The sequence below is a fragment of the Dicentrarchus labrax genome, unplaced genomic scaffold (genome assembly GCF_905237075.1).
Source record: "Dicentrarchus labrax unplaced genomic scaffold, dlabrax2021, whole genome shotgun sequence".
Lineage (NCBI taxonomy): Eukaryota > Metazoa > Chordata > Actinopteri > Moronidae > Dicentrarchus > Dicentrarchus labrax.
In genome coordinates, this window is record NW_026136719.1 from 1130447 (window position 1) to 1272992 (window position 142546).

Here is a 142546-nt window from a genome sequence, read left to right on the forward strand (position 1 = left end):
AATGAAGGAAGGGGAAATAAATGTATACAATTGTCCAGATACATGTCGTTTTACATTCAAAATCAAATAAAACAGCATTAATTGATAGAAAATAAAAATCACGAGGACGAGTTAGCTAATAGACCTAAAAATGTCAGGACCAACTCGGCAGCTAGCAATAAACTAACGCAGAATTGTTAAAAAAAAATAAATAATATAATTAAAAGGACATGCTGCAAGTAATTTGTAAAAAAGCAAAACAAAAACATGAAGAACTTTCCTTTGGCATTCCACAAGTTTTAATTTTCGTAAACCTGGACTCTTGGCTGTGAATCCTGACAGTTGTGGATGGAATGTCTTAAATACATCCAAACTTTCACCAATTAAGTGACAACATATTTGGAGATATGGCTGCAAATCTTAAATTGCCGTTACAATATTTTATAACCATTTGCTTTGTCTTACATCTGCTCATTTATAGGCAGACTGATAAAATCTTTTTAAAAAATACCTCCAACAAAGCAAAATGGCATGACCCAGAGGAATACACAGAGGAATAAAAGCTCTTCCACCATGGCTGTGTGACAGATTGGAAACAAAATTTTATCATATGGTGGATTTCTGTGTTTGCTGCTGGTGCTGACATTAAACATCAGAGAGAAACACCACCACCCTGTGGTTAGTCAGAGGAAGTGCAAGGGTATCCAGATGATGCTAATGATGGTCGCCATGACAACATGCGTTTTACACTGCCAGTGGCTGGTGTAATGATGTGACAGTGATTGTACAGCACTGTTCTCCTGATCTGGAGTCGTTTTTCATCACCTGTAAACCTTTCTACTCCTCCCGTGAGTTCACCTCCTTCATACTGGTTGGTGGTTACATTCCACTGCAGGCCAACGTGCAGGAGGAACTATTTCTTTCTCTTGAAACATTGTCTCAGCTGTTTTTTTAGCTTTTAAACCAATCACCTTCTGCCTCAACCTCCTGCCAACTAAACTTTGTAAAGATCTCTTTCCATCTCTGAGATCGACAATGCTGAATATTGTTAATGTGTCACTGACGACTGGCATTGTCCCCACTAGTTTTAAGACTGTGCGGTTAAACTTCGACTTTAGAAATCACAGCTTGATCCTGGATCTCTGAATAATGATCGACCAGTCTCTGACCTTCCATTCTTTTCTAAATCACTAGACCTTTTCAAGAGTCTGCTTTCTACAGCAACGTTTGCAGGCCCATGAAAAAAAAAAAACTTTATCTGAGTAATTTATATTTTCCTTTTTTCTGAGACTTTTTTTTTTTTCAATCTTGCTTTCAGGTCCTGTTACTCCACTGAAACTGCACTCACTAAAATGTTGAATGAGTTTATGTTTACTTCTATTACTGGATCTCAGTGCAGCTTTTGACACCATAGATCATTGTATACTCCTAGACCACTGGACAATCTCTTTGCTGTGTCCAGTCTGACTCTTGAATTTAAAGTCTTACTAACACGGTGTGTTTTCTGTAACAGTTCTACATTAAATTGATCTGGTGGAGTACAAAGAAACAGTTGTAGTAGTGACAGCAGCAGTACAGTTTGAAGCAGTGTGTTGTTGCAGACACTAGAGGGCAGCAGAGTGAAGGTTTTATTCTTCACAGCAGCACAGAACAGATAGAAGTACTGTCATATAAACTGTAGTATGAGCTGATAACTACAGGTTGAAAGTGAGGGATTCACTGGAAAATAATACATGAACAACATGAAGATGATATATAAGTTAATTTAAAATAATTATAAATATATAATAGGATTGTGGTTAGCCTAAGGCTAAATGTTAGCCTTGATGAATATTGTATCACTGTACTAATCCCTAGCAAATTGCTAGTTTTATTTAATGTGTTTCATTGTATTGTGTTCATAAAGGAGTGCCAATGTTAATTGCTAAACCAATCTCTAGTTTGGTTAGGGGACAGCTCATAGCAGGATAAGATATTAAAGGTGCATTGCACTTATTGTGTTCATATTAAAATCATTCAGCTTTAAATTGGTTATACATTTTAATAAGTTGTAACCCAACTACACTGTGTTTGAGCTGCTTTTGTTTATTAAAATGTACATGATAAATACATTAGTAGTGATCCAATTAAATTTCATATTTAAAGTCTAAAATATTAAAATGATGTCTGGAAACAGTTAAAAACAATGTCACATATAGAAAGTGATGGTAAATAATTAATTTGTAGATGTTAAATTACCAATTCAGAATCAGAATCAGACATCCTTTAATAATCCCAGGGGGAAATTACTTTTGTTACATTACTCCATACTATAATAGTACATATATTAAATTACTATATGTATATATATATAAAGTCTCATAAAGTCCCCTTTCCAATATGCAAAAATGGCAAGTGTAAAGTGGTCGCAGGCATAAGTGCGTTCAGCTGTTCTCTGGAGTAAACAACGGCAGCGTGTCCCGGTGGAAGCGTTATTAAAACACAAAAACTCTCTCAAACAACCTCGTTAGAGAGGGCAGGACTTCATAGAGTTACAGTGAAAAAATAAGAATGAACAAAAAGAGAATAAAAGTTAAGAAGTTAAAAAAAGCAGACTCAAAGGCTGGAGTAACAGGCAGCATGCAGCTTTACGCGCATGAGCCAATTGTTGAGGTTTATAGAAATTCATGATTAAGATTTGTTGGTGCTTAAAGTACCAGTTGCTATTACATGTGCTAATTCATTCCATTGTCAACAAAGTATGTTCTAGTCACTGGTTATTGATGCACTAAGAAAATAAGTTAATGAGGTCTCATGTTAGAAATAAGAACAGAACAGAGTAACTTAATACTCGCACTACTTGTGCAGGTTGGTTTATTGAGCTACCAGAAAGAATCTAGAGGATCCAATGATGGCGAGCCCAGAGTGACTGTGGAGGGTCGGGGACGCAGTGAGGACCGCCGCACGACCAGACACAGACAACTTTACCCATTCAGGAACAGATAAGACTGCGTACACACTATTAACTCTACCCGGGTAGTAGCAGACTCAGTGCACACACGTACAAGGATCAGGAACTGAACCCTGAACTCTGAACTCAATATCAGACTCCTTAAAGGACTATTTCTTTTATTTTACTATACAACTGAGAGAGCTCTATTTTACTTTAGATTTTTAATTTAAGTCCATCTAAATTGCTGTTGATATTGTTGGGTGAGGCAATAAATACTGTCAACTGTTCGATCCCCATACTAACTCGTCCTGAGCTATTAAAGGCACCACACCTCGGACCTAGCTAGATGTTAGTTGCCCTACTACTACTTCCTTTGGGTTAGCATTAGGGGCACTACAAACAGAATCCACAATAAAGATGTGATACTGTGTGTGGAAAAGGTTTTATGTGTCCTAGAAATGAAATGATGAAATGAAATGACAGAAATGTAAGGGGACGTTTAAGGCTTCAAATCACAGTTGAGGAGTTTTGTGGATTTGTAGTTTTGTATTTTCATCCCAGCTGTTAAACAACAGATAACAGTCTGTGTTACTAAATTCACCACCAACCTGAATGTGTTTGTGCCAACAGGAATGCTTTTTTCTATTTCTGCATCATCGTCACCCAGATTTTTCATCTGCTGTCAGATTCAAATCAAGACGAAGAAACTTCTCACTGAATCAGTTCAGAGAAACAGAGAAGTCTGGGAAAAAAGAATCATCCAGAAAAAAGCTCCAAATAATGAGAATAAAACAAAGAGAAATAGTGACAATAAGAAATGAAAAGCACACAGCAGCTTCAGCCGAGCTGTCAATCAGCAGCGGCAGCCTTATCTGTCGGCCGCAGGGGCTGATGGGAGGTCTGAGGACCTGTTAGAAACCACGTGGCCCTCGTCTGATCTCACAGCTCGTCCTTGTTTGGCCTCAGCTGCATCAGAGCGCCACTTCTCCCCAGGTTCACCAGAGGAAACACCACTGCACAAAATGCTTTTCCTCCCAGCTGCTGCTCTGTGCTGTCTGTGTTCAGGTGAGTGTTTCCAGCCAATCAGGAGCCAACAAAGTCAACCTTTAACAAACACTGTCACACTAACCTTCATCTATCTGTCTGTTTCTCTACAGCGCTGGTTGCCATGGCAGCAGAGCTGAGTCAGGATGATTTAACATTGACCAGGAGAGTTGGTCAAAACGTCTCCTTCAGCTGTGGAGGAACTGACCAGTGTGACGGTGATTATGTAGGCTGGCGCCAGAAGAAAGACACAGAAACATTCAGAGTGATTCTTTGCTATTCATAGAAATACTAGTGAAGTTAAATCAGGTTAACAATCATCCTCAGAAAGATGATTTCTCAGCTGAGAATAAAGGGAACGTCTATGAGTTGCAGATCCAGACAGTTAAACTCAGTCATTCAGCCACCTACTACTGCTCCTGTTTGAAGTAAGCTCCCCACAGTGAGAAATGATCCCTGCAGCCTGAACAAAAACCAACAGATGTCAAACAGTGTGTGTGACAGGAAGAGAGCAGTAAACCACAGCCCAGGTTCACATATTTCACCTCCATCTCAGCCAGAGTCACAAACATACTGAACTGAGGGACTGATTTTCTTTCCTGCTGTCAGGATTGATTTCATATTCTATTGATTGATATTTTGATCAGATATTTCAGCAGGTTTATTGTTGTTCCACACAGTGAGGAGAAAGGATACAAACAGAAGCACAATGATGAAATCAAATCAAGAGAAAACAATAAAAGTACAAACTAAACAGAAACAGATATTTTGTATAATAGAAGAACAAATTCCAAAGAAGATGTTTGAGATAAAGATTCAGATCCTCCTCTTTGTTCTGCTGCTGGATACCTACAGCGTCACATTTTGAAGCGGAGGGCCACTGACCGAGCTGCAGGATTTGACCACTTGGGAGTGAGACCGGGTTGCGCCTGCAGGAATCTCTCTACACCCCCTGGGACTCTGTGTTCAAAAAGAAATGATCAAATGAAATATTTGCTCAACAGAAAGCTAAAGCTTCATCCTGCACTATTTCCACAGAATCAATGCTCCACCGCTACACAGCAAGCTCGCCAAAATTACAGCCAATATTTCAGAGGAAAACACGAGTGCTTCTTACTCAAAGCGGCGTCAAAGTGTAGCTTAATATCTGAATAAACACAAAGAATGAACAGATTCACTGGATGGGTGTCACAATGTCTGCCTCAGTTGTGTTTATTGGTGTCCATTCTGCCTCTCTGTCTCCTTTCGCCACATTCCCACCTCTCCACCCTTCATTGCCATTTTTACCTGTCCACCAGATGGCCTCAGACAGTTCCACCTGTCCCAGTCAGCTGACTCCACATCCAGCCATCCCTCCTGCCCTGCAGTAACCCCTTTCACCTGACCTTCCCGCCCACCTGCTCACCTGTTCCCATTTCCACCATACTTTGCCAATTGTCTGCTTTGTCCACAGCTATCAGCCTTGTTCTGGCTTCTGACCTGCTGTTGATCCACAGTTTGATGATTCTCTGCCTGCCCCCTTTTGGATCACTTTACCTGTTCTGACTGTCTACCTGGTTTCAACCCTTGTCTGTCTTTTGCCTCGTAAAGTCAATTTTATCTTACCCTGTCTGCCTGTGAGTCCTGTTTTAGGTTCAAACTTCTGTTTCTGAGCTGTTACAGACGGCTGCTTTAGTTCTGATATTTTATGATGATGTGAGCCGCTGTTAGCACTGCTTACCTTATGAGCTAGTGCAAAGTCAGCTTTAAAAAACATGGCATCCTCAGCCCGGTCTCCTAGAAATGAGGTTTCTATACAACTCATCTGCAACAGCAAATACGTTCTGAGGGAAACATAATGCCGACTGAATGACGTTTTCTATGAACATAATGAGGAAATGTTGTTCATTAACGTACCTGGGAAGTCACAAACATGTTGATAGTGAACGTATCAGTAAAATGTTCACTGACAACCAATTTCATTTGTTTTCCATCAAAATAGACAATCTTACAATACACTGTCCACTCATAGTGACTGCAGCATTATTAACACTGAACCTAAATCATGATCTTTAACCTCAACCAAAGTGCTTTTGTTTTCTAAACCTAACCAGAGACCAGAGTCTGGACCTGAACCCAGGACTCTGCTGTCACAGTCCTACACTTTGTGCACCTGCCGTGCACCCCAACCTCCACCTTGTGCCTCCATCACGTTACATAAATGTAGAAAGAAACATTGCCTCTGAACATAATCCAGGCAGCCATTCTGTTTGTCACCACAACGTAATGATGAAAACTGTTTAGTAATATACAAACAGAATTTACAGCAGACAGGGTTGGGCATCATACACGGAGCAAACTTCAGAACTACGGTGTCCTACAAGGGACAAACAGTGAGAGCTGATTCATTATCTGGTCCAATAGTCTCTTTTGCTCAGGAAGGTTCCTACCTGAGTGAAAGGACCTGGAAGTATTAAAGTGGCAGCCATGATCAGAGCTGTGTGAATTCTCTAAATGCTTCCTTTGTTGTCTCCTTTAGCAGAAGATACACTGGACCCTCCTTTAGATACCAAAGGACATAATGCTGTCCCACAATTCCTTGCGGCAGCAACATTTAAAAAGCCAGATGATCAAAATGACCAACAAAGGGCGCAGATCAACTTCTAAGTTCCCTTTCTGTTTTTATCTAATGCCGGCTTGTTAATATCTTCTATGTTTGAACCCTGACCAATATATTAAAGCCATTACAGACTGTGAACTACTGTTGTTAAATCTACTGGTTCTGAAGTGTAACCTGTATAACCATTATTATTATATTGGTGATCAAAGTGAAGTTCATGCATTGTAGCCTAGTGTAGCATTAGCATCAGTTATTCCTCATTTTGGCCTTTGTTGTATTTCCAACCTTTAGGAATATCATTGAAATATTTCATTGTTCTTCAGTCACAGAGGCTGAAACTACAGAATGAGTTTTATTACCAAGTAGGTTTTCACATAAAGGAATTTACCTCAGTGTATTGGTGCATAACAGTAACACAGGACAAAGAAAACCATTACTGCAAGTCAAGAAGCAGAAATAGAAGTGTGGTAATAGTGGTAGCCTGTATTCCTTTTTTAAGATTTCAGTTCCAACGTTGGCAATGAAGTCATATTTTTCACTGGTTGTCTGCGTGTATATCGCCTACAGGAAACAACACGGTAAGAATGCAGCTGTGAAGTATCTCAAATGTGCTTTTTGTAGTCCATCTTCAGAGTTGTAGTTTCACCACAGCAGACACACGTCATCAACATCCACTGTTGCATAATTACGTAGCGCAGTAAAGTGCAGTCGGGTTCTCTCAGCACCGCGGTTGTATTTATAAGTCCTTATGGATTCTCCTTCACATCTTTCCTTGACCTCATGATGTTTTCCCTCCAGGAAAAGTGTTGAGGAAAGGACCTACTTTGTTTTCACTGAGTGGTTCCTTAAGACTCATCCCTTCACCCAATGAACCAATATCACAAATCACAAACTGGCCTCAAGGGGCTTTACAATCTGTACAGCATACGACACCCTCTATCCTCACAGCCTCCATTCAGATAAAGAGAAACTCCACAAAAACCCTTTAACAGGTGAAAATAATGAACAAACCTTGTGATTATTTCTGTTGCTATGGCAACGACTGTGCATACGGATGCTGCGGTCGGTGTAGGTACAAAGAAAGCAAGATGTCTCACTCTTTACCTCCTTCCATCATCAGCTCCAGCTGCCTTTAATTCACAGTGTTATTAACATTACATGGACCGTACTACAGCTACAAGCACAGTATTCAGATATCTTAGCTATCGTTAGCTAAAGTCATGAATGTTATTTTAGCTAATACTGAGACGTGAGGAAGTTTTATATTAAAAAATAAAATAATGCACCGTAACACAGTTTTCACAGAGCTGATTATGGATGAAACTAACGAGTGAGCCATCTTGTTTCTTTTTCATCTCTGCTGAGAGTTGCACTTTTCAACATACAGCCAATCATAATGTGTTAATGTGTTACAGCATCTGTAAACGCAGGACCCCGAGCACATCTGGTACCTACACCGAGCACATCTGGTACCTACCCCGAGCACATCTGGTACCTACACCGAGCACATCTGGTACCTACACCAACAGATCCTTCAGACTTCAAACAGTTTTCTGTGTTTTTCTGGCTTTATTGTTGAAAACATCATTCAATGATGATTGAATTTGATTTTAAAGTCAGAATTGTTTTAATGGACTGGATCAGGAGATTGTGACTGTGGCAACAGTTGCACATTCAGATGCTGCGGTCGGTAGGCTCCTCCTTCAAACTCCTCTGTTTCTGTTTCAATCTGCTTTCAGCTTTATTGCTCAAACACGTATTACCTCTGACAGAAATAGTCTACAGTCATCAGAAAAGGGAGCGTGGGGTTTGGATTAAAGAGCAGCGGACTGTGAGATGATCCAACCAGCAAGATCAGTGTTAACAGCCCACCATGGATGCTGTCACCCCAGGAGGAGAGGAAGAGAGCCGATAGGAGCCATGCTGGCCCAGCTTGGACTTAAGGCTGCTCCTGGATAAGGTTCGGTCTGGAAGAAATGGGACTCAAAGACTGTTGTGTCCACATCTTTACAGAGACCTGATCCATCAACATCCCAGATCCTCTACAGACGGACCGTGTTCTGATCCTCCCACAAAATGTCATTAGTTTATCAGGTATTTGGTCATAAACCAAAGTATTGAACAAATTTAAATGTTGACCTGATGATGGCGCTGGATGAAAAGTCTGAATCAACAAAGTAAATGAATGAAGTTCATCCTCTGGGGACCAAGAATGTCTGTACAAGATTTTATTTGTCCATCCATCCATCCTTTGGTCCATGTCCAATCCATGTGGACTAAAGTAGTGGACGGACAGACATTACCATCCATAGAGCGACACTGCTAGTGTGTCTAAAGAGACAATAAAAGAAGAGACAGTCATGTTGATATGAACATTAGAGAAACACATCATGGAGCTGAAATATGATCCTGCTTCATCATTTGGACTCGTTCAGCTCAGCTGACACATTCAACAGCAGACAGGTTTTTGTATTAGTCTCTCTCACTGTGCTGACAGTAGATATGACTACCCCATCTTTGGCTCTGGAACTAAACTGTATGTAACAGGTAAGAATAAACCTTCATTTTCCGTTGTTTTTTACATTTTTTAATGAGTTTCTGCTGCTTCAGGCTTTACATTTCTTGTTTTTTCATAATTAGTAGAGAATTCTTGCAGCCATGCAGCTATTGTTACATAAAAAAGGTTCATAATTCCTGAAAAGATGTTTAAATCTCACTGCACAACTGAAGTTATTCTTTATTTCTGCATGAGATCAAACTGATTTATATAGAAAAAGTATGATATTGGCCATCTCCTGTTTTTATAAAGTTAGATAGTATATGATATTAAATTATATTTAATGTATTTCAATACATTTATTTTGAAAAGCATATAACTTAAATATAACTTAAACATAAATATGTTATATAGGATATGATCCTATATCCTATATCCTATCCTCATGATGATTATATTTTATATGATGAATATGAAATATATTTATACAAGACGATACTGAATATATTACAATAAATGGAATTTATGCATAATTTATACATTTCTTTGTATTATATGATTATATAAGATGGTTCATATATTTGTATCATAACACTCTAATATAAATATAAACAGTATATGATGCGTAACATAATCTAAAATATATCAAATATATTTTGGAAAGTATTTGTTGTATCAACTGGATTATATCATATATTATATATTATTTAATATATATTATATTTGAACTTCATGTCAGGGATCAAGATATTTCTTGTTTTCAATATTATATGATTAATCTTTATTGATAATTTGCCACATCCGAATACGTAACTGTAACTGTTTTGTAATTGATAATGTATTGATGTATTTATTTGTTTATTAGTGGTTAAAGTATGTGGTGGTAAATATACGTTATCATTGGATCAAAGTCATTTATTCTTCGTTTTACAACACAAGCTTGCACAGTGAAATGTAGACTTATAGCCCCTTCATGCTACAAACACAAAGAACATATATAAAAAAAAACAATATGTAGTTTTTATATACATATACACACACCCAGACAGTAATAATCGTGTCAGTGTTAATAATTCGATCAACATCTTAACATTCAAAAATCCACATCTGGGAAACATTGTCCATCAACTCTGACTGCGTTTGAGCTCCAACAATCAGTGATATAAACTCAGTCCCCTCGTCTCCGGGGCAAGAGTTTTTCCTGAGGCCAGCGTATTCTTTGAATTATTAGGAATGGGAGTGGCGCCTGTTTACACTCTGCTACAAACACCAGAATGTACCGAGGTGCTGAGTGCCTAAAGTAAGGACTTGCACACACAGAGCTCTTCAGCTCAAACACACCATACAGTAGTTTTAGCAGTTTGTCACTGTAACATTTAAAGAAATATATTTATTATAAAAAAAAAAAAAAACATGTCCACTCATAGTGACTACAGCATTATTAACACTGAACCTAAATCATGATCTTTAACCTCAACCAAAGTGCTTTTGGTTTCTAAACCTAACCAGAGACCAGAGTCTGGACCTGAACCCAGGACTCTGGTGTCACAGTCCTACACTTTGTGCACCTGCCAGGCACCCCAACCTCCACCTTGTGCCTCCATCACGTTACATAAATGTAGGAAGAAACATTGTCTCTGAACATAATCCAGGCAGCCATTCTGTTTGTCACCACAACGTAATGATGAAAACTGTTTAGTAATATACAAACAGAATTTACAGCAGACAGGGTTGGGCATCATACACGGAGCAAACTTCAGAACTACGGTGTCCTACAAGGGACAAACAGTGAGAGCTGATTCATTATCTGGTCTAATAGTCTCTTTTGCTCAGGAAGGTTCCTACCTGAGGGAAAGGACCTGGAAGTATTAAAGTGGCAGCCATGATCAGAGCTGTGTGAATTCTCTAAATGCTTCCTTTGTTGTCTCCTTTAGCAGAAGATACACTGGACCCTCCTTTAGATACCAAAGGACATAATACCGTCCCACAATTCCTTGCGGCAGCAACATTTAAAAAACGTCCGTTCAAAAATCCAAATGATCAAAATGACCAACAAAGGACGCAGATCAACTTCTAAGTTCCCTTTCTGTTTTTATCTAATGCCAGCTACACAAACACAAACAACACAAATAGAAACTGTAAAATACAGCGGACGTGACCTCGGTGTCCTCAGTGGTAAAAAACTCTGCACCTAAAAGCTCTCAGGCGCTCCAAGCTGGGAAAAATCTCTTTGGTGAACACCAGAGTCTTGCTCTCAGAACACGGTCTGCCTGTCGAGTCATTTTCCATTTCAGAGAGTAGCAATGTTTTTCAAGACTTAAGAAAAAACTGTCAATAAGTGCATCCATGAACAGTCATTGACCCTACAGACATGAATGTGCACCAAAAAAAAAATACTCTGATTGGTCCAGTGGTATTTGAGATTATGTGAGATGAGATAAACACACAGACAGACAACCAAATACATGATCTGTAATTAAAACTAAAATGTAGTTTGAAGGATCAACTGGCGGCCGCTGCTGCATGTACCACCATATACTGTAATCATTAAATCACAGTTGTATTTCATGGAAAGATCAATATAGAAAACTGATTTTCCACTTAATGAAGGTAAATTGATCAATTATATTCTAAGTCGTACTCATCATAATAATAATTATTGTGTAATTATAGTGATTGGACTCACTGAAACAAAGAAAACATAATGTTCTTTATTTATTTAGTGTGTTGAATATGAAGGTGAATCCAGTATATGCAGTGGACTTTGTGCTGTATTGATGAGTAGTTTAGTGATCAGAGTCCATGTAGTTTCCAGGATCAGACTGAATGCAGTGCAGTGCTGTAAGCTGCTGTTGACTGTGTGAATGTGTGTCTGTGCTGCTTGTTGCTGCTGTCAAACTTCAGATGAGCAGATAGTGAAGCCCGTGGTGAGCGTGTACCCAGCAGCATCCAGAGCCCAGCTGGAGGGGAAGAGCTCCCTGCTGTGTGTGGCCTCAGACATGTTTCCTCCTCTGGTCCGGTTCTCCTGGAAAAGACAAAAGGACAATGGTCCTGAGGAAGACGTGACCTCTGCTGAGGGAGAGCAGCTGGAGCTCAGAGAGTCGGGACGCACCACCTCCATCTTGCTGATCCCTCAGCGAGAGAACAGCACATATAAATACCGCTGCTCCGTCCACCACGAGGGGGCACAGTGGAGGCCCAAACAGAACAAGGTAATGAAGGCTTGGTGACTGTGTTCAGCAGTGATTCAGCTTCATGTGGAGACGCTGTCAAAGAGAGCAGAGGAGCAGAGGACTGACATTTCTTTTTGACTCCTTTTCTGTTTCAGAGGTTCCAGCTCCAGCAGCCTCCTGTCCTCCAGAGAGAGAGCCAGCAGACCTGCCAGCTCTGCAGCAAGCTGACTGTAAGATCACCTGCTGCCTCTCTGCATGGACAGCTCCAATGTTCTGCTGCAGTTAGGGCTGTATATCAGTCTGTTTACTTTCTGCTCATCATTGAAGGATTTACACATACAGTCCCTGATTCTGTTAGAGTCCAACAGAACAACTAATCCCAATGAGAGAGCTTTCACTTCACTATCTGACTAATAACACGTTTTAGAGGCACTATAATACATTTTGGGATTTAAAAAAGTTGGGGATTATATCTTAACGCTCCTATATGAATATTTTCTATATTAAGAACTAATCTAATGGGCGCCCGGTTAGCTCAGTGGGTAGTGCTGGCGACCCATGCACTGAGGCTGAGTCCTTGCTGCAGCGGCCCAGGGTTCGAATCCGACCTGCGGCTCTTTGCTGCGTGTCATCCCCTCTCTCTACTCCCCCTTCCTGCCTATCTTCAGCTGTATCTATCAAATAACAGCAATAAAAGGCCAAAAGAATAACTTTAAAAAAAAAAGAATGAAACTAATGACTGTATAAAGTGAAAGTGTCTTTGGTAGTTGTAAACTCACAGAGATTCATCTGCAGCTCTAAGGAGCTTTTTAGCATCTTTTCTGTTTTTTTTACAAGATCAAATCTTATTTAGGAACTTTAAAAGTTTGGTGGGGCCCTGACTTGTTGTATTTAATAAGGGCCTTTGAGCTTTCATTCAAACTGTAGCTGACCCCTGTCTTCATGTAAAACTGATTGTTCCGTCTGGAAACGTCCAAGTTATACTGATGAAATTTACACAGTTGAACAGACTGAAACAGTGTGGAGAGAAGACTGACCTGTCTGTCTGTCTGTCTGTCTGTCTGTCAGTGTCCTTCCAGTCTCAGTGCCAGGTGAAGCTGCTCTGTCTGATGTACACAGTGCTGATAGTGAAGAGTCTGGTGTACTGCTGTGGACTCTCTCTGCTGATGATCCTCAGAAACAAGGGACCGTCCACCAACTGCACACATGCTGACTGACTGTTTTCTGCTCTCCTTTTCTCTCCGTCAAATATCATCAATTCATGTCATTTATCACTTTGATCAGCAGCCAGAAATGTCAATTTAGACCTTTTGTGGTTGGTTGTAAAATGTAGCTTTTTTTACGCAGGTTAGATACAGTCATTCTTAAAATATAAATACATATATACACATTTATATATCTGCAGTTACTGAGTGTAAATTATGTGCTAAAGTCTTATTTTGATCCGCTACTTTATTTCTGCTTTTAATTGTGACTCACAAAAAAATAATCTGAATCATTATCTGTTTGATATTTTACTGTTTATATTTTCTATGTTCTTATTTTCTGTTTTTGTATTTGTGAATTTCAGTTTGGCTTCATAGCAAAAAATCACAAAAAGAAACACAATCAGTGTGATTGTGTTTCTGATTTTTTGGCTTTAGTGCTGAGGCCCTTTTATAATTGTGTCAGTGTGGATGTAAAACTCTACGCTGATGACACTGTTATTTACACACATTAACAAACAGCAGAGTGAGCTGCTTTGAAGCTACAACTGCTATAAAATGATGATACAGTGGCTTGATCAGTCGGTTTGAAGTTTGAATGTTGGCTAAATGATGGTTGTGTTTACTTTTTATGAACCAGTAAAATGCCAACTGTAATCAGCTTAATCAAGACGAAATGGATTGGTATAGTTACTGATTATACATTATATATACAACTAAGATTTATATTTATGTAACACATTTTAAGACAGAATAAGAAAATGCTTCAATAAGAAATACAAAAATTAAACATTGTGGAAAAAACTGCTTCAATGAACTTATATTTGATTTTATTTAGACACAAATTCTAATTTGTAATATATTAAGAATAAACAAATAACTTAGAAATTATCTTTACATTGATGTTAACAATGTATGCAGGCTATGATCCTTTCCCACATGTCCTAATATGTTGTATTATGTTACAAGTTGGAGTCAGGCTGGAGAATCTGTCATTAAACTGTCACCTTTACAGAATCAATAAAACTGTTTGAATTAAAGACAACTTTCACAGTGAGTACTGAGAGCTGAAATCAAACTGAAGTTCCTGGAATGATTCTTTAACCAGAGTCGATGGTTGTAACTGTCATTGTGTTATTAATGTGAAAAAGTGCAGCTAACGGTGAGGAGGCTGCAGAGAGGAAACCCACACAGCCCGTCTGCTGCAGGAAAGGAAGTGTTGATTTGCTGTCAACAGTTTTTTATGAGTCCTAATAACCACTGAGAACAGATTCATATCTGCTGCTGTACACACTCATGAACTCCTCTCCCTCTCTGCAGTTCTTTGTCTTTTCTCAGGTTGTCTATAGTTCTGTAAATTTAGCTTTTTATTTGCTTAAATATTTAATTCTGAAAATATTCAAAAACCAAACCAGACACATGAGTCTGTGTTCAGAAATATTGTAACACTTTCCAATCCTTGTTTGTTAATGCAGTCTTGACTTACACACTCTAATGAGTGAAATCAAATGACCAGTCAGCCAATGACCACTGACCTGGAGGTCACAGCCATATATATAATGTATTAAAGTATTATAGGTGTAAAGAGTTGGTTTTAGTTCTAATAATTTAAAATATAAAGACAAACCAACAGAGCCAACTGTCACTCTGTCCTAGAAGAAGCCTCAGAGTTCATATAACATGTGGTGTACTTTCTCATTATACTAATAATATTTATTTCCTATTTTGTTTGCTGATATACTGACATACACAATTTCATAATTTATTAGATTATTTAATTGGTAATAAATAAATAAATAAAAATAGGAATTGGTGATAGTTGTATGACGGTCTCAACTCAATAAGTTCTGATAAAATATTAAAAAGTCAAATTTCATAATATTAGGAGGAAGGGAAGAAGTGAAGTTACTGGGGATCATCAGCAATATGTGAAGTTTCATGAATGTTTCTTGTTTATTAACTTCATATTATTCCATGATTCATCCCTGTTTGATTTAATATTAAAGTATTTACTATATTAATATTTTTAGTCAAATACATAAACCTAAAATCTTTATGAACTTTATTTGATTAAAAAACGATCTGTAAGATTGTCAACTGTCTCAAACTCTATCGAGGCCTCTGAACAGTCTGTCAGTATATGACATTAATATTCATCACATATCTGTTTGTTCACTAATACAGTTTCTTCTTTTCTACCTGATTCGTTTGTTCAAATGTAGTCATTTCATATTATTTTAGGGATGTTTGTTCTATTATGTTATAACTCTGAACAGCTTGATCATTTTCACCATGAAACACTGTTGGAAGAATAACAACATATTTTAACTCACCAGACGAGACCTGTGTGACATTACATGTCTCTGTACGGTGTTAGATAGGTGTCACACCAATAAATAAGCTCTTCCACCATGGCTGTGTGACAGATTGGAAACTAAAGTTTATCATATGGTGGATTTCTGTGTTTGCTGCTGGTGCTGACATTAAACATCAGAGAGAAACACCACCACCCTGTGGTTAGTCAGAGGAAGTGCAAGGGTATCCAGAGGACGCTCATGATGGTCGCCATGACAACATGATGATGCTCTCTACTTCTAAAAATAATTCAAATACTATTTCTACTGCAACTAATACAATACAGCTACTGCTACAACAAATATTACCACTACTTCTGCGAGCTCTGATAGAAACCTGAGGTTCTCAGAGACTGAGCCTTTTGTCTGTTCCTCAATAAAATAACTATAATTCTGTAACAGAACCTCTTTCTTCAAGCAGTCTCTTGTTTTAACTGTGTGTGATTGTGGGAGTACAGCTGTGTTACATGCAGTGCAGCCGGTTAATGCACTGAGTAGGATACTATTAATAGGCTTAAACTAATACAATATACGACATATTGTCTCTTAAAATAATGATTGTACTGATATTATGACGTTTAAAATCTTTCCATACAGAATGAGCTGAACGGCATTTATTAATAATAGAAACTGATTCTTCATTTGGCTTTAGATCCATTATTCCCTCAATCTGCCAACAAACCAGACAACAGGGGAGCTGTGAGCCAGATTTCTCCTCAAGAATAAGTGCAACTGTTGGATCAAATACGCCGTATTGATCAAAGGTCACTCAGTGTTTAGGTAATCCATTTAGTTAGTTCATTGATTTATTTTCTGTTGGTCGGTAAGTCGATAACTATTAAATTGACATATTTCTGAATGGAGTTCGGCGACAGGATCTTTCTCTTCAAGCTCCAGACACAGGCAGGGACATTAATCTGTCCATCGGTGCCAAACTGCCCACGCACCGTCAGTGGGCCGTCAGTGGGCCGTCAGTGGGCCGTCAGTGGGCCGTCAGTGAGCCGTCAGTGGCCGTCAGTGGCCGTCAGTGAGCCGTCAGTTGGCCGTCAGTTAACCGTCAGTGAGCCGTCAGTGAGCCGTCAGTGAGCCGTCAGTCGGCCGTCAGTGAGCCGTCAGTGGCGTCAGTGAGCCGTCAGTTAACCGTCAGTGGGCCGTCAGTGAGCCGTCAGTGAGCCGTCAGTTAACCGTCAGTGAGCCGTCAGTGGGCCGTCAGTGAGCCGTCAGTCGGCCGTCAGTGAGCCGTCAGTCGGCCGTCAGTGGGCCGTCAGTGAGCCGTCAGTGGGCCGTCAGTCGGCCGTCAGTGAGCCGTCAGTGAGCAGTTAACCGTCAGTTGGCCGTCAGTTAGCCGTCAGTCGGCAGTTAACCGTCAGTGAGCCGTCAGTTAACCGTCAGTGGGCCGTCAGTGAGCCGTCAGTGGGCCGTCAGTGAGCCGTCAGTTGGCAGTTAACCGTCAGTGGGCCGTCAGTGATGGCCGTCAGTGAGCCGTCAGTGGGCCGTCAGTCAGCCGTCAGTGAGCCGTCAGTTGGCCCCTGCTAGCTAACGCTTCTCTTTAACAACGTTACCGAATGTTCGGAGGTTACCTAGCAACGGCTGCTAGTGCCGTTTAGTGTCATAAACAACAACAACAACAACAACAACAACAACAACAACAACAATAATGTTCGGTTAGCTTCAGCAGCAGGCTAGCGGCTAAGCTAACCATTAACTCGCGTTGTCAGTGTCGTTAGCCTACATCCGCCGACTCATAGGAGCCGAAACAAGCTTTAATACATCTGTGAGTAAATTAACGAGTTAATATATAGTAATATATAGTAATATATAGTAATATATAGTAATATATAGTAATATAATAATATATTCAGGAAACAATCCTTCCAAACTGCCGTGATTCTGCCGTATCGACTTCCTTACACAACAAAACGTCACTGCGGCGCGTTGCACTCTGGTAAATGTAGTCGACTGAACGTCAACGTTGGTAATTTTAACCATTTAACAACGCGTGTGTGTTAAATTAAACATTAAACTCTTGTATTTGAGTCCTATTGCTACAAAAGGAAAAACTGTAAATGTAGTAATTCTCATTCTCCTGAGTAAAGATTTTAAAAAGTATTTACACGCTACAACTACAAGTCCCACCATCTTACGTCATGACGTAGTTACGTTTAGCAACGGTCAGTTGCTAAAGAGAAAAAACAGCCGCTTCCGTGTTGTTCTTGTGTTATTCTGGCAAATAACTCTCGTTAGCAGAGCCGAAGCTCGTCTGACAGCCTGCCGGAGTCCGACTACCATGGTTTTGTGAAGCTGACACACAGTTTCAGCCTTTTTCGCCCCGAAATGTCGCTGCTGCAGAGCTCGAAGAAAAAAGACAAGCGTATTTTGTCCGGTACCTGCCCGGACCCGAAATGTCAGGCGAGGCTATTCTTCCCCGCGTACGGCTCCGTTAGCATCGAGTGCACCGAGTGCGGCCAACGCCACGAACAGAAGAACCTGTTAAATGTCGAAGAGGTGACTGATCCGGATGTTGTGCTCCACAATCTGCTCAGAAACGCCCTGCTCGGCGTCACCGGGGCCCCGAAGAAAGGCACGGAGCTGGTGAAAGTGATGGGGCTCTCTAATTACCACTGCAAGCTGCTGTCCCCGGTCCTCACCAGGTACGGCATGGACAAACAAACCGGCAAAGCCAAGCTGCTGAGGGACATGAACCAAGGTGAGATGTTTGACTGCTCGCTCCTGGGAGACCGGGTGTTCCTCATCGAGCCGGACCATGTGTCCACCATGGGCTACGGCAAGGACCGGTCAGGAAGCCTCATATACCTCCACGACACCCTGGAGGAGGTGAAGAAAGCCAACGGCAACAGGGAGTGTCTCATCCCGGTGCATGTGGACGGAGACGGGCACTGCCTGGTCCACGCTGTGTCCCGAGCGCTGGTGGGCAGAGAACTGTTCTGGCACGCCTTGAGAGAGAACCTGAAGCAGAACTTCAAGCAGAACCTGGACCGCTACAAGGCTCTCTTTCAGGATTTTATTGACGCCGCAGAGTGGGAGGACATCATCAATGAGTGCGACCCGCTCTTCATCCCGCCTGAAGGCGTGCCGCTCGGGCTGCGCAACATCCACATCTTCGGTTTAGCCAACGTCCTCCACCGGCCCATCATCCTGCTGGACTCCCTGAGCGGGATGAGGAGCTCCGGGGATTACTCGGCCACCTTCCTGCCGGGCCTGGTGCCCGAGGAGCAGTGCAAGGGGAAAGACGGGAAGCTCAACAAGCCCATCTGCATCGCCTGGAGCAGCTCGGGGAGGAACCACTACATCCCTCTGGTGGGAATCAAGAACACGGTGCTGCCCAAGCTGCCGGCCCGCCTGCTGCCGAAGGCCTGGGGCGTCCCTCAGGAGCTCATCAGGAAGTACATCAAGCTGGAGCCGGACGGGAGCTGCGTGATCGGCGGCGACCGCAGCTTGCAGGATAAGTATCTGATGCGGCTGGTGAACGCCATGGAGGAGGTGTTCATGGAGAAACACAACATCCACCCGTCGCTGGTGGCCGATGTGCACCAGTACGTCTACAGGCGGACCGGCGTGATCGGCATCCAGCCCGAGGAGGTGACAGAGGCGGCTAAGAAGTCGGTGATGGAGAACCGGCTGCACCGCTGCCTCATCTGCGGCGCCCTCTCGGAGCTCCACGTCCCGCCGGAGTGGCTGGTTCCTGGCGGGAAGCTCTACAACTTGGCCAAATCCACTCACGGCCAACTGCGGCCGGACAAGAACTACAGCTTCCCCCTCAACAACGTGGTCTGCTCGTACGACCCGCAGAGAGACGTCCTCGTCCCGGATTATAAACTGAGCTCCCTCAACACCTGCAACTGGTGTCACGGGACGTCAATGCGCCACATCCACGGCAACGGGTCGGTGGTGTACCTGGACGGGGACAGAACCAACACCCGCTCGCAGGGCGGAAAGTGCGGGTGTGGCTTCAAGCATTTCTGGGAGGGGAAGGAGTACGACAACCTCCCCGAGGCCTTCCCCATCACGCTGGAGTGGGGGGGTCGGGTGGTGAGAGAGACCGTGTACTGGTTCCAGTACGAGACCGACCCGGCATTGAACAGCAACGTGTACGACGTGGCCATGAAGCTGGTCACCAAGCACTTCCCGGGGGAGTTTGGCAGCGAGATCCTGGTGCAGAAGGTAGTCAACACCATCCTGCACCACACCGCCAAGAAGAACCCGGACGAATACAACCCGGTGTCCATCGACGGGGCGCACGTCCAGCGTCTCACCGACACCGTGGAGACGCAGTCGGCGGCGGACCCCCAGCCGCCCACCAAGATCATCCTCACGGGTCAGAAAGCAAAGACGCTCCACAAAGAGGAGCTGACGATGAGCCGAGCGGAGCGCAGCATCCAGCAGAGCATCAGCGAGCAGGCCTTCGTCACTCAGAAGCGACGCACCGACAAGCTGAAGCAGGAGCAGAAAGGCCACGGCCGGACGTCTTCGCCCGGCGGATCACCGGAAACCTCCTCCTCGTCAGCCCCGGCCACGCCCACCAAATCCTCCTCTCCATCCTCGTCCAATAAGGAGAAGAAGATCCGTGTGACCACGAGCGACGGCAGGCAGGCCATGCTGACCCTGCAGGCTGACACCACCTTCTCAGAGCTGCAGAGGAGCATCGCCAACCAGTTCGGCGTACCGCCGGCGCAGCAGTGCATCCGCTACGGCTTCCCGCCCAAAGAGCTGCTCCCGCCGAAGGACGGGGAGGAGAACGAGCCGGCAGCGCTGCAGCACGGCGACAGGGTGACGGTGGAGATACTGAGGGGCCCCGAGGACAAGAGCCCTGCCACCGCCTCCATCCCCCGGGCCTCCAGCTCGCACTCTGCCCTGCACTCGGCAAAGAGCGAGGACACCGTGACGTCCGGCAGGGTGAGCAGCCGGGAACTCCAGGACAGCATCGACCTTGAGATGTCCTCCCTCTGTCTCCTAGCAACGTTGATGGGTAAGAATGTGTCTCCCCCTAGGTCTCCCCCCGAGGTCTCCGTGAAACTTTTAGTGTTTCTAGTTCTGAGATAAACTGATTCACATGATCCAGATAAAGTCTGTAAACTGAACTGAGGCTGCAGCTAATGATTCTTTATTCATCATTGATTATTCTATTGATTATTTTAGAACTTATCAGTGAAACACTAAGAGTGAACGGTCAGTCAGGTGATATGAAACAGGACAGACATTTAAAATAAGGCTGATCGATACGGTTCTGACAGATATTACAATATTATTGACGATTAGTGGAAATTAGTATTACTGCTTCACAATTTTCATTTTCACTGAATAAAAAAAGATTAAACATTTGTTGAGTTCTGTAACAAAGAAGAACAACAGAACTTCATCATAATAATATAATAATCAGTAAAACAAAGACATTTTTAATACGTCCATTCAGTTGAGTAACTCAAATAAAACCTCTGGGAACGAATGCTCCGAGGCGCTCAGACACTGTTGTTATTTATTTCTCGGTGTGAGCAGGCAGGAACTGTTTCACACACTCTGGTTCCTGATTGGTCACAGCAGGCAGGTGAACAACAACCTGCAGGTATCAGCTGATGGAGCTCACAGGCTGCAGGTGACGCCCAACGCTGCTCCTGTTTCTGATCAGCTGCCCTGAATGCTACCAGAAGAGTGTGTGTGTGTGTGTGTGTGTGTGTGTGTGTGTGTGTGTGTGTGTGTGTGTGTGTGTGTGTGTGTATCCTCTCAACATGCTGCTGACTCAGGCACCCTGTCTCACCCCCGCCAACAGGGTCAAAGGTCGCGGCTGCGTTCAGATAAACAGATCAGCCGGCCAACAGTCAGCGTCTGTCAATATTCAGGAAGGTTTCATGTGCACTCTGAATGCTCCGCAGGCCTGACGCTGCACTTCCTGTTAGCGAGGGCTCGATAATCCTTCACAGTGAGAGGATCAGGAGACGGTTTATATCTGTTCACTCATGTTCCAGATCCACTTATATCGGTTCTGATCTGATTCTGATACCTGAATGTGGAGCTGAACGATAATATATAAATCTTTTAAGTGTGTTTCAGCGCAGACTCACCAGTGTGAAGGATTTATTGGCATCTAACGCTGTAGTTACAGATTACAACCCCCTCGCATTCACCCTCCTGTTCTGTGTAGGAGAAACTACGGTGGCCCCAAAAGGCCCTAAAGAGCCAGTGTTTGATTTGTCCGTTCTGGGCTACTGTAGAAACATGGCAGACATGTTTACCATCCACTGTTTAGATCTTGGTGCTTTTTAACTCTAGGTTTGAACCGGATGAAGGATTTTAGTCATCGGACGTCTGGATCTTAAGTTATCAGAGAAACAAGCTGAGCTAAGTGTTTAGTGGTTTTAATCAGCGGGTCTGTTTGTGTTGGAGAGGAGGAGACCTCTGTGGATCATTGGGCTCCCGGTAGAAACCTCCTGAACCATGAACACTGAAGGAATCCTAACCGGGAGAAGCTGACTGCAATGACGCCAATGGTGGTGAAGACAACAACTCCCATGATCCCACGCTGCTTCACCACCTCATCACACTTTATTTTATTATTGTTTGGATGTGAGAAACCTCCTAGTGGCAGAAACTACAGACTGTATGTTTAAAACAAAGTAATATTTCATCCTTACCACATGAGTTCAACAAGTTTAAAGAATTATTTTCTCTTCAAATTTTCATTTGAAAATACTTTACAAGCCCAAAGACCTGGAAATACCTAAAACAAGCAAATATTAGACATACGTCTGAAAAATTAAACAGAAATTAATATTTTTCCTCTTTCTTCACATTACACGTGTTTCAGTTTACATGTTCACTTTCTGTTTCACTTCCAGATCAGTGGTTTCACTGTGTTAAAGGTTTGTTTCACACTCGTCTGCCTGTCTCATGTTGCTGTTACTGACCGTTGTAAAGACGAACCTGGGGAGTAAAATAACTGACAGGACTACAAAAATAAGACCGGAAAAACAGTAGTTATATTAAGACATTCAACCTCCTCAGCAGACAGGGCTGGTTTCACTTCATCTTAATAGACTTTGAAACGTGACCGCTGTGGTCTTCGTTGACTCTGTTTGTGTGACCGGATTCTCTCTCTGTTCCAGGTGAGGATGTTTGGTCGTACGCAAAGAAGCTGCCGCACTTGTTCCAGCAGGGCGGCGTCTTCTACAACATTGTGAAGAAAGACATGGGTACGTCTGTCTCCACACGGGGGGGGTCTGGGTTTTCTTCTTTTCAGAGGCTTCCCGGAAAAACCTGCCACCTTTCCTCTTGCTGATGATGACACTGAGTGAAAGCTGTGATCTGCTTGCACTTTCATCAAACTAACTACTAACTAACTAATAATGTTCTTTATTATGAGCAAGTAGAGCTTCACAGTACACTACATGATTGTGGTCTCACCTTGGGACCCACATTTTCCCACGGTCTTTGAAGGCCACATGAAACAGAAGGCAGAGTGCGAGTATTTAATTAAATATTCCTTTACATGTTTGATAATAGAACATACAGATTACATTATCCACCACTTCTAGAAACAAACCCTGAGAGAATAAAGCATTAATGAAAATTGCTGCATATCAGATGACATATACACTGATTCCAATACGATAACGATGTCTGCAATAGGTTAATATCGGATATATTAATTAGGCTCTAATTGAAACAAGCTTTCTTAGATTTATAATAAAAACATTATTGATAAATGATTCTGATTTCAGATGACAACGTGCAGGTTATTGGGTAATCAATAACTACATTATGATAAAGAAGAGTCATTCCTGCAGAATTCGACCAGAAGGATAAAGATGTTTGAATCTGTCGTCTCTTTCAGGCCTGATGGACGGGAAACACTGCACGCTGCCTCACCTGACGGGGAAAACGTTTGTTTATAACGCAGCAGAGGAGCGTCTGGAGCTCTGCGTGGACGCTGCCGGTCACTTCCCTGTCGGCCCTGACGTGGAGGAGCTGGTGAAGGAGGCTCTGGTCCAGCTGCGCTCGGAGGCGGCCACCAGGGGCAGCAGAGAGGGGAGTCCGTCCCATGGCGTCCTGCGGCTGGGCAGCGGCGGCGTCGTCCGTAAGAAGGAGCAGCTGCAGAACGTCACCGCCTTCCAGGGGAAAGGACACTCCCTGGGCAGCGCCGGGGGCTCCTCCCCTCCAGAACACCGACCTATCACACGCCAGCACAGCAGCGGTGTGGACCTGAGCGCCAGCGTGTCCCGAGGCCCGCCAGACCTATCGGACATCCCCGAGGACGCCACCAGGGAGCTGGTCCGCATGGCTCCGGGCTTCGTCACCATGAAGGACGGTCGTGGTCTGGACCCCAGCCTGATGGAGCAGCAGCGAAGGAAGCTGCAGGAGATGGTCTCCTCCATCCAGGCCTCCATGGAGCGCCACCTCAAGGAGCAGCAGAGCGCCGCTGCTGCAGGGGGCGGGGCCGACCAGGAGCGGACAGGCGGGACTAAGTCGGGCGCGGGCCAACCAACGTCCACCGTCGACCACGAACCTCCAGCTGCAGCAGGCGCAGCAGCAGCAGCGGTCGGCAAACCAGACGGGAAGGCGGAGGAACTGGAGGAGATGGAGAGTCAGGACGCCGAGCAGAGCAACGCCATCGAACCCATGGATCACTCCTGATCACTCCTGGCCCCTCAGTGCCCCCCCCGCCCGCCTCGCCTCGCCGGCACCTCTGGGTCATAACGCCTCAGGTCGGATCCTAAAGCTTTGGTCTTCATCGTGTTTCGTTGTCTTTACTGCATGACTAAAGAGCGAGCCGACCGTCCTCGCATCGCTGCAGACTCGGGGTGGGACGACGAGCCGTAAGGCGATATATTGTGACACGCTCTCTGCGATACATCATCCATACTCTGGCACCGATATCACAGCGGTGTTACCGTGTGTTTAAACTCTATGCACTTTGGGACTTTCTCATCTCAGCTGTCCACTTCACAATGCAGTAAGTAATAAACACCTGATTGATTCCTGCTTTTTGAGAGAAATTATTTTGCCTCTTTTAGGATACGTTTTTCTCCTCCGTTGATGATGTATCGTACACGACCGTCTTGCAATACATCGCGGAGTGCTGACAGGGTTTGTATCTTTAAGCCCTGCGAGTCCCACCTGCAGACGTCTAACCCTCTCGCTGTAAACGCACTGATGTCCGCGGGCGATAAACCCCCCCACCAGCTCGGGTTCACGTGCGAGACGCATTCCTGTAGATAGAAGAATCCTCTGAGTCTTAATCCACCACCAGGAGGAGAGCTGCTGGTCGCCAGCAGCTTCAACCCGCCAACATGCTTCCATCAAAGTGCACGCTCCGAGTGCACCAGCCTCTGTACGCATCAGCGCCTTCATCGCCACAATCTGCCCGTCCGTCCGCCTGTCTGAGGACGGGGAGAACACTGCGTTTGCTTGACTGCAGCCCCCCCCAACCCAACAGTCACCACTTACATTTAATGCTCTTGTTTTCTGAAATGCTGATGTGAAGCACCTGAATCGAGCTCCAGAGCCCCGAACAGCTACCGCCTGCAGGTAGAGAGTGTTTGCGTTCGAGGTTTAAGCCTCAACATTATTAACCTCTAATAGAACATCACGTATCTGTCGGCTATTTGAGGTTTACACAACTCCTTTATAACCACATTTAAATTTCCTTATGAAAAATATTTGATAATGACAACTAAAGCAATATTAAACCTTGAGAAGATTATTAATTGAGCTCTGCGTGGTGGACAGAAATAATTACTGTAGTTTGATATGGAAGCAAATTAAAGACATAAGCACTTAATATTGATATTTAAACACTCCTGAATTCATACTTTGAAAACCATCTATATTAATTGATTTGTTCTGAATTCTCCTCTTTGAAATTTTCTGAATTTCAAGAAGAAAAAAAAGTCTCAGATTCGATTGTTCAAAATTAGATAGAAAAATTAAATTTCGATGAGTCCAACTGAAACTCCGCTATGTCCAGTTTGTTTCACAACAGGTTTCAGTTCAACAGGTTTCTAGGTCATATGACCGACAGACAGAGCTCTGATTGGCCCGATTGCTTCTCCTGTTTTTGACTTTTTGGATCTTAATTTGTGAACACTGAAAAATAAATATTTAAATTGAGCTTTTGAAGATTTGTGATGAATTCAGAACAATGTAAAATATTTCAGTGCTACAAATTCAGTGGTTGTTAAAATGTCAGTACTTATATCTATATTCGCTTCCATAGTTGATTAAGTTCTGTCTTTTATTCTGAAGATCTGAAGTATAGCTTTAGTGGGATTAAAGGCCTTTACATGTCAGAGGAAAGAAAGTGTTGAACTAAACTCACATTTAGAGGGAAATAAATCAAATGTTCATTTATAAAAATGTTCAGACGTGTTTTACACTGTCTGTAACACTCATTACCTGCAGATGGCACAATGTTAAAGCTCTTCTACAGCCTCTGATCCACCTGGGTTTCTTTCCATCAGAAAACCTGAAACACCACAAAAAAAACATAAAATGTACTGAAATGGACGTTTGAATTTAAACAGTTGAACAAAATAAAATAATCTTTCCCAGAGGAGCACTTTTAAAGGAGCGGTGGAGCTGTAGAGGTTGAATACCTACAGAAGTTTCTCTTCAGATTGATGTTATACTTTGGAGAGAAACCTCCAGGTTGTTGGGGGATATTTTTGGGAAACATGAGAACTTTTAGAAACTGGAAGAAAACTTTTTTTTTTTTTTTTTTTTGGAAGCAATGAAAGCTGAAGGTATAAAAGTGACTCCAGCTGTGAGTAAACAGCTCCCCCTTGTGGAGGATCTCTTAAAGTGAATTTGTGAGTGAGTTACAGGGCGGTTGAATGAGGTGCTTCACATCTAAAAACCAAAAAAAATAAAAACACACACATTAGTGGATCACGTTACTAAAAAGAGTTTCTTTACTCAAGGAAAACTCATCATTTATTTTCCTTTTTTTTTTTCCAAAGTGATGTTTACTGTAAATGTTTGTTGCTAAAAGCAGTTAAAGTTGGCCAGTGGAAAGAAAGAGTGAGAGAGTGAGTGATGATTGAGTGATTGCTCTGTTGAAAACGGCTGAAAGCTTCATGAGGTTTATTTTTATTTTTGTGTAATGTGATCTTTTACCGTCATTGGTTGAAACCTCCAATTTAAAAGCAGAATGTGGCCAAAGATGAACCAGGTTCACTGAAACACTATGTGGAGCTGATATTTGGTAAATAAGCTGCTGTCCTATGCAAAAGAAAATCTCACTGAACTTCCAAAAAGAAAACAACAACCCAAAAACCTAAATCTATAAATATATGGACGAGGATTAGGGCCACATGTGGAAAAATATAGTTTGAAGTTTAAAAGTAGTCTGAATTCTGAATTCTGACTTTGATAAAAGTTTTGTGAGTTCAGAAAGTGTTTCCCACATAAAGACTCTCGGCGACTGTTCTCCCAGCATCCTTTGTGGCTTGTGTCGTTACAGCGAGCCCTTTTTAGCTTTCGATCGAGTTTTATTTGAACCACAGAGGCTTCAGGAACTGTAAAAGGAACAGTTCGGCATTTTGGAAAATATGCTTATTCTCCTTCTAGCTGAGGGTTCAATACTCTCAGGTTAGCTTAGCTTAGCATAGCGGCCAGAAGACTGGAAACAGATGGACACAGCTAGCCTGGCTCTTACACTTGTTTTTGTTTGTTAGTGCTGATCCTAATATTTTATGCTAAGCTAAGTTAACCAGCTGCTAGCAGCCGCCTCATATTTGTGGTATCAATCACAATTATTTCCCAAAATGTTGAACTCCTCCTTTAAAATGGTTAAAGGTCAGTTTACACTTTTGTTGCCATCAAACAGTTTTTCCACACCTGTTGGAGGAACTGATCGTCAGGCCTTAAAATCTGCTCATTTTGTAACATTAATTTGTTTGATATTGAGGTTCTTTATTGTTTTACTTTGAACTGTGTTCCTTTTACCTCAAACTCCATTTGAACTTTAAATGACCTTAAAAATCTCTACGTTCACACTGCAGACACAAGTGGCCCAAATCTGATTTATTTTTTATTTTTTCCTCTTTTTTTGTGACTCAGATCTGATTTTCAGTGTAAACAACACAAATCACATTGAATCGGATCTTTTCCAGTTTCCAATTTGAGACTCCTTCATTCATGAGACTACAGAGCAGCGTTTCTCAAACCACGTTCAACCTCAGGAAGTATTACCACCGTTATGACCGAGGTTAAAATACAGCAGCGTAGGTCGACTTTAATCACACAGGAGGCAGATTTATTCAGCACAAGATTATTTATTGTTGACTGTTGTTAAATCCTGAATGGAACCGGTTCAAGAACCAGAGCTAATTTGGTGTAAAATGGGTCCTCCTGTCCTGTTTGGAGCCACGTAAGTGTTTCTGAAGCACTAATCTGACCTCCGCCCTGTATCTAAATATCACATTTTAGCTCCTGACTAATCATGGACATATGCGTGTGCTACATAGCAGACTGATATTGAATCTAAATATTAAACTAAATGCAAAACTTATATGAAATGTTGGAGAGCTTTGATAGTACCGTGTTTTTTTAATTATTTTATTACATTTTATAAAAATATTTCAGAAATTCCTCCATGTACGACTAGTACCATAGTTTGAGAACCACTGCTCTAGAGTCACTCAGCTGCGGTGGATGTTATCCTCCTCATCATTATCTGGCTTCCACTGCACATCAACTTATAAATGAAACTGTACACGTTGCCTTCAGTGGCCTCCATGTTTACTCCCGTATGACGACATTCTGCCTTTGACGTCTTAAAGGTCGATCATCGCTACAGACGCCAGCAAAATCTTTGTTTTCCTCTGCTACGGCGCGCCTGGCGTTCACTCGTCTCACGTCACGTTTTTCTAGCAGTTTTTAGACGCGTATAAAAGTTCAAATACTCTGAACTTTTCAGCTCGTGGAGTCGAACCGTCACACAATCAAATCAAGCACGAGGCGGGCTTTATTACTTTACTACTTCCTGTTTTGATGATGTTTGCTACGCTGGCAAAGTCACGACCCGCCCTCTTCTTCCTCTGATTGGCTAGTTTTGTTGCCTTCATTGATTTGATTGGTTAGGTTTAGGCATGAAGAGAGAGATTGGTCAACAAATATTGCTGCTGGTAAACAGGTTAGCTAGAGAGCTACGGAGCAGAGGTGTAGTGGGGATAAAGCAAACTCAGTTATCACTTTTTAGAGTTTACTCATCATTTTTCCGTAATTATAGTTCAGGACACGATATCAAGAATCTGATATTGTCCACATTTCCGATCTGAGCAACCAATCAGAGTTGAGCGCTAGAGCTCGCGGTGTGAACGTAGCTTTCCTTTTGACTTTTGTGTTTTTTTTGGCGAAAACAAATCTCAGTCTCAAAATGTGAATCACAGTGTCTTTGTTTTTTTCCGGTTGTCTGAGGTTTATTTTGCCGTTGAGGTGAACAAATTAAAGATTCAGCACTTTGTTGGAGGGAAAAGAGGGAATGTTAGCGTAGCATGCTCATATTAGCTTCACGTGAATCATCATCAGTGAGTCGTTCGGTCACTCGGACGAATCAAAACACTGCTGTAACGGACTTGAAGTTTTTCTTTGTGACTGCTGTACTAATGACATGAATTGTAATCCAGTTGTATAATAGTATATATTGTAGTATATTTGGACCTGTACAGAAACTACAGAAACACAGATTGTTCAGTTCCTTCAGTTTTTTTTTGTTAACTTCTCTCTGGTTTGCTAATAAAATATTGATGATACACGGCTTCGACATCGCTGTTTGCATGTGTGACGAATTTTCAACCGCAACAATAAAATCACTTCCTTCACTTGTTTTCGTATTTTGTCGTCACTGACAGATTTTTATGTTTGTTTGTTGTTTGTTATATTAAAGAAAAGGTTTGTTCATGTTTGTACTTTTCATCAGTTTGTTTTGTCCATTTTCTGACTTTATTTCTACAGAAATTAACCTGCAGAGGAAACTAAACTAATAAACTCGTATGAGAATATTTGTATGGTGATACTGTATGGGCGGGACCTCGATACAGCAGCGCCAACCCGGGTCACTACTGCACACACTCTGGCTCCGAATGGTGAAAGATGGCGGCGGCTGCATCAGGGATATTTTATATTTCACCTTCAGATCAGCTGATCAGAAGACCAAAGGTGACCCTGTGTCTTCAGCTCTGGCTCCACGGCAGCTCCACGAGATGGTCGACACTATTACCTTTCATTTATTCTATGGTGTTTTATTTCATCCCGTAATGTATTTTAATTGTTTCATTGTTTTTTTTAAATGTTTATATTTATGTTTATATTTATATACTGGCCGGTACGGAGTGTCACTCCTGGTTTCTGATCTGTATATGTTTTAATCTGGAAAGCACTTATAGCTTAAGCTTGAAAAGTGCTTTACAAATTAAATTATTATTATTATTATTATTATTATTATTATATGTCGATGGTTTGTCCCTTCTGGGCTCCAGTAGAAACATGGCGGACTCCACAGAAGGCGACCCGCTAATGAAAACATATAAATATTATAATCCATCTCATGAATTAAACCCAACTCAAAGATGAACTCTGTTGTTTTAGTGAACTTAAATGCGTGCAGTATTTTGTTCCATTGCCGTTCTTTAAGTTGACTTTAAACTCTACACAAACGTCATTATTAAAATCCTTATGCATCCAAATTATTCTTAATCATCAAGTGCAAAGATTTGATGCTGGTCACATAAAGTCGACTATAGTTAACAACTTCATTACAGCAGTAACAATTTTATTAGTTGATACACAGATAATGAATCGACTGCCATTAAGATAATTGATTAATTGCACTTGTTGTTGCGTGTTACATTATCGGTTTCGTCAGATAATGTAATAATTTGTTTCTTTTGTAAATAAAGAAAACTGTATTCAAATAAATTTAAATAAGTTAAATAAGTTTGGAGAAATGCTGCATATGACTGATTAGTTTATAGTTTAATGAACTTACACTGTCAGTTGGTTTTACAGTTTCCACTCTGGACCCTTGAGGGTTGAATGCAGGACTTCCACAGTGTGTAATTAAATTAAATTATTACTTTTACTTCACTAAAGCAGCTGAATCCTTGCACCATAACCCAACCAGCACTAGGACCCGGAGCAGAGCCGCTGTGGCTCCGTGCAGTGGATAAAGCGGCGGTGTGTCGACCGGAGCAGTTCGGGGTCATGAGGAGACCTGGACGGACCGGACCCAGCTGAACGCCCCGTCCTCAGTCTGCAGGGGCTCCACAGGAAACTCTTGAATCTAAAAACCCGCGCTGAGGGTTTGTGTGAAGAGAGCACGAGGCTGATCAGCAGCTGCACGTGAGTCACTCTGTCCTTGTTGAGGGTGATGCGTTCACTGACCGACACCGTTATCAGACATTATCAGTGCGTGTGTTTATCTGTATATAGGACCCCAAACTTTCATATCTACATATAACATTTTATTGTAATGTCTGTATAGATTGTGGTTGTTTGTTGTTGTTTGTTGAGACAACAGAAGCCCAAACAATGTAATGAACTCAGAAAGAACTGGTGTTGTATTTGTAATAAAGGTGATCAGATATTATTTTATCTTTCATCAGGAGTGCTTAAATGTGCTGACGCAGCACCTCGTTGTTTCTCTGTGATGTGTCAAAAATAGATTTAATTAGGGGCCCGAGCCTGAATGAGCTTGGGGCAGTGAGTCCGATCACCGAAAGGTTATACGTAGAATAACTGGATCCTCCTGATAAAAAGTTGTATGAAAAGTTTGTGCAAGTTTTAAACTTCCTGTACGTTGGATTAAAAACAGGAAGTGATATCATATATCATGTGGATAAATGAATCACTTCAAATGTTGTTAATAATAATAATAATAATAATAATAATAATAATAATACATTTAATTTATGCTTGAGTTGTGTATGTGATATGTAAGTTTCCTCTGGTTTAAATGGATTTATTGCAGCTTTAGTTGTTCCAATAAAGGCAGGTTGAGTTGTACTGTACAGAGAGAGAATATATTATATATATTAAACTGATATTAAACTGCAAGAAAAAGAGAGTTTCCCATTGGAGAAGATACAACAGCTGGAAATGGGTTCAGAAAACACTCAGACAACATGAAGACTCAGCAGTAGATACAGTCAGAGGCCTCTGAAGTTCACTTTCATGCTCCTCTCTCCGACCAGGTCGCAGTTGCCTGAACATCGGAGTAAGGAAGCCCGCGAGGGTCAGATCTTCCAGGATGCTGCAGCTGTGTAAAGTCACCAAGGCTCTGTTCATCAGCAACGCCCGTTCGGCCTGCAGCGAGGAGCTCATCCAGCAGGAGGCGGTGACGCTCTGCATCAACGTGTCCAAGCAGCAGCCGTTCCCCACCGCCGGCATCAAGAAGCTGCAGATCCCCGTCTACGATGACCCCAACGAGGACCTTTACAGCCACTTCGACCGCTGCGCCGACGCCATCCAGAAGGAGGCGAACCGCGGAGGACGCAGCGTCGTCTACTGCAAGAACGGACGCAGCCGCTCAGCCACCGTCTGCATCGCCTACCTGATGAAACACCGCAAACTGACGCTGACGGACGCTATACAGGTGAGTCACACCAACTCCACGAGGTGTTTGGTCTCCATGGTGACGCCACAGCCTCTGTCCAAGGCTGTCGTCTTTATGTAACAACTGCTAGTCCACCAGGAGAGTCTTTAGTCAGGGACAGCTCTAGGAGGAACATCCGCTGTGTCATTAGTTTGACCAGTCAGGTAAAATGTTGATTCTTTCCAAAAGCTCAAGGTGACGTCCTCAAATCGTTCCCTCCAGGATTTAACAGGAGTTATTTTGGGATTGTTGCGGCCTAAACTGCCTGATGTCGATGCATGTTGTGATGTTTTTAGACATTTTTTGCAAAAACAATTGCCGAAGGAAATGAAAAGCACAAATAGTTGGAATTATTTTTTTGTATAATTCATTAAATATCAAAGGTAGCTTGTTCCAGTGAGAATAAAAACCAGAAGTGGTCACAGTCACCAAAAAGGCTCTGGATTACAGGAATTCTAACACAACAGGCTTCATTTGCTTCTGGTAGGTTTTTCAGCAGCAAAATGACACTAAATAAACCCCCAACAACCTGTTGAGCTGGGAAATACATCATCCTGAAGCTGAAACTGTTTGGACTAACATATGATGATCTTATAGAATATGATGCATTGCTGTAGAATAAACCTTAAACATCTCAGTGATCAGTTGAATTTTATTGTTAATTGTTTGCGATCCGTCCTGGAGCGAACGTCAAATGTCTTCTTTTGTCCACAAAGATTTTCAGTGTACTGTCACAAAGAAACCAGAAAATATTCACATTTAAAAAACTGAAATCAGAGAATTTGGAAATGTTCTTCTTAAGAAATGACTCAAAGTGATTCATCGATTATTAAGTTGGTAAATAATTTAATAGTTTACCACTAATCAATTAAGCTGTGCCGCTCTAGCGATGTGAGGTCTCCAGCCGTTAAATGCTGGGAGCTGCTGGTGATTAAACATCCGTCATTAACCTGCAGGTGAATCTGTTTCTGATCTCATTTATTGTCTTTATTGAGCAGTTTCTATCAGTAGAGAGTCTTTATTGAACAGTTTCTATCAGTAGAGAGTCTTTATTGAACAGTTTCTATCAGTAGAGAGTCTTTATTGAACAGTTTCTATCAGTAGAGAGTCTTTATTGAACAGTTTCTATCAGTAGAGAGTCTTTATTGAACAGTTTCTATCAGTAGAGAGTCTTTATTGAACAGTTTCTATCAGTAGAGAGTCTTTATTGAGCAGTTTCTATCAGTAGAGAGTCTTTATTGAACAGTTTCTATCAGTAGAGAGTCTTTATTGAACAGTTTCTATCAGTAGAGAGTCTTTATTGAACAGTTTCTATCAGTAGTGTCTTTATTGAACAGTTTCTATCAGTAGAGAGTCTTTATTGAGCAGTTTCTATCAGTAGAGTCTTTATTGAACAGTTTCTATCAGTAGAGAGTCTTTATTGAACAGTTTCTATCAGTAGAGTCTTTATTGAGCAGTTTCTATCAGTAGTGTCTTTATTGAACAGTTTCTATCAGTAGAGAGTCTTTATTGAACAGTTTCTATCAGTAGAGAGTCTTTATTGAACAGTTTCTATCAGTAGTGTCTTTATTGAACAGTTTCTATCAGTAGAGAGTCTTTATTGAGCAGTTTCTATCAGTAGTGTCTTTATTGAACAGTTTCTATCAGTAGAGAGTCTTTATTGAGCAGTTTCTATCAGTAGAGAGTCTTTATTGAGCAGTTTCTATCAGTAGAGAGTCTTTATTGAGCAGTTTCTATCAGTAGAGTCTTTATTGAGCAGTTTCTATCAGTAGTGTCTTTATTGAGCAGTTTCTATCAGTAGAGAGTCTTTATTGAGCAGTTTCTATCAGTAGAGTCTTTATTGAGCAGTTTCTATCAGTAGAGTCTTTATTGAGCAGTTTCTATCAGTAGAGTCTTTATTGAGCAGTTTCTATCAGTAGTGTCTTTATTGAACAGTTTCTATCAGTAGTGTCTTTATTGAGCAGTTTCTATCAGTAGAGAGTCTTTATTGAGCAGTTTCTATCAGTAGTGTCTTTATTGAGCAGTTTCTATCAGTAGAGTCTTTATTGAGCAGTTTCTATCAGTAGAGTCTTTATTGAGCAGTTTCTATCAGTAGTGTCTTTATTGAACAGTTTCTATCAGTAGTGTCTTTATTGAACAGTTTCTATCAGTAGAGAGTCTTTATTGAACAGTTTCTATCAGTAGAGAGTCTTTATTGAACAGTTTCTATCAGTAGAGAGTCTTTATTGAACAGTTTCTATCAGTAGTGTCTTTATTGAACAGTTTCTATCAGTAGAGAGTCTTTATTGAACAGTTTCTATCAGTAGAGAGTCTTTATTGAGCAGTTTCTATCAGTAGAGAGTCTTTATTGAGCAGTTTCTATCAGTAGAGAGTCTTTATTGAGCAGTTTCTATCAGTAGAGAGTCTTTATTGAGCAGTTTCTATCAGTAGAGAGTCTTTATTGAGCAGTTTCTATCAGTAGAGTCTTTATTGAGCAGTTTCTATCAGTAGTGTCTTTATTGAACAGTTTCTATCAGTAGAGAGTCTTTATTGAACAGTTTCTATCAGTAGAGAGTCTTTATTGAACAGTTTCTATCAGTAGAGAGTCTTTATTGAACAGTTTCTATCAGTAGAGAGTCTTTATTGAACAGTTTCTATCAGTAGTGTCTTTATTGAACAGTTTCTATCAGTAGAGAGTCTTTATTGAGCAGTTTCTATCAGTAGAGAGTCTTTATTGAGCAGTTTCTATCAGTAGAGAGTCTTTATTGAGCAGTTTCTATCAGTAGAGAGTCTTTATTGAGCAGTTTCTATCAGTAGTGTCTTTATTGAGCAGTTTCTATCAGTAGAGTCTTTATTGAGCAGTTTCTATCAGTAGTGTCTTTATTGAGCAGTTTCTATCAGTAGAGAGTCTTTATTGAGCAGTTTCTATCTGTAGAGTCTTTATTGAGCAGTTTCTATCTGTAGAGTCTTTATTGAGCAGTTTCTATCAGTAGTGTCTTTATTGAACAGTTTCTATCAGTAGTGTCTTTATTGAGCAGTTTCTATCAGTAGAGAGTCTTTATTGAGCAGTTTCTATCAGTAGAGTCTTTATTGAGCAGTTTCTATCAGTAGAGAGTCTTTATTGAACAGTTTCTATCAGTAGTGTCTTTATTGAACAGTTTCTATCAGTAGAGACTCTTTATTGAGCAGTTTCTATCAGTAGTGTCTTTATTGAGCAGTTTCTATCAGTAGAGTGTCTTTATTGAACAGTTTCTATCAGTAGTGTCTTTATTGAACAGTTTCTATCAGTAGTGTCTTTATTGAACAGTTTCTATCAGTAGAGATTCTGAACACGTCTCACTGATCTCTGAGCTGCTGCCAAACGCACATTCATCCTGTTCGAAGGTCAAAAATATCTGACTGTGTTTAAACTACAGCAGTTAGTCTGCTGAAACTGAAGCTGGTCCTGAAATCAGTCAGTGTATCGAATTGCCAAGGTGCCCTCGAGCAGCACACTGCTGCTCAGTGTCTGCGTTCACGCTCAAAGTTCAACTCATCAGCTATTTGACATAGTCGGACTGAATATTTTTATAGTCAGTCTTCATTTAAAGCGAGCAGTCGTGTATCTGCATGAAGGTCTTTCATTGTTTCATTCATGTATTTTACATTGTGTATGTGCTGTTTGGACCCTACAGCTGTAGGGATGGGAAAGAGTTTCAGGGTCCCCACAGGCCCCGAAAAACCTGGAAATTTAGAGACTTGTTTTCCAGTCATGGAAACACCTGAGCATTTATTAAAATATTAAAAAATCCTGGAAATAATCTATGTTACTATTTTCAATAGTACTTCAGCTCCTCACTCAAATCTGTAAAACAAGATACATTCTACTTGATTTAAACCGTTACCTTTGGCCAAATGAACATTACGGTGAGTGGAATGGATGCCGAGGAATTTTTTTTTCAATGACATTGCCTGAGAAAGTGAAAAATTGCCAGGTAGCTTGTTCCTGTGAGAGTAAAATGTCTGGAGGGTAAATCTCAGTCCATCCAGGAAGCTGCAGTTTAACAGTTCTGTCCAATCACTGCAACCTTTCTGCTCATTCTCTGATCCCAATAACAGATTAATAATGTTACTCTTTCTTTCCAGAGACTACAGATAAAGAACAGCCCCTCAAATAAACTGATCCATAAAATGAAAAGCATTCACTCTCAGTGTTCATACACAAAGTCTTTGAAGACCACAAATCTTTTTGTCCTCGAGAATTATCACTATGATCTGTGAGAGAGTATAAAAGCATTTAATAACTCAGCTCTCGTTTCTGTTCCCAGAAAGTGAAGACAGCTCGTCATGTGATCGATCCGAACCCAGGCTTCCTGTCCCAGCTGCAGAGGTACGAACAGGAGCTGAAGAAGAGACGAGGAGAGACAGACTGACAGGCAGGCAGGCAGACAGACAGCTGGACATCCGTCTGATTGTCCTCAACCACAGGTGAACGGCGTCCTCTCTGTCCACCTTCACACTCTGTAACTGAACTCCTGTCAGTTTTGATCTAAACTGTTGTATTATATGTGATATTGAATATTCTAATATTTAACTGTCTTCATGGACTTTAACTCCAGGTTGAACAGGAAACCCCGGCAGACAGGAAGGTCTAAGGGCTTCATTTCACTTCTTTTAGTGTCCAAAATTAAACATTAAATAAAAGATAACTTTAATGACCCTCAAAGGGACAAAATGTAACAGCAGCCACTACACATAAAAAAACTACAAAGAGGTAACAGTGAAATATAGCAATAGAAAAAGAATAAAGTAAGAATATAGCTACAGTGCTGCTATAATGTTAACTGTGTACAATGTGCATTAATGCAAAAATATACCTTATTTTATTTGTACAGCACTTACAACATAGTTAAAGTACTAAAAAACAGTGTAAATAAATAAAAAGCAGATACTTAAAAATACTATATTAATATATTCTCAGAGATTTAAAATGTTTTTAAATTATGTTTTAAAGAAAATAATAAACGGTGTATTTTACAGTTTAGGTGCTGTGACAGTAAATGTCAGTAAAAATATGTAGACTTCAAAACTGTGACCAGAGCTTTTTCTCTTTTAGACAATACAGCTCATTTAAAGGCCCCATAGGGAACTTTCACTGTGTAGACTCTGGCGGCCCCCTGTGGACAACAGCAGTAGTGTTTCCTCCGCCTCATTTCATTGATATCGACGGGAATCCGACCCAGTGGCAGGCAGTAAGAATAACTATATAGAAATATATCTCTGACTGTATTATGTTCCTCTCTAAGTAAACAATTTAATTTAGTTTTCTTCTCAGAATTAGATGAAATGCTGAGATATCGGCCTACTGTGTATATTGTTTTAAAATCAAGAAGGCCTTGTCACCCCCCTGTGAAGCTTTGGTGACCCCAAAGTTGGGAAGCACTGTTTTAAAAACACATAGTAAGAATTTACTTGAGTTCAGTTTTGTGTTTCAGGGGCAAATTGTGCTCCTTTTTAAAACATTGGGGCTGCAGTTCCTCCTTCTACCTCTAGATGGAAGCATTTCCATAGAAAATAATGTTAAACACAAAGAGTCAGCGTCTCTCTGTAGGTATGATCTGGAGGATTAATCTGATCCCTTAAAGTAACATAAACACATAAACTCTTCACTTTTATCCCCTGAACCTGACGACCAAACCTCACCTGTATTCTGACACGCAGACAGGAAGTAATCCGAGGAGAAACACAGGTAATGTTACACTGCAGGTTTCTACTTTCAGTCTGTGTATGAAGAGTTTTTGCCCCAGAAAAGGAGAAACTCATAAGTGGTCATCATGACAGTGTTAACGTTAGCTCTCTGGCTCGTAGCATAACGTTAGTTTTCTAGCTCGTAGCGTAATGTTAGCTTTCTGGTGCGTAGCTGAGGTAAAGGACTAGAAGAACTATATAAACTAGAAATAACCGTTGCTAAGTCGTATTTAAGGTTTGTCTATTTAAAAACGTATGTGATGGTAGCGATCAAGGAAACAAATCAGGATACGTGCTTTAATAATGCTGCAGTTTAAACTGCATTTGAATAGTTTTTGTCTATGTCTTTGTTTTATTATGGAAAGCACAAACGGTTACATCCTAGTTATTTGCTGGATTAATATAAATGTTTAGAAATGCAGGAAACGGCATTAATATACTTCCTCACTTCTGATCCCAAACCTGAGCAGATCTCATCTGCCACAATAACACCAGAGTTGATGAACAGGATATTTAGCTCTGAAATAACAATGAAAAGTACCGTCACTGTATTTAACACTTTGTGCTGTCCAGGTTTGGATCCTTTAAGCCTTCAGTTTACTTTAAAAGACCTGAAACATCTGCCTTTAACAGGTTTTCAGTTAGGAGTTCCAGTTTTTTTTATTAGTTGTACAGTGTCTAGTTACTTTTTGATTCAATATATGACAAATAAAAAAACAAGCCATCCGATGTCTTAAACTAGACTTAGACTTGAGCTCAGGTTTAAAACAGTAAGAAACGCATTATTCTAATATGTAGTGAACATCTGTCAGTGAGATTTGATGAGCAGCAACATGTTATCACTGTAAGATATCAGGAAGATTTTAAGTTCCTGATCATAAAAATACATGTTGCAGGATCACAAAGCTGCTGCTGTTTAATTATTAATTATTGATACTGTGAAAAACGCTGATTCAGTTGGAACAGATAATATTTATCTTTCCACCGGATGCAGGAACACAATCTGGTGTGCATGTTTGTGAATCTCAGGTGTGTCTTCTTCATTTTGTGGTGCTGCCATTTAGACCTGAATTAAAAGCAATAATTTAAACTAGATGCCATTATAAACCACGTAAGACCTCAGTGTAAGTGTCTCAATGAGTCTGTGACGATGTAATGTATACCTGCTGTGTGAAAAGAGCTCAAACAAAGGCCTGTAGCACATACGAACACATAAGGCCTGAACATGAAGCTGCGTCCCTTTAAGCCTCTGCTGTACTATAACGTCTGTTAAATAAAGTTATGTGTTCATCATTCAGTGATCAGCGTTGTGTTTTCTGTGAAATCATTATGATTAAAAATGGGTACAATCATGTTTTTGTTATGGGACTGGTAATGTTGTGAGGCAGCTGGAGTTGTGTGTCCAACCGCAGTGGTACCGGACCAATCGCCACCCTATGAGGAGCTACTGGCATTCCAATAGTAATGATTCTGCCTATTGGTAAGATTCGTTATCAATTCCTGCAAAATCTTCTGAGTGGAAAAAAGTAGGCCGTCTCAGTCGTGCTTCTCTGCTCTGCTCCACATAGAAAATGCAGCTGGTGTATTTTTGACCGAAGCCACGAAAGCCGCGACGCACTCTTGTCAAGCAGCAGGATGAGGAGGTCAGGAAGTTAAACAAAGACACAGCGTAAAGAATCCAGTCAATTTTCAAAATAAAAGGTAGGCAAGGTAACACTAGCTCGCTAGCTAGCTAATGGTTAAGTAGCATACCACTAATTTCTCACATCAACGTTAACCTCAAACGTAACATTAATTGAACATACATTTCACACCAATCCAGCCAACAGTTGATGAAATAATTCAATCAGATTACAGTTTTGAACTGATGGCGTCACTAGAAGAACTATATAAACTAGAAATAACCATTGCTAAGTGGTATTTAAGGTTTGTCTATTTACTGGAGTCGTCATTGCAGAGAAAAATATGGGCTAAAATGATTGTTCCAGGTATTAGACAACCCCCAGGCAGTACCAAAACGCATGAAAAATGAATGGTCTATTTTTTTTCTTTGGCCAGTAACCATGGTATAAGCAGGATGATGCCCTTCAACGTGTTATTTTTAGTAAAGTTCACTTCTGAAAAAGGAAACCGAGGCATCGTGAGACAGAATCAGTTTATTTATAAAGTGTGTTTCATCTCTACTGTACTGAGGGGCCTTTATGTGGGTTGAACAGACCAGACTGGTTCAACTGTTGAGGGCTGAGGTGGTTCAGACACTTGGGGGTGCTTGTGGAAAATTACCTTTGTCCCATTCTTCGCGCACTTTGTTGATCCACTCATTATAGTTGGACACCTTGGTGTAGATGCCCAGCTTGTCCTCCCTGCCGCAACCCTCACCCCAAGACACCAGGCCGATCAGGAACCAGGTGTCACGGTATAGAGTGACCATTGGTCCGCCGCTGTCCCCCTCACAGGCATCCTTCCTCTGTCCGAGGATCCCGGCACAGAGGACGTTGTTGGAGATGTTGTGGGCCATCTGGCGGATGCAAACGTCGCGGTCAGCCAGCGGGACCTTGATGACATTGAGTGCCGAGCTGAAATGGGTGCTGTCCAGGTCGTCTTTACCCCAGCCGGTCACCACAGTGAGAGTGCCGTTAAGGTGGAGCACCCGCTCGGCCATCTCGCGTCCTGGCAGACAAACGGGAACGATGTACTCGGATAAGCTGGCGGGGTTTTCCAGAAGCAGCAGGGCGATGTCGTTGTCCACCGTCCTGCTGTCGTAGTTGGGGTGTTTATAGACTTTTGAGACCCTGAGGGTTATCTCAGTGCCTTCATCTCTGTGACGCTCGTAGTCACCTGAAGAGACAGATCACAGGGTTCCCCCAGGATATCGGTTAGCAGCGATGGTAAGTACCTACCTTATTGTTTCCTGTCACCAGTTTATTTCCCTCGACTGCAACGTGCATGAACAATGTGATCTATCAACCAGTGCTGAGCTGAATGAGACCTCTGATGTTTCCCTTAAACTTTGTATATTTGTATATATCTTTCTCTCTTATGATTCTGCGTGAGTGTTTTTGACATTACAGACATCTCTGGCCTCACTATTACTGTACAAAAGCAACACTTTCTAACTGTATTCAGTGATTTTAGTGAACTGGATCAGAGTTTATGGAGAAAATATTTTCGTCTTCGGCTGCTCAGCTTAAACTTTCTGTGATTTACAGAGTTTCCTGATGGACAGAAAATTTTAACTACTCTCCCAAGTAGCTACCTGCTAATCAACTGCTGTGAACTGTATCTGCCGTTAGCGGGCAACTCAACTGGGCTCTGCGACCGGACAGAACCAGGATGGAACACAACCCACAGGTCATTTACTTTACTTTACGGTTTCCTGATGGAAAGATTGCTGCCAGATGCAGTGTGTGAATGGATGTTTGTGTTGAACCTTTCTTGCTTAACTGAGATTAACCATTTTGACAAATGGAAATCCTAAATAATGAGGCCCACTGACCCACTGTTTATAAGATCTGCTGCAGTCTTTGATTATAAAAAAAATTGTTGGGTTCAGCATTTGTTGTCTGCAGAGTGAAAACTCACCCAGTCGTACTCTGAATCTCAGGCTGTTGTCAAGGCAGTGAGCGGCGGTCAGGACCCATCTCTCATCGATGAGGACGCCTCCGCAGTGAAAGCGCCCTCTGGCGTTCAGTAACAGTACCTGCACACAAAATTTACACTTTTAAAGCCCCTGTGCACTTAACTTCAGATCATTCTCTCTACCATTCAATACAGCATTCATGAATAAATGAGCAAAAGTTGTGCTGTGGTCCTAATGGAACTTTAAATAAGTGAGAGGAGTTTAAACAAAAAAACAACTGACAGAAATCTGCAGCTATCCTTTGATTGGAAATAATGGGAGGAAACCAACATTAGTTATCAGTATATCTGGTAAAAGAAGCTTTCGTAAGGCATTCGCTTATTGAAGGTTGCATCAATGTTTTATCATCAGCTTCTGTGTGATGTGATTTGATATGGTTCACTCTTTGTTTCTTTTGTTTTTCAGCAGAAACCAGGGCCCCAAAGTTTATTTATTTTGGGTATTAAGAGCAACACACAATGACAAATGAAACCTGCACCTGTTGTTCTATACGGATGGTGTTGGGATACAAAACTGTTGTTTCCCAGATTCAATGAGTGTTATTGATCTGAGGTGTTGCAGGTGAGTCTGTGTCAGCAGTTCAGAGGTGCAGCGACAGTAAAAGTCACCTACCTGCCAGGGACTCTCCCCCTTCTTTCCCACCTCCCCTCCCACCATCCATGGCAGCAGGCCGTCCATCGGTTTGGTGTACGACGACCTGCCAATCAGCAGCTGCCCGCAGGACGAGGTACCTGCCGGGGAAATAGAGACAGACAGAGGTGTTTATTTGGTTCTGGTAAAGCTACTAAACTCACAGGTTCACTGGAAGCTGGATGATGATTTGAACATTTAGTAAATCATTCAGGTAGAGGTGAAGTTTTGATAAAGAAAAGAAATCCCTCTATCCCTCAGTTACCTGACCTAAATGTTGTCATGTATTTTCTCACCTTTCGGCTCACATTGCCTGGAGTTGTCGTGCAGATTGTATCCGCTCACACAGCTGCAGGTCCTCGTCAGGCCGTCCGTGCTCTCCGAACACTCGTGGTCACAACCGCCGTTGTCCACAGAGCAGTTGGTGGCTGTCTGAGCTGAGCGACAACAGATGACACAGATATTTACTTTTACATTTCTACATTCGTATATCAGTCCATCGACAGAAAATGTATTGGTACTATTTTGATAATCATGTCCGTCATTATTCAAACAATACGAGAGATGTTATCAACACATGAAATCAGCACCACCATCAGGGAAGTATTGGTTTACTTTTTAAAATGTACTTAATGTCAAAGTGCTTGTGATGCTTAAATGGAAAGCACCGGAAATCTTTGTTTCAAGAGCTTTTCTTTAAATACAAAAGTTGAGTGATGTATAATTTATACACTACAATAGTTAAGTGAGAAAATACTTTGTTTTTAGGTAACGTTTTTTTATCCAGACTCACGCTGATCGCAGTATTTGCCCTCGTAACCGCGATCACAGCGGCAGGCGTAGGCTTGGTACATATCCACACAGGCTCCATGAACACACATGTTGGAGTGACACTGGTTCCCATCTGAAACACAGTCAGCATAGCTGTATTATTTTAGTGTTTCTATGGGACAAGAAGGTCAAATTGATGTAGATCTAGTTTTTAAGACTAGGATTTGGCCCAAGACCAACACAGATGTATGGATGTACAGGTAAACAGTGCTTTGCTGCAGCCGTTTGTTAATAAATAATTATACTTGATGAAGTTTCTTCAGTTTAGAGACATCACAATCAGTACGATGAAAAGTAGTACTGCAAAAGTACACTATTATCTGTATCCAACAAAAATAGCTGTCCTCAGAATGACTGAAACTTTAACTGGACCTGGGCAGGACCATCTTGAAGTTTTTAATTTAAGTCTGAAATTGATAAAGGTTGATCAGAAGTTACTGTTTTCATCAGAAAAGTACACTACTGGTGAAATTTAATGAAAATGTAAAAAGTTGATGCTACAGTGATATTATATCATCATCATATATCATCATAGGGCATTTAAGTAGAGAAGTCCAAATTAAGATCACCTGGAAAGGTTATAGTGCATTTTATGTACATTCTGAAATTTCATCCGAAAGCCGAATATCCCTAACTTTTTGTGAGTAGTGTATTTACAGAATTGAGCTTCAGAGCGATATTTTTGATCACAAGAGTAAGAGAACTATTCACAAGTAAAAAAACAACAACATTCAATTTATGTTTTTTATGCTCTGCTATAAAATGTACAAAAAACAGGTGAGTAGAAGCTGACTTTATGATGTGCATCAAACAGGGACAGGTTTTCATACCGGTGTACACCGTCCAGAACTCCAGCTGTAAAAACAAAATGGGAAGGACAAGGATTAATTCATAATTTCAACCCAAAGAATCAGAGATCACACTGAATCGCTAACAAATACTACTCAACCAAAGGTGTTTCAGTTTAATGTGAGTTTTTAGGGAATCAGAGTCCAGCCTTCAGTAATCACATCCTCACCCACAAACTGGAATTACCTATTGATGACAGTAATAGTAGTACAACTGTCAATTCTAGTGAAATGTTATAATTTAAAAAAAAAAACATCTTACTGTAGCTTCCCTGGTTTGGAAAATCTCTCTTGCTTCTTCAAAGTCACATTTTTCCTCCACACATTCGCGCTCCATTGAAGCAGGTTTCAGCTCCTCGAGGAAGGAGTTCGCCCGGCGAGAGCGAAGCAGCATGTGAGCCTTCGGGGGGTCAGAGAACACTGAACGAACAGAAGAAAAGACAAAGAGAAAAAGAGAATGCTTTTGACTATAACAATGTATAGTAAACTATATATATAATGTCTTTCTAATGCAGATATCTTTGAGGTTTTAACAGCCCTGTCTGTTGGTGTCTTATTTCTTTAGGGAGTCAAGTCCTGCAGGTCCCAAACACATATCACTGGGGACTCTATGTGACCAGTCTCAATACCGTTCAAAACATTGTAATAGCTAGTAAACCTAAAAGTGCAGACCTCTGCCCTGTATCTACAGCACTGACTTATGCCCTGTTTCTACAGCACTGACTTATGCCCTGTGTCTACAGCACTGAAGTCTGTCCTGTATTCATACACACCTCTTTCACTTAAGTATTACTGTCATGAAATCATTTGTTAACTGTCTCTGAAAGACAATTGGTGTCAAATTCACTAATATTAAATAAAGTTAATATTAATAAAATCATCTCGACCTCTGACCTGAAAAAAATAAAAGACCATAAATATCACTGCAATCTCAACCGCAAATCTCAATGCAGTTCCGAACATGTGACAGCTAGTATGGTGGCCACATGGTGTGTATGTGTATATGTGACTCCCACTGATTCAATTAAAAATAATTGTTCTGCTTACTCACCCTATTGGTTAAATGAGTGAAATAAAGTATAGTACAGTATAAGAGAAACACAGTCAGAAAGAGAAGGGAGGATGGTTCCATTTAAGTCCTGTGTGAAACCAACAGAACCAACTAAAGTCAATATTGACTTTTATGTAGTATTTAGTGGCATCTAGTTGGGAAGTTGTAGATTGCAACCAACTGAACTATGGTGGCCGCAAAATGTGCAAAAAAACTCAAAAAGCCCTATCTAGTGTCTGTGTTTATCTGAAACATACCTATGAATATTATATTTCTGACGATATATCCTCCTAAATGTTACACAATGGACATTTAAATCAAAACTTCAGGTCTTTATTGTTCAGCAGTGATCTTCACAACACACGGATGTATGGATGGATTTCTGATGTAAAAGCAGCAAAACACTCCGACTGAAGGAGACACAGAACATTGTTGTTTTGCGTCTCATTCAGCGACAGGTGAACGAGAACTCTCAGGTACCGCTGTTGGTTAAATAAAACTGCACCTTCCATTCATACTTTCAAGTGAGCTTTGCAGCTTTCCTACAAAAAATGTCACTTCAAACTGACGTTGTGCCTGTTCGGTGACCCATGCACACCCACCTGACAGACTGAGCACTGACGCCGACCACAGAGTGACGATGACGGACACACAGAGGACGAGGTAGGACATGACCTCAGTCAAACCTGCAGTCAATGAGACGTGAGCAGACATGAGCCAATCATATCATCTCCCCAGTGTTTATATTTACCCACTGTCTCCAGTTAAATAGAAAAACACTGAGACAAACATTAATATTCATAATCCACATCTGACAGTTAATGTGACTTACCAAATGACAGCAGGATAAAAAAGTGTGGAAGAGCTGGATGTGAGACAGGCAGACAAAAATCACAACCACATCATGTGCAAATTCTGTTTCAAATAATTCCTCTTCAGCTTTGGTTGAACATTTCTACAGTATTGATCATTTTCAGCTGAAAACACAAAGGCCTCCAAACACACACAACCGGAGACGGTCCTTGTTTGAACCTCTACGACCTTTGACCCCCACAACCTGAACAACAGTGGCTGTGGAACACGGAGGACCTTCGAGACCACATCCCAAAAATGCCACAAAAACCATGATGCAAAAGAACGATTTCATAGACGGAGGACTGTTTTTTGCACTTACGTGTGAAGAATCGAAGCCGTTGTCAGAGACGATGGTTTGCTCCGTTTCTGGTTGTTAATGACTAACTGACAGTGTTTACTGAGAGTCCACAGTCTGCTGCTGAACACTGTCTGCCAACACTATCAACGCACACACACAATCCTCCCCTTTAACCTCCACCCACTCACCTCAGATCAGAGCCCCGTTTTAAAAGAAACATCTGACACAAAGCATCCATCCTTTAAGTCTGCAGTGACTACGTCGTCCAATTCTGCGTCTCATTGATAAACTGTCTTCACCAAACTAACTATCACAAACTAACTGGACAGAAATAGTTTGAGTATCCTCAACAAGTAGAACTCAATAAAAAAAAATCATTGTTTTCATTGACTCACTGATATTCCAAAGCATTAAATACTCTTAAAGTGTCTAAGCTGCAGAGAATGACAATAATCACATTTGAAGTTGTAAATAAGGCTAAAAAGTCTTTTAATCACCAAAACACAATATGTATAATATCCAAAACTAGTAAGTTTACTGTACATAGTATGGGACTTTAACTTTACTGTAATTGTAAATAAGGCAAAACTCGGGAAATGGGAACATCAGAAATGAGTCAGAGAAAGACGTCATAAACATTTTTATCCATAAAAAGCTGTCCTTTAGATGCCTGAAATACACGTTGAAAAGACTTCCAAAATGACGTTGTAAAAACTGCTTTGCACCCTGTAAGGTGTCTTTGATTCAAAAGACACTGAAACTGGATTTGCCATGATGCACTGAGCTCCTCTCTTCCTCTCTCTCTCTTTCTGCACTCATTCATGTGCCATTAATGCATGTTACTAACTTCACTTCTTCCCTGGAGTTCTTGTGCTTTCTCGTCTCGCAGGTTCTCATGGATCCTGGTGGAGCCTCCTGCCATGGTCCTACTTGACTGCCATTGCTAATATCACTGATATTATGGTTATTATCATTATTGATATTATTATTACTACGGTTACTATTATTACTATTGTCACTGCTCATTGTCCCCCATCGTTGTTATCGTCATCATCTTCTTGTTCATCATCATCAGTCACTACTATTAGTGTAGTTGTTGCTACTGTTGTTGCTGTGCACCTCTGTCTGTCTGTCTGTCTGTCTGTCTGTCTTTATATATTTTAAATATTAAAGTAAAAAATAAATAAAAAGAAAAAAAAAAAAAGAGAAAAAAAAAAAAAAAAAAAAAAAAAAAAAAAAAAAAAAAAAAAAAAAAAAACAAGAACTCCGGGAAAAAAGTGGAGTTAGTAACATGCATTCAATAACAGAATGAGTGCAGAAAGAGGAGGGGAGTTCAGTGCACCGGAATCCGATAGTCTAGGCCTATAGCAGCATAACTAAGGGATGGTTCAGGACTCACCTGATCCAGCCCTAACTATAAGCTTTATCAAAGAGGAATGTCTTAAGCCTACTCTTGAATGTGGTGAGGGTGTCTGCCTCCTGAACCACAACTGGAAGCTGGTTCCACAGGAGGAGCTTGGTAACTGAAGGCTCTGGCTCCTGTTCTACTTTTTAGAGACTATAGGAACCACAAGTAGCCCAGCATTCAGAGAACGTAGTGTTCTAGTGGGGTAATAGGGTACTATGAGCTCTTTAAGATATGAAGGGGCCTGACCATGAAGAGCTTTATAGGTGAGGAGGAGGATTTTAAATTCTATTCTACATTTTACAGGGAGCCAATGCAGAGAAGCTAGTACAGGAGAGATGTGATCTCTTTTTCTAGTTCTCTCTCTCTCTCTCTCTCTCTCTCTCTCTCTCTCTCTCTCTCTCTCTCACCACAACTGGTCGAGACAGGCGACCACCCACCTAGAGTTAAAGGGTCTGTACAAGGTTTCTGCCTTTTAACAGGCAGTTTTTCCTTGCCGCTGTCTCCAAGTGCTTGCTCATGGTGGTACTGTTGGGTCTCTGTAAATAATGTTATAAAGAGTTCGGTCTAGACCTGCTCTATTTGAAAAGTGTCCTGAGATAACTTCTGTTATGAATTGGCGCTATACAAATAAAATTGAATTTGAATTGAATTGAAAGAAAACATTGCAAAAACTTTCATTCTGACTCCTCGGTTGATGTCTTTTGAAAGACAAAGCTGTTAAATTGAAATTTTGTTTGTTTTACGCTCAGTGGTCAGAGGCTGAAAACCAGTCAACAGACAAATTGTGAAGAAAAACAAGTTGTTACTGTTACAAAGTGATACATGGGGACCTTGACACATGTTGTTTATCAATCTGAATTACATAACACACAAATACACACAGTTTAAAGACAAATAACTTGAAAACATCTGAGATCAGAAATGTATCAGGAGACAAATAGAGTTGAAAAGAGCCCAAAAAAATATATTTTGTCATTATACAACAAAAATAAAGACTCTTAGAACATAGCAAATAATTAAGTTAAATGTAAAAAAATAAAATAAATAAGGCAATATATGCAGTTAATTATATACATATGTACATACACGTATACAGCCAGGAAAACAATCTGCAGTGCATCTTTTTAAATTGCATCTGGGGGAATGTAAACAGCAGCAACCAGATAGAGATGATAATATGGTTACGAAATGGTCTGAGGCAGGACTGTGAAGATCTTTTTAGAGTTTACGAATATGCGTCACAGTGGTCACATGACGGGCAAAAAACATGACCTTGATTACATTTTGTATTTCTGCAGCCCAGCGGCGCCTCAGCTAACCTCCGGTTGCCCGTCACCGCCCCTCAATACACAGCAAATCCCTTCAAAAAAGGAATGCAGGTCTTGTTTACTGCGAACAGGTAAAGGCGTGAAATCCAGGCCGGCCTCCGGGGTGTCGCTGATCGCCGCCGGCTGTGGAAACCAGGACACTTATTAAGGTTAACTATTCATCTCCTTGTCTTCTTTTGTTCCTCAGCCTCTTTCCTGTGGCTCGGTTTACCTTTGTGTACCTTCTGCTGTTTAGATTTTTCAGAATAAAAGCTGGCCTGGGGGTATAAAGCATCCGTCTCTGGTTCCAGGGACGACTTTGCTGTTGGAAAGTGCCGAGGGAGGGCGCGGCCTTCTCAAACATGCCTTTTTGTGATGGTGGTCCGAAAACTGGCATGGTGCCTGCTGCTTTGTGTTCGGACCAGCTTCCTTCACTTCTCATGAACCGTTGTAGAAGGATTAGTCAATTTGACTGATACAGTTTGTGATGTGCAGTCGATGTTTCTGCTTAAACGCTTTGATAATTTGTGTTTATGATCTTAAAAACTTCTAAAAAAATAAATATTCTGATCCAGATTAATTAACTTTCATCAAGCAAAAAGTTAGCTGGTTGCAGTATAGCCCATAAAACTTGAACAGGAGAATTAAATTAAACGATCAAGTATTTTTCTGTTGACGGTCTAATCCAGTGGTACCCAACCGCAGGATCCCTGTCTATGAAGAAAACAAAAAATTAAGTAATTAAAAAAAAGAAATTGTTATTTTTAAGATGTAGATTATTATTTAAGATCTAAACTCTGAAGACCCCAACATAAGCTATAGTCACTGAGCCTTCACTCTCATAAACAGAAAAGTTCAAAAAACTAAAGAGCTAATAGAACAATGAGAAGAAAACACTGAATTTTTCAAAAAGTACGCCTATTAACTATGTATGATTATTACATTTTAAATAAATACATAAAAAAACAAGGAATTGTAGAAAAATATCAGGAAAACTCATCTCTGATCAATATTCACAGGAAATAATCTGCTCAGAATTCATCCAAATCGCTTGTTTCCACTCTACTTAGATTTTATGGAAATCTTAACAATTTCATCCATATTTAATTTGGCCATCATAAAAAATCCGACATGAATATAAAATATCGCACCAGAAACTTTGCGGTTGTATCTTGTGTCACAGCACCACCAGATGCCCTGAATAACAACTGTGAGTGCTTTTAGGCGAAACTTCAACTACACTGTTTTGTCTCCTTTTTAGTCCACCTTTAGTTTCTCAGCAGTTAAACTGTTGCTGTCTGCAGCGAGTCTTCTCTTGGCAGTCTGAGTTCCTTATCTAACATCGACACCAAAAGTGACAAAGGAAAGACAGAAGCAGAGAAGAAAGGAGGAACAGGGAAAGGGAGATCAAGAGATGGAGGTCAAGAGAGGGAAGAAGAGAGGCCTCAAATCTTTAACTTCAGCAAAAAAAGGGCTTTACCGAAGTAGAAGTACTTGAGTATCAGAGATGATGTTTAAGTTGTGCCAAAACAGTAAAAGTCATGTTTGACAGGAGATTAGGGTGATAACTATCATTTTACACTGGTTTGTTTTATGTGAATCAGTTTTACATTTCAGCCAACAAATGTTGTCCATTTGTTTTCTCTCATGTTTGTAATTAGTATTAATATCACGTATCCAGATAATCCCATGAGGTGTTATTATAGAATGAAGTCATTGTCCTGTTAAATGTGTTAAAAAATGAAAGTAGGCTGCTCATTGTGGAGCTTTCAGTGTTACATTACTGTACTGCTGAACAGTTTCTTGTGCCAACTGAGCTTTTTGTATTGAGGCTGAAACACCATCTGATAAATATGTATGAAGTAAAAGAGTCAGTATTTCTTTCTAAAATGTAGATGTTGAAAAGTAGAAAGTCTTTAAAGAAAAGAACCAGAAGATCTAAACTTGACTGAAATCCCATCTGAACACTGACAGAATGTCATGAATCTGGTTACAGGATACGTGTCTGGTGATATTCTATATTTGTCTTGTCATAAATCTCATGTTCAGACAATGACTGTATCTACTAACTAGTATTGTGTTTATATCAAAGCCTGATCTTTGATGCGTTCCATTTGAACTGGGATGTCAGAAATTTCAAGTGGAACGCCTCATAAAGTCGGAAGAACCTTTCACCAACAAAAAAATCAAACTCAAAATCCAAGATGACTGCATCAACTACTTGAAAGTTGTAGTAATATTTTTTATTAGCACTTCTGTCTTGTTTCTCATTAAATCAGATCCGTTCACCTTTTGTCTGTGGACATGTTTATATGAGCAAAATACAGCATACAGACAGCAACAGTAAAAAAACAAATGCCAGTAAACGTATCATTTTAATTATATAAATTCATCTAAACTTTACTGGTTCCACACAAATTTGAGGGGATATAATATTTTTTTTTAATTTTCTGACACCCCTAGTTCCAATACCATGAACACACACAATGTCGTTTACAGCACTCCAAGTTAACGCAAATTTATCCGATACCTGTGAATTCTGTGCAATGCTGCAATTTCATCCAATCACCGCAACGTTTCCCCAAATTTCACCAATTATTTTCAATTGTTTCCAGCAAAACGTTGAGCCATATGTCACCAAACTCACTCCTTTGTCTATAGTTGTGAAGATGCAGACATGTCCCACAATGACCCTCCAAACACAGCAATTTTATTCTCACTGGAACAAGTTGCGTTTGATTTTTATTAAATTCTACACACACAAAAAATCGGTTTCTGCAATGTTAACTTCCTCTTGCAGTTTTCTAAACTTTTTTAGAAAAGCTGCAGAGAAATTAGACAACAATCCCCCTCAAAAAAAGCCTGTGAAATCCTGGAGTGACTAATTTAATTTCAACCCCACATTCACTGTCCTGCTGCTCCAAATACTCACTAGTGCACCGAATGTGAATTCCTCCACTACTGAAAATAGTCCCCAGCAAATGCACTATTTCCTCTTTTTTGTTAGACAAAAACAACAAAAATATGACCCTTTTTCAACATAAAACTATTTATAAACTGCGTATTTAAAGATTTGCATCTCCAGGAGGACAAATGGGGCTTGGAACGGAGAGCCACAGACAGGAAGAAAGTACAACACATTGTTGGTCTCCGATGGTTTAATTGCTGCTTTCCTCCCTGACAAGAACAAAACTGCAGGGAAACAATACTGGAAATCTTCTGAAAGAGCAAAATCTTGGACTTTTCAATCTTGGTCAAATTAAACAAATTCCACCAGACAGACAGGATGGTGAACAAAGAAGAGCTGTGAAAATATTCAAGTAGGAATGTTTGTTTCTGAAACGATGATGAGAGAAAAAGGAGGGTGGAGAACGATGGAGAGATAAACTAGAGGCGTCTCTTCTTTCTGCTCTGAATATATTTTTGCTGTTTCACGGTGAAAGAGGTCACCTCGCAGGCAGAAGGCCCAGTTCTTCTTCAGCAGGACAATAAAGACGAGCCTCCCCTCCCTCCCCCGCGTCCTCAGCCTTTGTCTGTGGGCCCGGCAGGTGAGACGGAGCCTGAAAGATGTTTTGTTTCGGGCGAGGTTTATAAAATGATCAAAGCCTCCTCGATTCTGCTCATCTGTCCACAAATCCTTCTCCAGACGATGCTGCACAAGTCAGACGGAGCGGTGAGTCCCAAAACACCTCAGAGGATTTAATTTTTTTAAGTCTGGGAGCAGTTCAGGTTGGCTGGAATATAATTTAGTTTTATTTAATTTTTTTTTTTTTATCCAGGACTAACTGGTTGTTCAAGTAAAAGAGCAGAAAACAAATGCAAAGTTTTTAAAAATTCTCAAAAAGTTAAACAAAATTCTTATTTCTAATTCATCATTTAATTTTTTTTCTTGAGCTTATCAATGACTAAAGTAGGTACAGTTTTGATCATTAATAGATATATTTAATACATTAGTGGAAGATGTGCTGGCTGTCTCTTCTTCAACCAGGCTATTTTTCTACAGTACAGTTTCTATCTGCCTTTAAAAGCTGACCTTTTAAGGTTATAGGTGAACCTAAACAGGACCTGGGGTTTGGGTTGTCTTTGGGCTGAAGGTTTTGGAGCATTTCGAGCCTTGAAGGTTATCCATCTCAGGGAGTGAAATCTGTAAAACTATGATTGCATTTGCATTTACAAAAAATATACAATTATTATTGCATTATCTGCTTATACCCAGAAACTTGTTGATGTTTAAGTTTTACATAATGTTTAACAGTAGGTGGGTTTTTCCAGAAATGTGGGCTTTTCTTCTGTGCATGCATCTCTACTCTAGTTTGCAAACTGTTGGCTAGTTGGTTTGTTTACAATGCAGAGAGCTGACAGTAAACAGGCAAACTGTGTTAAAAACCTGCATTCTTTTGGACTTGTATACAGCACTTTCATATTTTTTTATGGATGTTGAGACTTCACAAAACACTAAGGAGATACATCTTAGAACACAGGACAGTATGTAACTGGGTTAGAGTGACTCTCAAACAGGGGTAAAGAGACACTGCCTCTTTAACTTTTCACTCATTTGAGTCTTCACGTATGGCTGTATATAAGTGTTGCTGTGAGTCCATCTAAAGATGCTGACTAAACCTTACAGAAAGACAAAAGAGCATACTTTGATTGCTTTATTTAACAAATTGCCAGCACAGACCTAATCACAAATATCCAAACGGAATATACTGTTTAATTGTGTGGATGTAAATGTAGTCATTGTGGGCGCAGCTTTAGACGCACTGTCCATTTAGAGAAGTTCATGACTTTGTGTATATGATGAAAGTTTAGACCCCATTATCACTTAGCTGCCATAAGTAACTTTTCTAAAAATAACTGCCATATTTGCTGAGACATTTATTTTTATATCCTGACAGTAGTGCATGAAACAATTCAGGTTCCTCTTAGTGCTCCTAATGTCATTAGCAAGAATCCACTGGGCCTGGACGAAAACAACCAATCAGAGCCAAGAAAGATAGTTGATTGATTGACGCTTTCAGTCCCGTGCAGTGAGACTCAACAACTAACTATCTTCTTCAGACACTTGCAGTTTGTGTCAGAAACAAGCTTTTTTTAAAAAAAAACAATCTGACTTGCTCTGATTTGTATCTTACCTTTCCTCTGGGCTCCCATCATTCTTATCTTCCTCCAGATGTTGTCGAGGCTGCTGGGACTCCTCGTTCTCTCCTCCCTTTGCTTAGCCATGCTTGTACCCAATGAAGACTCCAACGAAGAGGATGGCTCTGCTGCGGACCCCAACACCTACCACTTGCAAGCCTCAGGCGAGGGGGTGTTGTCTGAGTCGTCTAAGACATCTGAGTCATCTGAGTCATCTGAGTCATCTAAGTCATCTAAGAATACAAACAACTGGTCACCTGCCTCCCGCAGCGGCCTCCTGCCTATGCCCCCCACAGGACTGCCATGGCCACCTGGTGGCAACATGACTGATGGCTCTAACAACATGCGGATGCTCGGGGCCACCGACCCGGAAATGCCCCCCATGCCCGATACTACAATCTGTGACATGCTGTTGAACGCACCAGTACCACCACCTATCGACCAGATTCCTTTTTTCTGCCTCTGTTCGCACTGTAAGGGCACCGTAGGGCCCAAAGGAGACCGTGGAGACCGGGGCCTTCCAGGTGTGTAGATTGCTTTAAATGACCTTCGTGAGCTTTGGTGAAAACAGTGCATTTGAGCTGCAGTTGTGGATTACTTCTTGAGACAACTGTTGTGTAGCAGCTTGTGTTTGTGCAATTCATGAATTATGATTTCAATAAAGTTAAACTTTTTTCTTGTTTTATAACTGCTTTTGCCAATCGTGTTAATGTTTGATGAAGATTGACTGTAATCTTTGATCAGGTGCACCTGGGAGTCCGGGGATAAGAGGAATGACAGGCTTCAAAGGTCGTCAAGGATTCACTGGCCCTCAGGGGATGAAGGGTGAGTAATGACCTCTGTCACTTCACTGATCTTGAGTGTTCAATATCACAAATATCTTAGATTTGACAGGAAACAAGATTACAATGATATGAGTTGGGTATCAGTTTCATCTCTGAACATCCAACAGAGAAAGGTCCTGGAATATCTTAGCAGGAGAAACTACTATCCTAGATCCATCAAAAAGAAAAAAGAACCCACTGTCCAACAACTCTGAAGTTTCTTCTTCTGGATGAGAAAGACTATGTGGAACTTCTTTTTAAAAGCCACTTGGTGTAGAAACATTATGTGATTATACAGTCCTTTCAGGATTTCACAGGCCTTTTTTAGGATTTATTGGGATTGAAATACCTGACTTCACAGCAGGTTTTTTTAAAAAACCGTGAAGCATTTGTCATTGCTTTTAGGATTTTTTTTAACAAAACTAGTTTAATTGTTTTTTTTTTGTATAAATCATTAAACCAAAGGCAAATTGTTCCAGTGAGAATAAATAATCTTTTACAAGTAACTTTACCAAAAAGTCTCTGGTTCTGAGGTTAAATGTTAAATGTTTAGTGACAAATCGCTCCCCATTTTGCAAAGGAAACTACAGTCATTGGTCAAATTTGCGGAAAAGTTGCATTGATTGGACAAAATTGCAAGTCGTACAGAATTCATCGAGATTAGTTGAATTTCTGTTTATGCAATTCTCTGTAATTGCAATCAAAACTTCCAATTGCAACAGGCCAACGGATCTGACCATGCTTTTTACTCAAAACAGGAATTTACTGCATCTGCATCAAAAGTTTCTGATCCTGATTTTCATCTTTCTTATGATAATTTCTGTTTTTGTCTGCAGGTCAAAAGGGAGACCTGGGGGAGAAAGGGCAGCCTGGAACTGCCGGTTTAACCGGGATGAAGGGCGAGCTAGGCTTCAAAGGTCTGCTGAGATGACTATATGTAAAAGATCACTCTATGTAAAGGGTCATTTTTGTTACATGGATGCTATTTTGTGATCTAACATTGCAATGGTTGAGGTTTGGCACACAAATCACATTGTGGAAAATTATGAATCATGGTAATATATTAAGATTGAAGAATATTTAGTTTGAGGGTAGACTGATTTCTATTAGGACTCTAAGGTTTTTTGGGGCCAAGAACAGCTCATCCAGGATTTTATGTCCTTAAGACATGTTTGTAATTTAGATAATTGATTAATTTCATCGGGCTTGATCGATAGATATAACTGCGTATCATCTGCATAACAGTGAAAGTTAATGGAGTGATTTCTAATAATGTTGCCTAAAGGGAGCATATATAAAGTAAATAGTATTGGTCCAAGTACAGAACCCTGTGGAACTCCATGACTTGCTGTAGTATTTATTGAACATTCACCGTTAACATGTACAAACTGCGAGCGATCTGATAAATATGACTTAAACCAGCTTAGTGCGGTTCCTTTAATGCCAATTTGATGCTCAAGTCTCTGTAAAAGAATATTTTGGTCAATGGTGTCAAATGCAGCACTAAGATCTAATAATACAAGTACAGAGACAAGTCCATTGTCAGAAGCAATCAGAAGGTCATTATTAACTTTGACCAGAGCTGTGCTATGATGAAACCCCTGGGTCAAGAGTGGGCTTTTTAAGAAGGGGTTTAATTACAGCTACTTTAAAGGACTGTGGTACATATCCTGATAATAAAGAAAGATTAATCATATCCAGCAAAGAAGTGCCAATTAAGGGAACAACTTCTTCAAGCAGCCTAGTTGGGATCGGGTCTAATAGACAGGTTGATGGCTTCGATGAAGAAATTATTGAAGTTAACTGATGAAGATCGATAGCAGAAAAACAGTCTAAATATATATCTGAGTTTACATTGGTAAAAATCCCTGAACTTGGAGAGCCACTGGTAACTGTTGATGGCAGTTGGTGATTAATTTTCTCCCTAATAGTAATAATTTTATTATAAAAGAAGCTCATGAAGTCATTGCTACTTAAGTTTATGGGGATATGTGGCTCAATAGAGTTGTGACTCTCTGTCAGCCTGGCTACAGTGCTGAAGAGGAACCTAGGGTTATTCTTATTTTCTTCTATTAGTGCTGAGTAATAGGCTCCTCTGGCATTACAGAGGGCCTTTCTATAAGTTTTAAGATTATCTTGCCAAATTGAGCGATATTCTGAAAATTTGGAAGAGCGCCATTTCCTTTCAGATTTCCTAGCTATTTGCTTTAACAGGCGGGTTTGGTGGTTGTACCAGGGTGCTATTCTCCTATGTTTTAATCATTTTTTAGGAGCGATAGAGTCTTTCAAGTGTACCCCATTCATCAGCAGATGCTTCCCCTTTTACACACCATTGTTTTAAACATTTGTTGGATGTCCTGCCACATGTTTGGTACCCAACCCTAGTCAGAGGACTTCAAATAATACTAAAATATTAACTACTTGGTTAAGTTTAGGGAACAACTTTGGTCATGGTTGAAAGAATGTTGATTACTGGTAAGAACAGGAACCAATGTTTGGTTGACCCAGCCATGCCTTCCGAAACATCATTCCCCCCCAAAAAACTAACACCACAATTAAGGTTTGTGCACAAAATTACTGTAGGCTTAGGCTTGATATTGTTAAAAGAAATCAACCCTGACTGTTGGTCGAAAACAGGAACCAATGGTGATCATGGTCAGTCAGACATTTTGTTGAGTCATCAATTCGCTCAGGTCTCCTACCTTTGTGAACTTTGTGGCTGTTTGACTTGACACAATGTCATTCTTCAGGTCATAATTCCTACGACAACTACAGGGCTTTGTTCCTTTAATGTAAGCATATTTTATGTTGTTTAGGAGTATTTGCTGAAATGACTGCTTGTGTTGCTCACAACAGTATTCTACAGAAACAAATGCAGTCTCAGATGCCTCATGAATTGCATCCTCCAGAATCCTCCACACAGAAAATAAAGAACATTGAACAATGGATCCTTGCAAAGAAAATTATATTTGAAAGTTTGGTAATTTAGATAAGAGAGGTTTAGACGTTAAGATGCTTCACCATTTGACTTCATGTCAAAATGTAATGCACATATTCTTGATGTGTGTTTTCCAGGGGAAAAGGGGGACAGAGGACTGGTAGGCCCTGAAGGTCCACAGGGCCCCCAGGGAGAAACTGGCACTTGCCCTGCCTCCTGTGAGAGTGTACAGGGTCCACCGGGTCTACAAGGCACCCCAGGACCAGCCGGAGCCCGGGGCCTGCCTGGTGTCGAGGGACCTATGGGACCCAAAGGTCTTAAGGGTGACAAGGGTGACCTGGGTAGAACAGGTGACCCGGGACTGAATGGCCAGAAGGGTGATCAAGGTGAGCAGGGGGTGTGTGAGTGCACAGATGGGGCAGACGGCAATGATGGGAGACCAGGGGAAAATGGTGCTAAGGGGGACAAAGGTGACACTGGTCCTATGGGCATACAGGGCCCCATGGGGCTGAAAGGCAATATGGGTAACATGGGTCTCACAGGTCAGCCTGGGCCCTGCACCTCAGCAATCCAATCGGCATTCTCTGCATGTATCAACCAGTCATTTCCGATGGAAAACTTGCCTGTTCCTTTCCAACACATCTTTACCAACAAACAGGGGCACTTCAACCCATCCAGTGGCATTTACACAGCCCCTGTCAATGGCACATACGTGTTCTCCTTCCACCTGGCGGTTGCCGATAAGACTCTTAAGGTCGGCCTGTTCCACAACTTCTACCCTGTAGTCAAATCAACAGAAACAACTGACCACTCCACCACCAGCCAGACTGTAGTCCTCCACCTCAAAATGGGAGATAGGGTGTGGCTGCAGGTGAAGGACGGCACCACCAACGGCATGTACACCGACAGGGAGAGCAGCAGCACGTTCGCTGGGTATCTTCTGCACCCTGACTCCTGCGAACTGCCTGTGGGCCGCACTTTCACGCCGTGGGGCCCAGATGATGATGAAGATTCAGTTTATAGCTGGAATGGTCCTATTCGCACCACCACCCCTTCACCATAGTAGGCTCCAGTCAGTCAGTCAGTCAGTTGCACAATTAGAGACAAAGCATCCACACACACTCAATCAAACACTCAGTGTATTTATAATTGCAAGTTTTAAAGGAGGGGTATTCTACAAAAGCAGAATTGTTAATTTCTGAGAAGTTACTGTAGCACTTTGAAAGTTACATAGCTTGTAGTCTCACAATACCAGATGATTGGAGATCTCACCACCTATCAATCGTCTGAGGATTTATAAATGCAAAATAGTTTCTTGGACGATGGCAGAAATGTACACCCTTTGTACCCTTTGTAACAAAACATTAAAAATGGAGGTCCTGACCAACGTTATATGGTACAAGCACACGACTTTCACATGTCACCACCATAAAGACTTTGGATTGGTTCTGCAGTGAGGGTTTTTTTTAAAAAAAACTCCTCACTGTTGGTACCTAATAAAATTGTGTTTTCCAAACCAGCCAATCAGAACTGCCCCTAAACATGATGTCTTACAGGAAGCAAGTGATAATATTCAAAATTCTGTCTAAATCTAGGTTATTCAAAAGCAACAGAACTAATAGTAAGAGTGCTGATCAACTTTTTTAATGGCGTTGCTAGTGGGCAATGACTTGAGATTGTCATCTGTGGTTTTCGGAGAAATAACTTGACAACTGTTGGATGGATTCTCCTCAAGATGAATTGTAATGACTTTCATAGTCCTCTGACTTTTCATTTGAATTTTTGAATTTTTTTTTTCTTTCTTTAAAAATGTTATATTTGAATTTTAATTGTTTTGTGTTTTCTATATCAGAGTTCTGGAGACCACAACAAAAACAACAAAAACATGGAGAAACTATAAGAAAATACCCCCCCTTTAAATGTGGAGATAAATTCACTCTTATGATTCAACTCACTAAATATGAAAATGCACGTAGGCTCACATGTGCCAGCTTTACAAATGCATCTGATCATGCACTTGATACACTTAATAAATGGCTAGATCACCAAGCTGGCTGCAGAGTTCTGTAGAGGTTCTAATGTCAAATTTTATAAAAGCACTTTGCATCCTCAGAGTACATTTATTTTTAATCCTTGAGATCAGTTTGCTGCAGTTTAGTTTTAGAGCCTTTATCATTTTGCCTTTTCAAATGTTAATGATGCATAAACTTTGATGTGTTAGAAAAATATGAATTATATTAAAATTGCAACCAAAGTGGCTGCTTCGATCACGAGTCCTCCGACATTTTATTTAAGTCATTTTATTTCAGACAAAAGCGACAGTGTCTGAAGTAGAGTTTGACAGACTTCAGAGAACCTACATCCTTCTCACTGGGTGTTTACAGTAACAGATAAGAAACATCTCATACATTGTTTCCTCCGTGGCAATATATAAATATTCAGTTTCACATCCTGGTATAGTAAATCTTTAAGTTTGCTCTGCTACAACAGCTATACAGTCCAAAGAGAGAGTCCAAAATAAAAATACAGCCCTTTAAAATATTTACAATGCAGTTTTATCCCCAAATTCAATTTTAAACATCAAGGTCTAGATAAGTAATTCTTACTTAAAGTAATCCATAAAAGTTATTTTTCTCTGTACCTGCTTTCAATCAGCAGAGATTGTAATAGGAATTTTAGAATATTTTTTGATAGAAAATGTAAATATGTGAATTGGCTCCGTGTGTTACAGTAAAATCTGAAGGAATTCTTTGAGACAAGTTTGATCAGTTGAAGAGCTTTAAATGGTGAAGGAGCAGTTGAGCAGGTAAGGAAGAACGCTTTGAAGGAAACAAAATAGTGGAGAAACCAAGAGGGCTCAGGATGAGGAATTGACCCAGGTCCAGGTAGGGTCCTGTTTAGAAAGCCATGGGTGTGATGTGTTAATGTGTTGTAAACAAGGTTAGGAAATTGAAAAAGTCTCCCCAAAACGAATTAAAAGTTAAAAACAGCCATCCAGTTTAAATTTAAGGACAGAAATCCTGTTTTGTGAAATGAACATGAATAAAATAAATTAACTTGTTTCTAATAAAAATGCACTATTTAGATACCAGTGCCAACAATAAACATGACTGCACAGAGTCACTGCACAGATTATTCTATTAATGTTTTTTTTAAATTTTGTCATGAACTAACATAAATTGTTAAGATGTTTATGGTGGGTTTGTTTTGCATCGTAAGACAAACTTAAGCCTTAAATCAATAGAAATGGCTGAATTGTGTGACAGCCAATCCGTTATAAAACAGGTGAATGATGCAGACGGTGATCAGACTCTGGCATAAGGCGGATTAAACTGAGGTGTTCAAGTAGTTGTGTGTCACATCTGTTTGTGCCTCAGTTTTCTGTGTCTGTGCATTGTAATTTTCTGTCTGAAATTAAAAATCCTCTCCTGAGGTTTGTGTTCAACTTTTTCTTCAGCAGTTTTATTTTTTTTTGCATAATTTATACTATCAATACTATCAGATCAGTGTATTCTTGGACCCAGGCAGCTTCTAAGGTCCCAATTTTCTCAAATTCAGAGCCAAAAAGAAATTTTTCTTCTATATTTTTGTGCAGAGCCAAACAATGAATTGATCCTAAAAAGTGTTTTGTGTGTATCAAAGCCTGATATATCTATTTACTCAGTGCCATAAAGCTCCATTGTTGCCCAAAAACTATTAAAAATGCATCAATGAGCTACACTTTTGCACTGGGTGACATGTTCCTACATTACAATGAACACACACACACCATCCTGCTGCCCCAAACACTCACTACAGAACCAAATATGGATACATTTTTAGTTTCCAATATTTTCTTCTGTTTGTCTGATAAAAACTACAGTGAACAGCTGTTTTAGGAAATTACTGATACTTTTTAAACACAATACTATATTTGTGTTTTCAGCAGGAACCAATGGGCTTTGACAGAGTCACAGACAGGAAGTCGAAAGTAGTGAGTGACGGACTAGATAGGTTGGATATATACTTTATAAATCTATATTTTAAAAAATCTAAAAAATGCAAAAGACCACCTGGAGGTTTGTCACAGCATTAGAATATATATATATAATACAAGAATGGATCAGTCAGCTTTTTATTGTCACAGAGTTGAAACTGCACAGTCACACAGAGCATCACATCTCCTTTAAATGCCAAATACATTTTATCTTTCTATATAAATGTTGCTACAGTAAATCTGAGCGAAACAACAGACGATTCAGTCAGATCATTTCCTCCAGAGCCTAGCGAGCAGCAGCACATTATTTATGAGAGCTTGCAATTTTGTCTGATCTTCTCAACATTCAAATGCAATTAAACTTCACTAAACCACCTTCTTTGCTTTCTCCCACATCACACAATCCACTTGTTGACAATGTAGACAATGAACAGATGAGAAGTTCAGATCTACAAATGCAGGAAGCACTTAGCTGTCTAACTTTAAAAGCACAAAAATGATTCTTACAAATTACTTCACAGGGATTCATCATGTATTGAAGGACCATATCAGTGGTTTTGCATGTTAGCTAGAATAGCCTCAATATTATTACCTAAGACTCACAGACACTGCATTCTGCGAGTACAGTCCTGAGACAGTCCTCTACATAGATGTAGATGCAGACCATTTATCCACCTAATCCTGAGCCTTTTTAGTAACATTAGAACTCTCCAAATGGTGAGATTTTATTCTCACTGGAACAAGCGGCCTTCAATTTAAAAAAACAAAAACTATTTTCGCTTTTTTCACTTTCTCTTACAACATTGTGAGACTCGGAGCATCCCCGAGATTGACGAAGCTAGGTGACAGGAACTCCATTACAGAGGTGGTTTTCTTGTCGGGTTTGGCTCCTGGCATCCCATAGGTGAAAATAAATAGTTCATGGGGACTTTAACAGAAACATAAACTGATGGTATATGAAGGCTGTTTCTGTTGCAAAAACATGCAAAATCACAGACATGGTCCTTTAATTAAGTCTCAACTTTTTCTAGCACAAACTCCGCAGAAAGTGATCTTCCGAGCTGTCTTTGTTCCAGCTGTTGTCACTCTGGCCAACTCTCTCCTCTATTTCTCTTTGGGCGCCATGTCATCACCACCCGACACGTTTCCATCTTCGTCCTCGTCATCAGCCATGCCCTTCAGGTAGGAGCGCTTGAACTCCTGGAACTCCATCTCCTCCTCTAACTCACTACAGACACACAACAGCAGTGTTGGAAAAAGAGCAGAGGCACAATAATGGGATTTCTATCATCGGTAGGGGGGTAGAGAGGGTCGTTTAAAGCTGGGAACAGATGGTAAAGGTTATATATATGAAACTTAAAACACAATATGGCAGAAAACAGCTGTTAGCCATGTAAAGATATAAACAGTGTCACATGGTGTCTCACTCCCTCTGCCTGTGTTGTATTGCAGCCTCTCTGTGGTTTATTAGTGATGGTTAGAAAGACTAACAAAGACAGTATTGGTGATGATCTGAGATGCTGGTGCTCTAGTGTGACATCCACTGGCAAGTCAGTTTTTTATATGTAACCTTTAAGTTAACCCCACTATTTTACAATTAGCTTTTTGTTTTTGGATACTTGGAAGCTTGGTGCTATGAATCTTGAACAGAACTAGTTCAGAGCTAATTTGATTGGAATTGTGTCCCTGTACATCTACAGCTAACTCTAAGTCTACTGAACCATGTTGACATGTGTGGGTGTCAGCTTGTTACATCTCATCCTTTAAACTGTCTGAATTTACTCTACCCAGTGAAACTTACAAAATATAAAAAGGAAAAAGGTTCATAAAGAAACAGAAAAGCAAAAAAACTAAACAATGAGAGGAAAGCCGATACTGCTGATGAAGACAGGGTAATAAACAGGAGCAACAACAGACTAAAGAAGAGCTGATGAAGTGATAGAAGATCCTGGAACAAAAGCTTGTCCCTGGATGAACTAAACAAAAGCTGAACTGAGTCATTCCTACTCATTCATTCAGGACTGATGCTTCCTCTAAGAATCATTTTATTTACTTTTTGCTTGGAAAACCACCTTACCTCTCCTTCACTGTTGGCAGCAATAAAGAAAACAGGAAAAACCAGAAGGTTTAGGTTTAGTTTGACTCTCTTCCACCTATTGTTTATGGATAAATGAATTCGTAATGTAGTTATTGTAGAGTAAATAATATTGTTCATTAGATGTAATCTCTTACCTGCATCAGGTTTAGGATGCATCAGTTTGAAGGGAACTTCCAGGCCGACTTCACTGCAACACAAACCGAAAACATTTCTTACTGCAACTGCATTAATGAATGAATGCACAATACACCAGAGGTGGGAGTCTTTGTTTTCCAAACAACATGTTAGTCTCAAGTCTTTACACCCAAGCCCCAATTCCTTAACTTTGACTTAGAAGATTTTCCTTCTGACGTTCTCGGGCTGCTCAGCTTCAACTCTCTGTGATTTACAGAGTTTGCTAATGGACAGATAGCTTTAGCTAAAGAAGCTAACTGCTAATTAACTGCTTGACTGATCATTTTTTTACTCAAAATTTTCTACAAGAGTAATGAGACATACACATACTGAGTAACTATAAATAAAAAGAAGTAAACATTAACCTACCTTGATCCCATCATCCTGTGAGCATGGCAGAGATTGGAACATTTGGAGAAATATATATATGTTGAATATTTTGATTAATCTGCACACATATCTAACTTGCATATTAACACGACATTGTTTCACACGCGCCACATACTGCTTATTGTGTAAAACAACTCCTCAGAATCACATGACCTTAGTGGATAGAAACAAGTGTTCATTGAGTGTGGAGAACCAGAACAGTAAAGCTGCAGGCCGACAAATAAACTGAAAATCACTATAAAGCTCCGTAAAGCCGAGAGGAGCTGCAGATTCAGCTGATGATTCTCTGTCCATTAACTACATACTGTCAGTGGTTATTACACACACACACACACACACACACACACACACACACACACACACACACAAAGGAGCGACTGACCCTCCAACGATTAGCTTCACCATGACTCTATATGAAACCATGATCCCCATGACTTCCTTCAGCACACCTTCCTTGACACTGAAAGAGAAGAAACCGATTTCTGTAAATGAGCCGAACTACAAGGGCACATCGATCTGACTGAGCAGGAACTTTAACAGGTCTATCTTGTGTCTGATTGTTTGCTCACATGCTTGATGATGCCAGGTTGGTGTCTTCGTGCTTCAGTTTACCGTCCAGCGCGATCCCCCGTCTCTCCCTGTTGTTGGCCAGTACGGGCAACAGCTTGTAGACTTTCTGCAGGGTTGCGCCAGGAGCCACTGAATCCCTGAGACATGGAGACACAGATACACGTTAATCAGCAGACAAAAGAATACAGCAACCAAAATAGACTCTGGAAGAGGATTTAAAACCCAAATGTAATGTAATAGAAGTAAAAAACAAACACAGATCTTATTCCAATTCACTTCCTTCAATGTAATATTGAAATGTTATTGTTGTGTGTATTGTTTCATGAGGAACACACACAATCACTAGAGTAAACTAAAATCGACATATGAACCAAGGAAGCTTTGGAAGTTTTTTATGCCCAAAGAAATCACTTTATTTACACAAATTAAAAAAAATTCAGTTACACCAGAATTAGGTACATACATATATGTTTTACTGATAATTTCTGATCTCTCAATTCCACCAGTCACGTGAGCTGATTTTTTTCAGTTTCTTTGACTCTTGTGAAATACCTGTTGCTAACTCACTTTTTTCCCTGTCTCACCTCAGACCATCTCGCCCTGAGCCTGGACCCAGTTCTGCCTGCCAGCACCTAAAGACCTAGAGCACTGGTCTTGACACATGTTGATGGCATGATAGAAACAGACCTGTTTATGTACTGATTAATAGACGAATAGATGAATAACTTGTCAAGCCAATTTTTTTTTTCAATAAACCAGCAGAAGCTTGTAATCAAAACATGCAGATTAACTGGATTAACTGTAGTTACCTTTGTTCCTTTTTTATTCTTGAAACTCATAACTTTACAGGTCCGCCCTTACCAGAAACACAAGGCGGTGTAGGTTGATTATGCAAGCAGCTTATTACAATCAGTATTTACATTTATTGTAAGGTGGCGTGGCGACATTTAGTGTCTCCTGTGGAACGTTGACTTATTCAAGTGTTGGTCATATAATTCCAGTTTGTTCCATTGACTTATTTTCTTTAAGTTGACTTTATATCATTACACAAATGTAAGCGGTGCTGTGCTATAATGCTTACTAATCTTAATAATCCCCCAAAATGCAAAGAATTGATGTTGGTCACACGAAATAGACTATAGTTATCAACTTTATCATAGTAGTACCAATTAGATTAGTTGATCTACAGAAAGTTAATTGGCCAACATTTCGATAAATAAGTGCAAGTAGTTTTTCTGTTACATCAGCTGTTTTGACAGATAATGTAATAATTTTCTTTTGGGGAACTAAAGGAACTGAGTAAATTCAACTTAAGTGGTAACATTAGTATAAAAATGTCTTACTTTATTCAGGTACATTTAAATAAGTTTGGAGAAATGCTGCATATGACTGTGATACTAGTTTCAAGTTAAATTAACTGAATTTAATTAGTAATTTTTTTACCCAAAGTTACCTTAGCAATTACTTGTTACTTACTTGAATATTTTTCATGCTTAAATTGTTTGAGTTCATAAACTTAAAGGGTTTAAGGAAATTGGTTTCAATTGCTCATTTGCACTCACGTGATTGTGATCAAATTCAGATGCAGGGAAGTCTGTGCTGTGAAGTCTGTGCACCCAAGACACTTTACACTGGTTGTTCCAGTTCCACAATTTAAATTAGGCCCTCAAAGTTTACATGATCAAATTTCATAAGGAGTACCAACAGGGCGTCATCATCAGTGAGCCCTTCGCTGGTAAAATAATCAGTGGGAGTTCATTCCACGTGCTGATGTATGGAAACAGTCTCTCAGTGAAAGTGTGTGTGAAGGTGTGTATGTGTGTGTTAGTATCAGGATCAGAGAACGACAGCTTCCCTTCCTCCCAGACCAGATTCACTCTGATCCTCTAGGGCTTTCTCTTCAGTTCAAGACGGAGTGGATCTAAGTGATGTGAAGAAGGTCCTTTATTTACCATTACAGAACCATATAGTCCATAATCCAGACAGAATGGCTCCCTTTCTCTGGACAGACTCTGCTGACACACCAAGAGACCAGTCTGTACTGTCTCCAACCTCGACATCCCAGCTGTGAGTCCCTGAGTTAAAGCCCTCAGAGCCCAGAACAGACCAGGAAGAATCAAACCTCTCTGGATTATCAGGAAGCTGCTGTTTCTCTCCTCCTCTCACACTGGTCAGATCTTCAGACAGGATGAGTTCTGGATCAGCAGTGTTTGGGTCCAGAATCACAGGACTGTAGGAGACCATGTCCTTCATCTTGTTCCAGATGTTGAAGGTCAGGTTGCCCAGGTGTTTGGCCTCGTCTATCAGAGCTCCTGAGGGCAGCTGTAGATCCTCCAGCAGGGGGCGCTGCTGGACTCTTTCCACTGCAGCCTTGTAGTTGTTCAGGAATGAGACGTCTTCAGCTCTCAGCTCCTCCTCTGTGGCTCTGACTGTGTCTGAAAGAGCTGCTATCTCTCTGCTCAGAGCCTCCATCTTCTACTTAGCTCCTCTTCCTCCCTCAGTGCAGCCAGCCTGGCCTCCTCTACCTCTTCTAGAAACTGGTGAAGCTTCTTAAACTGCTCCTTAATCAGCCTCTCTGTGCGTTGGGCCTGGACCTTCATGTGTTCTGATGTTTGATCACTTTAACTCCTTCAGAAACTCTTAACTTCTCCTTTAAGGGCTCCAGAGATTTCTGGAGCTCCTCTTTGTGATCCTGTGCAGCTTCATCGATGGGTCTGATTCTGTGGTTGGTGTGTTTCTTTGAATCTCTGCAGACGAGACACACTGGCTGCTGATGGTCCAGACAGAAGAGTTTGAGTTTCTCAGAGTGCAGACTGCAGAGAGCCTCTGAAGATCTCTGATCTCTCTCCTGTAAGAAACTCTCACACAGGTTCTTTAAAGCTCTTTCTTAGAAAACGCAGAAGGCAGATACCTCAGCCTCAAGAACAGTCAGTCATTGTGCCACTCCCTCCTCCAAGAAACTTACTTTCACTTTTAGTCTTTGTTATAAAGCTCTCGTTCTTTATGTGAGGTCATCAGCAGGTTGAAGTGAAAGTATTCCAGTATTCTCAGTGTTACTCTTGAGTCCTCTGTCACTGGGAGTTGTGGTTTTGGGTCGATCATGAATCTTATCATGTACTGAGATCTCTCAACAACATCCTCCTGGTGTGTCATCTGAGTTGGCAGTGTTAACAGAGGGTTGCTCTCCTTTTACAGTTTGTACATCCTTGCCTCCTCTCCTCTCATCTTCCCTCCCACCAGAGAGGAGAGACACAGAGGATGTTATAAAGAGTTTTGGTCTAGACCTGCTCTATTTGAAAAGCGTCCTGAGATAACTTCTGTTATGAATTGGCGCTATACAAATAAAATTGAATTGAACTGAATTGAGGAGAGAGGAGTCGAGGCAACAAGTACAAGAGACATCCTTACTTCAGCTGCAAGGTCTGTCCATTTTTTCTTATAGAATACTGCCATCTTTTATGATCTCTGTCAGATAACAGTGTCCCTGACAACTAATATATTCAATTCAACAACATGGCATAATGTGACAATACTGATCATTATTTTTAAAATTTCATGACCAATAAAGCTGCTTTTTTTCCCTATAAATCTGTTTATTGCACTTTTTTGTCATCACGCCAAACTCCCTTTAAGAAATAGGACATTTTAACAATTTGTAACGCGTCCGTAACCACGTGTAACTTTAACACTTTAAGCTAAAGTGCATCATATGTCCACAGTCTGGCTGTCAGTTCGGCATCAGTTTACAAACATTTAAATGATTTTGTCCCCTCAACTATAGAAGACACAGCTGTAGCGATCTGTTGTAAGTGGCAGAATAAGTGCTGACTGGATTAAATATAAGCCAAATTAAGCACCGACTCATAACACTGTTAAATAACCGTCTATTATTATGTGTGTGTCTGTATTTGAGGATTTTTTGGAGCCGTTACCATAGTCACTACCTGTATGAAGGTGAAATGTCATTAGGAAAGTGGTTACAGCAGTGCAACAAACATGATCCAGATGTGTACACAAACAGTGAAGGGCAGAAGGTCTGATCACCACCAAAAACTAATACAACTTATCATTACATTTATAGAGCACTCTCGCCATGGTTTGTATATTCCACTTCTGCAAAGGATTTGTGTATCCTCCATCCTCCACTCTAAAAAGCAATTCAGTAGACTTGTTGTCACCATTTAAATAAATGCATGATTACAAGATAAAACTTCTAATTTATTAATTTAGATAAAGCTTTTAAGTTGCAAACTTTAGAGAGTTGTGTTTACATAAATAACATGGGAAAATGGGTTAGTTGGAACAAGTACATTTTTACGAGTAGCCTAATCAACTTAAAATCTTGTGGATATGCTACCAATTATTAAGTAAGTGGTAATTAAAAATACCTTTGATTGAAGAGGAAAAGCTACTTCTCCTAACTCAATGTACTTGTTTCCACCTGTAAATCAAAAAAGCTCTGCCATAAGTGCACCCGTCTTTATGATCTTATGACTGCCGTTAGATTGCGTTCTGAGAGAGATCCTGACCCACAGTGGATCACGGAAAGTGACGACAGCATTGTGAATGAACGCTTTTTTCCGGGTGGATAGAAAAATACTAATTTGAGTTCTCAGTAAACTGCAGAAAAACAAAACAAACAGACCCGCTGATTAAAACCAGTAAAAACACTGAATAAAGCAGTTCCACCTTAAAAATCACTGCTTCTCCCCACGCAATAAGCATTTAGTTTGTTCTGTGAACAAATCAACTGTACACTGTATCTGAAAGATCACATACCCAGGTTCCTCGATGGCCACACATTTGACGTAGCTGTCATTGGAGTACAACACCACATTGGCGACCTGATCCACTGAAAACATGACAGAGTAAGTTTACAGCAGGCATTTAGATACTCTACATTCTTCATGCAAATATAACTCATGTCTTCATGCTACAGTTTGTAATGAATGTCCTCAGTAAGTATAAGGTTTACCAGAGATGATGATGTTCTTGATGTTTTTGCTGGAATTGTTCGTGACGATGACGTGCACTTTTAGGGTCTCACCATGGTAGTAGATCTGGAAACCGGACACAAAGTCAGGCAACGTGAACAACATTCAACATATTATTAGAGTGCACACTTCATGTATATTGAAATAATCTAAATCAATCCAGTGTCTATGATTGATAATTAATTAGCTCTGCACTGCATTTAGAAGTAAACTATAAATATTTTTTATATGGCTCTCAATTTAACTTTAGTATAATATTATATATTATAAGCAAACTAAAATATATCTTTATAAATATCAATTCCACTTATATAAGTATAACAAAACAAACTAACCAATCAAGGCAGTAGTAGAGCAAAACTCTGCGAGGTAAAATTGTTTTTGTCAAAGGAGTCTGGTGGCTTTAAACAGAGCGATACAACGGTTAACTAAAGGTCTATCTCTGTAGGGATCCTTTCCATAATGCTGTCAGACACTGACAATAACAACCTGAGTCTGTCAGTGGCAGAAACTACTACTGTTAGTGGAACAAACAACAACTACTTACAACTACTGTTAGTGGAACAAACAACAACTACTGTTAGTGGACACACTTTGACAGTCTGTCTGTGTTACATATATTTTTATATACTTAATAGACTTATTTTTTTGACAGATTCAGTGTTTTCTTCTCATTGTTCTATTGTTATTGTTTGAACTGTTCTAATGCAGGATGAGGCTGTTTATCAGGGAGTGAAGCCCCCTGTGAAGCTTTGACCCACCCTAGTGGAGGTCAGACCCCATGCTGCTAACCAGTGCACTACATCTTATTGTGTGTTGTGGTGCTAAAAATGAAGAAATTTGCTGACCTCTTTGTCCAAACTGGCCTTGACATGTAGTGGTTTATCTGACATGACAAAGTCCCTGGTGGTTTCAACAGAGGGCGCCACTCCCTCGCCCTCTGGAGCGTACTGGACCTTCCTGAGCATCAGCTTCACTGTGCTCCTGTTGGACAAAGAAATAATTAAAACAATCAAAGTCTGATTGAAACTTATTTTCTTATGCTGACACTGGAAGGTAATCGGACGAGCTGAGACTCACCGTTTACGTATTTTAGCATCCTGGCTCTCAGCACTGAACACTTTGATCTCAAACTCCACAGCACATTGCTACAGAAGAAGAGAGACGTCACCACCCTGTGATGTGTTCACTTCATCAGTACCGGTTTGATTCCTCAGTCAGGAACTTACCTTGCCAACATCACTGGTGGATGGCTGGAGAGCCACGGAGCACGGCAGGTTGTCAGGAAACTGAGGAAACAAAAATATATAACGTCAGTAATCAATAAATAAAAGAGAATGCAGGTGAGTTCGCCACTTATCTGATCTAACATGCTAATAGTAGGTGACCACATGGCGTTTTTGGACTTGAGGGGTCACGAAAGGCTACAGCCTCCCACAACTGTGCAAATACTTCCTGGCTGCAACTGAGTGGCGAGTTAGGAAACTTTTTCTCATATTAGTTAAAGAGGTCACCGAAATGTGTTTCTGTAAGCAAGAAATAAGCCAAGCAGTTCCTGAATATGTCGTCCTTTTAGAATCTGGTTCATTTAAAAGTTAGGGTTATGTATACAAGAAATCAATTTTAAATTTGCAGTGTTTGCTCATTAGTTGTCATATACAGTCACCAGTGCTATAGTGCTGTAATTTAGTTTAAATACAGGAGTATAACTTGTATCTCACTGTTGTCTTTCAGCATTAGGGAAGGCTCCTTCATGCAGCCTGTGTCACATCTCACCTCAAAGAAGAACGGATAGGCGTTGTCTCCCAGTTTGCGCAGCAGTTTTGCCTGCATCCTGGTGTGGACTCCCTTATCACGGTCCTGCAGAGGCGGGTATACCTGGCGGGTTGACATGTACAGCTCTCTGCGAAAGGATATTCCCATCACATCCATGTCATCTCTGCCGTACCGGAAGATGCAAGAAAGGGTGACAAACGCTGGAGGGAAGAGAGAGAGTGACAGAGACGATCAGTGTCCCCTCAGGATCAATAAACAGTACTTGGATTTAAACTGGAATCATTGGGAGGCTGAAATCGATCTACTGATCTTCATCTTCTTAGTTTAAAAGTATGTATTTTATTTCACTTTATATATTTTGCTTGTAATTGAAATCTTTAAAGGGACGAGCATGGCAACATTTATCAGTCAGGAAGTTGCAAGATGCTGTGTGACCTTGGAAGTTTGTCCAATCACTGCAACTTTTCCTCAAATTTGACCAATTATTATAGTTTCAAAACTTAAATAAAATTGAATTGTACAAGCAAAATCACACCCAGTTTTGCAATTTTCATTCTCTCAACATACATTGGAGTTTTTGATAAAAGCTTAAAATAAGACATTTTAGGCAGCAACAAAAAAAGAGCTGAAAAATCCTGGAGTGACTGATTTAGGCTACGAACATGGTAATGACGTGTTCTGTTCGGTGATTGATCTCTGTTTATGTGTCTGTAAGGAATATAATTTAGGTGAAGTACACAGCCAACTTAACAACAACTCAATGTGCCCTCCACAATAAGATGTGATAAGGAAACAACAGTATAATAATAATTCCACAGTAAAACTGCTTCTTTAAGCCGACACGCCACAGATTTTTGTTCACACCAAAATAACTTTATTTAAAATTCCAGTGGAGATCAGACTTTAATAATAATAATAATCATATACTTAACTAATGCATGATAATGCATTAGTTAAGTATATACTCAGATATATATTTAGACTGTTTCTCTGCTATCAGTCTTCATCAGTCAACTTCAATAATTTATTCATCGAAGCCATCAACCTGTCTATTAGACCTGATCCCAACTAGGCTGCTTAAAGAAGTTGTTCCCTTAATTGGCACTTCTTTACTGGATATGATTAATCTTTCTTTATTATCAGGATATGTACCACAGTCCTTTAAAGTAACTGTAATTAAACCCCTTCTTAAAAAGCCCACTCTTGACCCAGGGGTTTTAGCCAACTATAGACCGATTTCTAACCTCCCCTTCCTCTCTAAGATTCTGGAGAAAGTAGTCGCCAAAGAGTTGTGTGACTTTCTACATAACAATAGTTTATTTGAGGATTTTCAGTCAGGATTTAGAGTTCATCATAGCACAGAGACAGCTCTGGTTAAAGTTAATAATGACCTTCTGATTGCTTCTGACAATGGACTTGTCTCTGTACTTGTATTATTAGATCTTAGTGCTGCATTTGACACCATTGACCATGATATTCTTTTACAGAGACTTGAGCATCAAATTGGCATTAAAGGAACCGCACTAAGCTGGTTTAAGTCATATTTATCAGATCGTTCGCAGTTTGTACATGTTAACAATGATTCTTCAATAAATACTACAGTAAGTCATGGAGTTCCACAAGGTTCTGTACTTGGACCAATACTATTTACTTTATATATGCTCCCTTTAGGCAACATTATTAGGAATCACTCCATTAACTTTCACTGTTATGCAGATGATACGCAGTTATATCTATCGATCAAGCCCGATGAAATTAATCAATTATCTAAATTACAAACATGTCTTAAAGACATAAAAACCTGGATGAGCTGCAATTTTCTGATGTTAAACTCGGCCCCAAAAACCTCAGAGACTGACTGTCTAAAGATATAGTTACTCTAGATGGCATTAACTTGGCCTCTAGCACCACTGTCAGGAATCTTGGAGTTATCTTTGATCAGGATTTGTCATTTAACTCCCACATAAAGCAAACCTCCAGGACTGCCTTCTTTCATTTACATAATATTACAAAAATTACACACATACTATCACAGACAGATGCAGAAAAACTAATCCATGCATTTGTTACTTCAAGGCTGGATTACTGCAACTCTTTATTATCAGGTTGCCCCAATAAGTCCATTAAAACGCTCCAATTAATTCAGAACGCTGCAGCACGAGTACTGACAGGAACTAGAAAAAGAGATCACATCTCTCCTGTACTATCTTCTCTGCACTGGCTCCCTGTAAAATGTAGAATAGAATTTAAAATCCTCCTCCTCACCTATAAAGCTCTTCATGGTCAGGCCCCTTCATATCTTAAAGAGCTCATAGTACCCTATTACCCCTCTAGAACACTACGTTCTCTGAATGCTGGGCTACTTGTGGTTCCTATAGTCTCTAAAAGTAGAACAGGAGCCAGAGCCTTCAGTTACCAAGCTCCTCTCCTATGGAACCAGCTTCCATTTGTGGTTCGGGAGGCAGACACCCTCACCACATTCAAGAGTAGGCTTAAGACATTCCTCTTTGATAGAACTTATAGTTAGGGCTGGATCAGGTGAGTCCTGAACCATCCCTTAGTTATGCTGCTATAGGCCTAGACTATCAGGGGATTTCCCATGGTGCACTGAGCTCCTCTCTTCCTCTCTCTTTCTGCACTCATTCATGTCCCATTAATGCATGTTACTAACTTGACTTCTTCCCCAGAGTTCTTGTGCTTTCTCGTCTCGCAGGTTCTTATCGATCCTGGTGGAGCCTCCTGCCATGGTCCTGCTAGATTTCCATTGCCAATACTGTTGTTACTGTGCGTCTGTCCTTCTGTCTGTCTGTCTGTCTCTCTCTCTCTCTCTCTCTCTCTCTCTCTCTCTCTCTCTCTTTCGCTTTCACCCCAACTGGTTGAGGCAGACGAGCAGCCACCTACCACCCACCTAGAGCCGAAGGATCTGTCCTAGGTTTCTGCCTTTTAACTGGCAGTTTTTCCTTGCCCTTGTCTCCAAGGTCTTGCTCATGGTGGTACTGTTGGGTCTCTGTAATTAATGTTAAAGAGTTCGGTCTAGACCTGCTCTATTTGAAAAGTGTCCTGAGATAACTTCTGTTATGAATTGGCGCTATACAAATAAAACTGAATTGAATTGAATTAAAAACTTCCACAGAGGTTTCATGCGGGTTTATTTTATATGTTTCCGCTGCGTCCTGTTTGAGCTTCAAATAAACCCCCCAACATGTATTTTAAATCAATGTGTGAGTTGGAGGGTTGGTACTGACCTTTCCTCCCCTGCAGAGCCTCAGGATCAATGATGACGACGCCATCTAGTGGTAAAAAAAACAACAGGTCAAATCTCTTGCAGCAATAAAAGTGAAATTGTTTTGATAATGATTAAGAAAAACTATGAGCAAGGTTCAAGGGCAGAGACAAAGGAGGGATTCCAGAGTTTCTGCAGCTTTCAACAGATTAAATTATTTTTAAGACCACTACGAATGCAGTTTAAGACTGGTTTTATGCTCATACTAGCAGAAACAGTATGAAGGATATGAAGGAAAATTAGTATCCATGTCGGTTTCAATTGGTAGTTTTTACGTCATAATTAAAACCAATTTTTCCCCAAAACACATTTAAAAGCGAGACTGAAAAAAGTAAAAAATAATACAATACAATATAGACTTTTTAAGACCCTGCAGACACCCTGGATTATAGAATACACAAGACCAACCAAGCCGTCTTTAACCCAAATAATATATTTGTGGTGTCTCACTGGGAGCTTTTGGTGAATATGTTTCTGGCTACAGGCTCAACATCCTCATTCTTTAGATCTGGGCTGCAGAAATACGTTATCTGTAACTCCTCTAGCACAGATTAAAAGGCTCTGACTGCAACCTTGAGGCTGTGACATTACATCAAACATGTGACTGCTGCTTCACTGTCCTAACTCACCCACTGGATCCACAGAGTCGACGCGGTCCACAAAGTCTCTTTTCCCCATGTAGACTCCAACCTGAAGCAGGAGAACAGATACTTTGAAAACCTGCATCCATGTCTGTGAGTGCTTTATGACAGTAAATAGAAACATCATTTTGGTTCATATAAAGAAAGAAAGAGCTGATTAGTATTTAAAATGTTTTAAAGACATGAAATGGATTATGAAAAGTGAATTCTGCTGACATATTGCAGCGTTACCTTTACTTTAACATTAGAGCAGCTGTAATCTGACATAAAGCTACGCTACCCACGTGTGACTTTGTGTCGACCTCATGGGGATCAGTCACACGAGTGGATGAACCGCTTTACAGAATTGAATGCAGTGAGATGGAAAATTTCACTAAGAGACCAACGTTCACTGATCTGTTGATAGTTCTGGGCTTTTAATGCCTTTATTTTGATAGGACAGGTGAAGATAGACAGGAAGGGGGGGGTGACTTGCTCTGTAGTCACAATTGTTACGTTGTGTTGTGTATTTGCTTGTGTGGTTACAAGGGATATGGGTCGTTTTTTTAAGGTGAAATTGCTCAGTTGTGCCACAAGAGGGAGTGAGTAAGGCTGCTTGATCTTTCTGCTCCTCAGATTCGGTTGTTTCTCCTTTAAAAAAGACACAATTTCTGGCCACTGATCACTCATGAGGCCTGGAACACATCAGGTATATTTTACTTTTTGCTGCACTGACGATTCTAAGGTTGTGTCCTTTAGTTTAATTCATGCAGTTTCTTAAAGCTGCACAACGTTCCTGTCCTTAGACCTTCATCAGGTGAAAACTGTTAGAGTTCCTCCTACAATAAAAGCTATTTATATTATACATGTATTTTTAATATCAACTCTGCTTTAACAAGAAGACTCCCACTTTAAAGAACCTCTCCTGAAAGTTAACTGTACTTAAACTCACATTTCATGAACAGTCAACTGTGGACCAGGAATGTTTTCAGGCTTTTTTGACTTGGGGTGGAACAAGTGGGGCACTGACTTATGCAGGGGTGGCCTGGGCTAGTATCTCATCCGATTCACTCACCGACTTGTCCTTGCAAATCTTCTTGAAAACAACATTTTTAGTACTCATGTTGGTGCAGATCGAGAGAAGCGAGTTGGTGGTGCCTGAGAGAGAGACACACATAAGCAGATAAAAGTCAAATCCCTGACCATGTTTTTATTTCCATGAATGTTTGTTACAAACTAAATCTTACTGAAAATGTCAGCTATACAGTGTGATATCATTAGCCAGTGCTACTCAAACTTTATTTACACATTTAAATATTACATCTAAAGCAATACCAATAAAATACAGCAGGGTGAAATAAAGTCAGTAAGTAGTCACTAATGTGACAAAAACTTAATACGTTCAGTAGCCAGTCAGTATTTAACTACAACTATACCTACTGAGAGAGTTTAATCAGAGCGATTTGTCCACAAGAGATATGAAACTGACAGTCGGGACACCAACTCAAGAAAACAGTCACAGCAGCAGCGCTCAAACTACATCCCACAAAGTCAGGGTCGAAAGATATTCATGGTGTCCAGAGGGTGGCAGAAATATCTGCTGATTTAATGACAATCACGTATATCAACATTTGCTTGGAAAAGCCAAATGAAGATATTTGAACTGAAAAACATTATTGCGGCACATCAGTAAAACACTGAATAGAAATATCTGAGGCTGGCATTAGAAATCAATACACTATCTTTTTTTTTATTGAACTTGAACGTATCACTGAGTCTAAAATGTGGCCATAACAGATCATTAAATTATATGTTCATTCCCTTTTTTCCCCCCACACATTATTGTTAAATTTGACTCCCTCTAGATCTGCCCTGTACAAACAAATCACTGACACACGCTGCTGTCTGGACTCATTCACAGTTAGATCTCTTAGGCTTTTCAGAAACCATTATATTTCCTTATATTTCCCTTAAATGTATCCTTACAGACCCGCTCTAACCAGGTAAAGTAGCTTTCGTCCAACTGTTAGGCTGGAACAAGTTACACCTCATACATGGAAAGAGAGGAGATTCTGTAAATGTATTCAGGACTGCACTAAATATTTCTTCAGTATTTATTTTTGAGATGCTAACCACAAAGCTGTATGCTCTCTATACAGATTCAGCCATTATCTTATGTTACACAAATGATTTCACTCTTCTAGCGATGCATAAATAATGAATATGTAGAGATCAAAGGGTTCAACATCCTCAGGATTTTATGCATCAGGCATCCTTAGAAGACATTTTTGGGGCAACCTTAGTCTAAGATGTGTAAGAAAATATAAAAAATGTACACAGTAGGCCTTTATGTCAGCATTTGGTTCACTTCTGTGAAAGAATAAATAAATGTAAAGTAAATTGTCTAATAGAACAATGGGCAAAGCGTCAGGGACACGAAAACACAGAATCTGACTGAGAATTGTATTAAATGTTGCCTTAAAAGGAAATAATCTGTGCAAAAATCACAGGGTCCCTTATAGAAAAAGGTTGGGAACTACTGTTTTAGTGGACATAGTTGGTATGTTGGAGCCCTCTACTGACTTAAATATAAACTGCATTATTAAATAGTATGTTAATGCAGGTATATATGCTCTTAAATCAATTTATAATTAATAAAAACTAAACTATTATGTGTAATTATGTCTCAAAATTGTATATAATAAATAAAACAATTTCTGCCCAACCCCAGAATACTACGACAGTAGGGAGAGTGGGGTAAGATGAGCCATTTTTCATATTTAGGATCACTACATCAAGGCAATCATAGTTTTGTCGCTAACTAATATATCTGCATATATTTCAGGATGTTGTGCATCCCTTCAAACAAACAGAATGAGTGTAAACATAACTGTTTCGATAATATAGCATGTCCAAAAATGGTCTCGTGGCTCAACTTACCCCGTGTATGGGGTAAGTTGAACAAAGGAGCGGGGTAAATTGTGCCGTATCCCTACTCCCCCTCCCTAAATATCTAACCACTTTACCCATGTGGTTCTTACATTCACAGACTCCATGAAATGATGCCTTCCTCCTAAATATTTGGTCACATGATCAATGTTTTTTACCATTTCCTAGCAACAAGGGGTGGCTTAACTTACTCTTTGGCTCAACTTACCCCACTCTCCCCTACATCTCAACATTTACGCTTTCAGGGCTCATTTGAGGGCTGGATTACATTACATCATACAGGAGTTCAGATTATTTGGTCTGTCTGTATAAATGATTTCTCCTTGCTGACTTAATTGAGTTGAGATGACTGAGAGATCTGAACACACTTAACTATGCTGAGCCTCTTAATCCTTTTAAAACCGTCTGAGATGAGTTTCACCTCTCGTCACTGAAGACTACACTCACTCACTTCCTCTGAAGGTTTAGGAATCAACAAAATAATACGAGAAATTTCTGCATTAAAAAGCAAGTGTTCACTCCAAGCTGAGCTATAAACAATAAATAAGTAAAAGAAAATAACTACCTGGCTTTAAATATTTTTCACAGCACTGCATCAATCTTTCATCTAATCAAATCAATAAGATATCTCTAAGTTGTTGAGTCTTTCTGTTTGTTATTGAGTGCAAGAAATTCTATTTTCTTAAAACAAGTGAACAAATCTATCTGGTTGATAAAACTAAACCACAACACATAAAACAACTCCTTTCATCACAGAGAAATGCACATTTTCCTGATTCTAGTGCATTGGTATGGCAGAGCTCATAAGACTCATCTGGTACCAGATTTAACAGAGCAACAGACGAACAAACTCAAATCTAATAATTATCAAATAAAACCTTATTTATTATTCAAGCTGTGTTAATGAGTCTGTCTTAACTTCTTTAAGGCGGAAAAAGGCTGCAAGTGAAAGCAGAAAGGTTAAAATATGATCACCTGATTAGTCTTAATGCAGAACACTGAACCTGTGTGGCTAGACATCAAGGGAATTGTAGTCCTAGGGCATAAAGGACTACAAATTACAGACACAGTGGGCCTCATGCAGCAACATTCTCTTAAATTTCTCTTGTATTTTTTCTTATTTTTCTAGATATAAGATATAAAATGAGAAAACATTGGTGAATCCCAGAAATCAATGGGTGCTAACAAAATAAGAACAAATTCACAATATGCAGAAACAGGTTCCAACCATCCATCAATCACAGCACATACGGTTTATTATAGATAAATACACAGTAAATATAGAGTCACAGAGTAAACACTCGTACAATATGAGACAGTGGAGATGTTTTTCAGACTCACCTGTGTTGCAGAAGCGGAGGGTGTGTTGTTGGATCGGAGGAGGAGACAGGCGGAGATGCTCTATAAGTAAACACCTGCTGTCCGTCACAGCCTCCCTCGCCCCCGTCAGCCAATCTGGTGAGCAGGCTGTGAACTTTGACCAACCCTCAGTACTACAGCACTACAACCCCCCCACCCTCCTCTTCTTCCTAACACCACACATCCAGACAGACAGACAGACAGGGGCAGGCAGACAGACAGGCAGACAGACAGACAGACAGACAGACAGACGGGGCAGACTTCCTGTGAATGAGCCGACTGAGAGGATTGATGCTGGTTCCCCCTCAGTCAGCACAACAGTGCCAGATTAGAGAGGGGGGGGTAGAGAGGTGGAAATGGTGTCGTAAGGGAAACATACAACGACATTAAAACATAAAATGTGTACAAACTGGCAATGCAGAAACCCATTTTATACTTAATTTTGAAGGGCAATTTTTACAACATGAACGAGATCCTCAGGCAGGTTAACCAGGGGCGTAGGACTGGAGTAGGCGGGGGATTAAGCAGGGGTGGAAACAGACAGTCTACGTGGCTTAACCCAAACCTCGGGGGGGAGTTATTTATATATATATATATATATATATATATATATATATATGTTTTTAAGGGCTTTTTGTATATATACCGAAGAGGGAGAGATGGGAATATTTCCAGAAATAGAACCTTTGTTCCATTGATTTTCTGGTCCAGTCACAGAGACTGAGAGAGACCCAACAGTTCCCACCATGAGCAAGTACTTGGCAACAGTGGAAAGGAAAAGAGTTCCTTTTAAGAGGCAGAAACCTCGAGCTGGTTATTTTGCTCATTTCCAGCTCTATATTCTCAGTCACGGATTCACTCTTCAAAAACATCCTTACTCATCTTAAACTGGGCATTCATGCAGCCTCTCAGTTCACATTACCGTAGACACCATGTTTCTACCCTAAAATCAGACACAAAACCGACTTGTTTAGGTCATAAATTACATTCTGTACCTGGCCTAACTTGAGAAAATGAATAAAAGGTAACGTATGTACGTTGCTTCAAAGAAATTTGAATGTAAATGTATAAGTGCTTTCACCTGCTTTATATAGATGAGTTGCTATAAGTAAGACATGCTCAGGGCTGCTTGTTCTTTTTGTGAAAATCTTCATTCAATATTGAATGTTTTATGACTTCTGAAAAACGAACATCATTGTCATTATGAAATCTGTAGACTAACTTCAGCTATCAGATCGATGAAGCGGAGGAATTGTTCTTCGTGACCTTTAACCCCCTTTTTAAAACCATAAATTATCAACTGACAGTTTTGGTTTACAGAACAGGCAGAAAAAAAAAAAGACGTGTTCAGACTTTTGACATCCAGCGTTTGTCCAGAGGCAGCCTGAAGGTTGAGCAGCAGGTTTGATCTGGTCTACAGTTGTGTGTGTGTGTGTGTGTGTGTGTGTGTGTGTGTTAGTTGTAATCTCCTGTGTAATAATGATGATTAATGCGCTGCAGGGCAGTAATCCACCTCTGTCTGTTTACCTGCTGACAGGCAGAACAGTGGATTAAAGCTCCACAGCATCACTCTGTCTATGTATAGACACACTCACACACACACACACACACACACACACACACACAGACACACTCAACTGAAATAACATACAATGTGCACGTGCAGTGTGGTTTCCTAACTTGGGACACAGTAAACACTTTAAGCCATATTTAGCCTTTATTATTAATATAAAGACACAATATATTATTAATAACACACAAATATCTATTTATATAGTATAGTATAAGTATTTGTCAACAATTAATGAAAACATCTTCACATCTATATGAGTATAATTGTGTTATATTGTTATCACGAATACTGAACAGGGTGACCAGACATAGAAGCTTACTCCCCCAGGGGTCAGGACACCAAACAACTACAAAGAGATGCGAAATGACACAGAGACACAAAACAACCACAAATTGACCACAACTAAACAAAAAAAGACCACAAAGAGACACAAAATGACTAAAAAGAGACAAATTGACCACAATTAGTCACAAAATGAACATAAATCTGTGGGTCTTGCTCTTATATTAAAAAGAGGTAAAGGGCTTTTTACATGTTTATGCCCAAGGGCCCATTGATTAGTGATCGATCTGTTACTGTTATCCTGGATTATATTGTCAGTTTTAGAGGCCTCACAGGATGAGTTATTGTTGTTGTTGACAAATACATTAATAAACAACAATTTTCCTTTATGTTCTTACAACAACTGTATATTTACTGCTTATACATACTATACCAAAGGGTTAAATAAAGTGGTAATCATTTGTATATTTCCTGCACATTATATTAATTGAGTAATATTATTTAGTTATGTTTAACATAAGATTTGTGTTAATTACAATATAAAATATGTATGAAATATGTGTTTCTTAAAAAAGAACCAAAAACCATATTTATTTATTTATTTCTGTAATACAAACTTTATTCAGATAATAATAAACAAACGGAATTACACAATCATTAACACTCATCTACAAATCTTTCCCAACATTTAGATTTCAAATTTTGCCTCAAAAACTCTTAAAAAAATAAGTAAATATTCCAAAAGTACAGAAAAAGAACATTCATTAGTCTGTCCGTCTGGGGACAAACACCTGGTCCCCTAAAACCTGACTTATTTGTGGGGTTAGAACTTTGTTACATTAGTTGGAGGTTGAAGTTGGTGTAAGCCTTTAGAAAATGAATGTTCTTGCAAGTGTACAGATGTATCGATGTACAGTAAAGAGTACGACACATGGGCTCAGACGTAAGCTCTGGCTGAATCTGGATCGGACTTGGCCGTAGCCGTGTAGACCTTCTTTGGCTGGTTTCCATAGTAACCGCTGCAAAAACAAGAAAGAGGAAGTCAGACTGTAAGATACGATCACCGAAATGTTAAAAGTTAAAAAGCTGGCTCTTCTAGATTTTATTGTACTGAACGGATCAAATTCTGAAAATGAAATGAGTCATTTTGTGGAGGTTGTAAAATTTACAGCCGCTTCTTTCACAATGTGACCTTATTGGAAACAGTAGTTTTGGTCGGTGTGCATCATGTGACGGACGCCATTGCTGTAATACTCGGGTGAGGTGTGCAGCACTTACCCTTTCTTGCCTCCAGCTGATGCTCTCTTGCAGGCGGTGCAGAGTAAAGCTCCACCCAGCATACTCAGAGAGGCTCCACCCCAACCCATAAAGAGGCCAGTACCCAGCTCGAACCTGAGTGAAATAACACAAACACAACCTGTCAAACAACCACAACAAGTAGAACACGATTCATAGAATCAGAGTTCTTTCTGAAGGACTGAAGGAGGAAGAGAAACTATATTTCACTGATAATTCACTCTGAAACTCTAAAATAGGTTTTTCAGGGTGGAACTGTCCCTGATAGGACAAAACCTCGGGTCAGAAATCTGTTTTTTCTTCTTGTTCCTACAGTCAGATGTTTGATCTTCACTGTACAGAATGACTTATGTGCAGAGTTTGACACTAAAAGGATGTTTTCACATTCATCTGCTGAAATCTGACAGCGGTACTGAGGTGATTTATATGGAATTTCCTGTTGAACTTGTTGCTAAAAGTAGCTAACTGCTGCTAACAGTAATGATAGAGGCTGTTAGGTCATGCAGTGAACATTGGCCGGCTCAATACAGGAGCCAAACCCGGCAATAAAACCACCTCTATCCTCAATGTGTCAGCATCGAACGCTGTATTCAGCCCCAGTCTGGGAGCTTGTGCGAGAGGATCAACCTAAACTTCAGACGTGTGTTTGAGTCGACTCACTTCACTCCACCGGTGAACGGGTCGTTGAAGTCCTGCACGACTCTAAAGGCGTACCAGGAAACGGCGATCATGCAGCACAGACCTGCATCACACAAACAAAAACATTAACACCAGAAACAAAATTAGTTTCATTGGTTTTGTACATGATGCTGCCACGGTGCCTGGATTTCCTGTTTTACTACTAGTACACATGGTGCTATCCATTTGTCTCGTGAACTCGGACCCCGAGTTGGAAAGTGTAAATCTCGCAGCTATCTCGCGACATTTCACCGAAACACACACACCCCCTTTTGGTCGGAATTTCAGCCGTCCAGCTCGGGGTACCTCACAGTACACCGAGCTGATGGGGGGGCACGTACGACTCGTAAAACAAAGATTTCAGCGCCCATATTAAGATGTATTTTCTTTGTATTTGTACTACGTTGGTCGTTTTAATGTCGATTTTAAATGCTCCTACACTGTTTACATTGCTGCTTTAGTCCGGTCACCAGTTTATGCATTGCACGATGTTGCTGTGAGTTCAATACAATGTAAAGTTTTGTTTTCGAGCTGGTTTGCTAAATAGGCTAATGTAGCTAACAATAACACTAGCCTGCCACTGCCCCTGGTGGCCCCTGGAGGCTCCTGGTGGCCCCTGGGGGCCCCTGGTGGCTCGAGAGAAACGCCACAGCACTTGTTGAAATTGAAATAGGCGAAAATGGCAAAATATTATTGAAATGTAAGACTTGCAATAACGGAATTAGTTGAAATGTTTGTGTTTCTGTAAAAAAACATTATTATTCACATTGAGCTTGTTTAGATGATCCACAAACAATAACAACACAGCTGCTGCACTTCTTTCTGACTCGTAATGCCCAAAGACAAACTGGAACGCTATAAGTGGTACAAGCCAGGCAATTACGTCATGTTCTCGTGGCAGAACAACTCGGGCTCCGAGTTCACGAGACAAATGGATAGCACCATTAGATGCCATATGCTACGCTAATCCATGTGGAAAAGACAACCACACTTTGAAGATGATTAAAAGATAAAAGCAACATACATATAGTCACATCTAAAGTTAGCATATATTATTTGTTTGATAGTTTAATGTGGTACATTTTGTTCACCTTGCAGGAACAGTAGCTTTAAAAGATAGCTAATCTACATTCATCTTTAGCTGATAGCTAATGTGAGCATCAATCGTTTTTTATCTTATCATCTTCAAAATGTGGTTGTCTTTTCAACAAGGATGAGCTTAGCATGTAGCATATCTGAGAACAGGAAAGGAGGAAGTTGACCGAGGCTCCAAAAGGGGCGGGGCTCAATTACAAGATCATTTAAATAATGTTTTTTTGTCTATATATCTCTGCTCCATCACACATGAACTCACCAGAGACGATGCTCAGGATTCCCCCAGTGGAGGCGATCTTGGCCTTGGATTGCTCGGTGGTCGAGCCGATCTTGATGCACTTCAGTCCGAGCAGAGACACAATCATGGAGCCGAGGCCGAGCAGCAGAGCGATGATCATCAGAGCGCGGCACGCCTGCACATGAGCTGCACAGAGGAAAGAAATCTCTACATCAGTTTCACCAAAAACACATCAATAAATCATTATTGATTATTATTAATATTATTATTATTCATATTAAACTACATGGCTGATGGGAAATGTGGTCCAAAGGCATTTGGTGGTGTTGTTTTCAGATGATTCCTGTGACAATGTCCGGGCGGACCTATAGAGGATGATGTTTCCTCAGTATTAGAACTGTGTTTGTTTGAGAAACACAATTACATCAGATTTCTAAACTGTTATCTTGTTTAAACTCCATCTCATTGTTCATGTTGTTGTCACCTTGCAGTAACACCACAAAAATAAGAACAAAAAATCTGATTTAGATTTAAAAAAGAAAAAGAAAAGGCAGGAAGTTGGAGAAACATTGTGTGTATTACAGTCCCCAGCTGTACTGTTGTAGTCATTTATTGACATGATGACCTCTAATGATCATAAAAACCTGCCACACCTCTTTATGGTTTCAGGAGAGTCAAACAGTAAGCTGCTAACTAAACAGGCAGAAGGGCTGAACCATGAATCATACACTGTAATGATCACACTTAAATGACTTGGTATGTTATGAAAGACTATAATGGTTTTGGATGCCGAGGGTTCCCAGGCTTGAACCCTTAGTAGTCACAAAAAGATACAACCTACTACAACCGCAAACACTTCCTGGATGCTCCTGATTGAATGAATGCTTTCTTCTTCATGATTTCAAACAGGACCAACATGGCGGCTCGTTTAGAAACTTTCTCTTACATTACTAAAATAATTGACTAAAATGTGTTCCTGAAAACATTTTAAATGAAAAATAGGTCTTCGCTTTGGATCGGCAGCGTTTGGTTTAACAGTTCTTTTGTATGTTTCTAGAGGCGGCGAGTCAAAACCGGAAACCTTCGATTTGCATAAAGTAACCTTGATCTCAACTTTGTGCCAATGAGAAGCACCTAACGTTCTCTCAAAATGCACCATGGTGCTATCAGAATGCTTTGGCTGGTCAGGACATCCAGGACTTTTCAATGTGATGTAATGCAGCCATAAAAACATGGTATGTTGAGTTTCTCTGGGAGCATTCAATAAAGAACTGCAACCAGATGATGACACTAAATGTATTTGATTATGTTAGACTAAATGGACTCCCTAAACTGCCTAAACACATCTGTGCTAGAACATTTTTACAACTAAACAAGAGTTGAGGCAACCAAAGAATACTTCTGATTTACTCATTACATGATTTACATACATAATTTCACATCTAAACCCAGTAAATGCAGATTAAAGTAAAGTAAGCCAAACTACAGTGAAGAGGAAGCAGCACTACTGGCTGCTTCTTTTTGGTCTTGACAGGCGTTTGCCTCCATTTTATTGTCAGTGGCTTAAAATGGCGCCCAAGGATAATCTTACACAGTATGACACATCATATTGGAAGAAAACACTTAATTCATAGAATAACTTTTTAACAAAATGTGCATAAAGAGGATTTAGTTGTATTGTCTTTGTAGTAAAATATATAACTCTAACATTTTTAATTTAAGTTTTTTAGGCGGGAAACTGGTTGTAAAATCCACCAACCTTTGGACGACTAATTCTGAAATAGAGCCACATGGCACGCTGGCCTATTTTCTTTACAACGGATCTGATAGGCTTTCAAAGAAATTCGCAAAAGAAATGTTTTTATGATGTTTGAAGCTCCAATGACATTTTTAACCTTATTAAATGCTGTCAAAGCCTGAAACCTGATTATTGATGTCCTTCTGAGACTTTATGAACTCATAGATAGGAGGAGCTTAAAATTGACCTAATTGCTTCTTCTCACCTTCTCAAGTCACTTTATTGGTCTTAAATGTTCTTCATTTCGCAAAAATGTGAAGAAAAGTTTTAGATAATTCCACATTCAGTGAAACAGACTTCAGCAAGTTATTCAATTAGCAGTTTATCTGGCTCAAGTTGCTGATTATCTCTTATTTCATGAGGACGACTAGTCCTTATATCCAGTTTATTTCCACCTCATATATATTATTATAAAGTTACATTGAAGACATCAAAAAGCCTTGACTATCTTTGCTTTATTGGAAAATATATTTTTCTTAAAGAAATCGAAAGGTCTTTAATCAGTGCTCTTTGAACTCTAACAGGGTCAGATACTATATATTGGATTATAATTATTTTCTTACCGGGGAGGGAGAGCAGCGATTCAAAGTCTCTACACTCGGCGATGCCGGCGCTGTTTTCGGCGCAGGAGTGCCACAGGTTTTCAAACTGCCTCTGGGAGATGATGACGCTGCCGGACACAGTGGAAATCTTCCAGTAGTCGTTAGCAAGGGCTGCTCCGTTGATCAGCCAGCTGATTATGCACATGATGAACCCGGTCGCTTCCACAGCTGTCGACATGATGGCAATGTTTCCAGAAAACTCTTAAGATGAAACAAAAGAGAACCTGAGAGGATATCCAAAAAGTCTAAAAACAATGAAGCCTTTGTCGAAGCCTTCAAAATGTGCAATGAGAGCAGGGTCACAAGGCCTGATCGTCCTAGATGAAGCCTCAATGAATTAAGTCAGGCCGGGTTGTTGGACGCTCCGGTCTCTCTCCTTCAGCTATTTCTAGTTGATCTGGTGTCTGTGGCTCTAACAGGAGGACTTTACTCTCAGCCAGGGGCCATAAACCACTGGGAGCCGCTCCCTGTAGTTCCCCATCGCCTCCTACTCCGTATTGATGAGGATGATGACATGAGTCTTCAGCCACACCTCGAATAACCCTGAAAGCCATCCACAGGTCTTAAGCAGACTGTAATAAGAGTCCTACGTGTTCCTGATGTCATACAGCTGCTTTTCAGTAAATTGAAATACTGCTACTGCAAAGGAGAAGGTTCTGAAGTAAATGTATGTGTGCAGACAAAAGTCACTAATTGGTTGCTAACAACTTTTCTAGAGTAGCAGCTATGGTGTTGCTGAGATGTTGCTAAAGGACTACTCAAGTTCAAGTTATTTTATTGTCATGTACAAAACAACTGACCCTTCCTAAGTCCCGCCCCTTTTTGCTATGGGCAAGCTTCGGTCAACTTCCTCCTTTCCTGTAGATATGCTATGTGCGTATCGTTTATGTTGAAAAGACAACAACATTTTGAAGATGGTGTCATTTCTAGGTGGTTTACAAAACAGTAACTGGCTTCTCCTGGTCCCGGTTAGGATTCCTTCAGTGTTCATGATTCAGGAGGTTTCTACCAGGAGCCCAATGATCCACAGAGGTCTCCTCCTCTCCAAAACAAACAGACCCGCTGATTAAAACTGCTAAAAATACTGAATAAAGCAGTTCCACCTTAACAATCACTGCTTCTCCCACGCTGTTGGACAGACAAAGGACGTCCCGGAGGGGCTGCGAGCCGAGCTGCTGCTAACGTTAGCTCAGCTTGTTTCTCTGATAACTTAAGATCCCGACGTCCGATGACTAAAATCCTTCATCCGGTTCAAATCTAGAGTTAAAAAGCACCAAGATCTAAACAGTGGATGGTAACAATGTGGCTTCAGACTGGATCAACAGTCAATGTATGACAGCTTCTGGCAGACAACCACAACGTTGACGCAGGCACAAAGGGGATATAAACCTGAATAAAATGACAGATTTCTCGGGGTTTGAACACATGTATTTGTGGTGAAACTATTTGTAAAACCTACAACCTTTTTCTATGAAATTCAAATTTGTGTAGAGGAAGTTATGCTTATTTGCAAATGCATGGATATGTATGTGGATATGACTTTACATTTGCTTGTAGATAGCGAGAGTTTTGTGGACCATGGTACCGCATTTTCAGGACTATAAATCGCACTTTTTTTCATAATTTGGCTGGTCCTGCGACTTATAGTCAGGTGCGACTTATATATGAAATTTAACATGTTTTAAGGCTTAACCAAAGTACTCTAGCCACTCGACATCTCAGTGAACCGGAGCTTTAAGGCAGTCTTGCGTCGTCTGTGGGAGGAGTGGATGGTGGATGGAGAGCACAGCTTCACAGCAACCGGGAGGATGCGCCATGCAACTTTCCAGCAAGTCATTGGATGGATCGACACAGCATGGACTTCAGTGACAACTGAAACCATGTGTTTAACTTGTGTTTCCTGATTGAATGTCTGTTCTTGGTCTTGGATGCTGTAAAATAAATTTCTAAATAAGGTAGCCTCCCGAGTATTTGCTCTGCTGCCGGCGTTTGCCTAGACATCGCCCAAAATGCTTGATTGCATTGCATTCTCCACATTTTTAGCAAAATTTTCATGTACCACATCAGCATTTTTGTTCAGTGAATCTTATTTGGCCGCCTTCATATCGCCCAGCTCACCTCATTTCACTCCTTCGTCTTCATTAACATTCCCGGTAGAATTCTCAATCTTTTTGACCTCTATGTGTCCAGTTACATAGTCTCTGTCTGTTCTTGGTCATGGATTTTGTGAAATACATTTCTAAATAAATGCGACTTATAGTCTGGTGCGACTTATATATGTTTTTTTCCTCTTCATGAGGCATTTTTTGACTGATGCGACTTATACTCCAGAGTGACTTATAGTCACGAAAATACGGTATACATTTGTGGATTGTCCTTATATATATAATAATCCATAATAAATCCAATAAAAACTTAGAATTTACTAAAACAAAGTAAAACATTGGTTAACCTAAAGTAATTGATCACACAAAATATTTGACATCGAATATAAATAATTTATTCAGTTAAACCTGTATCTTTTAAGTTTGCAATTTTTTAACTGCAAACTGTTTTCTTAAGGTTGAACAAACCACTTATTTCAAGTTACCCTAATTTTATAAAAGTCATTGTCTTTATTGACTTACTGTAAATTAACCATTGACCTGAATTGTTTAACTCAATTTAAACTATTTTTTGGAGCAAATCATTTGCTATAAATACATTTTGATTAATGACTACTCATTCCTTTACATCCCATTCATATTCATTGTTCCATAAGTAGAACACATTTACAGCCGCAATAATTAATCAATTAATGGATTAGTTTTTTGACTATCAAATTAATTGCCAACAATTTTGAGCATCAACTAAAATGTCCAAATTCTCAGATTTTAGCGTTTCATATGTGATTATCTAACCCAACCCTGGGTTATTTAGTCCCCTATGACAGTAAAATGAATATATTTGAGTTGTGGACAAAACACTCAAAACTTTGAAAATTATTTGAGAATGTGATATTTAAATTTTTTGTAATCTTTTTGTAAATTATCAAATAAATTAGAGATTAAAAAATTCAAATGGATTTGATTGGAGAATAGAAAGTGAAATAAGCAGCTGCAGATATTGTTATTGCTGTGAAACTGAGATAAACATTTATTGCAGTGAACTGCTGAACCTCAGTTTCAGCATTTCCTTTATTCTGTTGCTCCACATTCAATAATCTGAGTCAGAGGGAACTGAAACGCTTGAGTCACTGCCTCTCTTTTCTCAGTCTATTCTCCTTTCTCATATTTCCTCTGGTGGACCAGCTCACTGCTTTTGGACACTAAAGGAAAGGAGAAGTCCGACTGTACAGCAGGAAGTAAAAGGACAATAAACATTTTCATGTCCAAATTAGGAAGTACAAGTTCTGCTGTCGGAGGAGAACAATAATGACATCATCAGTACAGACGACCAGAAGAAACTGTTGTTATGAACAAATCAAATTTAACCTATTTAAAAAAAAATATTGACTGAATATGACTACCTGTAAAATATATTACGTTCATTTTTTTAGGCTTCAATGGAAAACTTATAGCTGCTTGAACTTGCATGAACATATTTTAAAGTGTTCAGATATGTGGAATCAAAATGAAGAAATTAGTCAAAGTGAGTAAATGGATAAAAACAATTAATTTAACATTTTTCAATTTAAATTTTACTGAAGAATTTACTAAACTGAATCCAGAATCATTAAATTAAAGATATTTGATCAAATCATTGCAACTTTAGAGGTTGAACAATCATCAGTATGTAGATTCTGTAATGAGGTTGCATTTGATTTTCTACTGTCCATATGTTGGACTAATATTCAGAATTGGCTACAGCCAAAATGTCCACAGATAATTAATACAATTATTCTGAAAATATAACATATTTATATTTAAAGCTCAATCGGAAAATAATCTGGATTTCAGTTTTCTTTTTAAACAACTGTGAAGTCACTATTTATATAAATAATATAATAACTAACCATTAGAAAGTAGCACAACATAAAATGATTCTGTAGTGAAGAGTGGGACCTTACATACAGTACATATAGAGCTCTAAGAACTTGTATATGTATGTTTAACTTCTCTAAATGTACTGTTACTGAATCACTGAAGGTTCCTACTAACCTTATTTTGTCTTTTTAAATTTGTATTGTTTTTGGGGCTGTTGTTTGTCTTTTTTGTGGGGTAACCTTATTCTTTGTCTGCACTGAGTAAAAGAGGATAACACCCTCATACAGTATTAGATGATGTTTGCTGTGGCAGATGTGTTGTGTGTCTGATGGTTTCAGGTTGTGTGAGTTGTTGTGTGTTTTATGGCTTTATGGTTGGTGACAGTTAATGTTTGATGGTCGTCAGAGTCCAAAGTCCGACACTTCACACTCTTCTTGTCCTCTCTTGAAAGAAACATGATCAGACTGGACCTTTACTCTTAGAAAGAACAAAAAGAAAAAGGATCCAAATCATTTGGTTGTTTTCTGAACAATTTATAACAACAAATAAAGAGCGAATGCTTTTACAGTTAAAGGACAAAATAAACCTTGTTTAACAGCAGCTCAACTTTCACAAGTAATAAAGTTTTAATATGATAATAAACAAGTGTTTTTTATTCAAATGTGGCCAAAAATATCTGTATTTTATGACAGTATTCATTTATGTTTCGCTTTTCTTTATTTCTCTTTTTTCTTTTTAAAGGTCCAGTGTGTAAGATTTAGTGGCATCTAGTGTTGTAGTTGCAGAACGCAACTCCTTAAGAATCAATTATACTATAGTATAGTTTCATGGGTGCTGGCAGTGCTACATGACGCACAGCTTCTCTGTTTAAGTCCAGTGAAGAAAAAATATGTTAGTGAACTTCAGGAGTTTGGGAGGAAACCGCTGTGAATGGAGCAGTGACCGCTGCATCATCGGAGAACAGCTTGGACCTTTCCAGAAATACAAGTATAGACTTGTGGTTCTTGTGGAGAATAATCCTGCGAGAACTCCCAAGTTCAGGAGCACAGAGAACGCTGCTGATGGTTTGAGACGACCTGCAGCACAGAGGGCTCCAAAATAACAGACAGGCTGAATCTCAGCTGATTACTGCACAACTGTACAATCTATTTATATTCTTTATAACATTTTATACTGCTTCTGTTGTTTCTTTTCATGTTTTTAAGAGGACAACTTCAACAACAATAACAATCATAACTCATTAGCAGAACTTCTGCCCTACACACTGCAATACTGCCTTCATCCTAACTTTCTGCATTGTCTCTACCTCAGAATAATCATTTCATAACCATTTGTGGAGGAATTCCTTCGACCAGTGAGTCTCATTAACGACTCGCCATTCAGTAAGCGCCCTGGTTTCCTCCCCTTATATCACACATTATATCTTACACATTCCTCAGTGTAATGACTGAAGAACAGTGGTATGTTTATGTTAATAAATCCATGCATGTGGTTGTTTTAAAGATGTCTTCCTTTGGTTGTTTTGGGTCAGTGGTGGTTGGCTATTCGCCCCGTAGGGTTGCCAAATGATAATATAATCAAAAGGAGTCAAGAACAGTGATCACTTTGTTTTTGGAGAGCTGCTTTCTGTTTTTTGCACAACAAAGAGGTTAAACCAGAGCACAGCAGAGCTCCAGTAGGCTGTGAGGAATCAGCTGCACATACCACCAGATTTTTAGGCCCTACACTATCTACAGAGCTCATCAGGTGTGTTATGAATTAAGCCAGTAAATTACAGCTGACAGCTGACGCCCTGAGGGAGGTGACAACAAGTCAGACCGGCTCTGCGGCCCAGATTCATTGCAGCATCAGGACACACCAGCTTCTGTGTGCAGATCTAGGACATATCGCAGTGACACTCACACTCATTTGGATCTTAAATTTTAAGGAGTAACTGGGATATATTATCATCTTCACAGTGGATTTAAGGCTTTTATTAACTTCTTTGATGAACAGATCCAGAAATGAGCACTGCATGAAAAACAAGTATCCAGGTTTTCTTTGAGGGATTTCTGTACAGTACTCTGGATTATATATGTCGTGTTCTGGATAAGTTTACATGCAGGCCACTGGTGGGATTTGGATATGGTGGACCTAACGTGACCAGATTTGTCCCTCCTCTCATTCTGGAGACGAACACTCTGGTCATGAGACTGAGACACAGTGTGACTCTGCTGCTGCTGATGATAATGATCCTGCTGGACTTCACAAACTGTGAGTTCACTTTCACTCCTGAGAGGTTGTGCAAGTGCTCTTACTCTCAAAAAGGTCAATAATCTTGTTCCTCTGCTGGGATATTATGCAAACCATTGTTGTTACTGGTTAAATTAAGCTCAATATAAGCTGTAATATTTTATTAAGACAAAGTTTGATGTATTTTCTCAGATTACTTTTCTAATGCAAAACCTGCATGAAAACATTTTTGTTCCTTTTAGACAAATAAGACTAATTTTCCAGAAACAAGGCTTGTTTACTTTCTTAAGATTCCTTTTTTTCCAGTGAAAGAGATGGGAATGTATGAAGACATATATACTAATAGTCTGCTTACAATAATGTGTGTTTGATATGTTCTTTTCTCTAAAAGAAACTATAATTTCTATGTGAAAACCCTTAAGTCATCATCTCCTCCTTCCCTGTAAAGTCCATCCTCAGTGTCTGTGCACTGGTGGATCTCACTGTAGAAGTTACATACAGGACCAGGACTGACCTCCAAACTATTTGTGATGGCACAAATAATGCTCGTAGGTCCTGCCCCTTAAAATCAGATGTTCAGTGAGCTCAGAGAAACTTTCCAGTTTCAGCAGATTAATGTGAAAACTTCCTTCTAGTGTCAAGCAGTTCAGATTGAGTCCACTCTCATGTCTGTACAGTACATATGAACTTATAGCCCGCAGCTGGTTAGCTTAGCTTACCATAAAGACTGGAAATCAGAGTAAACAGCTGGCCTAGGGATTTAGGGTTTAGGGTTAGGGTCCTGGGTACCAGCCGAAGTCTAAAAACAAAAACCGAACCGGACATTTTGTTGTGTTTTTATTTCATTTTAATGAACCTTCTTACAACAATAAACAGCTGATGTGTGAGATAAGATTTAAAATATTAACTCATTGTGTGACAGCAGATGTTTGGACGCTGCCACCTCCCAGCAGAGTCTCCATGGAGTCTGTTGACATGAGACACGTACTGAGGTGGCACCCACTGCAAACTCCCTGCGACACTGCAGTCCGGTACTCTGTGCAGTTCCAGGGGTAAGTCAGAAAAACAATATTTCACATCACTGCTGATCTGGCTTCAGACTTATTTCCCTCCTCTGTAGTTTATTTTGACTCAGTCAATCAATCTGCTGCTGAAAATAGTCCCCGACAAATACAATATTTCCTCTGGTTTGTTTGACAAGCAGCTGTTTTAGGGAAATTACTGATTTGATTTATTTTTTTAATGAAACTATAAACAGCATTTGAGAGAGTCAAAGTCTTTTATGAGAAATATTAAATAGAGAAATAAAGAAATATATTTAATAAAAACGTTGGAGAGATAATTAACGGCAACAGGTTCATCTTCAAGTAGCAATTAGAACAAAGGCCAAGACACTTTTCTTAATAACATAATGTATTTTACAGGTAGTTTTCACGCATATTAATGCATGCATGTAAGATAAAGGCACTGATTCAGCAGAATGGCCCGAGAACCAATGGAGAGCCACAGACAGGAAGTCAGTTGGTTTTTTTTTAATGGGACTTGCTGAGGAGGAAATATATATATATATATATATATATATATATATATATATATATATATATTAGGATTATTATCGTTAAGGATTAATCTGCTGATCCTTTTCTGTGTGAAATTTAGGAAAATATGTCCGTCTTAACTTCCCAGAGTCCAAGTTGATGAAGTCAAATGTTTTATTTGATTGACAGTCCAAAATCAAAATATATTCAGTTTAATATTAAGGACTGAGAAGAAAATATTCACATGAGGCTAATTATTAATTCATTATTAAATGTGACTGATTTCATATATATTCATATATATTAAGTCCATAGACTATAATGTTTGCTAAGGTACAGTCTGTGCAGTTGTATGACAGAAATGTGAAATATGCAGCTGATACCTGCAGGTTAATGTGAGAACAAAATCAAACTGGTGTTTCTTGTATCTCACAATCGTCAGACTAATAACACAGAAATTAATGACACACCTGTCCTATTAGTAATAATCAGCAGGTGTGATACACAAACACTCAGCTGCTCCAGTTTTCACTCTCTACAGTCAGACTGCATCATGTCAGCTGTCGATCACAGAGCAGAAGTTTTAATGAACTGTCAGGAACATTCCTGTGGCTGTTCTGAAGCCTCAAAAACACGCCCTCTGTTTTGAAGTTCAGTGTTGAACTCTCATTTCTGCTGGCGGCTCTGCTGCAGGTATGTCAGCTGTCAGTTGGTTCAACATTCAGGGTCCCCTCACAAGTATTCCTACTGACTTTGGCGATCCACTCACTTTTCCTCTAGCGCAGCTAAAAGTTCAGTTTTATACAGGATTACTTCAACAGTACCACAGTGTCCAATAGTCAGTGTTGGTGGACATTTTTTTTATGTTGGTGAGATGGTTAAACCTTGGGGTTGGTGTTGGGGTCAGATCTAAAGATCTTCTTTGGGAAGACATTAAAGGTTAAAATAAAGTTCTGTGGATCATGTTTGATCGTATAAATCCACTAAACTGTGACCAATGTCACCTAACAGGTAGGCTCAACCTGTCAACGGACTGAAAATGCTGACTCATGTTTCATGGCATTTTTAATAAACTTCACTAAACAGAGTTCCAATTCTACGAAGAGTTTCTGTGAGTCGGTGGCATGCACGGCAGCAGCGTGTGGTGGTGAAGGTATGCAGGGTGTGGTACCTGAGTCTGGGCTATTTACTTTGGCCAGAGGCCAGACACTGGTGTGTGAAAATTGTTTTAAATTAGTTTCAGATATACAACCAGATTCACAAAGAAATTTGTTCTCATGGAGCATAAAACAAGAAAAACTTATGATAAAGAAATATAAAATAACATTTCTCTCTAAATACTGTTCTTCCACCGAATTAGTTTTGGTTCTTGAACCAGTTCCATTTAAGATTTTCCATTTACAACAGTTCTGAGCCGAACTGTTGTAGTTAAGCACGCATCATCAACAGAGGGGGAGAAAAATACACAAAGACCTGTAGAATATGACACGCCCACATTGGTTCCCAAGGAAAACCTGATAGTCCCAAACCTATTGCCTAGGGAACCGGTTCCATTATGGTTCCTAGTTTAGAACCATTCAAAGCATTTGCACCCCAAAAAATTGACTGTATACCTACGTAGCACAACCAGAGCTAATTTGGTGGGAAAACATGATGTTAGGCTTTTTTTTCATCATCAGGGAACCACTTTCATGCCAGCTCAAGCACAGAGTTTTTAATCGTTCTGAGCATTTCAACCAAAAATGAATTGGAACCTGAAAAATTGGTTCCCGGATGTATCCAAAAAATATCAGGTTTTCTTTGGGAACCAAAGTGGGCATGTCATATTCTACAGATCGTTGTGCAGAGCCCTGCTGTTGATTATGCATCCTTGATTACTACGGTTCCACTGGGCTGGGTCGCTAGATGGCACCAAGGTTCCAAGAATCTCAAACAGAACCGGTCTTATCTGTCTTTGTCCTTCAGGGAGTTTGAGCTGACGGTCCTGAACGGCAGCTGGGTTGATGCTTCTGAGTGCCAGCAGACTCCTCACACTCACTGTGACCTGACCTTCGACCTGGGCTCCGACTCCGACTACAACCTCCACGTCCAAGCACAGTGCGGGTCCCAGCTGTCGCCCTGGACCGCACTCAGCCCACCTTTCAACCGCAGAGACAGTAAGATCCTAACAGGAGCAGGTCTTCAAACCTGCAGAAACACAGCACAGTGTCATACAAATCTCTCTCTAGTGCGACATGTTTAGGTTTAAAAAAAATTAATCAATGACTGAGTGTGAATCTCGTGCCGGCAGCGGTCCTGATGGCACCGGAGATGGTAGTGACGGCGATGGGCAACGCCCTTCAGGTGTCGTTCGAGAAGCTTCCTCTCACTGCTGTTGTCAGGGTGACGATGTGGAAGAGAGGCAACGAGCAACAGGTCAGAGTTCACTTTGTTCCATTTCTCTGTGTTTCTGCTTTCGAGGTTCTATTTCCTGCTTTCTCCCCTCTTCTTTCATTACCTTGTCCTCAAGGACTGTTATTCTTTTTTTCTCTTTTTTGTTTCATCCCTTTGGTTTGTTTCTTCTCCAGATCTATTTTTTATCCCCACATTTCCCCCTTTTCTTAATGCTCTGCTGTCTTCCCTTTTTATTTATTTCTCATTTAAACTTGTTTTTCCTATCCTCCCTTCTTAAATGAAACAAGGATTTGTAGCACATTTTTTTGCAGTATTCGTTTCATTATCTGGTCTCATAAAAACAGACTCGTTACACCTGTGTTCTCTCTATCTTTCAGACTGCTGTGTATACGATGTTGGCTGAGCAGAAGATGCTACACTTCAACACCCTGCAGGAGGGAGCGGTGTACTGCGTCAAAGCTCAGACTGTCCTGCACACACAGCTCCACAGCAGCAACACCGACACCCAGTGTGTGTCCATCACAGGTACGGTGGGACAGGCAAACACACATTCAATTATGTAATATGTGAAATAGGTGATTTTCCTTACATTCCAAGAGCTTCATCATTAGTTTATTTCACCAGTGTAAAGTGAAAATATGATCCACAAATTAATTGAGTTTATTTCCAAGTAAAGGTTCTTTTTGTCAGAGAACAAAACTACAAGATGTGACCTTTTATCTTTTAATTGGTGTGAAATCCAAATGATCCAGTTTGTAGAAGTAATTAATTGAAGGATTTAAAGTAAGGCTTTAAATGTAAGAATCTAAAACAGATATTAAATGTTTGTTCTATGTATCTATGTAATATCAGTAAGTGCTCGCAACAGGACGCTGACTGCAGTTCACTGAATAGCCACTGGTGTCACTATTAACAGTTTAATGAAAGTTAAATATAGAAGCTATAAGGAACACTTTTTCCTGATTGAATTGCAGGTCCAGACGCTCCATGGAAGAGCCTGACCGCTGTGACTGTGACTGTTATCTTCATGGCAGGTCTCCTGTTTGCTGTGTTCTGGTTCATCGTTCACTGTCGTCCAGATGCTTGTCGAACGTATTTCCAGAAAGAGCCACTGGTCCGCTCACTGGTCAGTCCCAGTCCTTATAAATATATAAATACATTTAAACACTTAAAATAATGGATGGAATAATCATAAAATCACAGATAGCACAAGCAGCAGTGCACCAGTAAGAGATACTTTGGTCTCGCTGACTATCCGACTAATGAAAAGGGGGTCGACTAAGACTTATACAGTTAACACGGTTTAGTCAACTATAAGAGGACAGTCCTAGTTGCTACAGAAGCAACTACACTAAATCACACCACTGAATCCTACACACTGAAACTTTAACTCTACTCACTGTGATTTTGAACAGTGTGTGTTTCAGCACAGATTTAATGTGTAATGAAACTTTAAGTATTTAATGTAAATAAATGAAATCTGTTTACTGTTGCAGAAACCTGATTGGGACATTCAAATGCCGATGAGCCCTGAGGAGGTGGAGCTTTGTGAGCAGATCCACGTGGTGCAGAGAGTCGACTCTCAAACCTAGAAGAGTCACTGCACCTGTAGAAGATCAAAGTACTGAACTTTTATTCTTCGTGGGAAAAAAAAGAAAGGAAAACAACAAGGAAACTATTTACAGCTGAGCTTTGTAAATGTTTCATGACTGCGAGCCTCTGCTGCTCCCTGGTTTAATGACCAGTATCGGGCACCTTGGAGACTGTCCAAAAACTTTTGTTTACATTTAAGTGACAAAGCCTCTACGGGGGCCGAAGGAATAATGACTCTTGTCTGCCGGGATGGATGTACTTTGAGTTATTAACACATCCTTTAAATGTACATTTAATTAATCAATATCAGTTTTTAAAATGATAGTTATGTTTGTTACGTCTATTTATTCTAGTGCACACTCCCAGTGCCTGAAGTACACCAAAGAAGGTGCCTGCACCCCAATTCAACACAACCCTAACCCTAAATATTTTGGTGTTTTTTAGCCTTTTTAAAAAAAAATTCAGTGCTGTTTTCTTTGCTACGTGTTCACAGTTACACAGTTGTTTAGGAGTTCCTCACCAGCATTGGTGTGCGCAGGGTTTTAATTCAATTCAATTCAATTTTATTTGTATAGCGCCAATTCATAACAGAAGTTATCTCAGGACTCTTTTCAAATAGAGCAGGTCTAGACCGAACTCCTCATAACATTATTTACAGAGACCCAGCAGTACCACCATGAGCAAGCACTTGGCAACAAGGGCAAGGAAAAACTTCTAAAAAACTTTTAGAAATATGAAGGTCCAAAGCTGAATGGGGGTTTTGGGGCATGAAAGCAATTATTTTTAAAATACAATTATTATTTTACCTGTTGGAAAAAAATACCAATGACCTCAGAGTGGACAAAAACTAGAAGTGCCATTTCTGGTACTGCACTCCTGACTCCATATCTTAGAATCCTGTATCTACTGTTACCACATTAAATCCTCAATCTGAATGGCTTCAGATACAAGTTACGGTTAAATGCAAGGGCTGCCATTATTTTGACAGATATTACGATTCACAATTAGTGGAAATTATCATTTTTGCATCACAATTTTAGTTTTCACTGACAAAACGATTAAAATCCCGATAATGTGACATTTGTTGGACCAAACAAACATATTTTCTTCACATTTGGCATCTCTGCAGCACTGACGTACTTTGTCATGATGCGGTTTTACACTCGATTTTGATAATATTTCGATTAGTTTTGCTGCCCTGTTTTCTTGCATGTTCTGATTCTCTCTTGGGAGACTTAAGTTAACATGGATTCTCTTGTGTTAAATGGTAATTATGATCCATCTCTGATATTAGATCAAAAATATTATATCATCACTGAGAAAAGTGTTAATTTTGTCCCATAACCTGACCGAGACCACAAACATAAAAATATTAAAATTGCAGAACATATGTTATGTAAATAAATGTTTTAATACTTTAATACAGTGTTTTATAAATGTAATTTTCAAATGAAGATCTTTGCGTAATATTTTCTTCGTTGCAGAAAACAAAAAGTTTCTGAAAAATGAAAAAAAAAATCTTTACACCAAAGTATTTATTTTCTGTGACATTTGACCCGAACGACATACACAGTTTTATGTAACGTGTCCCAGAAGTCAACCACAGAAGTTTGTTCATGGTGCTGTTATGTATAATGTTATAGCGTTTTTATTGTTTTGGTGGCGTTTTATTACATTTATATTGTGTTTTTTTTACATAAATCTTGATGAAATTAAGTGAATTGAACCAGTGTTTGTGTGTTTAGTTTCACGTTAAGTTGATACTAATATTTAGTGTCATTAAATTCAACATGTTTGTAGCAAAATTCTTTCCCTTAAAATGACGAACTCAGGTCATCGCACATTCTAAAAGGTATGACATAAAATCAATAACTTCACATTAACTTTTTACAAATATTATATATAACTATTATATAATAGTGTATTACTAATTATAATAAAGAAAGACTATTTTCTTTGCAGTTTTTATTCCTGGGGGAAAAAAACAACTTCACAAGTACATCACATATAATAATGATTTAGAAGTTGTTATGAGAAAAACATTTTAGAATCAGTATTTGTATAATTACAGTATATTAAATTGTATTATTATGTGATTTTAATACATGATGAAAAACAGCAACATTTTAACTTGAGGTCACAACAGTAAAAAGAAATGAACAGACAGCAGAATTTCGAGTACATGTGTCTGTGCACCAATCTCCTAATTTATTACCCTTGAAATGGGACATTGCTACTTCTCAGCAGCGCCCCATTCAACATTTTTTCCCAAAGGATAACAAAGTCATGACTTAATGACTTAAAATGATTTAAAAGTAAAAATGCACCACTATGAGACATTATATTCTTTTACACTGCAACACTTTTCTCCTGAAATAAAATCCAGGGAAGTTGAGCTGCTGGCACTGATATCAAACATTGGAGGCCATATTATATATTATTATATCAGGTCTGCTATTAGCATTGTCATGCTCCTTCATTCACCCGCTGTCCAGTTACAGGAACATCCTCGTCTACCCCGGCACTAGCTGATGGGTCACCAGGGAGAATGAACCATCCGGTGGTGGAAAATGCCCCCTGAAAAAATTGCAAAATAAACACACAATTAATATAACGTTGTACATTTGGCTAATTTCTGCTACAATGGAGAAAAAAACTAAACTTGAAGAACTCTTTAATTCTGGTTTCTGCACTGCTTTTTTGTATACTGATTTTTTAACAAACAACAAAACAAGATTCTAGATTTTGTTCTTGTCATTTTTGGACATCATTTAGTAATATCATTCATGATTGGTATTTAGGTTGAGGGAACAAACACTTGTGAAGATGTAGGAGGCAAATCTTCAAGATGATAGACAGATATAAGCTATGCGTATGCCTTTTTGTAACACATAAACTGGTATTTATAAAAAGGAGAATTAGTGGTGAGAATGTGTCAGCTATTATTTTCTGTAAAATCTCAATATCAATTTATCATTGATCTTCCTTCTGATGTTTAAAAATTATTTGAGATATTGCGCTACAGCTGGGGTTTCCAATCGGGGGGTCAAGACCTCCACTGGGGGTCGCCAAAGCTTCACAGGGATTGTGAGGCCTTCTTGATTTTAAGACATGAGTAAATGTACAAATATACACACTAGGCCTATATCTCAGCATTTAGTTAATTTCTGTGAAGAAAAACAAATTAAATTGTTATTTTTAAAGTTAAGATTTTGGACTTTGACTTGATCTGAACACAAGCTATATTGATAGAGCATTAACTCTCTGATAAATAGCCTCGTCCTCCATAAGAAAAACATGTGTAGTAAAATAGCCAAAGATACAACAAAACTCATCTCTGATCAATATTCACAGAAAATAATCTGCTGAAAATTCATCCAAAACTCTGGTTTTACACAAACTTCCTTCAGAAAAAAAAAAACTGCAATCAATTTTATAGGGTGTTCATTCTGTGGTAATGATTTAACATAAATGCACATTTACCTCCTTAACAGTCTGTAAGAGTCTTTATTCGGACTTCATTGACTGGTCCAACACCTACTGAGGTCACTGCTCTGCATCTGAACATATACTCTGTGTTAGGACTCAGATCTCTCACTGTGACTTCTTCAGCTTTTGATGCTGTCTGTTGTTGCCATCCATCCTCTCCATTGACACAGTACTCAACAGAGTAGGAGGTGATGTTCTCTGCTCCAAATCTGGGTGGAGAAATCTTCAGTGTCACACTGTTGTGGTTTATGTCCCTGACTGTCACTGTTTCAGGCTTTGAAGGTGGCTCAAAGTTCTCACTTACAGAAAAGCCGTCTTTATAAAGGTAGATGCTTGAACCTTTCTCTGCCTCATTTGTTGAGCCAACTATCAAGAACTTAATGTTCTTGTTCTCCTTGTTGGCCTCTGCAAAGTCACTGAAGAGCTTTGCTTTGTTTCTCATTGCATCTGCTACTTCTTTTGAGGCATACCATTGTTCCTTCTCTACATCATGAGTATGTGAATGTTGAGGGTCGTCTGGTTTGGTTGTTCCTTCTAAGTAGTCTGATAAAGCTGAGAGGAACGGTTCATCGCTTCCCAGTGAGGTGAAAACAAAACACACTGAATGATCTACACTGAGACTTTCCTTGTACAGGTCTGTTTGAGACGGGACAATCTTTGTGTTTTTCATCTTGTTTGTTAAAGATTTTAAGGTGCCGATTTCTCTCTCTTTACAGTCCATCCACTCGTTCAGGTCTTTGCTGTTGAAAGGAGAAGAATGTCTCTTCTTCAAGATCTCTGCGAGCACAGCCTCCTCTTCTCCTCCTCCTCGGATTGATGGAAGTTTCTTTGCCAAGTTTTTTTGGAATTCCTGCTTGAACTCAGAGCACATCTTTTTAAAGGTTTTAATCTTTTCGCCAACCAGTGGGAACTGCTGTCCAGTGGTTCTCAAAGCATAATTGCACCTTATTTGCAGGTCATTGAATTCCTCCAGGACACTCTGTGATTCATTTACTAATACTGCACTAATCTGACGGACGAGTTTCGCAGCAGAAGAATCTAAACTTGTCAGTGGTAACAGCCAGACCTTCACTGGGACTGCATTTTCTCCATTGGCTCCCAACCGTTTTGGCAGGCTGTGGAAGACTTCCACTGCCTCCTGAAAGGTTGTAGGAGTTTTATCAAGCAAAAAGTCTCCATGGAAACTGCAAAAAAATCTCTCAACTTTTTTGATGTCCTCGTTGTCCATTTGCAGGGAACCTTCATTTTTTAGCAAAAGGCTGGAAACCTTCTTGAGGATCCCACGAAAGTTGCTTTCAAAATGTTGATAACTTTCGTCTTCAGACAAGTCGCAGTCAAAGACGAAGAAGGCATGTGCCCCATAAAGAATAGCTGTGACTACATGTGTTGCTATTTTGCTAGTAAAAACATCCGGATACTTCACATTGCCTTTTCCGAAGTGATCCATCGTCAGTTCCTGGAACTTTGTGGTTGCTTCATACTTCAGTGTTACTCTGGCCTGATTTCTGGAAGTCTTAGTATTGTGTAGGTATTTGGCAGAGCCTGAAATATTTACCAGCCCAAACAAGAAGCTCGCTTTCAGGGATATTTCAACATTTAGAGATGACAATTTTTCTGAAATTGAATCTGATGCAAGTATCTCAAAGTCATTGTAGTTCTGGGTTTTTTCTACTATATGCTTTTCCAGATCATCGTGGTCCCACAAGGTCATGCCTGCAAAAATAGACAAAAATCAAGTACAGCTTCTGTTTTTTGCTGAATTATTACCCTCCAAAACTTAGCAACTAACACCAAACCTAAAATTGCACTACAGGTAAAATATGCACTTTTTTTTTTTTTTTTACTTGACTTAAGTGTGAAGGAAAGAAAGAAAGAAAGAAAGAAAGAAAGAAAGAAAGAAAGAAAGAAAGAAGATTATGTACATGAAATAAAAACCTGTACAAGTACAGCTGTATAAATACAACTACATAAATATGTTTGTACGATTCATAAACATCTCTAAAACAAATGTATACATGATGTGATACCTTACCAGGGATGAGTGAGTCTTGACGGCAGTCGTACAGCTTTCCAAGAGTGAAAGGCCGACCGAGTGCCGCCACCCTCAGCGTGGTATTTGGGTCCATTGCTGAACCAGAGGAAATAGACGACAGCAAGTTAGTCATTGAGTTCCAGTGTATCTTAAACCCAGAGTGTCCCAAGTTGGATTCAGTAAATCCTCCTAACACAAATTTGTCACTTGTTTCAACAAGAAAATCCCCCCTGTACTTGAGTAAGTGTTTGTTTGTGGACACAAATAAGCCTTAATAAAATTTTAACTGAATTGTGTCAAAATTCTCCCCTCATACAGTTGTCATGAACAGGGAAATTAGCTATAGAGACCAAAAGCATTTTTTGTACCAGGCTGTAAACATGATTAATTCTGCTTTAAAAGTTACATTTTAATATGGGGCCTTATGGAGATTGACTCACTGCTGGAGCCAGCCTCTAGTGGCTGTTAGAGGAACTGCATTTGTTGTTACTTCAGTGTTGGTTTGGACCAAACAGCATCCTTTGAGGAACTACTGGCAGCAGTCAGTCTTGAGACAATGTCAAATTATACTTGTGTATCAACTAAAACAACATAAACTGCATTTTTTAGAGAATGTAGTGATACATTTAGAAATGTGTAACACTGAATTAAAGAGTTTATTGGCGAAGTCTGAGGATGGAAAATGTATTTATAAGGTGAGATCATTTCAATCCAAAATATAATTTATGAGCAAAGTTTTTTTCTGTGCTCAGAATGTCTCACTGCGTGCTCAGTATTGAGAAACAAATCTACCAGGTCTCATTACCAACTCGTCAAATACCGCCACTCAGTCAGAGGCCTTCTGCTTTAACATATGACGTTGTAGGCTTCCATCTAACATAATTTCTGGATGCGGTCGCTACAAAGTCAGGTGACCAAGTACAAAGAGCGAGTCCGCCTATGGAGGAAGTTGGGTGGATGGATAGCAGGACTTCAACCCAGGAGACTGCCGTAGGTGTTTCATGCGAGAACAAAATAAGTAGTTATTCATTATTAATTAGATCTGACATTAAAATGAGATTATTTATTAATACATGACTAATACAAAGTGAGAAGTGTACAGAAGAGGAACTTTGGGAACCAAATAAACTGTGTGGCAAAAGTAAATTGCTCAATAAGGACAAAGTAGTGACAAATATTAAGCATTGACCAAAAAGAGGGGTTTATGACCTGTCGTGTTCTGGAGTCTAAGTAACGTACTGGTCTACTGGCTCATTCTTAATTACAACTAGAGTAACAAGCCTGCTTTGAAAAATATAAGCAGTAGAAAGTACAGATATTTGTGTAAAAATTTAAGTGGTAAAAGTAAAAAGATGTCAGATGAAAAAATACTCAAATTAAAGTACACATACCTAAACAAACTACTTAGCATCTGTCTTTCCTAATTTATAACCAGTGGTTTTCTGCCTAAACCTAACCAAAATGTGCTTTATGTTATACCTACAACCTACAACGTTATATTTTGAACCTGACCAAGAGGCAGTATTATTGAACAAGTTGGGAATGAAAACGTGTTTAACATATATTATATAATGCAACAAGACAAGAGTCAATGGTACTAACACCATATCTCTTAATAAAAGTAACTTTTTTAATAGTTAGCATACAAATAACTCACTTAGAAAAACTGAAAAATTACAAATAAAACATTTTTGAATGAAAGAAACATTTAGACACAGCACAATAAAAAACAAACAGCTATCATGTACTTACAGTAGAAGACGTGTGATGCTCTGAGTCACTTCTGATGTTTCTGTCTTTATACGCTCACTCCCTGATCTTTATTCAGCAGCTGGAGGCGGTCCAGAGAGAACTAGAGGGATTTCCTAAAAAGGGTGTGACAATAATGACTTGAAGAATGTAAAAAATGATCACAGATTTACAACAAAAGCTGCAATACGTTTTCTTGCATTTGGCAATGTTTGTTTTTTAAATATGCATCTAATTGCATTTGTAAGTAAACAGAGACAACTCATAGTGCTTTACATAAGGCAAAGAAATGACAGTGACGTGATGTTTGGTGCACAGTTTCGACCTGCCAGTGACTGCTCCCTCAAACCCTGGAACACCTACTGATGATTGAGTCTCCCTAGCTAGGCTAGCTATGGACTCCAAATCCCAAAGAAATAGTCTCATAAGATCATAGAGGCTTCAACAGGGCAAAAAACAGTTAAAAATGTCTCTTTTGATTGTCAAGGTTGCTGACACTGCTCTATACCAACATCGCAAAACACACATCATTAAACATTATGGCCGCAGGGCAGAGACCCCCAAACAGAAGATTACTTAAAAACATAAACTACACAACTTAAACCGCAACATCTGTAAGGGTTAGTTCATAAGTGGACCCAAGTGCAGAACACTAGGAGGCAGATGAAGGTTAACAGGTTTATTGTAACGTTACTACTATCATTCACTCTTTTTAGCCTTTTTGGTTTCCAGCAACTCATGAAGGAAATGTCTTCCTCATTAGATGCTAAAGCTAGTTGCTGTCAGCTGTTTGAGGTAGAGCACAGTGAGTTTTGAGCCTTTTCATCTAAAGTGACAATTTATGTCATTTTATAGATGAAACAATAAATTAATTGGCAGATTATTTTTTGTTTGTGTTGTGTGGACAGGATCAAATTAAATAAAAATAAAAAAAAAAGGCTACCAAGTGTAGTTTTTCAGGTCTTCATGTAACTGAGTGGTAAAAGTGATAAGAGAGGTTTTGGTAATAGTGACTTGTATGATCAGTATAGTGTAAATCATTTCTTAAGGTTATGTGTGCTGACAAGACGTATATTTCAATAAATAATCAGTAATTTTAACCTTTTGGACTGATTCTGAAGGACTGACACTGAAACCATGTTTTAATTTGAAATGAATCTAATTATTAATGAAATTTGAGATATATAATATTCTATATAAATAATAAATATTTTTGTTTAATAATAATTCATTATATTTGATAAAAAGAGAGAAGTGTACAAAAGGGGAACTTTGGTAACCAAATAAGCTGTGTGGCGAAAGTACATTTCTCAATAAGGAGAAAGTAGTGACTAATATTAAGCAATGACCTACAAACAGAGTTCATGACCTGTCGTGTTCTGGGGTCGAGAGGTGAAAGGAATTATCAGGAATCAGCGATTTATTTCACCAATGTCAGCAGTTTATGTAGTCGTTGCTTTACTAAAGGTAAAATATGCACTTTGAGTTTTGGGGTGAACTGTTCCTGTAATATTAAAATGTTATATATACTTAATGTGAAGGAAAGAAAGAAAGAAAGAAAGAAAGAAAGAAGATGCTGTGCTTGAAATAAAAACCTGTAAAAGTACAGCTGGATAAATACAACTACATAAATATGTTTGTGTGATCCATAAACATCTCTAAAACAAATGTACACATGATGTGATTCCTTACCAGGGATCAGTGAGTCTTGACGGCAGTCGTACAGCTTTCCAAGAGTGAAAGGCCGACCGAGTGCCGAGTTCATGACCTGTCTTGTTCTGGGGTCGAGTGAGACGGTGAGTGCATCACAAGGAATCAGCGATTTATTTCACCAATATCAGCAGAGGGTTTATGTAGTCGTTGCTCAACCTAACCCTGATTTTGCAAGATATCTAACAGATGGTCTTCAACACACCCTCGGAGGACATCGGTTGCACCAAAAAGATTGTATCACCCTCAAAGGAGAAGCTTCTGCAACGCTGCCGTGTTTTGTGAATTCAGCAGAAACTCTGTGTGTTAAACTTTGTTTAGCAATTTATTTAAGAAGTCAAAAATGCATACCAGATATTTTAGCAGGTCCAACAAGTAGAAAGTGAATTAAAAAGCAAAAAAAATAAAAAATTCAGGTGAAGCATTTGAGTTTTCAACTGTATTTTAAAAACAATAAATAAAATATACATTATTTTCATATAAGAAAATTTTTTTTTTGTAATATACTTGAATAGATATAAATAGCCTTAATGTTAATAACTCTAACCCAGTCCATGCAAGACAGCAAGTCACATTCTAATCACTGACTAATTGATTGATTATTACCAAGGTATCAGTTTATCATTATACAGCACAAGGTTATAAGAACCAAATGAAAGTCTGCACTTCATTCATGCCACACACACATAGGTAACGATTATATATATTAATTTACATTATCATCATCAACATCAATTCATTATTGTTTTTAAAATACAGTTGAAAACTCAAATGCATGCAGTCCACCTGAGTATGTCTTAAAAATTAAATTCAGTTTTTTGTGAAAAAAAAAAACTTAATAAAATTGAAATTAAATTACATTCTTGTGTTTTAAAATTTGTCCCCGTCAATAATTCCTGCTTACATTTGTGCCACCAGAGGGCGTGGAATCTCTATCGATGATGACTAAAGTTGTCACTGAGTCTGTGGAGTCTGCTGTGTTTTCAAACTAAGCACAATGGAAATATAACAGCTATTAGCTACAGAATATTAGAATATTAAAAACAAACTACAAACATTCAAAATATAAAACATTAAATAAAAGTATATAAATAATAAAAACTACAGTTGGCCAGGCCAGCACCAGAGTGATGTGTTAGTGAGAAGTCTAGTGGCTGTAGCTATATGTGTGTGAAAATATCCACTAAGTAACAAATAAAAATAATATTTGGATATATAATTCTAATAATATTTAGTACAAAGAACAACATGTAGTTTGTATAATACAATATACTGATTGTACATTTTATTGTTATAATATACACTGTAGGATGGATTTAAGGGGAGGCCTGCTGTATAAAACACACCAACACATCAGAGGACGACAGAAAAAAAAGGAAAGACGACGATTGTACATGTTAATGATTCAATTAAATCATCTTCTTTTTTAATTTAATCATATACATCATGGAAAGTGTTAACAAAGCATATCTGAGTGTGTGTGGGTTATCCGTAATCCAAACTATTCCTGGCCCAGTGCCCTCGTAGTTTAATGACTTTGTACAACAGTCAACATCAAACTTCTTTATGGTCATCATCATCAGTCACTGCTATTAGTGCAGTTGTTGCTGTGCACCTTTGTCTCTCTCTCTCACACCCCAACTGGTCGAGGCAGGCGACCACCCACCTAGAGCCGAAGCATCTGTCCTAGGTTTCTGCCTTTTAACAGGCAGTTTTTCCTTGCCACTGTCTCCAAGGTCTTGCTCATGGTCAAACTGTTGAGCCTCTGTAAATAATGTTATAAGGAGTTCGGTCTAGACCTGCTTAAAGAAGTGTCCTGAGATAACTTCTGTTATGAATTGGTGCTATACAAATAAAATTGAATTGAATTGAAAGTTGGCCGAGCATTTTGTAGCTTCTCAGTCCCCAAATTGCTTCCTCTGGACTGGAGCACAGGACCAGGTGCCGTAGTATAGTATGAGTGGTATTTGTCTCAATCATCATCATCGGTGGTCACTCATAATCGAGTTCTTGGTCCTTGTGGGTCTTCAGATGGGCGTAGAGGCTGACCCTGGACCTGATTATTCTTGTGCAGTGTGGGCAGGTGAAAGTTGTGGTGGGTTTGGGCTGGGCCTGTTTGGTGGATGCTCTCTCCTTTCGAGTCTGCGTCTGTGTTCTGCAGCGTGGTGGAGCTCTTCATTATATAGTGCAGCACCCTCATGGACAAGATTTCTCCATATCGCCTTATTTTTGTCATGTCCACCCAAGTCTTAAGAATCTGTGATGTAAGGTGGATGGGTTCCATTTTGGGAGGACGCGTGTGCGTGATATCTTTTAACGTGGGGAGACTGATGCCCCTGCAGCCACCACACGGACCTTGACAGAAGGGGGCCTGGTAATCATGTTGATTGAATAATGTTTGCTGATTATACTGTGTTATATACTCACAGGAAAAATGCAACTGAGTTTGCAATGAAATTAACTAAGGAAATGCAGAAGGTTGTTGAATGGCTAAACAACTCCTGTTTGACCTTAAACATTGAAAAGACTGTAACCATGTTCTTTACAAATAGGAGCAAACTCAGGAATTGTCCTGAAATCTTAGTAAATGGGCAATCAAAAAAAAAAGTGGATTAATTAAAATATTTAGGGGTTACCCTTGATCAAACTCTTAGTTTTAAAAATCATGTTAAAAGTTGAGTAACACACTGAAATTTAACCTCATAAACTACAGACACATAAGAAACTCTCTTACTGTTGAAGCATCACATACATATTTAAATGCAATGATTCTCCCACATCTTTTCTATTACATGAACAGTTGGTCTCAGGCATGTAAAACAGCCTTAAAACCACTTGAATCATTATATAAAAGTGCCCTTAAGATTCACGACAAAAAAACACGTCAATATCATCACTGTCACTCACCAAATATAGTATTTTAAATCTTGAAAATCTAATAATGCAGACAAATGTATACCTACTGTTTACAATTATTCATAATGCTACTGCTCCTCCTTTGAGAAGAATGGTTACACTCTGTTAAAAAAAAACAACAAGAGCTACCCAATCAGTTACCAGGGGAGAGTGCAGTATTCCTAAACGCAGGACTTCATTTGGTAAAACATCTTTTTCCTTTGTTGCCACAAATCAATGGAACACACTTCCAACAGAGCTGATAACGTGCTGATTTTAAAACATTTTCATGTCACACAAAACGTTGGATGCTGTCACAGCAAACTTGTAGACATTTGTGAGTGTGTGTGTGTGTGTGTGTGTGTGTGTATTTGATGGGGGGGGCATATTTATCTATAAAAGTTGGCGTGAGGGGGGAATGTGTGTATTCTTAACTTTGAAAAAAAAAAATTAAATTTTGTACAACTGTGAATTTAGTAACTGTTTTGAATGTATTGTATGTTCAATCTACCTGCCCAGGGACTACGGGTGGAAAATAGCAACTTGCCAAAACCCGGTGCAATGCAACTCTCCTTGTTATATATAGGGTTAATGTTTTATTGTGCATTGTCCCTGTTCAAATAAAATAAATAAATAAATAATAATAATAATAATAATAATAATAACAATATAAACATATGCACCAATGCGTCCTCATGCTTGTGTTCATGAATTTGACCAAATTGACTAAAACACATTTCAGTTATATTATGTATATTTAAAGGTCCAGTGTGTTTTAGCTAAGTTTTAGCGATTCACAACTCACTCATAACAGGCTGCAAAACTGTAAAAAATAAATTTAAAAAATACAATAGTCCCTATGTTCAGCCAATGTTGGGTTTGTCCTTTCTGGGTTACTGTAGAAAGACGGTGGTTCAACCTCCACAAAAGGCAACCAACAGCATCTCTAGATAAAAACATCTCATTCTGAGGTAACTAAAACAACACTTTTTATTTTCAAGTGATAATAAATTAATGAAAACATAATGAATATTATATTACTGATATACTAGACTAGATATTTGTCAATATTACACACTGGACCTTTGTTTGTACACATTTTCTCGGTTTTAGCTTTTGTTTCTTTCCGAGGTCTACCTCGGTACAACTCGTATTAATTTTTTGTTTTAGTTAACGTGATCTGAATTTCGGGGCTGCAGCTGAAACATTAGTTCACTGCACATCAACAGCTTTTGTGTTAGCAGTTGTAACATTATTTACATTATTCTCAAAGTCTCTGAGATTCAAGTTGACACTTCGATGAAGAAGCAACTTTGACTCGTAATAACTGGCAACTGGAAATTAAATTGGATATGAATGTGACCCCAGTAAAAATAATTTGGTCAAAGAGGATGATTGAATCAAAGGGCTTTATTAGAAGTAAAACATCAACATATCTGTGTAAGATTGGAAACAACAATGAATGAATATGTAAAAGACAAAACAAAGTGATTTAATCTCTTTAATCTCTCTGATCATTACATGTTTTTCATCAACAATATATCAAAGTTTCTTCTTAACATAAAGCTGCATTAACCTTGGCTGCCCACAGTCAGCTTTAGCCTATTACAGGTAAGCAACATTTTCTATATGAATACATCTGAAGAATAACATGAGCACAAACAAATCATAATCAAAAACAAATTACAAAAGGTTCACACAGTTACAGAATACAGATAATTATTATCACATGCAAATGTATGTCTTCACCACTGGTTTTCAAACCACCACTAGGGGTCCCAAAGGCTCCACTGGTGGTTACAAGGCCTTTCTGATTGTATGGGGTGTAAGAAAACTTTAAAAATATAAATACAGTGGGCCTGTATTTCAGCATTTTCAGTTTCTTTAAGGAATAAAGTTGGGAACCAGTGGTCTACAGTAATAATCTGATTAATGAAACAAAAATCAAAAAGTTTTGAGCAAACATTTAAATCAACAAGAACGTAAATCAACTTTATTTTGCAGTTTTAATAAAAAATTCTCAAAATTAAAAAAAAATAAAGACATGAGCTTTTAGTTTTAATTTCACCCCTAAAACCAAGTCCTAACCTGTCCCAACAACTTTGGTCCCTGTGTGACATAAACACTATGCAAATGTTTCCCAAACATGTTATAACTAATTTAATCAACCAAATGTTTCTCATTTTTTACATTTATTTTTCTACAAAACAAGATACAACATGTAAATCATATATGGAGTTGTCAGAAAGCTTAGAGAAAAAAAAACTATTAAAACTATTATTGATGATTTATTTTTTCAATGTAATTTGGAAGTAAAAATGTGTTTTGATTTATCGCATTGAATAAAAGCAAAAAAAAGGAAAAAAAACAACTGCTAACTTTTGATTGTCCCGCAGGTCCAGAAGATGCGTGTTGACCACTCTGACTCTTCATGGCAGGTCGTCTGTTTACTGTATTCTCGGCCATCAGTCAGTCACAGGCCGCGGTGGAAGCATGCCTCCATGACCTCCTAAGTCTATGCATAAAATACAAATAAAAATCAATAATATTTATAACATAATTTGAAGCATGAGACGGGATGGTTTTCAATATTTTACATTGTTCAGTGGGCTAAACCACATGCAGGACTCAGTAAGTAAACTGCTGTCTCTTGTGTCAAAGTTTCATCTAGTACATCTGCCATTCAATCCCAACACTACCATTATTGGACAAAAATTGAAGCAGCAATCATATTTGTTTAATGACACATGTGTAGTATGTAATCAGAATTTCCAAAAATATTTGTGTCTTAAGTCATCAAATGTGCTCCTACTTACGTGGGGGTAACAGTAGGTGTGTAGTAAATGCGGTGACTTCATTGGCTGGTCCAACACCTACTGAGGTCACTGCTCTGCATCTGAACATATACTCTGTGTTAGGACTCAGATCTCTCACTGTGACTTCTTCAGCTTTTGATGCTGTCTGTTGTTTCCATCCATCCTCTCCACTGACACAATACTCAACAGAGTAGGAGGTGATGTTCTCTGCTCCAAATCTGGGTGGAGAAATCTTCAGTATCACACTGTTGTGGTTTGTGTTCCTGGCTGTCACTGTTTCAGGCTTTGAAGGAGGCTCAAAGTTCTCACTTACAGAAAAGCCGTCTTTATAAAGGTAGATGCTTGAACCTTTCTCTGCCTCATTTGTTGAACTAACCATCAGGAACTTTACATTCTTGTTCTCCTTGTTGGCCTCTGCAAAGTCACTGAAGAGCTTTGCTTTGTTTCTCATTGCATCTGCTACTTCTTTTGAGGCATACCATTGTTCCTTCTCTACATCATGAGTATGTGAATGTTGAGGGTCGTCTGGTTTGGTTGTTCCTTCTAAGTAGTCTGATAAAGCTGAGAGGAACGGTTCATCACTTCCCAGTGAGGTGAAAACAAAACACACTGAATGCTCTACACTGAGAATTTCCTTGTACAGGTCTGTTTGAGACGGGACAATCTTGGCGTTTTTTAAGAAGTTCATGAAGAACATTAATGTGTAGACTTCTCTCTCTTTACAGTCCATCCACTTGTTCAGGTCTGTGTTGTTGAAAGGAGAAGAATGTCTCTTCTTCAGGATCTCTGCAAGCACAGCCTCCTCTTCTCCTCCTCCTCGGATTGATGGAAGAACCTTCGCCAAGTTTCGTTGAAATTCCACCTTGAACTCAGAGCACATCTCTTTAAAGGTTTTAATCTTTGAGCCAATCTGTGAGAGCTGTTGTGCAGTGGTGCTCAAAGCATCATTGCACCTTATTTCCAGCTCCTTCAGGTCCTCCAGGACAGCCTGCGCTTCTTCTATGAACACAGCACTTATCTGACGGACGAGCTGAGCACCAGTAGAATCCAGATGTATCAGAGGCAACAGCCAGACCTTCATTGGTACAGCATTTTCTCCATTGGCTCCCAACAATGTGGGCAGGCTTTGGTAGACTTCTACTGCATCCTTAAATGTTGTAGGAGTTTTATCAAGTAAAAAGTCTCCATGGAATTTGCAAGAGAATTTCTCAACCTTTTCGATATCTTTGTCTTCCAATTTCAGGGAACCTCCCCCTTCGATCACAATGCTTGGAATCTTCTTGATCATCACCTTCAAGCTACCCTCAATGTCTTGATGACTTTCATCCTCAGACACATCGCGGTCAAAGACAAAGAAGGCTTTTGCCCCGTAAAGGATACCTATGACTACATGTGTTGCTAATCCCTTATCAAAGACATACGGATGCTTCACATTGCCTCTTCCAAGATGATCCATCGACAGTTGCTTGAACTTTGTGGTTGCTTCGTAATGCAGAGTTACTCTGGCTTGACTTTTGGATGTTTTATCATCATGCAGGTACTTGGCAGATCCTTCAACCTCTACCAGCCCACTAAAGAAACTTGCCTTTAGGGAGGCTTCAACATTTAGTGCTGAAGATTTATCTGCAATTGATTCGGATGTAACTATCTGAAAGTCATTGTAGTTCTGTGGTCTTTCTCCAATATGATTTGTGAGGATATCGCTGTCCCACAATGTCATGCCTGTATTAGATAGATAGATAGATAGATAGATAGATAGATAGATAGATAGATAGATAGATAGATAGATAGATAGATAGATAGATAGATAGAGCACTTTATTATTCTTTGCAGAACAGCAGCCAAACAAATTCTTAAAGAGGTAAATAATAAATAAAACAACAAAATGTAAGTAAGTATCTTAACTAGAAACCAAACTTCTGTTAAAAATTAGGATCAAACTCTTAACTATGTATGTGTACATGTACACATTCAGAATATATGCATTCTGTCTTTGTCATGTAGCTGTAGCATGCCAGCTAACAGCTGTCTGCAGATATCAGGCTGATGTGAAACACAAACAGCACACAGAAAGTATGCAGTTTTTCATGTTTCACCTGTTCATTGTTGAACTACATGAAACATATCTTGTGAGCTTTGTAATGATTGGAAAACCAATATCTGATATATAGATTGGTTTGTTTTATACGAGGCCTAATGTTTTGCATTTGTGGCACCTTCTAGTGGTGGATTTCAATGAAATTTTCAGGGTATGTTTCAGGTACTTATGTGGACTTTTGTTTTGTGATGACTGACAACGGATATTGACTTATGTCTATTTGTATGCTGAGCAACGCCCCCTCTGAAGCTCATTGATGCCAAAAATGTGTTTTACAAACAATTGAAAACGGTCTAGTTAGGTAATTCTAGTTAGGCAGACTTCAGTGATCAAAGAGGTTTTTTTGTAGAGCTGGACTTGTGTGTCCAGCTTTCATCGAAATCACGGTGCGATGGGCGTGGCCTTTCCAAAACTGGATTTTAGGACCTTAATTACAGCGTCACCATCTGGCTGACTGGGCATATGTTTCTTGGGAAGCATGGCCAGTTATTGGGCCAGGTTTCATGTTTCTAGCTCATTCGTGGTCACAGCAATTTTAGCTTTTCTGCCTTGAACCCCTAAATATGATGTTAATCATAAGACTTTGCATTTGCAGAGAAAAAGAATTGATTAAAATCATAAATTAAGCTATTGAGATTGAATTTGTTGCCGATATCGCCCAGCCACAATTAGCGTATCATGAAAAGAACAGAGAAAAACAGATATCGCTTTACATTAAGAAAGTCTTGGTTCTTGTGCAGTTGCAGTTAATAACTTCATATAACTTCATCGTCCTTACCAGGGATGAGTGAGTCATTGCGACAGTCGTACAGCATCCCGAGGCTGAAAGGCCGGCCAAGGGCTGCTGCAATCATCATGTTGCTGGTTTCGGGATTCATCTTTCAGTGTGAACTAGAGAAAAATGACGTGCATGGCAGTTCATCAACATTTTCTAGGGACAATAGAATAAGGAACATCCAGCCAGTGGAGATTCACTTGTACCCAGGCAATACAGTTATTTACACAGTTTGGGTCAGTAATAGCAAAATCAAGTTATTACTGACCTCCAAACTCATCATTTCACCAGTTTGTACGCTATTCTGTACATATTATAGATAATACGTCTCTTTACAACCTCTTACAAATATTCTGGAATATCCTGAATTCAAGGGGAATTCGAGTCGTCAGTAATTAAGAATCTATATAGAAACAGCTAATCTTCTCACTGCTGTTTTGTTTGTTTATATAGGTCATATAGAGACATCGGTATTAAACTGAGACTGTTTATAACCAGTTAGAGAGAGTTTCATAAACCCATCAGATTTGTATGTGGGATGTCAAGGACTACTTTTTACTACATCTGTCAGCGCCTCTCCTCAAGACTCCGGCACCAAGACACTTCAGATGAGTGGCATAAAAGTCACATGAGCCTCTCAAAAAATCAAACCTCGTATCTGATTCAGGAAATGTCTTCGTATACGCATTTTTAAAAATGAGGTAAAATGGATTAATACTATAATAATAATAAACCTTTTGGTTTTTGGACTTTGTTTCCCCATGCTGCCAGTCTTTATGCTAAGCTAATCACCCACCAACTACTGCTTTTTATTAAAATTTTTATCATATCAACCTCAGGTTGAACATCCTACTTACATTATACGCATTTCATATACATAACCTTTATTTAATACATCATAAACATTTACAAACTACATAGATATCTTTTAATTGAATTGTTGTTTGTTGTTACAATTATTATACTATACCTGCACTGTGCGATATATATAATTATTTCATCCATCTTTCAATATAATATTTTTATATACATATATATCTATTACAGTGCTAACACTGGGTGTGTATTCAATATTCTGTGTAATTATTTCAGTGCAATCAAACATGTATATGTATATAAAAGGTGTTTATAGTGAATATCTAACTTTTATTTTCTATTGTTTTGTATTGTGTTGTTGCTTGAGCTGCTGTAAATTTCTCCAGTGTGAGATCAATAAACCCTGTCTTATCTTATCTTATTGTCTTTACATATGTTATCTTGTTTTAATCAACTCCAGCTCCATGTTTCACACACAGTAGTATCATCTAACTTTAAGCAAGAAGCACATCAACATATTTTCCTAAGTGCTGAACTATTCCATTAAAGGTATTTAAGGTGTTCATATGGATAATTAAACAGTTATTTTATGAACCTGGATTCCTAGTAAATATTTACAACTCACATCACCCCTAAAATAAGCATTGTTAGATTCAGGAATAATTGTTCTCTCATCACATTACACAGAACAACAAAACATCAGTGTAAGCAAACAGAATCACTGTACTTACAGTTGGAAGGTCTGTGGTCCGGTGTGGCACAGAGGCAGTTCTGTGGTCTTTAAACCCTCTCTGAGTGAGAAACGCCCTCAGATCATTATTCAGCATCTGGAGGCGGTACAGAAGAGAGTCAGAGAGATTTCCCAAAAAGGATGCAACATGATGTTTGTTCTGTAAAGGTCATCGTGATTACATTTCAACATATTTGATCTAATTTCTTTACAATATCACATGCTATAAGGCCAAAGGCAATCCACAGCGGTTTATACACAACATGATATGCACTGGTATAGGCTTCCTGTGGCTTTAACAAAATGTTATAACATTTCAGCAACTAAAATGTGCGTCATACTTTATGTCCTGACCCAGCGCCATCTCCTCTATATTATGCCGAACCTCAAAACCTTGAGCAACAGAGAACTAATTTTTATTCATTGTTTGATCATTTAGTTTCTGTGTTTGTCTATGCCCTTCAGTTGATGTCTGGATATCATTGAACACTATTATAACACAATTCACTGATTAATCAAGAAAATAATCAGACGATTAACTGATAGTGAAAGTAATTGTAAGAGTTGCAGCACTAATGGAAACTCACTTCTATGAGCCTACTTTAAAATAGCTTCAAACATCCACACACCTCTTTTAATGTCCACAGTGGAATTGTATAATTTCTTTTACAGCGCTTAAAGTCGCTGAGCTAAACACAAAGCCACTGTCAAAGGCAAACACTTTTTAACATCCTTTTAGTTAGTCATGACGGGTTGCTTTTTTATTTTCCAGGAAAACAGCTCTAGAACAATAGGTTAGTAATTTCAGATCTTCATAATTTAATATACACACATATTCTGGATGATTACAAAAAACCCTAGTGACTAAATATAATTCAATGCAGAAATATATGAAATTCTTGGTACCATTGGATGCAGAATAACTGCAATTTTAATAATATATTCTTTGTTCCAGTGTAAATCTGAAATTCAAATGAAAATTAAACTTATTTTTATTATTATTAAACTGTGATTAAACGTGATTTGCTTTATCTACTATCAAACCCTCCGCAATGTTAATTTTGAAGGTCAGAAGTCCATTGTGTGTGCATCATTGTGCAATATCAATATTAAGATTAACATTAAAGGACCAGTGTAAAGGATTCAGTGGCATTTAGCAGTGCAGTTGCAGATTACAACCTCACCTTCCTCCTCCAAGTGTGAAGAAGAAACTACCCATCTATATTGGTTCTGGGACCCTGCTGGTAGTGTACACAGACCATAATACCCTTACCTTTTTGTGTTCCTTACAAAATCCAAATCAGCATTTAATGAGATGGGCTTTATTTCTGCAACCTTACTATTTGGACATTCGCCATATAAAAGGTACTGACAATGACATGGCTGATGCCCTGTCTCTTGCTTTTTAGGTGCCAGATTAGGGTTGCCTCGATTTGGTCCTTTTCTGTGTTGGTCTGTATTAATGTATCTTAAATACTCCTACAGGGACGGAGGTTGCAGAGAGGGTGAGTGGTTAGATAGATTATGTCAAAGATTCCTTCAGTGGAGCTATTGGATAAGTGTACAAAGGACCAATTATTGAAGATTGCTAAACAATTTGATGTTGAGGTTAACTGATAAAGGTTTGAAGGAAAACATTTTCTCAAAAGTAAATTGGTGGAAGGTGAGATTGTGACTGGAGATGTGACCAAACATGAAGTGTCGTCTGTGGCAGTTGAGGCGTTTACATTTGAACAGCAAAAGTGAATATTGTTTAATTAAACTAATTTTTGTTTAAAACATTTAAATTCTCTGTCTGGTCTCCCTCCTTTGTCATAAGCCTAACGAGCAGGTTCATGACCGTTAATGTTCATACGTTATTCTTCTTCTGGATATGGATATGTGTTGCTATTGTATATAAAATGTATTTGGACATTAACCAGTTAACTTTAGTCTGGTTAATTGATGTTGAAGTAGTGACACTGAAATATTGGAATAAGCTGTGATTAACTAAATGTTTGTGAAAATAATCTTTTGACTTGAAAAATAATGTTTAAGCATATTTTTATTCTTACGAAATTGTTTATGAGAGTAAAAAGGGGGAAGTGTGTGTGTGTGGCAAAAGGAGGAGAGGTGACCATTGGTTCATGACCTTTCATGTTCTGGGTTCAAGAGACAGTAAGGGGAATCAGGCCTGTATTTGTCATCACTTTCAGACAATTTCTCATGTATTCATGGCGTCTGTTGCTTCACTCCACTTACCTTGTATGTCCACATACTCACTCACTCACTACGAGGACAGAAACACAGAAGGAAACTGAATCACTGTGAAACATGTGTCTACAGTTGCAGAGACACTGCAAGATCAGCTTTATGTGGGAAATGTGCTTCTGTGAGGTTGTAAATGTTTCTGCAGACCGATGCAGAGAACATCCAGCAGTGTAATAGATGTACGTTTAAAACAGAGATTAAGGAGCCTTAAATTAACTCAAAACATTACACAATCATTTACATTATTTACATTGGTTATTTGTATTTGTCTTATCTTAGATGTGGATTATTGGCAATTATCCATAAGATGCATACTCATTTAAACCAAAATAAACTAAAAATATACAACAGATGTTTTCAGCTTTAGTTAATTTATCAACACAACAAGCCCAATGAAGCATTTGGTGAATATGTTTATTGAGGCTGTGAGTTAATGTTTAAATTAAGTTAATGTTAAAATTTTTTATTGTAACACCTATTCCCCCAATACCCCCCATTTTATTTATTTATTAATTTACTAAAATTCACACTGAAACTAATAAAAACTAAACTAAAACTAAACATTTTAAACAATAAAAACTAAGCTGAAAGAATCAAAGCCACTCTGTAAAGTAACTGAAACTAAACTGAATTAAAGCTGCAGTAGGGACATTTTTATAAATAGAACTTTTTTGTCACATTTGCTGAAACTGTCACTATCCCGACATAAGAACATGAGACAGATAATCTACATCAACAAGTCCATCAGGTCAGTAATATATTTTTTATTATTATTATTAATTATTATTATTCAACAGAACATTAATAACATGGACAGTGTGTAGAAAGTGTTTCATTAGTTTTTATTTTGTTTTTTATTTTAATTTTAGTTTTTAAAGCTGCAGTAGGTGATTATTTTATTCTTATTTTTTAATTGGTCATATTTGCTGAAACTGTCGCTATATCCCGACATAAGAACATGGGACAGATAATCTATAAGGATCATCTGGCTCCTCCTGGTGCTCCGAACGGCATTAGCAAGAATCCACCAGGCCCGAATAAAATCAACCAATCAGAGCCCAGAAAGATGTAAAGACGCGTTGGGTTGGAAGCTTGAAGATAGTCGATTGTTGAGTCTCAGTCCCAAAGTGTCGGTATTTGATGCTTTGGGACTCTCTTTCTTGGCTCTGATTGGTTGATTTTATTCGGGCCTGGTGGATTCTTGCTAATGCCGTTCGGAGCACCAGGAGGAGCCAGATGATCCTTATAGATTATCTGTCTCATGTTCTTATGTCGGGATATAGCGACAGTTTCAGCAAATATGACCAATTAAAAAATAAAAATAAAATAATCACCTACTGCAGCTTTAAAAACTAAAATTAAAATAAAAACGAAATAAAAATAAAAACTAATGAAACAGTTTCTACACACTGTCCATGTTATTAATGTTCTGTTGAATAATAATAATAATTAATAATAATAATAAAAAATATGAATGACCTGATGGAGTTGTTGATGCCCTGTTGACTTCTGGGTACTAAGAAGGAAGTTCATTGAAGAGGAGGGAGACGGAGAGGAAGATGGCGGAGCTGAGAGTTAACCGCTAAAGTCGACACAGACTTTTAAAACTGAGGGTTTTTTTGTCGTGTTTTTTATTTAATGTTGGACTGTGAACTGTTTGCCGGTCAGAAGTCTGGTTTCTGTGAGTTTTTTTATCTGTTTATTGATATTAAATAACCCAAACAATCTGTGTATTTCAGGCTCATACAACAGTTAGATTAAAGGGTGCCTCACATTAATAAATGAGAGTAAATTAGCGTGAGGTTAATATTTGCTTTGCGTTCAGATTAAAGAATACATTTCATAGTTTTTTTCTGTTATGTCAGTTTTGAGATACTAAATAAAACAAATCTGCAGTTTTTATTATAGATGGATGGTAATTATTAGGGCTGTATATCATATTAATTATTATTCCCTTTATATTACTATAACAGATTACATGTAACTGAGTTACATAATCAGATCTTTTGATAAAGGTAAAATGTGACCAACAGCATTATAATGAAGTACTGTAGTTCTGCAAATAATTTAGGATTACATTTATATGTAATGTTACAATGAATAGGTTACATTTCTTAACAGGTCATTAGTAATTCATCAGATTACCTTTTTAAAGTAATCTTCCAAACCGGGGTTATTCTGATAATTCAAAAGAATATTATTATAACGGTTAAAAATTATAGAAAATAAATTATCTGTTATAATAATAACAATATTATCTTAAAACCTAAAAACGTTTTATAGGCTTTATGTTCTATGAAAGTCAATGTGTTTTTTTTATTAACTTTACTTACTTTAAATCATAGATTCAAACAATAATTTTTATTTTCTAACAAAATTCCTCAAAAACCTTAACAAACATACTTTACTTTAATTGAACAAAAAGCCTATAAACCATTTCAGATAAGAATTAAAACAAGTTTTTATTATTATTATTATTATTATTATTATTATTATTATGGACAAATAATGAATCATTGAACATTTTTTAAATTATTTTAATAATTATAATAATTCACTAGCTAGCTAGTAACCTAATCCAAACATCATTAAAGTACCTTGATTAATTAACTTTTGGATTACCTTTAAACTAACTCTGAAAATAAAGAGAAGGGAAAATAAATGTAAGTATTGATTTTATTCTATAAGACAAAAGAACAATGTGTAACTTTAGAAAAGAAAAAATGTGTCTTCAGAGTAAAAACTGATGTATTTTAATCCTGTGAATAATAGTTTAACTCAAAGTAACATCATTGTGTGTGTGTGTGTGTGTGTGTGTGTGTGTGTGTGTGTGTGTGTGTGTGTGTGTGTGTGTGTGTCAGAAAAACAAAGCATATTAGTAGTAAATGTTTTCGTACTGTAAGTGAATAGGTTTCATATACTTCTGTAACAACATATTGGGTGATTGAACCATCAGCCGTCGTCACTAAAATCTAAAACAATGGCGGTAGGTGACGGTGATCTGTGGTTGTCTGAAAGTACCTGAACAGGTGTACCGTGTTAGATTTTAACACCTGCCCCTGCTGACAGTGGATGGATTCAAGACTTCCTACAAGGGGCTGGAAAAGTAAGTGGCTGCTCTCGGATTTGTGATAATAATTTCTGAAGTCGACCACCAGAACTAACGGCTCGTCGACGCGTTTCCCACCAACATCTGGATCTGACGAATTTCATTACGGGTGGAACTGAACAGAGTTTGGGTGAGTCGTAGAGTAGAACTGCTAACTTAGCATACGCAAAGTTTGCAGGCTCTCATGCCAAAGTCGAATTGAACTGGTCATGTGTTTGTAAATGTGTGTTCACTTGTAATTGTAATTGTGTTTGTTACGATACTAATACAGGAAATTACTCCAATACTCCCTCAAATGATTTATTACTCAAATTTAAGTGTTTCTCAGTATTTAACCTGAACCAGGTCACACAGGCATACTGGCTTAGTAGTATACGCTTGTTAAAAAATATTAATATATGTATGTCTACTTCTTTAATGCACATGTATTTGCTGATGTGTTATTACTGTGCTAGTGCTAGCTAGATAGGACACGGTATTGGTACGCTCTTGCTAGCTAGCTATACAGGAGATGTTATTACTGTGCTATCATTAGCTAGGTAGACAGAACAAGGTTTTATTGTCATAAGTCAAATAAATGTGTTATAAATGTGTAAACTTCACAAATAATACTTACATTCTTAATTGCTCATCTATTTCAACTCTTTACCCATGAAACAGTAAAAATACAGATGTAATGTGGTCAAAGCTCAAATCATCATTTATAAGCCCTGAAAATTACTGAGATACAACTTCCATTCTACCTAAAACTCATGTGGTTGGCACATCAATAACTTTAAAGCCAAACACTGAGGCCCTCTACAGGGACGGATGGAGCGGGCTGTTCTTTCTGACGAGGCTCCGGTCCTTCAATGTCTGCACTAAGCTACCACGGATATTCTACCGGTCTGTAGTCGCCAGTGTCCTCTTCTTTGCTGCGGTGTGCTGGGGAGGAGGCATCGGGACTTGTGGTGCCAACAAGCTGAGCAAGCTGGTGATGAAGGCCAGCTCTGTGGTGGGGATGGATCTGGACAGTGTGGAGGCTGTGACTGAGAGGAGGATGAGAGGGAAGCTGAAAGACGCCATGGACAACCCCTCTCATCTAGGGGTGGGTAAAAATATCAGTTCATCAATGCATTGCAATATATTGTTCCCAGTTCAATATCGATTCATTAAATCCTCTGAATCGATTCAAGCCCCTGGCCAGTGGGGGCGCGGTGAGCAACACCTTTGTGTGATTTGCGTTGTACGGACGGAGGCCGCACTCGACCACACAACAACAACAACATGGCAACCGAAGCAGGTAGCAGCAGTGTTAAACCAGCCTGTGGATTCAAAACAGACACAACTCGAAAGATCCTTCCTTTGCACACCGCCACCAAACTCTGCCCGCACACAGAAGATAACAGAGTCTGTGGCCGTCTTCATATGTGAGGTCCTACGACCGCACAGTATCGGGGAAAACGGGGGTTTTAAGAAGATGGTATACACACTAGAACCACGATACACCATACCAACACACAAACACATGAAGGAAGTCGCCGTCCCGAAGCTTTTAAAATGGTCAACAGTTACTCTAATGAATTATTTGTGTAATTCTGCTTATTACTGAATCAATATCGAAGCATTTAAAATCAATATCGAATCGAATCGAATCGTGAGGTTCCTAACAATACCCAGCCCTACTCTCATCCCCTCTACTCTGAACTGAGGCAGCTCAGGAGCACTTTCAGCCACAGACTGATCCAGCCCAGAGCCTCAAAGCGTTTCGGAGGCTCATTTCTGCCATCAGACATCCGACTTCACAACGCCACAGCACCCAAGACAAGATATTACTGTGCTCTTCATAGCTAGCTAGACAGGACAAGATATTATTGTGATAATTAAACTGAATGTGTTATATTGTAGTTGATAGCCTTTGTAGGGCAGAACTGAAACTGCACAATAAACCCAAACAGTAAACCCAATAACAGCAGGAAGTTTGTGTAAAATGAGAGATTTGGATGGAATTTATTATTTCCTGTGAATATTGATCAGAGATTGGTTTAACTCATATATTTTTATATAGGTGCTATTTATACATGCATCTGTCATCTGTGTTTTTAAACAGAACTTTTTTCTTCCCATTTGTTCTATTACCTTTTTGGTTGTTAATGCAGGATAAAGCTGTTTAGAGTGAAGACTCTGAATATAATTTGTGTTCAGGTCTTCACTGTGGCCTTATCATGTTTATATATGAAGTAATAATCTAAACTTTAATGAAATGCTGAGATAAAGGCCTACTGCATATATTTATAAGCAGTGTTAGAGGCTTCCCATAACCTCTAACATGCACAGCCCTGGAATCATTTGAGTATGAACGAGATCATGTTTCAATACTGTCAGTCCTCTGTTATTTTAGTACTGCTTGAAAAGCCAGTCAGTGCTTCGGTTGATTATATCTTTTAGTGTTTGCCGTGTTTTTTAGCATGCAATAAATATATAAAACACATTTACATCTTCATCACTTTTATTACATTTATTGGGAATGGTGACATCTGGTTTCTTGCTCTTTAATCGTGTATTATTATTACTATTTGTGAAGGTCTTGTTTTCTTCTATTCAACATGTTAGTAAGTATTTTATCACAAATATTTATGACAAAATGACCCTGTACTATGAATACTGCAGTACATGTGTTTTCCTTGTTTGTGGTCATAGTGTCAATGACAGTTTTTAAATGTGTAGTTACACTGAATTTCAAAGGCAGCACCAGTAATAAGTTAATTGACTTGCAATTTTCCAAAGTTGAGGCGTATCAGTTTCTATTGTATTTTGAGGTTTGAATGTTTTTGTTTTAGTGGGTGAATTTCTTCATCTTGTAAGATAAATGACCATCAAGTTTCTCAATATTAATAGTTTGTCGGTCTACCTCACTCTTGTTGGAGGCTGATCATATCATCACAGCCAATATTGTGCTGCCACCTTGTGGACAAAGTTTGAACTGTGTCTTCTAGTGGATTCTAACAGAGCACAGTGATTACTACCTCCATAAACAGTAAGTGAGTGACGATCTAGGCTAAAGATCCCACATTACGATGCTTTGACATTTGTGGATGTACTTGCAAAAAAGAAAAAGCTCTGTGGAAAAGTGAGTAATCAAGCAGGGCTAAGAAATAATTAAACCATTTATTGAGCATAGATATATATAGAGCAAAAACTAAAACTCAAGGGTGGAACAAAATGTTAATTTTATTGTTTATATTTCAGTCATTTCTCCATAAATCAGTCAGTCACTTAAGTTAACTACAGGGGGAAAAGAATAAATAAATACACATCAACAGCTTTTATGTCAGTAGTCACTATTTACATAATTTTCCTGATTTTCAAAAACATGTGTAAATAAAAAAACACACCATAGATCTGTGTAAAAGACAGTTTGAATTGAACAATGTATATTAGTTGCAACTTCAACAGCAACTTTTTTTTTTTAAATCAACAAAAACATTTAAAAATACATCATAATTTCTTCATCAGAAGCAGCTCTTTCACATCAGTTCTTTGATTCAAAATCACAAAATTTCTAATCTCCGTTTCCTGCTCTGGTCCCTGTGGACTATAATTCTTCACAGGAATATCACCTGACTTCTATTCCAGTATTAACTTGGGCCCAGGAGACTAAGCTGGATCTGTCACCATAGGACTCAAGTGTCATTAGATGTCTTCCTGGAAACCAAAGCTTCTTGTGTGCTTAAATGTGTGCTAAATGTATTTTGTTTCTGGCTGTAATGGGATGATGTGTCATAAATTACCTACAGAGTCAAATAAACTTTGTTTAGCCCAAATTAGCATGACTATAAAGATGAAGGGGGAGCACACTTGCTCCTTCTGACAGAATTGACAGAACAGATTCCCTGGACAGTGTAATGGAGACGTTGATCACCAACTAACACTAGCTGTACTGTATCCATACAAATGACAGATAATTTGATAGTTTCATATTCTGTGATTTTCTTCTCCGCCTCCTTTTGAAAATATTGAACCTATTTTCCCAACATTAAGCATTTTTATAATAACTGTTGGTAGTTTAATAAAGCATGAGTATTTATGTGATTAATCGATGGAATAATTGATAGAAGATGCGATTTCTTAATTAATCTATCACTTCAGTCTGGAGAGACCAGAGTCATTTAAATCAAATCACTGATGCACAGACATACATCGATTGTTTAATTCAAAAATAGTTTTGGAATTCAATTGAATTGCCTGTCAACTGAAATTAAGGAATAAAAGCTATACAAGTTATTTTTAGAATTTGTTATGATCTTGTCTTTTCACCAAATTAATAGAAAAGTATCGATAGTGGTAGCGATAAAGACTCGGATCGCTAAGCAGCCTCGAAAAAAGTATCAACATCAATAAAAATGAACAATCCCCTTCCCTACTTAAACCTGTCCACTTATTATCAGATCACTCAAGACACATGTTAATACCAGGTTTAAACAGGCTCTTAGTCCTGCTAGGTAGTAGTCCTGGTCTGTGTTGATATCAGAACAGATATTGTCTCGGTCTGGGTTAGTATCAAGCTCACTGGCTTAGTCTTTGTTCAAATTAGAGTCAGTCTTGGTTTCCTATCAAACACTGATGGCATCTGGCTCAGTCCCATCTTGGTCTATATCAGAATTGGGCTCAGTCTTGTCTTGTTTGGTATCAGTCTCTGCCTTATCTTTATCTGCAGTATTAATCTGTTTTGTCTTGGATGGCATCCTTCTCAGTGTTGTCCTGGTTTTTACTGGTGTCTGTTGTTCTAGTCTTGGTCTCTTGGTTTTAGTCTTGTTGTCGTGGCTGGCTTTATTCTTTGTTTGGCTTTGGTTACAGTGCTGGAAGTCAGTAGATGGACTGGAGGAGTTTCTCTCCTACTTTAGTCATGATTTTTCAGCTTTTTCACGATGTGTTCTTCCTCACTCTCCCATATGTACTTCTGACAAAAATGTTTATCCCAGTAACATTTGCCAGGGCACTGAGTACAGCGTCCATTTGATCCTATTGCCCAGCATTGTATTTTGTCATTGGGTATTCGACAAGAACTATGACAGATGAATTTACACTGCTGACAGGTGTTGAGGTAATTCCTAGTACCAGAAATAACTACTTCATTGGAGAGAATTGAGCTCTCGAACCTCACCCTTTCTTTGAGGACTTTCTTCTTCATTGTCACACTTTTGGTTTCTGTGACATTCAAAGCATTAAAGAACCTCTTCAGGCTTTTTGTTCCAATGTTCCAAAACATCTGATCAAAGCCTCCATCTTCCTCATCCTCACTCATGCTGTCTGCTGCTGATTTATTGTCTGCAAACAAAGCTGAATTATTGAATTTGAAGTGAACTGGCAGCCCGTCTTTTGTTTTTGGACATGGGACACCTGCAGCATTGATTGCCTCTAGAACTGGTGGACGCTGGCCGTCTGCGAATGTCACCAGAACCCTGATGTTTTCTGCCACATCTTTATCAAAGATTGAGAGAACTGAATCAATCTCATATTTCTGTGATGGTGTGAGTTGTGCTGAAGTAGCCTGAGCTACAAAACACACAGCATCAATTTCACTGACACCAAGCTCAGCAGAGAAGAGATCACGCAGCTGTTCTGTGATCTCTTTATCTCTCTCTATGCCTCTCGTATCTCCAAAACCTGGAGTGTCCACAATGGTCAGTGAGTACTCTATTTTAAACCCCTTCTCATGGTTGATTTTGTACACTGTGACTTCATTGGTCTGACCGTGAGCTTTTGATTTTGACTGATCCTCATCAACTAACTTAAAACGGTATGAATCCTCCCATTCAACATCTAGAATGTAATTTATCATCCCATTGATGAGAGTCGACTTTCCGGCTCCACATGGTCCAAGAACCATTATGGTGCGATTAGATTTAGTGGAGTTTTTTCCAAAACTGAAACGCCTGCACCCAGTGACATCGATTTGTACTTCTTCCAGGGGAATTTTATAAACAGGAAGAGGACCTGTCTGGGGTTTTTGCAGTGGGCTTTTTTCTTTAACAGCATCAGCAAGCCGTTTGATGCACTTTTGCTGTGTAATACAATGATTTGATTTCGAAGTGGACTTTAAACCTGTCCGAAGTCTGGATTGCATTATGGCAGAAGTAATTTTGTCACCAGTATTAACAACAACAACAACAACAATAATAATAATAATAATAATAATAATAATAATAAACAGTTGATATCAGATCTCTTGAGAGTTATTTTGGAGAAAGAAAATTGAGTCTTTGTGGTCACAGTTCATCTGTCTCGCTGGTGAGTGTTGCCTCTGTGGTTGTGAAGTGCTCTCTGGTCTGAATCTGCATATTGAAATATAAAATAATATATGTAATACAATTACAGCAACAGTGGACAAGTACCACTCTTGTTATGACTTCTCTGAAGGTCCAGTGTGTAACATTTAGGAGGATCTATTGTCAGAAATATTCATCGATATGTTTTCATTAGTGTATAATCACCTAAAAAAATAGGAATTGTTGATTTTTGTTAGCTTGGAATGAGCCGTTTTTATCCACAGACACTGCAGCCCACCTTACATGGAGGCAAACAAACCAAACAATGGATAGAGCCTCCATAGATTGTACTTAGTGCTCGAAAGGTGAGTAAAGCAAGGGACGTACACTCTCCAATTACACCACTAGATGCCACTAAATCTTTCACACTGGCCCTTTAACTCTGAAGATTTCAACACTATAATGGACATAAAATTCACCTGGCTGAATCATCAAATAATGAAACAAAGTTCATTCACAATACAACTTTTAGTTGACTTCTCTCAGAGAGCATCACAGTAATAAAAATCCTATTAAAGATCTTCAGATTACGTTTATGTGCAGCAAGCATCAAGGAGAGATTAAAGGTTGAGCTTTGTAGAAATCAAATTCTGTTATTTGAATCAGTTCCTTTTTGTAGTTTGAAACAGTTTAGCAGCTATTCTGCAGGAATTTGTTCCAACTAACCAGTCTAGTAAAATATTAAATTATTAATTAGAAAATAAAGTTGCTGAAGGTAAATTTCACAAATCTCTGTTGGCTGTTCTCGGCCCAGTCGTCTGCTTTGAGATGCTAAAGCTGTTGCAATTTCAAAATGTAACTCAGGATTTAAATCATAGTATCTAAAACTCCTAAAACAAAATGAGAACAGGAGTGCTTTTTAAAATATGGTTATGTTTATGATACAGTAATTGCACTTTAAAACCTAATTTGTCTTTATGATTGTTCAGGAAGGATCATAAATGTATTGAAAACATTGACCTATGAATTACTTACCTCGTGTCATCTGATAATACAGTGCAGAGGAACACGTCCCTGAGGGTTGAGTGTCAAAGTCTGGCTTTCCTTGACTGGTATAAAAAGGAAGAGCTGCATGAATATTTGATTATTTCATTTTAAGTTACTTCTTCATTAAATGTACCCAGTAATGAGTTAACATGACTTTGAATCAGAGCTGCTGTTAAAATTTACCAGCGAGCATCTTAATTTTTAAGATGGCAAAACTGACAAAAGTGTCTGAAATCAGAGATTTAACACTAGAAATTGTAAAATCTTCATTTCATTTTTGACTGTTTGTGCCATCCTAGAATTGAAAGCTTGGGGCTTAGCAACAGCAACTAAGAGGACATGGCTTAATCACTGTTTTGTTTTCACTTAAAAGATTACTTTGTCCTTGGGATCCTGAGAGCCTGACAGTGTGGAGGGTTGTATACTATCATTTAAACACAGTTGTCAGTCTTCCAAATATCTCCTTTTAGGACTATATAATAATATTAATATTTATTTTTACTTACAGTTGGTGTGTGGTGTGTTGGACAGTCAAGCTGCTGGTGATGGTCTTAAGGTGCAGCATAGAGAACTTCACTGTTAAGTACTTCAGCATATGGAAGCACTAATTATAAACAAACTACAGGAAAAATATTAAAAATACAAATAATATTGATTCTGAGTATCCAGTTAAAATGACATTTTCATATCATGTCCAAACAAGTTTGGACTACTAAAATGTTGTCAAAGCCACAATAAATACACCAAGATGATGCTTCTTTTCACTCTAGGATCAACTGTTTGGGACAAGATTTTAACAAATTGACCAGTAAAGTAAATTATTAAATATTTCTACAAAAACATACATTTGCACAAAAACTAAAATGAAATCATGAAATTATGTTTCTTCAGCATCACATAAACACTAACAACAGATAACAGCTCACTGCGTTCAGCAACTTACCACTCTGTTGGTCTCTGCCTTGAGTTTTGCTTCACTTTCCTCTGTAGCTTGTTTTATACAGTGTACACACAGTCACACCACACAATTGGTCTTACATAAGTAAATAAATATTAACTCATTTGGAAATGGATCAGCAATCAGTGAAGTAGATTATCTGATTTGAAGAGGTGCTAATGGCACACGCATAGCACATTAAAGCAGATTACATGTTGTTACTGCACTGAACGTCTGAACTTTGATTATATATTCCAATAAAATAATCTTTATCCTGAAAGATAAGTGGACGTTTTATGACCAAATAACTGACTTAACCATGCAAACCTGAAAGTGAAAGAAAAATCACTGCATTTTCAACACATATTGACAGCAGCCATAAAATGTCTATCAGAGCACATTTAAACCCCTGCAGAAGAACTGAGGTCAGCATAACAGTTCTACGTCAATATAAACACACATACATATAAACTATGGGGAGAATTTTGTTCCTTTATTATTCAATTAAATAGAATAGATTTGAAACCAAAAAAGAGATTTGAGAGCAAAAAAAGAGTAAGTGGCAATCAAACAATGTTTTTGAGATCGAAACAGAACAGGTTGCAATTGAAAACAAATATGAGAGAACATATTTCTTCAACTTCAATCAAAACTAATGTTTGTTAGTAAAAAACATATGACCATTTTGCTTATAAATCAGTCCTCTTTGCTTGCACGTTCTAAAGTTTTGCTTGCAAATTCAACTGCACTTGATGGGCGGGGCCTACGCTGGTGGACGAGAGAAGAGTTTCTATTGGTTGGTTTGACTGGCTACGTCTTCCTCATTACACCCACTTCTCCCTGTGCTGTGCTGCTTGGAGAAGCCTGTTGCTCTTGAAACGTTTCCCATAAGTAATGAATTGCACTATATATCGTTGGCTACAGCCTGCTGTACATTCACAACAACAACAACAACAACAACAACAACACCACAAGTAATGAATTATAATGCCCTGCTGCTGCTAGCACACTGATGAGCAGCAACATGGTTGTCTCTGCTGGTCACGGCCTGAGCAGAGTATCCTAATGAGTGAGTGAATTACAGGGAGGCGTATACAACGTAAGGCTGTGATTTAAACATTTAGTGTTGCATGGTACTGGCGGTGCCAAAACGTCACGGTTCCTACACAACAGTACTACCGTGGATTACTAAACTACCGCTGAACGCGGGGCCAGTTTCCACTGTGTAGCGGGCTGCCGCTACTCCTCCCGGCTCCCGTTCTCTACAGCTGTTCTAATGTCAACAAACACACGTGGCGAATAATTACAATCACAGGACATGTCTTTTGGTCTGATTATACAGATCAGTGGTGCTGAAATTTGTGTTTCTCTTCTATAGCCTACACATTGTACATCTCTGAGGTCAGAAGCATCATTCAGTGTCATTTAAGTCGGACCGTCTGACGCAGCTGCTCCTGTATAGACCCGTAATGCTGGCTGGTTAGAAATATGTGCGTGAATTTGTTAAATTATTCGCCACGTGTGTTTGTTGACATTAGAACAGCTGTAATTCACTCACTCATTAGGATACTCTGCTCAGGCCGTGACTAACACAGACAACCATGTTGCTGCTAATCAGTGTGCTAGCAGCAGCAGGGCATTATCATTCATTACTTGTGTTGTTGTTGTTGTTGTTGTTGTGAATGTACAGCAGGCTGTAGCCGACAATATATAGTGCAATTCATTACTTATAGGAAACGTTTCAAGAGCAACAGGCTTCTCCAAGCAGCACAGCACAGGGAGAAGTGGGTGTAATGCGGAAGACGTAGCCAGGTCAAACCAACCAATAGAAACTCTTCTCTCGTCCACCAGCGTAGGCCCCGCCCATCAAGTTTTGTTGAATTCGCAAGCAAAACTTTAGAACGTGCAAGCAAAGAGGACTGATTTATAAGCAAAATGGTCGTATGTTTTTACTTACAAACATTAGTTTTGATTGAAGTTGAAGAAATATGTTCTCTCATATTTTTTTTTCAATTGCAACCTGTTCTGTTTCCATCTCAATTTTTTTTTTCTGATTGTCACTTACTCTTTTTTGCTCTCAAATCTCTTTTTTGGTTTCAAATCTATTCTATAAGTTTAATTGTGATTTATTCTGTTGCTTACAAACATTATTGATGGCACCTTTCTGTAAGTAGAAGAGGTTAAGTGCAATAATTCATGTAATCAAACTAAATTCACCAAATGAGAGCTGAGATTCATCAGTTAACATTGTATTTTGAGTGTTTTAACGGGAGAATTTCTTCATTTATTTCTTCATTAGTGACTTTCCCCAGTGTGGGAAAGTCGATCTTATGTGGAGCCTGATCATATCACTGTAGCCTGTGTTGTGCTGCCACCCTGTGGATAAAGTCTGAACTGTGAAGAGTCTTGTGTATTTTAACAGTGCACAATGATTACAACCTCTGCAACCAGTGACATTGATGAAGAGGTCCCATCGTCCAATTAGGTTGTCTGACTCAATTAAACATTTCAATCAATAGAATACTGAAGTGAAAATTGAAAATGTAATAACAATATAATGCTTTGACAACTATCTGAATATTAATTTTCACTATAACACTATAATGACAGCTTTTACAACAATACATAACATAGATGGGGTGGGATACAACATAGAGCCTCACATTTGACCGTGGCCACACAGCTGTCTAAAACCACTCTAAGCAACAGGAAGAATACAGGTATGTGGACAGTTTGTCTGTGTGGATGTCTGACAGATTTTAAGGTGTGCATGATATAGCTTTTTAAATTACTGAAATTGGTAACTGGCATCTGTTACCAAACTGTTAATTACAGCAAAAAAATTCCGTATATTGGATTAACCGACCTCTCGCACACATATAAACACTGCACAAAAAGAGTTACAACTGTCCTAATTTATATTTTCCAGGTTCTCAAGCTACGGTAGCTACAAGGACTGTTGCTGTGGGACACACCACATCCCAGCTTCTACAGCTCTGTTCTTCAACTCCACCTCAGAGGAAAGCTGAACCACCTGGTGACCCACCAACAAAGCGTCCTCTGCTGGACTTTCCCTCTTTTCAGGGATCTGAAATCTGTTCGAGCTTTGCAGATCCTGATGATTCCAGCTACCTCCCCAGCATGTCTAAATTGGTTGACAGCACCAATGAACAGTAAGTTAAGTTGTTAGTAAGTCAAACAGCTTGTTATAGATCTTTGTTAATCTGACATTACAGGAACAATCAATTCCTCAACATTATTCGATTTTTCAAAATACTATTTGATACGAATATTCTGTCTGACTTTGCTATTTACATAAGACATTAGATATAACACACTTTGTGCCTGGGTTTCTCTCTCTCTCTCAACAGTAAGTAAGTAAGAAAAGCTTCATTTATATAGCACCTTTTTTTGAGAGAGAGATCCAAAGTGCTTTACTAACAACAAATAAACATATGGGTATAACCATACCCAATCAAACAAACATAGGGAGCATGTACATACAAACATAAGGAAGATAAAACAAGAGGGAAGGATAAAGTAAAAGAGAGACGACAGATGAGGAAACAAACAAGGAGATCTATAAAAAGGCTTGCCTGTAGAGATGGGTTTTGAGGAGCCGCTTAAACAGAGCACCAGCTAAGTCACCACAGGACATGGTGAAGTACTTTGTCTACAAATAAAAATACAGCCTGTACCTTAGTTCCATGTCGTAGAGGTGCTTCTTGACTGGTGCGAAGGACTTGCATTTCTCCCGGACAACTGCGCTGAAATCAGGATAATGAAAAAAAAGAATGTATTCCTGTTGAAGCTTATGTCTCCAACTTCTCTGGACTGCCGCATCACTTTGATCTTCTGTTGTTAACTTGTGAATTTAAGGATGATCGATCTCCCTGCTCATATTGTTGTTGTTATTGTATGTTTCAGAGGCCTAAATCCTAATACCTCTCTTTCTGCTATAATCTTAATTAATCATTGTATAGAATGGGCATTGTTTCTAACTGAAATTTGTTAGACTGTTTTGTGTGAACTTTTGCTCATGTGTTGTGTGTGTTTGCGTGCGTGCATGTGTGTGTGTTGTTCACAGCTCCTCACGACGTCGGAAGGTAAGTTTGATGTTGTCGTCTATTTCACTGACACCAAGATCAGCAGAGAAGAGCTTACGCAGCTGTTCTGTGATCTCTGTATCTCTCTCTATGCCTTTTGTGTCTCCAAAACCTGGAGTGTCCACAATGGTCAGTGAGTACTCTATTTTAAACCCCTCCTGGTGGTTGATTTTGTACACTGTGACTTCAGAGGTCTGACTGTGAGCTTGTGATTTTGACTGACCCTCGTGAACTAACTTAAACCAATATGGATCCTCCCATTTGACACCTAGAATGTAATTGATCATCCCATTGATGAGAGTTGACTTTCCGGCCCCAGTTGCTCCAAGAACCATTATGGTGTGATTACGTTTAGGGGAGTCTTTCCCAGAACTGAAAAATCTGCACCCAGCAACATTGATTTTTTGTTCTTTCAGAGGAATTTTATAAACAGGAAGACAACCTTTTTGGTCATCCAGCTTTGTGCTTTTTCCTTTTGTAAAATCAGCTAATCTTTTTTTTTTTAATCTTTTATTTATTTTTTATTTTATTTTTGTTTAGTAGTTGTTTAAGTTTTTACAATCAGTTACCTGGAGCAGCCCTCTGAATAGGTAGACTAGCTCTAATCAGAAAGCAAACATTTAATTTTGTGTAGAAAAAGTGTATATCCTCTGCACTTGAGGTTGATGTCCATGATGTCCACATGATTCAACATATGACCCTGCAGACTCTGCCAATCTTTGACTCCTTTTCTATCAATGTTTTGTTTTTATTGCAGAATGGAATCTTCTACCCCTGTCCATAAGACTCCAACTTATATTGTGTATGAGAACTGCCTAATGGAGCTGTTTCAGGTGTGCCCTGTGTGTCAGCGGGAATGTGACATGCAGAAAAGAAGATTGGGCACGTTTCTCTCTGTAGAACAACGGTGTCCGCATTGTGAGTTCTACAGAAAGTGGAACAGCCAGCCTCTTGTTGGGAGCACTCCTGCTGGAAACCTGCAGCTGTCCACTGCAGTGTACGCCACTGGTGCCTCTTTCTTTAAGCTTGAAAAGGTATTGTATTTACACTAAACTATGAATAAAGTAATGGAATATAGCATATGATGTAGCTAAATTTATATACACAATGTGTATTTCTGAGAAAGTGATTAACGTGTGGGTGCCTGTCCTGTCTGTTTCTTTCTCCCACAGATCTTCCGGGCAATGCAGTTGAAGATGTTTCATGTACATAGAGCCCGCGATTGTACACAGGTGGAAGACGGCACAGACTGCAATGTTGGAGCAGCTCAGTCAGCAGCAGAATGTCGTCCTCGGTGGTGACTTGAGAGCAGACTCACCGGGTATGTAATACTCTGTCATAATAATCTTTTTTATATATAAACAAATTTACTTGAAAATAAATAAAACGCACTGATAAATACTATGTAATGTATATATTAAAAATAATTACTTTCCTTTTGAAGGACATTGTGCCAAGTTTGGCAGCTACACAATGATGGACATGAGGAGCAACACTGTTATTGATTTACAGCTGGTTCAAGTGAGTGACAGACCATAAATAATCTCTGTTGTAATCTGTTACAGTGTAGCTCTTATCAGCTGAAATAATAAATGTTTATCTGCTTTCTTTAAATAATAGAGTAATGAGGTTGGTGGAAGCTGACACATGGAGAAAGAGGGCCTGAAGAGGAGCCTTGCTCTGTTGGAGGAACGGGGTGTTACTATAGATAGTATTGTGACGGACCGTCACCCCCAAATCCAGAAGTTCCTGAGGGAGGACAATATCACGCATTACTACGATGTGTGGCACATGAAAAAAGGTATTATTCCATGTCTTATTTGTCAACATGAGAGGGAAAAAAAAGTTTATTTATGGTAACTGTAGTTCCTTTATTGTTACACTGACAGTTATTGATGTGTTCCAGCCTATTGTTAATTCAATTTAGACTGTAAACTATATCATTTCTGCTATGTTAATTCAAAGTAATATGGTGGTTTACTATGTAATTAATATATGTGAAAGACTCTAAAGCCTTTTGTATTATTAGGACTGTCCAAGAAACTGTCGAAGATCTCACAGAACAAGGAGTGTGAGAAACTGAAGAAGTGGCTTCAGAGTATAAAAAACCACATCTACTGGACGGCTGCTTCCTCTACATCGGTGCCAGCAAAGTGGATGTCCATTCTGAACCACGTCCAGGACATCCACACCCACGAAGATCCTGTTTTCCCCCAGTGTTTGCATCCAACCCGCACTTCAAGGGACAAGAGCAAGTGGTTACTCTACTTAATGACATTATTAAACACTTTCGTCTTTTTCACAGGAACACCAGCCTTCTGCAGGCTGGAGAAAGTGCTGACCAACAAGAGGGTCCTCAAAGAGGAGTGGGATGAGTATCCAAAAGTACGAAAGATAAATTCCTGCACAATATCGAAATGCCAATACAACCATTTATTAGCAGCAAGTTGGTGTTGGACCTAGGTTTAAATGTTGCTAATAAATTATGTTATTGCAAGTTAGATTTTGTGCAGAAATGAATCTTTTCTAGTGTTTGATATGTAACATTTTAACAAATATCAAACTGCCTTACAAGAAAAGTAAGCAATGTAACAAAGGGGGAAATGGAATTGTTTTTGGAATATTTTTATTACAGTTACACAGAATTTATATGCAAAAAAAACTTACTGTTCTATTCCCCTCAGATGTAAACGCACATAGTCTGCTCTGTAGATATTTAGTTCCTTCTGCAGTGAGAATGCATTTAAACACACTGGTTCGAGGCCAGGGTGGTCTACCATGCAGGAAGGTGGGTTTTGAAGTCTTCTTATCACCTGTAAATTTGAAAGGGTAAGTGACGTTTGATGACAGATAATATGACTGAATAGTTACATTTTCATTCAACAAGCATCCATGTACTACCTGTGGTATCTCCCTGCAGCAGACATTCTCTGGCTCTGTAGGCATTGCTGTGCAATTCTCACAAGTACACCTAAACCAGAGGCAAAAAAAGGGAAAAGATATCAGTTATAGTTTTTTATTTGAATATATTGTTAGCAATAAAAACAGTTCAGCTTATGCAACGATGTGATGTTATTAATTGGAATTATTGCATCATGTTGAAACACAGTAAATACGGGTAAACAGGAATTACTATGGGGTATACGGCGGTGTTAGACAGTCGCCCCAACCCCCACTACATCCCTCGTTTCACACCTATGTTGTAAAATTAGCACACGCGTGAAAAGTGGCTACAGTGTGGCTGTGGATAGTACATTAACGTTTGATGTCGGACAGAATAATGATGTAATGTTATTACGGCGTAGCTGAGAATTAAAAAAACGAGTGCTATATTCCCGCTCGTAGCTGATATTGCGACCGTATTTACCCGACGTACAAACATACAAATTTTTAAGAAAAAAGTAAAATAAAGCTCATAACTCACCATTCAGAAACGTCTTGTTGCAGTCTACATTGAACAACTTCTTCGCTAGCTCCTTCTTGTTCAGGGTCTGACTCTGGTTCAAACATATAAGGTTGGACCGAAAAGTTTCTTCCAGCTGCCATGTTTCTCCCAGGGTTCACGTTCAACTGTTGTCATGGTAGCGTGAGCGTGCCAACGTCGGCACACCTACCAGAATAAGTGGGTGGATTGCCTGTGTCTCATTTGCATTTAAAGAGACAGGCACTCAAAACCCCACTGTGCTAACCTGAAAAGTGCAAGAAAAAGCTGCTGCATGGTCCACACTGATAACTAGAAAAACAAACTGTCTTTAAATACAGCAAGGTGTAGAGACAAGGACAGATAACCTGCACAGCAACACATGACTGAAGATCACAACTCCCAAATAATTTACATGCAAAACAAAACACAGTGCCTTTTGAGGAGGAATAGAGCAACCATTCTCTTGGCACAGTTTTAACAATTGCCAGTTTACTTTTAAACAAGGTTTTGTAAAAGTGCTGCTTTTTTATGTTTCTAAGGACTCCAATAGGAGAGATGTTGTTGGGGTTTTTTCAGTGTAGAAATTTTAATTTTTTATTTATTTTATTTTAAGTAGTTTTTGGGGCTTATATTGCCTTTATGATGGAGACAGCTGAAGATAGACAGGAAGGGGGGACAGAGAGAGGGGATGACAGGCAGCAAAGGGCCGCAGGTCGAATTCGAACTCTGGGCCGCTACAGCAGGGGTTCAGCCTCAGTACACGGGTCGCCAGCTCTACCCACTGAGCTAACTGGGCGTCCCCATTGGTGTAGAACATTTTAATAATTAAAAACATTGTCTGTAACCTAGGTCAGCCTGTGCATTAATCTGCCTGTGGGTATGAGTCCAAGAGGCTTTCTTGAAAAGGAAAATCATCAAGACATTGAGGGCAACTTGAAGGTCATGATCAAGAAGATTCCTTGCCTGGCAATAGAGGGTGAAGGTTCTCTGAAAAGGGAAGAAAAGGACAGTGCAAATTTTGTTGGTGTAGAGTGGAACGACAATTTCAGATTCAGATTAGTTGATGAGGATCAGTCGAGATCACAAGCTGAAAGCCAGACCTCTGAAGTCACAGTGTACAAAATCAACCACCAGGAGGGGTTTAAAATCCCCTGCTCTCTGACCATCGTGGACACACCAGGGTTTGGGGACACAAGAGGCATAGGCAGAGACAGGGAGATCACAGATCAAATTCGGAGGCTTTTCACCTCTGTTAGTGGAGTCAGTGAGATTGATTCAGTGTGTTTTGTTACCCAGGCCTCTCTCGCACGACTAACAGCAACCCAGCGATATGTGTTTGACTCAGTGCTCTCCATTTTTGGAAAAGATGTGGCAGAGAACATTGAGATGATGGTGACTTTTGCAGATGGCAAGCAGCCACCAGTTCTTGAGGCACTCAACGTCTCTGGAGTTCCATGTCCAAAAAATTGACATAGGGCTTCCAGTTCACTTCAAATTCAACAACTCTGCATTGTTTGCTGATAACAAATGTGTCAGTGACGGGCCCTGTGATGAGGACTCTGATGAAGATGATGAAAACTTTGATGAAATGTTTTGGAACATGGGTGCCAAAAGCATGGAGAAGTTCTTCACCGCTTTGGGTAAAATGACAACCAAAAGTCTGCTAATGACCCAAGAGGTTCTGAAAGAACGAAAGCATCTTGAAACAGCAGTCGAAGGTTTGCAACCACAAGTTAAAGCTGGATTGGCAAAACTTCAAGAAATTAAGACAACCAAAGAATTTACCAGGCTCGAATTCAGTCTTTAGAGGCAATTAAGGAAAAAGCTAAAATTATCTCTGAAGTAGCCAAATGAGATAAACTAACAAAAACAGACGAGGAATTGTCTGAAGAAAAACAGGAGAGGCAAGAAAAGAAAAGTCTTTTCAAGATAGTTGCAAATGGGGCTGTAGCGATACACTAATCTCACGATACGATACGATACACAATATTCAGCTCATGATACGATATATATCACGATATTCAGCCAGCGATAAGATTCAATACGATTCGATACACTTACATCATTTTCTGAAAGATTTTAAAGGGACAGTGTGATTTTGGTGACATCTTGTATTGAATTAATGAAAACTGAAAGCATCAATTATACAATATATGGCTCTGACTGGACAGAGTCTACAGCTTGCAAATGCTGGAGAAAATGAATCAAAGATTTCATTTATTGAAACAGTGAAAACTTACAAACTTTTGAAAAGTAAATAAAGTGCCTTAAAATAAACAATCAAGACTTAAAAAGTGCAGCAAGTGGCCTGTTCTGAATCCTGGCTGTTTCTTTTCCATCTAAAGAAAATACTTTTTGGACCCACATTTTCCATTCAAAGGATAATATTAATGGACCTGATTTGGATTTAAATCTGAGATGTTGGATATAATCTTCTGATCAGAAAAACCTGTTTTATTGAGAACCAACATTGGCCAAGCTGAAAGATGATGCTACATTTGAAAACGTGAACAGCGGAGGTGCATTAAAATCTCGTGCTTTGCCTAGGCTATAAACACTACAAAGACGGTTCACCAATCAAAGCCCTAAACCACATGAATGAAGTCATATCAATGCACATTTTCCCGCCAGATATATAGTGTAACACTGTGATATGTTTTGATAAACCTAACGTTAACGTTACGTGAGAATGTGAGCCTACAGAGATGGCGGAGCTCAAGAGAAGGGCGTCTGAGGTAACTGCTCACTTAAATGATGCTGCACGTCTCAATTTGCTAAATCCTGACGACGCCAATGCCCTGAACGACGTGATCATGGATTATTTCACATCCAGAGATCCAAGAGATGATGAAGGATCGGATTATAATGAATTTACCGAAGAAGAGGAGTCTGATGAAGGTAAGCTAGCCATGCTTTTCTTAATGTAAGAAACAAGGTGTACTTAATATTTTAAATTACCAATGTGTAAGACAAGCCTT

The 142546-nt window shown here is 39.1% G+C and overlaps 10 protein-coding genes and 1 pseudogene across 17 annotated transcripts; 5 read left to right on the plus strand and 6 right to left on the minus strand.

Moving 5' to 3' along the window:
• The first annotated feature begins 9001 nt into the window (after window positions 1-9001).
• On the plus strand, window positions 9002-14507 carry LOC127351394 (immunoglobulin lambda-1 light chain-like; annotated as a pseudogene).
• A 3414-nt stretch (window positions 14508-17921) lies between these two features.
• vcpip1 (valosin containing protein (p97)/p47 complex interacting protein 1) lies at window positions 17922-29618 on the plus strand. Its single transcript, XM_051378118.1, has 3 exons — window positions 17922-20770; window positions 22902-22988; window positions 23630-29618. The coding sequence occupies exons 1-3, from the start codon at window positions 18118-18120 to the stop codon at window positions 24427-24429; spliced, it is 3540 nt and encodes a 1179-aa protein (XP_051234078.1). The 5' UTR covers window positions 17922-18117; the 3' UTR covers window positions 24430-29618.
• A 1130-nt stretch (window positions 29619-30748) lies between these two features.
• Window positions 30749-39392, plus strand: dusp28 (dual specificity phosphatase 28). Of its 2 annotated transcripts, XR_007880718.1 has the most exons (4): window positions 30749-31137; window positions 31989-32389; window positions 36676-36835; window positions 36967-39392. XR_007880718.1 is itself a non-coding variant. In XM_051378213.1 (3 exons), the coding sequence occupies exons 2-3, from the start codon at window positions 32045-32047 to the stop codon at window positions 36778-36780; spliced, it is 450 nt and encodes a 149-aa protein (XP_051234173.1). In that variant the 5' UTR covers window positions 30751-31137; window positions 31989-32044; the 3' UTR covers window positions 36781-39392. The 2 variants fall into 2 exon arrangements, 1 of the variants encoding a protein (XP_051234173.1); XM_051378213.1 differs by having other exon boundaries at window positions 30751-31137; window positions 36676-39392.
• An 844-nt stretch (window positions 39393-40236) lies between these two features.
• Window positions 40237-46403, minus strand: proca (protein C (inactivator of coagulation factors Va and VIIIa), a). The gene is made up of 10 exons (XM_051378174.1): window positions 46270-46403; window positions 45928-45960; window positions 45698-45781; window positions 44307-44464; window positions 44027-44051; window positions 43159-43269; window positions 42662-42802; window positions 42348-42466; window positions 41678-41795; window positions 40237-40933 (listed from the first exon to the last, which is right to left on the minus strand). Exons 3-10 carry the CDS (start codon window positions 45765-45767, stop codon window positions 40347-40349), a joined length of 1329 nt encoding a protein of 442 aa, XP_051234134.1. The 5' UTR covers window positions 45768-45781; window positions 45928-45960; window positions 46270-46403; the 3' UTR covers window positions 40237-40346.
• Window positions 46404-52494: 6091 nt separating this feature from the next.
• LOC127351016 (collagen alpha-1(X) chain-like) lies at window positions 52495-61309 on the plus strand. The gene is made up of 5 exons (XM_051378163.1): window positions 52495-52636; window positions 54137-54626; window positions 54847-54927; window positions 55763-55843; window positions 58002-61309. Exons 1-5 carry the CDS (start codon window positions 52559-52561, stop codon window positions 58925-58927), a joined length of 1656 nt encoding a protein of 551 aa, XP_051234123.1. The 5' UTR covers window positions 52495-52558; the 3' UTR covers window positions 58928-61309.
• Window positions 61310-61964: 655 nt separating this feature from the next.
• saga (S-antigen; retina and pineal gland (arrestin) a) lies at window positions 61965-80144 on the minus strand. The gene is made up of 16 exons (XM_051378184.1): window positions 80036-80144; window positions 76821-76903; window positions 75755-75815; window positions 75088-75132; window positions 71843-72042; window positions 71296-71355; window positions 71147-71214; window positions 70915-71050; window positions 70048-70132; window positions 69852-69924; window positions 65072-65209; window positions 64885-64962; window positions 64482-64496; window positions 64073-64125; window positions 63918-63927; window positions 61965-63068 (listed from the first exon to the last, which is right to left on the minus strand). The coding sequence occupies exons 2-16, from the start codon at window positions 76866-76868 to the stop codon at window positions 62945-62947; spliced, it is 1194 nt and encodes a 397-aa protein (XP_051234144.1). The 5' UTR covers window positions 76869-76903; window positions 80036-80144; the 3' UTR covers window positions 61965-62944.
• Window positions 80145-82286: 2142 nt separating this feature from the next.
• Window positions 82287-88019, minus strand: cldn15la (claudin 15-like a). Its single transcript, XM_051378207.1, has 5 exons — window positions 87577-88019; window positions 85237-85401; window positions 83865-83946; window positions 83187-83300; window positions 82287-82927 (listed from the first exon to the last, which is right to left on the minus strand). Exons 1-5 carry the CDS (start codon window positions 87791-87793, stop codon window positions 82846-82848), a joined length of 660 nt encoding a protein of 219 aa, XP_051234167.1. The 5' UTR covers window positions 87794-88019; the 3' UTR covers window positions 82287-82845.
• Window positions 88020-93415: 5396 nt separating this feature from the next.
• On the plus strand, window positions 93416-101058 carry crfb16 (cytokine receptor family member B16). Of its 3 annotated transcripts, none has more exons than XM_051378196.1 (7): window positions 93416-93887; window positions 94738-94864; window positions 97316-97506; window positions 97641-97765; window positions 98122-98269; window positions 98719-98870; window positions 99241-101058. In XM_051378196.1, the coding sequence occupies exons 1-7, from the start codon at window positions 93767-93769 to the stop codon at window positions 99334-99336; spliced, it is 960 nt and encodes a 319-aa protein (XP_051234156.1). In that variant the 5' UTR covers window positions 93416-93766; the 3' UTR covers window positions 99337-101058. The 3 variants fall into 3 exon arrangements, with proteins under 3 accessions (XP_051234156.1, XP_051234157.1, XP_051234158.1); XM_051378197.1 differs by having other exon boundaries at window positions 93416-93833; window positions 94735-94864; XM_051378198.1 differs by having other exon boundaries at window positions 93416-93833.
• Window positions 101059-101287: 229 nt separating this feature from the next.
• LOC127351013 (verrucotoxin subunit beta-like) lies at window positions 101288-106634 on the minus strand. 5 transcript variants are annotated; one of them, XM_051378158.1, is made up of 4 exons: window positions 106611-106634; window positions 104859-104954; window positions 102821-104539; window positions 101288-101914 (listed from the first exon to the last, which is right to left on the minus strand). In XM_051378158.1, the coding sequence occupies exons 2-3, from the start codon at window positions 104950-104952 to the stop codon at window positions 102825-102827; spliced, it is 1809 nt and encodes a 602-aa protein (XP_051234118.1). In that variant the 5' UTR covers window positions 104953-104954; window positions 106611-106634; the 3' UTR covers window positions 101288-101914; window positions 102821-102824. The 5 variants fall into 5 exon arrangements, with proteins under 5 accessions (XP_051234118.1, XP_051234119.1, XP_051234117.1 ...); XM_051378159.1 differs by lacking the exon at window positions 106611-106634 and adding an exon at window positions 105679-106572; XM_051378157.1 differs by lacking the exon at window positions 106611-106634 and adding an exon at window positions 105664-106572.
• Window positions 106635-112607: 5973 nt separating this feature from the next.
• Window positions 112608-118485, minus strand: LOC127351012 (verrucotoxin subunit beta-like). Its single transcript, XM_051378153.1, has 4 exons — window positions 118449-118485; window positions 116905-117017; window positions 114029-115750; window positions 112608-113727 (listed from the first exon to the last, which is right to left on the minus strand). Exons 2-4 carry the CDS (start codon window positions 117002-117004, stop codon window positions 113678-113680), a joined length of 1872 nt encoding a protein of 623 aa, XP_051234113.1. The 5' UTR covers window positions 117005-117017; window positions 118449-118485; the 3' UTR covers window positions 112608-113677.
• Window positions 118486-126934: 8449 nt separating this feature from the next.
• LOC127351395 (uncharacterized) lies at window positions 126935-139810 on the minus strand. Its single transcript, XM_051378884.1, has 6 exons — window positions 139569-139810; window positions 139046-139115; window positions 138812-138957; window positions 138268-138380; window positions 136257-136412; window positions 126935-129452 (listed from the first exon to the last, which is right to left on the minus strand). The coding sequence occupies exons 1-6, from the start codon at window positions 139688-139690 to the stop codon at window positions 128686-128688; spliced, it is 1374 nt and encodes a 457-aa protein (XP_051234844.1). The 5' UTR covers window positions 139691-139810; the 3' UTR covers window positions 126935-128685.
• Between the last annotated feature and the right edge of the window lie 2736 nt (window positions 139811-142546).

Bases quoted from the DNA above. Each gene is read 5' to 3' on its own strand.
- vcpip1 (XM_051378118.1), top strand. From the start codon at position 18,118: ATGTCGCTGCTGCAGAGCTCGAAGAAAAAAGACAAGCGTATTTTGTCC. The intron at 20,771-22,901 runs GTAAGAATGTGT...TCTCTGTTCCAG, and splicing joins TCTCCTAGCAACGTTGATGG to GTGAGGATGTTTGGTCGTAC. The intron at 22,989-23,629 runs GTACGTCTGTCT...CGTCTCTTTCAG, and splicing joins CATTGTGAAGAAAGACATGG to GCCTGATGGACGGGAAACAC.
- dusp28 (XM_051378213.1), top strand. From the start codon at position 32,045: ATGCTGCAGCTGTGTAAAGTCACCAAGGCTCTGTTCATCAGCAACGCC. The intron at 32,390-36,675 runs GTGAGTCACACC...TTCTGTTCCCAG, and splicing joins CGCTGACGGACGCTATACAG to AAAGTGAAGACAGCTCGTCA.
- proca (XM_051378174.1), bottom strand. From the start codon at position 45,767: ATGTCCTACCTCGTCCTCTGTGTGTCCGTCATCGTCACTCTGTGGTCG. The intron at 44,052-44,306 runs GTAAGATGTTTT...TTGTTTTTACAG, and splicing joins TCCAAACCAGGGAAGCTACA to CTGGAGTTCTGGACGGTGTA. The intron at 41,796-42,347 runs GTAGGTGACTTT...TTTTGTGTGCAG, and splicing joins AGGGGGAGAGTCCCTGGCAG to GTACTGTTACTGAACGCCAG.
- LOC127351016 (XM_051378163.1), top strand. From the start codon at position 52,559: ATGATCAAAGCCTCCTCGATTCTGCTCATCTGTCCACAAATCCTTCTC. The intron at 54,627-54,846 runs GTGTGTAGATTG...ATCTTTGATCAG, and splicing joins TGGAGACCGGGGCCTTCCAG to GTGCACCTGGGAGTCCGGGG. The intron at 55,844-58,001 runs GTCTGCTGAGAT...TGTGTTTTCCAG, and splicing joins GGGCGAGCTAGGCTTCAAAG to GGGAAAAGGGGGACAGAGGA.
- saga (XM_051378184.1), bottom strand. From the start codon at position 76,868: ATGAGTACTAAAAATGTTGTTTTCAAGAAGATTTGCAAGGACAAGTCG. The intron at 70,133-70,914 runs GTCAGCAAATTT...TCCGGTTTCCAG, and splicing joins AGGCCAGTTTGGACAAAGAG to ATCTACTACCATGGTGAGAC. The intron at 69,925-70,047 runs GTAAACCTTATA...TCATGTTTTCAG, and splicing joins CAAGAACATCATCATCTCTG to TGGATCAGGTCGCCAATGTG.
- cldn15la (XM_051378207.1), bottom strand. From the start codon at position 87,793: ATGTCGACAGCTGTGGAAGCGACCGGGTTCATCATGTGCATAATCAGC. The intron at 83,947-85,236 runs GTGAGTTCATGT...TGTGTGATGCAG, and splicing joins AATCCTGAGCATCGTCTCTG to GTCTGTGCTGCATGATCGCC. The intron at 83,301-83,864 runs GTGAGTCGACTC...TATTTCACTCAG, and splicing joins CCGTTCACCGGTGGAGTGAA to GTTCGAGCTGGGTACTGGCC.
- crfb16 (XM_051378196.1), top strand. From the start codon at position 93,767: ATGAGACTGAGACACAGTGTGACTCTGCTGCTGCTGATGATAATGATC. The intron at 93,888-94,737 runs GTCAATAATCTT...GTGTGACAGCAG, and splicing joins GTGCTCTTACTCTCAAAAAG to ATGTTTGGACGCTGCCACCT. The intron at 98,871-99,240 runs GTCAGTCCCAGT...TTACTGTTGCAG, and splicing joins AGCCACTGGTCCGCTCACTG to AAACCTGATTGGGACATTCA.
- LOC127351013 (XM_051378154.1), bottom strand. From the start codon at position 104,991: ATGACTAACTTGCTGTCGTCTATTTCCTCTGGTTCAGCAATGGACCCA. The intron at 104,540-104,858 runs GTAAGGTATCAC...CTATTTTTGCAG, and splicing joins TCAAGACTCACTCATCCCTG to GCATGACCTTGTGGGACCAC.
- LOC127351012 (XM_051378153.1), bottom strand. From the start codon at position 117,004: ATGAATCCCGAAACCAGCAACATGATGATTGCAGCAGCCCTTGGCCGG. The intron at 115,751-116,904 runs GTAAGGACGATG...TATCTAATACAG, and splicing joins CAATGACTCACTCATCCCTG to GCATGACATTGTGGGACAGC. The intron at 113,728-114,028 runs GTAAGTAGGAGC...TTTTATGCATAG, and splicing joins ACACCTACTGTTACCCCCAC to ACTTAGGAGGTCATGGAGGC.
- LOC127351395 (XM_051378884.1), bottom strand. From the start codon at position 139,690: ATGGCAGCTGGAAGAAACTTTTCGGTCCAACCTTATATGTTTGAACCA. The intron at 138,958-139,045 runs GTAGTACATGGA...TCAAATTTACAG, and splicing joins GCTGCAGGGAGATACCACAG to GTGATAAGAAGACTTCAAAA. The intron at 136,413-138,267 runs GTCCAGTAGATG...ATTACATTCTAG, and splicing joins CCGATGTAGAGGAAGCAGCC to GTGTCAAATGGGAGGATCCA.